Source organism: Tachyglossus aculeatus, chromosome 3, assembly GCF_015852505.1.
Source record: "Tachyglossus aculeatus isolate mTacAcu1 chromosome 3, mTacAcu1.pri, whole genome shotgun sequence".
NCBI lineage: Eukaryota > Metazoa > Chordata > Mammalia > Monotremata > Tachyglossidae > Tachyglossus > Tachyglossus aculeatus.
In genome coordinates this window covers 25,146,062-25,263,930 of record NC_052068.1, presented here as the reverse complement: position 1 = coordinate 25,263,930, position 117,869 = coordinate 25,146,062, and the positions used below count along the sequence as shown (strand labels likewise).

At 43.8% G+C, this 117,869-nt stretch overlaps 2 protein-coding genes across 7 annotated transcripts; one reads left to right on the top strand and one right to left on the bottom strand.

Annotated features, from left to right (window-relative positions):
• Nucleotides 1-2,369: 2,369 nt before the first annotated feature.
• DNTT (DNA nucleotidylexotransferase) lies at nt 2,370-48,706 on the top strand. 5 transcript variants are annotated; one of them, XM_038743718.1, is made up of 14 exons: nt 2,370-2,566; nt 5,086-5,261; nt 9,222-9,233; nt 11,498-11,525; nt 11,589-11,592; nt 16,920-17,003; nt 18,406-18,576; nt 20,323-20,394; nt 26,946-27,069; nt 28,624-28,756; nt 30,171-30,273; nt 31,247-31,510; nt 41,950-42,033; nt 48,620-48,706. In XM_038743718.1, exons 1-14 carry the CDS (start codon nt 2,370-2,372, stop codon nt 48,704-48,706), a joined length of 1,539 nt encoding a protein of 512 aa, XP_038599646.1. The 5 variants fall into 5 exon arrangements, with proteins under 5 accessions (XP_038599646.1, XP_038599644.1, XP_038599642.1 ...); XM_038743716.1 differs by lacking the exons at nt 9,222-9,233; nt 11,498-11,525; nt 11,589-11,592 and adding exons at nt 5,982-5,990; nt 12,434-12,466 and having other exon boundaries at nt 16,918-17,003; XM_038743714.1 differs by lacking the exons at nt 9,222-9,233; nt 11,498-11,525; nt 11,589-11,592 and adding an exon at nt 10,131-10,155 and having other exon boundaries at nt 5,086-5,257; nt 16,897-17,003.
• Nucleotides 41,847-69,683, bottom strand: LOC119925510. Of its 2 annotated transcripts, none has more exons than XM_038743719.1 (5): nt 69,334-69,683; nt 65,436-66,211; nt 59,858-60,034; nt 56,590-56,776; nt 41,847-42,609 (listed from the first exon to the last, which is right to left on the bottom strand). In XM_038743719.1, the coding sequence occupies exons 1-5, from the start codon at nt 69,380-69,382 to the stop codon at nt 42,596-42,598; spliced, it is 1,203 nt and encodes a 400-aa protein (XP_038599647.1). In that variant the 5' UTR covers nt 69,383-69,683; the 3' UTR covers nt 41,847-42,595. The 2 variants fall into 2 exon arrangements, with proteins under 2 accessions (XP_038599647.1, XP_038599648.1); XM_038743720.1 differs by having other exon boundaries at nt 59,858-60,019; nt 69,334-69,682.
• Nucleotides 69,684-117,869: the final 48,186 nt, after the last annotated feature.

Genomic DNA, 117,869 nt, shown 5'->3' with positions numbered 1-117,869 from the left:
ATGCCATAATTATTATAATTATTATTATTAAGTGCTTTGGGGCTGTGGGAGGGGCGAAAAAAGGAAGCAAATCCAAGTGCAAGGGCGATGTAGAAGGGAGTGGGAGAAGAGGAAATGAGTACTTAGGGAAGGACTAAGGTACCTTTTAGACTGTAAGCCCACTCTTTTAGACTGTGAGCCCACTGTTGGGTAGGGACCATCTCTATATGTTGCCAACTTGTACTTCCCAATCGCTTAGTACAGTGCTCTGCACACAGTAAGCACTCAATAAATGCGATTGATGATGATGATGAAGTTGTCCTACCCATATTGTACTCTCCCAAGCACTTAGTAAAGTGCATTGCACATAGTAAGTGCTCAATAAATACAATTGAATGAATGAACGAATGAATGCTGGGACCCTCTGGTGCTCTGGAACTGCCCTGTCTTCCCAGGGGTCTTCTTATCTCAGGGCTGTCCTAGACCTAGAGTAGATTAGACTGTGAGCCCACTGTTGGGTAGGGACTGTCTCTATATGTTGCCAACTTGTACTTCCCAAGCGCTTAGTACAGTGCTCTGCTCACAGCAAGCGCTCAATAAATACGATTGATTGATTGATTGATTGATTGATTGATCTGAGCCCGTCTTCTAGACTGTGAGCCCATTGTTGGGTAGGGACCGTCTCTATATGTTGCCGACTTGTACTTCCCAAGTACAGTGCCCTGCATACAGGCAGCACTCAATAAATACAATTGAATGAATCTTCTTAGTAGATCTAGGATCTGGGACTGCAAGGTAAGGTTGCTCCATTCCTAGTTTGGGGATATATTGCACTCTCCCAAGCACTTAAGATAGTGCTCTGAACACAGTAAGTGCTCAATAAATACAATTGTCTGGCACCTTAGTGAGTGCCAAGTGGGTGTAGGCTGAGATCTTCCAGAGTCCCCTGTGGCCCTCTGAATTGTTCTAGAACCCAAAACACAGGGCCAAATCTCTCTCTCTCTCTTTCTCTCTCTCTCTCTGAAAAGTAGGTTTCACAAATATGTATAGGATCAAGATCCATTTCCAGGGAAGATGTGGGGTAGGGAGAAGAATTGTTCTGTCCCAGCACAAAAGGAATCGCCCTTGATTGAAGACTACTCTGGCTGTCCGTTTTGTTAACCTCTAAGGCCAAGTGGGAAGAAGACCCGAGATTGCTTCATTCCCATATTCTCCATGCTAAGTCCTCCTTTTTCCTCCAATAATGTTGCCCAGAGAAACCTGGATGAAGGGAGGAAGGAATGCCAGAGGGAAGGGAGAGGAGGCTCTTCCCTGGCATCGGGAGAAGAATTTACTGAAGAGGAGCAAATTGACTCTGATTACAAGATCAACCTCTGAAATAGCCGAGGTATCAGTAGTGATATATATTGAGTATCTACTGAGTTGAGGTGGCTGTACTAAGCACTTGGGAAGTACAACAAAAGAACATGTCAAGCGCTTAGTACAGTGCTCTGCACACAGTAAGCGCTCAATAAATACGATTGAATGAATGAATGAATGTCTTTTGCCCGTGAAGAAGGAACATATGTTCTTAAGATGGGGAAAAGACTTAGAAATATTCATAAGCAGTTTAGTCAGAATAAGTAAAATTGACTGTTCAGTTGACTAAGTGCTAAATTTTGTTTATATGTACAAGTGGTGAAACAAACAAAAAAAAGTACAAGTGGTAGCTAATAAGAGTTGAGGTGTTTCCCCCTTCTAGACTCTAAGCCCAGTGTGGGCAGAGAGTTTCTCTCTTTATTGCTGAATTGTGATGATAATAATAATAATAATGGCATTTGCTAAGCACTTACTATGTGCAAAGCACTTTTCTAAGTGCTGGCGGGGGGTGGGAGGGAATACGGGTGATCAGGTTGTCCCACGTGGGGCTCACAGTCTTAATCCCCATTTTCCAGATAAGGTAACTGAGGCCCAGAGAAGTTAAGTGACTTGCCCAAAGTCACACAGCTGACAAGTGGCGGAGCCGGGATTAGAACCCATGACCTCTGGCTCCCAAGCCACTGAGCCATGCCGCTTGTACTGTCCAAGCAGTTCAGTGCTCCACACACAGTAAGCGCTCAATAAATGTGATTGAATGAGTGAATTAGGGAAGATTTGTTGGAAGTGGTGTGTTCCCAAAGCAATCCAGTCTCAGCAACAAACAGATCTACAGTAGCTTCTTAATAAAGAAGAATTCCCCAAGGGTCCAGGAGGTGTTCATTGTTTGCAGGACCACTATTCCTTTCTGCAAATATGGTCCCTGTTTCTGACTTCAGAGGAAAAACAGTAGCATGACTTCAAAAAAGACAGCTGTTGGTAAGCTGAGCTATTGCATGATCACTTGGATAGTCAAGTAAGTAGCAGCTTGCAACATGGATAAGCCCAGTACTACCATTTCAGACTTGAAGAAGAAAAGGAGGATGAATGCTTTAATTTCCCCCACTCTCCATGAGATTAAGTTTAATGAATTTGTCCTTTTCATCTTGGAGAAGAAAATGGGAACAACACGGAGGGCATTCCTGATGGAGCTGGCAAGAAGGAAAGGCTTCAGGGTTGAAAGCGAGTTAAGGTAATAAACAAATTATTTGAAGTTTTTGAATAATGATTAGCATTAAATGCAAAACTGAATGCTACCTAATATGCATAAAATACATGGTTTTTCTGGTTAAACAGGCTAAAGTTCATTTTAAACTACCTAATATGCATAAAATACATGGTTTTTCTGGTTAAACAGGCTGAAGTTCATTTTAAATAACTACTCAAATGTGTGTCTTTATTTAAAAGGAAGAAGAGTTTTAATAGCTGGATGGAAGAAAATCATAGCAATATTGTGAGCTCCCTGAAGGCAGGGACAGAGTCTTCTACTTTTTATGCTAGACTTCTGAGTCCTTAGTTCAGTATTCTGCCCACAGTAAGCGCTCAGTAAATACTGATGGTGTTAATGATGATCATGTAGAGAGAATATAAAAGATTAGGATAAATTCATTTTTCAATTTGTGAGATATGATCCATATTTCCATTCTGTGCTAGTTAAATGACTTCGTAGTTAAAAAAAATTCTAACAATGAAAAACAATAACCCGCCACCAGCTTAATTGGATTTAATGTGAAGTCTCTAAAGTGACAGTTGCTATGCAGAAATAGTCAAGATATTTAATACACATTGGGATTAATTTATGTGGTTGAAGAGGAAAGTGAATTGCTTGAATTGAACTTGACTTTCTCCACCGTGTAAGGGGAAACCAGGCTGATGGAAAACTGGTGAAAACCCTCCTTCCTTCATCTATATTTAAATTCCAAGCTCTATGGAGGGAGCCTACATCCCAGAGAAAATTCTTATGCTTATTAGCACTTTAGGGTCATTGTGGAGATGGCAGAAACTTCACTGATTCAGTCAAAAATGCAGAGGAAGTCCCTATAAAAACAGAAGTAATGGTATTTATTGAGTGCTGACAGAATACAATCAACTTCACAGAGTACTTGAGAAAGTACCCCAGAAGCACCAGATAAGCTCTGTACCCACAACAAGTTTTCACTCACCAGGGGAGACAGACATCAAAATATTTCCACTTGGTGGAATCAGAATAAGTAAATTGAATGTTAAGTTGGATATACAAGCGGTGGAATCAGAATAAGTAAATTGAATGTTAAGTTGGATATACAAGCATTCGGAAACACTGAGGGTGGGTAGAAACAAACCTCCAAGTGCTATAGGTGGTTGTTGAATTGCTATAAATCAGGGTATTGGACACCAGTAGAAGGAGGTGGGATTTTTGGGAGGGATTTGAAGGTAGGGAGGTCTGAGGTTGGAAGTCTTGGAAGGGTAAGGGTAATTCTCCAGAGTGCTTTTGGTGTAATTTTGATATATTCTACTTCCCCAAGTTCTTAGCACATTGCTCTACAATCAGTGAGCACTCAAAAAATACTGTTGTTTGATTGATTGGCGATGCACAAAGGAGATATGGTTCTGATTTTTTTGGAGTCCACTATCTTCCAGGAATACCAGGGTGCGTATGTATAATTCACATGGGTGGGTGAAAGTGGAAAGTCTTTATTTCACAGCTCACGAGGGCACATCTTTGTACCCATCCGAATCAGGAGGGAGGAACCAATCCCCTTGTTAAATTGCGTTTCGTGTGAAAGAGTGAACACTACTGTGGTTTTATTTCACACATGAAAGTGTCTTTCAGGATATGCTGTATATCTTTAGAGATGAAGACAGGAGAACACAATTTTCCCTATATAGTATTCTTTAGGAACTATGGTCTAAGATTGCAGTGGGTTATAAATGACACAGAGCAAATTTACTCTGGTTTTTTTGTCGTCAAAGTGCTGCAACTTTTGCCGAGGAAGCACTTCAAAGTTGGTAGATTTGCTAGCAAGAGTCAAGCCCAGCTGTACAGGTAACAGAGGAAACTGGGGCACAGTAAATAAACTGCTTTTGTGCGTTTGATGATGGCAGAGTTCCCAGATCTGCAGCTTGGCACAAACACATTAAATAGGAATACTTTATAGAAAGCAAAATAAACCACAGGAAGCAGAAGTTCTGTCGTTCAAACTGAACTTTTTTCGCACGAGAAAAATCATAACAGTTTAATGAGGATAACGGATGACAGACTGGAAAACCTAAATATGTTACTGCTTACTAAATGGATTGATTTACCATTTTTTTCTGAGGCAAAAAGTTGCTTTGTTTTCCTGCATCGAAGCATTTAATTCTACAGGTAGAGTGAATTTTTTATTGTCTTTTGGGGAGGTTACATGAGTATTGATTATTCACTTTGAAACAGTGAAATTCCTACAAATTCTCCCCTGTGCATCTTTGAAAAAAGAGTATCAAAGCATCTTCCCTGGCACTGAGAGAAAAAAGTTGTAGTGGTAGTAGCAACAGCAATATTTATTAAGTGCTCACTTGGTGAGGTATATTGAACTAGGTGATTGGGAAGTACAGGTAAATGAAATAACACATTTTCTGCCCACAGGTAGCTTGCACTTTGAAGGGAGAGACAAAAATGAATTCATTTCTGGAGAGCAATTCTCCTTCTCTCTGCTCTAATTCAGAAATTAGAAAGCTACTCTCTCTTTACAGTGATTCTGTCACTCATATCGTGGCAGAAAACAATTCCTGCTCAGATGTTTTGGAATGGCTAGCAGGACAAAATGTAGGGGACAGCTCTCGGTTCGAACTCCTTGATATTTCCTGGCTAACAGAATGCATGAAAGTGGGAAAACCTGTGGAAGCAATTGGAAAGCATCAACTGGTAAGTTTTCTTAATAACTACTTCAACCCAATGAATCATTTCAATTTGGACAATAAATTTATAAGCTAGAAAATTATAGCAACTCAGTTTCTGCCATAAATCTTGTTAAACAAAATTATCAGCTAACTGCCATTTTTTGCCTTTTTAAAAATAATCATGTGAATCATTCGCATTATTTTTTATGACATTTATTAAGCACTTAATATGTGTCAAGAACTATTGTAAGCGCTGGGGTAGATACAAGCTAATCAGGTTGGTCAGAGTTGGGACACAGTTCCTGTCCTACATGGGGCTCACAGTTTATGTAGGTGGGAGAACAGGTATTGAATCCCCATTTTACAGTTGAGGAAACTGAGGCACGGAGAAGCTAACATCGCACAGCAGGCAAGTGGTGGAGGAGGGATTAGAGCCCAGGTCCTCTGATTCCCAGGCCTGTGCTCTTTCCACTAAAGAAGGAGCATGGCCTAGAGGAGAGAGCACAGGCCTGGAATCAGGATGACCTGGGTTCTAATTCTAGCTTTGCCAATTGCTTACTGTGTGACCTTGGGCAAGTCACTTAACTTCTCTGTGTTTGTTTCCTCATTTATAAGATGGGAAATACCTGTTCTCCCTCCTACTTAGACTTTGAGCCTCAAGCGGGAAAGGGACTGTGTCTGACCCAATTAACCAGTACCAGTACCAGAGAAGCAGTGTGGCTCAGTGGAAAAGAGCCCGGGCTTTGGAGTCAGAGGTTATGGGTTCAAATCCCAGCTCTGCCAATTGTCAGCTGTGTGACTTTGGGCAAGTCGCTTAACTTCTCTGGGCCTCAGTTACCTCATCTGTGAAATGGGGATTAAAACTGTGAGCCCCCCATGGGACAATCTGATCACCTTGTAACCTTCCCAGCGCTTAGAACAGTGCTGTGCACATAGTAAGTGCTTAATAAATGCCATCATTACATTACAGTACCTATCCCAGCAGTTAGAACAGTGTTTGTCACAGAGTAAGTCCCTGACAGGTGCCATAAAAAATAGGCCATGCTGATTCCCTGCTTCCCATATTAATGCTCTATTTAGCCTATTCTCCTTCTAGATGAACCTACTTGGAAAGGCTTAGATTATTTCAGTTCTCATTATAAAGAATAATTCTGAATGTGATGGTGGAACTAGTGTACTATAGATTCAATTGTAAATATAAGAACTAAGTTCTCTTCTTGCTATTACTGCAGCCAACTCCTCTTCTCCTTACTGACTCCTTTTCCTTTTTCTCTAGCCTGGAAAACCCTCCCTCCTCAAATCCGCCAAACAAGCACTCTTCCCCCCTTCAAAGCCCTACTGAAGGCCCACCTCCTCCAAGAGGCCTTCCTAAACTAAGCCGCTTTTCCTCAGCTCCTCTTCCCTTCCGTGTCATTTCGATTCACTCCCTTTGCTCTTCCCCCTCTCCCCACCCCACAGCACTTATATATATATATATATATAATATATATATATATATATATATGTATGCATCTATAATTCTATTTATATTGATGCCTGTTTACTTGTTTTGATGTCTGCCCCCCACAAGACCATAAGGCCGTTGTGGGCAGGGATTGTCCCTATTTATTGCTGTGTTGTACTTTCCATTCATTCATTCAATCATATTTATTGAGCACTTACTGTGTGCTGAGCACTCTACTAAGCGCTTGGGAAGTATAAGTCGGCAACTTCTAGACTGTGAGCCCATTGTTGGGTAGGGACTGTCGCTGTATGTTGCTGATTTGTACTTCCCAAGTGCTTAGTACAGTGCTGTGCACCCTGTAAGTGCTCAATAAATATGATTGAATGAATGAATGAATATAGAGACGGTTGCTACCCAACAATGGGCTCACAGTCTAGAAGGCGCTTAGTACAGTACTCTGCATATAGTAAGCGCTCAATAAATATCTCCCCCTTCTAGACTGTGAGCCCGTTGTTGGGTAGGGACCGTCTCTATATGTTGCCGACTTGTACTTCCCAAGCGCTTAGTACAGTGCTCTGCACACAGTAAGCGCGCAATAAATACAAATGAATGAATGAATAATAGTAGTAATAGCGACAGTGGTGGTAGTGACTGAGCCCCCTCCTTCCTTTCTCCCTCCTCCCCCTCCCCATCCCTCCCACCTTACCTCCTTCCCCTCCCCACAGCACCTGTATCGATGTATATATGTTTGTACGTATTTATTACTCTATTTATTTATTTTACTTGTACATATTTATTCTATTTATTTTATTTTGTTAATATGTTTTGTTTTGTTGTCTGTCTCCCCCTTCTAGACTGTGAGCCCGCTGTTGGGTAGGGACCGGCTCTAGATGTTGCCAACTTGGACTTCCCAAGCTCTTAGTACAGTGCTCTGCACACAGTAAGCGCTCAATTAATACGATCGAATGAATGTCAAGGATGGGCAGGAGGTGGGGCCAGTAAAGAGGAGAAGAAGTAGGAAAAGGAGGAAGATGAGGAGGAGGAGAAGTCAAAAAGGAGTAAGACCTAGGGAAGAGGTGGAAGAGGCAGCGGTTGGCAGCAAACCAGTCAAGTTTGGCTCCCCCGGGTTGGTTTAATTAAATTAGCCAAACTGACGGTAGATCTGGCACTGACTGATCGGCTTCTAGGATACAGTAGGGCTAGAAGGCTTGAACTCCTTGACTAGATGAAGGGTAAGGAAATTTGACTGAAGTCAAATTTATTTTGACTTCAGTCAAAGCCCGTGGAAAGAGCACGGGCTTTGGAGTCAGGTCATGGGTTCGAATCCCGGCTCCGCCACATGTCTGCTGTGTAACCTCGGGCAAGTCATTTAACTTCTCTGAGCCTCTGTAAAATGGGGATTAAGACTGTGAGCCCCACGTGGGACAACCTGATCACTTTGTATCCCCCAAGCGCTTAGAACAGTGCTTTGCACATAGTAAGCGCTTAACAAATGCCAACATTATTATTATTAAGTCGTTAAGGAAGTGGCAGTGGAGCTTCTCAAGGAAGTCTTTGCCGCTGCAGGTGGCATCCTCCTAGTCCCCTCAACTCGAAAGGAGGAAATGTCCCGTGCATGCAGTGACTAGACATCCAACATTAGATGGGACCGCATTGAAATTCTGGCTGACAAATTGTCACCTATATTACGGCCAGGGGAACCCAATGAAGTCCTTCTTTGGCCAAAGGGTCAGTGGAAACGGTGGCAGTTGTGGCTATGGCAGAGAGCTCAACCTTCTAATAATAATAATAATGATGGCATTTATTAAGTGCTTACTATGTGCAAAGCACTGTTCTAATCACTGGAGAGGTCACGAGGTAATCAGGTTGTCCCATGGGGGGCTCACAGTCTTAATCCCCATTTTCCAGAGGAGGTAACTGAGGCTCAGAGAAGTGAAGTGACTTGCCCAAAGTCACACAGCTGACAATTGGCAGCAGTGTGGAGAAGCAGTGTGGCTCAGTGGAAAGAGCACGGGCTTTGGAGTCAGAGGTCATGGGTTCAAATCCCGACTCTGCCACTTGTCAGCTGTGTGACTTTGGGCACGTCACTTAACTGCTCTGGTCCTCAGTTACCTCATCTGTAAAATGGGGATTAAGACTGTGAGCCCCCCGTGGGACAAGCTGATCACCTTGTAACCTCCTCAGCACTTAGAACAGTGCTTTGCACATAGTAAGCGCTTAATAAATGCCATTATTAATTGGCGGAGCCGGCATTTGAACCCATGACCTCTGACTCCAAAGCCCGTGCCCTTTTTCACTGAGCCACGCTGCTTCTCTAGAGAAGCAGCATGGCCTAGTGGATAGAGCATGGGCCAGGGATTCAGAAGGATCTGGGTTCTAATCCTGGCTCCACCACTTGTCTGCTGTATGACCCTGGGTAAATCACTTCATTTCTCTGTGCCTCAGTTACTCCATCTGTAAAAGGGGATTGAGACTGTGAGCCCCATATGGGACAGGGACTGCATCCAACCTGATTATCTTGTATCTACCCCATCACTTAGAACAGTGCCTAGAAATAGTAAGAACTTAACAAATGCCACACACACACAAAAAAAAGCCCTTCTCACACATGTTCAAAGAGATGCACACAAATGCAAAAATGCACGCAAATGCGCACTCAGTCACAAACACACTAACACACACATTTACGTTTACCTTTAGTCTTGTGTTTGCACTAACACTGCTTGTTCTGTGAAACAACAAATCATTGTATTTGTATGATTTCACTATTTATATGATTTCACTATTTAGAGAAGCAGCATGGCTCGGTGAAAAGAGCCCAGGCTTGGGAGTCAGAGGTCATGGGTTCTAATCCCAGCTCCGCCACTTATCAGTGTGACTTTGGGCAAATCATTTAACTTCTCTGTGCCTCAGTTACCTCATCTGGAAAATGGGGATTAAGACTGTGAGCCCCATGTGGGACAACCTGATTACCTTGTATCTCCCTCAGTGCTTAGAACAGTGCTTGGCACATAGTAAGCGCTTAACAAAAACCAAAATTATTATTATTATTATTATTATTTCAATGAAACTATGAGAAAATGAGACTAAACTCTTTCATGTTCAGTGCCTCTCTTTCATGTAACATCTCTGACCCTTCAGAACAGTCACTCTTATAACATCTTCCCTTTTAGAGTAAATATTAAGACAATTTATATCCTACAGAATATAATTTTAATACTTTGAATAATTTGTTAATCTTTCCAGTACATTTCCTTAAACTCTTTGTTTTTTCTCCCTCTTCATCATCATTCTCATGTTTTTACCTGGCACTCCAGAGTTGTATGGGAGTTCAATTTCATAGAGTCCGTTTTTTCCCCCAAACCTTAGTCTTATATTGTAATATTTCCTATTTCTCTTATAGATCTGCTCCTCAGCTGACAATTTCCCCATTGTGAAATTTCCTGTTTTATAGGTTGCGAAAGTTTCATCTTCTGCTTGCTCTCTTATAGAAGGCTTGACTCATGAGCGTTTTATTGAGTGCCTCCTGAATGCAGAGCATTTACTAAGTGCTTGGGAGAATTATTAGACTTATCCTATGCTGCCTTGACTCCTGCATCAGCCTCCTCGCTGACCTCCCTGCCTCCTGTCTTTCTCCACTCCAGTCCTTACTTCACTCTGCTGCCTGGATCATTTTTCTACAAAAATGTTCAGTCTGCGTCTCCCCCGCAACTCCTCAAGAACCTTCAGGGGTTGTCCATCCACCTCTGCATCAAATAGCAACTCCTCATCATTGGCTTTAAAGCACTCAAACAGTTTACCCCTTCCTACCTTCCACACCAACGTACTTCACTCACTGTGCCCCAATCTTGTCTATCTCACCTCTGATCTCTTTCCCATGTCCTTCCTCTGGTCTGAATTTATTTATTTATATTTATTTTACTTGCACATATCTATTTTATTTATTTTATTTTGTTAGTATGTGTGGTTTTGTTCTCTGTCTCCCCCTTTTAGACTGTGAGCCCACTGTTGGGTAGGGATTGTCTCTATATGTTGCCAACTTGTACTTCCCAAGCGCTTAGTACAGTGCTCTGCAAACAGTAAGCGCTCAATAAATACAATTGATGATGATGATGATGATGGAAGCCCCTCCCCCTCCATATATGCTCTACCACCACTCTCCCCCTTCCAAAGCCTTATTAAATTCACATTTCTTCCAAAAGACCTCCTCAGATTAAACCTTCTTTTCCCAGGCTCCATCTCCCTTCTGCATCATCTATTGCCCTTGGACCTGTGGCCTTTGGGCATTTGTTATTCGCTTGCCCTCAGTCACACAGCACTTATGTACATATCTAGAAATCATATATTATAAATGATTTATTTATATTAGTGTCTGTCTCTCCCTCTAGACTGAAAACTCTTTGTGGACAGGAAATACGTCTACCAACTCTGTTGTACTCTCCCCAACTCTTAGTACAATGCTCTGCATACAGTAAGCACTCAGTAAATACCACAGATGATCATAGACATGATCCCTGTCCTCAAGGAGCTTGTAATCAAGGCTTCCCTCATTTCACTGGCTCTTGGTAAACGATGAACTCATTCGCTCCCACAGCTTCAACTATCATCTCTACACTGAGGACACCCAAATCTACATCTCTGCCCCTGCTCTCTCTCCCTCCCTTCAGGCTCGTGTCTCCTCCTGCCTTCAAGACATCTCCATCTGGATGTCTGCCCACCATCTATCAATCAATCAATCAATCAATCGTATTTATTGAGCGCTTACTATGTGCAGAGCACTGTACTAAGCACTTGGGAAGTACAAATTGGCATCACATAGAGACAGTCCCTACCCCACAGTGGGCTCACAGTCTAAAAGGGGGAGACAGAGAACAGAACCAAACATACCAACAAAATAAAATAAGTAGGATAGAAATGTACAAGTAAAATAAATAAATAGAGTAATAAATATGTACAACCATATATACATATATACAGGTGCTGTGGGGAAGGGAAGGAGGTAAGACGGGGGGATGGAGAGGGGGACGAGGGGGAGAGGAAAGAAGGGGCTCAGTCTGGGAAGGCCTCCTGGAGGAGGTGATCTCTCAGTAGGGCCTTGAAGGGAGGAAGAGAGCTAGCTTGGCGGATGGGCAGAGGGTGGGCATTCCAGGCCCGGGGGATGACGTGGGCCGGGGGTCGATGGCGGGACAGGCGAGAACGAGGCACGGTGAGGAGATTAGTGGTGGAGGAGCGGAGGGTGCGGGCTGGGCAGTAGAAGGAGAGAAGGGAGGTGAGGTAGGAGGGGGCGAGGGGATGGACAGCCTTGAAGCCCAGGGTGAGGAGTTTCTGCCTGATGCGCAGATTGATCGGTAGCCATTGGAGGTTTTTGAGGAGGGGAGTAATATGTCCAGAGCGTTTCTGGACAAAGATAATCCGGGCAGCAGCATGAAGTATGGATTGAAGTGGACAGAGACACGAGGATGGGAGATCAGAGAGAAGGCTACTGCAGTAGTCCAGACGGGATAGGATGAGAGCTTGAATTAGCAGGGTAGCGGTTTGGATGGAGAGGAAAGGGCGGATCTTGGCAATGTTGCGGAGCTCCATCTGGATGTCTGCCCACCATCTAACACTCAATATGTCCAAAACTGAACTCCTTATCTTCCCTCCCAAAGCCTGCCCTCTCCTTGACTTTCCCATCACTGTAGACAGCACTACCATCCTTCCTGTCTCACAAGCCCGCAACCTTGGTGTCATCCTCGACTCTGCTCTCTCTTTCACCCCTCACATCCAATCCGTCACCAAAACCCGCCAGTCTCACCTCCGCAACATTGCCAAGACCCGCCCTTTCCTCTCCATCCAAACCACTACCCTGATGGTTCAGTCTCTCATCCTATCCCTACTGGATTACTGCATCAGCCTCCTCTCTGATCTCCCATCCTCCTGTCTCTCCCCACTTCAGTCTATACTTCACACTGCTGCCCAGATCATCTCTGTGCAGAAACACTCTGGGCAAGTTACACCCCTCCTCAAAAATCTCCATTGGCTACCAGTCAACCTACACATCAGGCAAAAACTCCTCACTTTCGGCTTCAAGGCTGTCCATCACCTCGCCCCCTCCTACTTCCCCTCCCTTCTTTCCTTCTCCAGCCCAGCCCACACCCTCTGCTCATCTGCCACTAGCCTCCTCACTGGGCCTCGTTCTCGCCTGTCCCACCGTCGACCCCCAGCCCACGTCCTCCCCGTGGCCTGAAATGCCCTCCCTCCACACATCTGCCAAGCTAGTTCTCTTCCTCCCTTCAAAGCCCTACTAAGAGCTCACCTCCTCCAGGAGGCCTTCCCAGACTGAGCTCCCTCTTTCCTCTCCCCCTCCCCATCCCCCCTGCCCTACCTCCTTCCCCTCCCCACAGCACCTGTATATATGTTTGTACAGATTTATTACTCTATTTTACTTGTACATATTTACTATTCTATTTATTTTATTTTATCAATATGTTTTGTTTTGTCATCTGTCTCCCCCGCCTAGACTGTGAGCCCGTTGTTGGGTAGGGACTGTCTCTATATGTTGCCAACTTACTTTCCAAGAGCTTAGTACAGTGCTCTGCACAAAGTAAGTGCTCAATAAATACAACTGAATGAATGAATGAATGAATAATCCTGAAATCTCTGATTACCGGGTTAAAGTTACTTTTTCTGGCTCTGAAAGAGTAAAGCTATTTGAAAGTGGGGCAACTTCTTCACCTGCTACCTTTAGGAATATTGCAAACCTGAGAAGCAGCATGATTTAGTGGAAAGAGCACAGGGTTTGGATTCAGAGGACCTGGGTTCTAATCCCAGCTTTTACACTTGGTTGCTGTGCCACCTAGGGCAGGTCACTTAACTTCTCTGTGCTTCAGTTTCCTCAACTGTAAAACATGAGGATTCAATATCTGCTCTCCCTCCTAATTAGACTGTGAGCCCTGTGTGGGACAGGGACTGTGTCTGACCTGATTAACTTATATCTTACAACTTTAGAACATTAGAGCATTAGCACAGAACATTACATATTTGACACATAGTAAGCACTTAACAAATATTATTTTTAAAAAAGCCTTCTGAGAATCATCTTTTTGATTGTCAGCTTACTCTTAGGAAAAGCATAGGTATAATAATTTCCAGTTGTGAGAAGTCTATTCATAAACATTTCCAGTTATGAGCTGCCTTCATTTGCAGTTTTAAATTGCTAGTGTTTTTAGCTCTCCCACATCTAAATAGATGTCTTTTCTCACTCTTCAGATGGTACTCTGCTTTCAGTTGACTTCTGAAAGCATTTTGTGGGTCTTCACTGGCAGCAAGCTAGTCATTTCATCCACTCCCTTCTCTCCTTCTCCAGTCCAGTCCGCACACTCGGCTCCTCTGCCTCTAACCTCCTCAATGAGCCTCGTTCTTGCCTGTCCTGCCGTCGACCCCAGGCCCATATCCTACGTCTGGCCTGGAATGTCCTTCCTCCTCACATCTGCCAAACTAGCTCTCTTCCCCCCTTCAAAGCCCTACTGAGAGCTCACCTCCTCCAGGAGGCCTTCCCAGACTGAGCCCCCCTTTTCCTCTGCTCCTCCTCCCTTCCCCATCACCTCCACTCCCTCCTTCTGCCCTATCCCCTTCCCCTCCCCACAGCACTTGTGTATATTTGTACATATTTATTACTCTATTTATAGTATTAATGATGTGCATATATCTATAATTCTATTTAACTATTTTGATGCTATTGATGCCTTTCTACTAGTTTAGTTGTCCGTCTCCCCCTTCTAGACTGTGAGCCCATTCTTGGGTAGAGATTGTCTCTATCTGTTGCCAATTGTACTTTCCAAGCTCTTAGTACAGTGTTCAGCACATAGCAAGTGCACAATAAATATGATTGATTGAATGAATGAACGAACTTCATGGTTTATGGAGCAACAAATAACTTTAATTTATCTATCTGGTTAACCCTTTACAAATGAACCCCTCTCATTCTCTGAATGGCTCTGTAAGACTTCCTTCATCCTTTGAAATATTTCAAAAGGTACACTATCCCAACCACTCTCATAGTAAACAGAACGAATTCTTACTATTCTTGGAGGAAAATAATTCGGGAATTTGCTCTAAGGTAAATTTAGAATGATTTAGATTACTCAAAAGCAGCACGGATTTCCTCAGAAGCAGAACTGAAATTCCCCGGAATGGATCAAATTTGAGTGCTGGGGAAATCTATGCCTCTTTTTAACAAATAATAATAATAATAGCATTTATTAAGCACTTATTATGTGCAAAGCAGTGTTCTAAGTGCTGGGGAGGTTACAAGGTGATCAGGTTGTCCCATGGGGGGTTCACACTCTTAATCCCTATTTTACAGATGAGGTAACTGAGGCTCAGAGAAGTTACGTGATTTGCTGCAAGTCATATAGCTGACAAGTGGTGGAGTAGGGATTTGAACCCATGACCTCAGCATAGGACATAGTACTGGGATTTGAGGACAACTTTTTTTTTTCTCAAGAGAGTAGCATGAATCTGTATTTTCAATTATCAGAACAATGGCACTTCTCAATTGATGCAGATAAATGAAAATATTCTGAAGTTACGGAAGTCACAATTTCAAGGTGATTCTTTCCCCCCAAGGGCCAAACACAGAGGGGAAAACCGCAGTAAGATATTTAACCCTCTTCTGGAAACTGACTTTAATATTCATCCATAAGACTGTAAACTCCTTGAGGGCAGGAAACATAGCTATTCAATTCAATTCAATTCAGTCATATTTATTGAGCACTTACTGTGTGCAGAGCACCGTACTAAGTGCTTGGGAGAGTAATACAACAATGAACAGATATATTTCCTGCCCACAACGAGTCTACAGTATAGAGGGTGGGGAGACAGACATTAATATAAATAAATAAATTACAGATATGTACATAAGTACTATTGGGGTGGGGAGAATGAACAAAGGGAGCAAATCAGGGTGATGCCAAAGGGAGTGGGAGTAAAGAAGGGTTTGGTCAGGAAAGGCCTCTCGAAGGAGATGTTCCTTCAATAAAGCTTTGAAAAGGGGGAGAGTAATCGTCTGCCAGATTTGAGGAGGGAGGGCATTCCAGCCAGAGGCAGGATGTGGGCCTGCCAATTTGTACTTCCCAAGCGCTTAGTACAGTGCTCTGCACATAGTAAGCGCTCAATAAATACGATTGATTGATTGATTGATTGATTGATGTGGGCGAGGTGTCAGTGGCAAGTTAGATGAGACCGAAGGACAGTGAGAAGGTTAGCATTCAAATGATATTTACTAAGTGCTTACTATGCAGGGCACTATACTAAGTGCTTATCCAGTATAACAAAATTAGCAGACATCTTCCCCATCCAAAACGAGCAGACTGTCTAGAGGGGAAGACAGACATTAATATAAATCAATAATTCATAACATGTAATTTAAAGATACGTACATAAATGCAGTGGGGTTTAGGGTGGGGTGGATTTCAAAAGCCCTAAGTTCACAGATCTAAGTGCACAAGCGACTCAGAAGGAAATGCAAGCCAGAGGAAAGAGGGCTTATTCGGGGAAGGCCTCTTGGAGGAGATGTGACCTGAATAAGGCTTTGAAGGTGGGGAGAGTGGTGGTCTGGCATTTATGGAAGGGAAGGGAGTTCCAAGCTAGGAGGAGGATTTGGGAAAGGAGAAAATGGAGAGATAGATAAGATGTCGCTCTCTCAATTGCTTCGTACATGCTTGCACACACATGCTCAATAAATACTATCGATTGATTGATAAACAGCATGATTATTTGAGCTCAGCGTACAAATAACTGTCAAGTATTGGTCGCTCTCTCAATTGCTTAGTACATGCTTGCACACACATGCTCAATAAATACTATCGATTGATTGATAAACAGCATGATGATTATTTATTAAGGATGACGCAAATTCATGAAGCGTTCCATATTTTTATATTTATTACTCTTTTTATTTATTTATTTATTTTGAGCTCAGCGTACAAATAACTGTCAAGTATTGGTCGCGCTCTCAATTGCTTACTACATGCTTGCACACACATGCTCAAAAAATACTATCGATTGATTGATAAACAGCATGATTATTTGAGCTCAGCGTACAAATTACTGTCAAGAATTGGTATATCTGAGGACTGAGAGATATGGAGCGGGGAATCGAATCTCAGGAAAAAGGAATCTGGGATTCAACTTCTGTTTTTTGATTCAGATGAGAAGAAACTGTTTAACCAACTCAGCCCCCAGCGACTGTATAACAGAGACTCCACCGCTTGCTACTAAGGAAGTCTCCCAGTATGCTTGTAAGAGAAGAACAACTTTAAACAACTGTAACCAAAAATTTACGGTAGGTCATTGATACAAAGCAATACCACAAAAATGTACCTGTTCCTTCATAATATGCATTAATGTAAATATTTTGACTGCATTCATGTTTTAAATATTCAAAAAATATAGCAGAAGTAAATTATAGGCTTTGGAGATATTAATAGCACATAATTAAAGCATTCCTGTTTAAATTTCATGTGACTCTCATGCTGGCTTGTTAGAATATTAGCCCTGTGTGAGCCTGGGAATGGGTCTTACCTTTTTATCATGTAGCTACCCCAAGACTTAGGACAGTGCTTGGGAAGTAGCACGTGCTTAAATATACTGTTATTGTTATTAGTAGTAGTAGTAGTGGTAGTCAATAAATAATTGATGCGATAATTAGTAATTTCATTATTCATTAATAATAATAAGATCAAGTAGCAAGTGTGGCTGCTAATACCCAGATATGAGGGTATCCTATCTCCCTGTCCGATAATTGGAGTGATTGCTGGTCTGTAACAGATATTGATTGACAAAGTTGGCATAATCAGTGTCCAGGACTAAATTAAAGAGTGAAAAGCAGACAGAGTAGACAAAGCATTACTTTTATATGTTTTATAATTGTGTTGTTTACCGCTTTCTGAGAGGTAGACTTCTGTGGAGAGTGATGTAATCTTGTACATTTTAGCTAATTTCAAAAATTTCTTGCCTTTTGTTAAGTGGGGTTAACTCTCCTTACTACAACCCTCCAATTCATTCAGTCATATTTATTGAGCGCTTACTGTGTGCAGAGCACTGTACTAAGCGTTTGGGAAGTACAAGTCGAATGCCCTACAATGAGCAGGGTTAGTTCTTTATAGAGTCTGTGGTGTGGAAACTGGAGACTAGGCAATTCAGGATGCAGGTCTCATGGTAGATACACACAATCTTCTCAAATCATTATAGGATTTTCCTAACTTCAGGAATGGTTAAAATAATTTTTGATGACAAATATCAGATTGGTTATACAGCCCAGGGGCCAGAAACCTGGGGCCTTCCTTTTCATAGATTTTTTTGGGAGTATATTGAAGAGCAGTAATCCATATGAAAATACTAACCTGTTAAGTTAAGTTAAGGATGACACGCAAATTCGTGAAGCCATATTTTTATATTTATTACTCTTTTTATTTATTTATTTATTTTACTTGTTCATATCTATTCCATTTATTTTATTTTGTTAGTATGTTTGGTTCTGTTCTCTGTCTCCCCCTTCTAGACTGTGAGCCCACTGTTGGGTAGGGACTGTCTCTGTATGTTGTCAACTTGTACTTCCCAAGCGCTTAGTACAGTGCTCTGCACACAGTAAGCGCTCAATAAATACGATTGATTGATTGACTGATTAAGAAGCAGATCATCTTTCTAAAAGGCACATACTTTTCTAATTGTGATTTGTTCTGTAGGATGCCTTTGAAATACTGGCCAAAAACTTTGAATTTAGAGAAAATGAGGGAATCTGCCTGGCATTTATGAGAGCCATTTCGGTGCTGAAATGCCTTCCATTCACTATTGTCAGAATGAGAGATATAGAAGGGGTGCCGTGGCTGGGAGAGCAGGTGAAAAGTATCATTGAGGTAAGGGCACAATGGCTTTAATTCTGGGTGTTTCTTCACTGGTCTTTTCTTCTTGGTTTTGAGGGTGGGGATGTGGAAGGAGGGTGGGGAGCGTGCAACTCAAGTGGTGGTGGAGGAAGTAATGTGTGTGGAAGAAATCTCTTGGGAAAAATAAAGCAGCGCCTGGCACAGAGTAAGCACACAACAAATACCACTTTTTAAAAAAAGTTACAACTGTGTTTATATGACCAAGATGGTGGGGGGCAGACTCCAGCGCTGAGAGAGAAGATCCCATGTGGGACTTTACCCTGAGGGGATTTCTCCCACAGTAGACCATTTCCCCATGACGTGTCCCCACAGCTCTATGTTGCAATGCTCAAATACCTCGAATTGTGTGGAAGTTAAAGTTATTTGGAGTTTAAGCTGCTCAATCCTGAACCTTAGCAGAGCGGAGTTTCACATCACACTTCCTGTTTTGCCCCTGAGAAAACAGGCACTGGGTTATTTCTAGTCCCTGGAAGCCAAGTGAAGAGTGGAGGCAGGTTAGAGTGAAAACTTCCCTCAGGTCTCTTAACTTCAGAACTCAGCCACTTTCTAATATCTGGCAGGCAGCCCTTAGATAGTAAGCCTGTAGAGGTCAGCTATGGAGAGAGGTTAAGTACCTTAGAGGTAGTGATAGTAATGTTGGTATTTGTTAAGCGCTTACTATGTGCCAAGCACTTGTCTAAGTGCTGGGGTAGATACAAGGTCATCAGGTTGTCCCATGTGGGGCTCACACAGTCTTCATCCCCATTTTACAGATGAGGTAACTGAGGCACAGACAATAATAATAATAATAATGGCATTTGTTAAGTGCTTATTATGTGCAAAACACTGTTCTAAGCACTGTGGGGGGATACAAGGTAATCAGGTTGTCACACATGGGGCTCACAGTCTTCACCCCCATTTTACAGATGAGGTAACTGAGGCCCAGAGAAGTGAAGTGACTTGCCCAAAGTCACACAGCTGACAACTGGCAGAGCAGGGATTAGAACCCATGACCTCTGACTCCCAAGCCTGTGCTCTTTCCACTGAGCCACGCTGCTTCTCTATAAGTAAAGTGACTTGCCCAAAGTCACACAGCTGACAAGTGGCGGAGCCGGGATTAGAACCGACGACGTCTCTTTCCCAAGCCCGTGCTCTTTCCGCCGGGAAAGAGTCATCAGAGAAAGTGAACAAGATGGATAGGGAGGGAGAAGAGAGGGGTAAAGGGAATAAAATGGCAGGAAGGATTATAAAGGGGAGAAAGCAGGGAATGAGGTCACAGGGCAGGTTGAAAGCTTGTGTTAAGTTGCAGTTGTAGCAGCAGCTTTCTGATTAGAATGAAATTCCTTTTCCATGGTCTGTTGGTTGATTTACATTAATGTCTGTCTCCCCCTCTGGACTGTAAGCTCATTCTTACAGGGAATGTGTCTACCAACTCTGTTATATCGTTATTCAAAGCTCAAGTACAGTGCTCTGCACATAGTAAGTACTCAATAAATACAATTTATTTGATTGCAAAATCTAGTGGAGCAGCCTGCTGGGCTGATTTTATATCATTTCTGGTTATTTCAAGGGGCTCCTTGAGAAAAGATGAAATATGATTTTCAAGGTACCTCTTAAAACTCTTGGGAAATAGCTCTGTGATCAAAATCAAGTAGTGAATCAATTCAACTAATAAGCAGTAACATGGATTCATTCATTTCCCCCACCTACCATTTTTTTTTTTAATAATGGGCGGTACAGGAGATTATTGAAGATGGAGAAAGTTCCAGAGTTAAAGCTGTGTTAAATGATGAACGATATAAATCATTCCTAGTAAGTACATTCTCATTTTACTTTCTTAAAATTGTCAAGTAGCCCTAAGTCATAGAATAATATTGTAACTACCATGGCACGGGGTTGGGTGTCACAGAAAACATCTCAAAGCTGTGGCCCAGCTTCATCTTCCCCCTTTCCCTGCAGCAGGGCCTGATTCCTCGGGGCAGAACACAGATCAAGTTATGGCTCCCTAACCCCCAGGTGACAGAGGCCCTGATTTATATATTTTTACATATTAACGGCAGCTTGCCTCCACACCAACCCAGCCCCTGTTCTCTCCTGCTGTTCACACCAACCCAGCCCCTGTTTCCCCTAAACACTGGCCTCTTTGCTCTAAAGGACCCAAGGACAATTCAACCATTTCCTTAGGGTATCGCTGCCTTAAGTAGGTATTGCTCTCTTTTACCTCACCTACAATGCTTAAACTTCACTGACCCACCATTACCCTTCAATCCATCCATCCAGTCAGTCCATCCCAATCCTTGCTTCCCGCCACACCTTTCCCTCTCTCCCTCCATCCAATCCCTCCCCACCCCGGCTCCCATCCCTGTATTCCTGTCCCAGTGCCACCCCTCGTCCGCTTCCCCCTGCTTGCCCTGGCCCCCTTTGACTCATTCCCATCCTCTCCTGGGTTTCCTCCTATCTCTCTGGCTGCTCATTCTCATTCTCTTTCGAGGGCTCCCCCTCTGCCTCCAACCCCCTAACTGTGGGGGTCCCTCCAGGTTCAGTTCAGGTCCCCTTCTATTCTCCATCTACACCCATTCCTTTGGAGAACTCATTCGCTCCCATGGCTTCAACTCATGGCTCAGTGGAAAGAGCCCGGGCTTTGGAGTCAGAGGTCATGGGTTCAAATCCCGGCTCCGCCAATTGTCAGCTGTGTGTCTTTGGACAAGTCACTTCAGTTCTCTGAGCCTCAGTTACCTCATCTGTAAAATGGGGGATTAAGACTGTGAGCCCCCCATGGGACAACTTGATCACCTTGTAACCTCCCCAGTGCTTAGAACAGTGCTTTGCACATAGGAAGTGCTTATTAAATACCATTATTATTATTATTATTATTACCACCTCTATGTGGATGGTTCCCAAATCTACATCTTCAGCCCTGATCTTTCTCTCTCTGCAATCTCGCATTTTCTCCTGCCTTCAGAACATCTCTACTTGGATGTCATCCCGTCACCTCAAACTTAATGTGTCTAAATCAGAACTCCTTATCTTCCCACCCAAATCTAATATTCACCCTACCCTCAGTCCCACATCACTTATGTGCATATCTGTATTTTATTTTGTCTGTCTTCTCCTCTAGACCGTAATCTCCTGGAGGGCAGGGAATATGTCTTCTAACTGTGTTGTAGTCTCCTAAGCTCTTAATACAGTGTTTTGCACACAGTAAGTGCTAAATAAATACCACAGATTGACTGACTAATTGAAAAGACAGTCCTGCCTCTATGTATCCCTCATTCCTCTCCTCCCATCTGTCCCTCAGGTCCTCTTCCTTCTTTTTTTTTCCTGGGCCCCCAACCAATCCTCCTTCATCTTCCCTCTTCCTGGATCTTTCCAATTTCCCTCCTTGGAACTCTCCCAACTGCCTTATTCAGGAACCTGCATCTACACACTTGCTCAGACACACACACACTCTCTCTCTCGCTCTCTCAAATGCTTACTCATACAGATATCCAGTGATGTTTTTGCTACTGGCTTCACTGACTCTGTCCTCTCCTGGTTCGCCTCTTGTCTTTCTGGCCGTTCATTCTCAGTTTCCTTTGTGGGCTCCTCCTCTTCTCTGCCACCCCTAACTCTGGAGTTCCCTCGAAGTTCAGTTCTCAGTCCCCTTCTATTCTTCATCTACAATCATTTCCTTGGAGAACTCATTCACTCCCACGGCTTTAATTACCACCTCTATGCAGATGATACCCAAATCTACATCTCCTCCCCTGATCTCTCTCCCTCTGTCCAGGCTTGCATCTCCTCCTGCCTTCAAGATATCTCTTGTTGGATGTCCTCCCATCACCTCAGACTTAACATGTCCAAAACAGAGCTCTTTATCTTCCCACCCAAACACTGTCCTTTCCCATCACTGTAAATGGCATCACCATTCTTCCTGTCTCACAGGCCCATTATCCTTGACTCTTTCTCATTCAATCCACATATTCAATCCATCACCAAATCTGTTGGTCCCACCTTCACAAAATCTATCAAATCTACCTTTTCCTCTCCATCCATTCATTAATTCAATCATATTTATTGAGCGCTTACTGTGTGCAGATCACTGTACTAAGCGCTTGGAAAGTACAATTCGGCAAATGGAGACAATCCCGACCCAACAATGGGCTCACAGTTTAGAAGGGGGAAGGCAGACAACCAAACAAGTAGACAGGCATCAATAGCATCGATATAAATCAATAGAATTATAGATATGTACACATCATTAATAAAATAAATAGAATAATAAATATGTACGTATATACACAAGTGCTGTGGGGTGGGGAGGGGGGTAGAGCAGACAGAGGGAGAGGGGGCAATGGGGAGAAGAGGAGGAGCAGAGGGAAAGGGGCCTCAGTCTGGGAAGGCCTTCTGGAGGAGATGAGCTTTCAGCAGGGCTTTGAAGGGTAGAAGTTTGCTAGTTTGGCAGATGTGAGGAGGGAGGGTATTCCAGGTCAGAGGTAGGAAATGGGCCAGGGGTGGATGGTAGGACAGGCAAGAACGAGGCACAATGAGGAGGTTAGCGGCAGAGGAGCAGAGTGTGCAGGCTGGGCTGGAGAAGGAGAGAAGGGAGGTGAGGTAAGAGAGGACAAGGTGATGGAGAGCTTTGAAGCCAAGGGTGAGGAGTTTTTGCTTGTTTCATAGGTTGACAGGCAACCTCTGGAGATTTTTGAGGAGGGGAGTGACATGCCCAGAGTGTTTCCGTAGAAAGATAATCTGGGCAGCAGAGTGTAGTATAGACTGAAGTGAGGAACTGCTACCACTTTAATACAATCACTCATCCTAACCCTCCTAGATTACTGCATCAGCCTCCTTGCTGACCTCCCAACTTCCTGTCTCTCCCTGCCCCAGTCCATACTTCACTCTGCTGCCTGGATCATCTTTCTAAAGAAATATTCAAGGCATGTCACCTCCTTCCTCAAAAATCTCCAGTGGTCGTCTCTCCACCTCCGTATCAAACAAAATCTCCCCACCATTGGCTTTAAAGCACTCTATCACCTCGCCCCCTCCTACCTCACCTCCCTTCTCTCCTTCTGTAACCCAGCCCGCACATTCCACTCCTCTGGTGCTAATTCATTCATTCATTCAATCGTGTTTACTGAGCGCTTACTGTGTGCAGAGCACTGTACTAAGCGCTTGGAAAGTACAATTTGGCAACAGATAGAGACAATCCCTTCCCAAGAACGGGCTCACAGTCTAGAAGGGGGAGAAAGACAACTAAACAAAACAAGTAGACAGGCATCAACAGCATCGAAATAGATAAATAGAATTATAGATGTATGTACATCATTAATAAAATAAATAGAATAATATGTACAAATATACACAACTGCTATGGGGAGGGGAAAGGGGTAGGGCAGAAGGAGGGAGTGGAGGTGATGGGGAGGGGAGGAGGAGCAGAGGAAAAGGGGGGCTCAGTCTGGGAAGGCCTTCTGGAGGAGGGGAGCTCTCAATAGGGCTTTGAAGGGAGGAAGAGAGCTAATCTTCTCACTGTGCCTCGATCTCATCTCTCACCACCGATTCCTGTCCCACATCTTACCCGAGCCCACTATTGGGTAGGGACTGTCTCTATATGTTGCCAACTTGTACTTCCCAAGCACTTAGTACAGTGCTCTGCACACAATAAGCGCTCAATAAATATGATTGATTGATTGATTGATTGATTGATTGATTGGAATGCCCTCCCTCCTCAAATCCACCAGACAATGACTCTCCTCCACTTCACAGCCTTACTTAAGGCCTCCAGGAGGCCTTCCCAGATTAAGCCCCACTTTTCCTCATCTCCCACTCCTTTCTGCATCACACCGACTTGCTCCCTTTGCTCTTCCCCTCTCTCCCTGCCCCACAGCACCTATGTATATATCTGTAATTTTATTTATTTATATTGATGTCTGTTTATTTGTACTGATGCCTGTCTCCCCCACCCCCAACCCCGGACTGTGACCTTGTTGTGGGCAGGGATTGTCACTCTTTATTGCTGTATTGTACTTTCCCAAGTGCTTAATACAGTGCCCTGCACACAGTAAGCACTTAAAAAATACGATTGAATGCTGGCTAGACTGAAATCTCGGTATTGATCCATCAGGAATCAGAAAGGTAAATCAGCCAATCAGTGGCAGGGAACAATAATAGTAATAATAATAATAATAATGACATTTGTTAAGTGCTTACTATGTGCAAAGCACTGTTCTAAGCGCTAAGGGGGATACAAGGTGATCAGGTTGTCCCACATGGGGCTTACAGTCTTCATCCCCATTTTACAGATAAGAGAACCGAGGCTCAGAGAAGTTAAGTGACTTGCCCAAGGTCACACAGCAGACATGTGGCAGAGCCAGGATTCGAATAACTTCCCAATAAATTTGAAGCAGCACCTCAGCTTTAGAGGATGAGGGATAAATTCATTCAATCATATTTATTGAGCGCTTACTGTGTGCAGGGCACTGTACTTAGCACTTGGAAAGTACAATTCAGCAATAGAGACAATTCCTACCCACAAAATGCTTTTCGACTAGTCAAACCACTGTAATGACATTTGTACTGTGTAACCAAAAAAAAAAGAAAACTTACATAATAATAATAATGATAACAATGGCATTTATTAAGTGGTTACTATGTGCAAAGTACTGTTCTAAGCGCTGGGGAGGTTACAAGGTGATCAGGTTGTCCCACGGGCGCTCACAGTCCCCATTTTACAGATGAGGTAACTGAGGCACAGAGAAATGAAGTGACTTGCCTAAAGTCACACAGCTGACAATTGGCAGAGCTGGGATTTGAACCCATGACCTCTGACTCCAAAGCCCGGGCTCTTTCCACTGAGCCACGCTGCTTCTATGGGACATGGGACATCTTGATAAGTCATTATTTCTGCATTCATAGAAAGTTGTGGAATTAAAGTTGGCTGCTTTAATCCTTCGATTCCTTTTTCATCATGTGGTATCTGTGCTCTAGGCCAGCAGTTAAATACAGGGCTCAGAGTCATCTGACACTGAAAGCTCCCTTAGGTCAGATATTGCATCTACCAACTCTACTGTATGTTGTTTTGTACTTTCCAAGCACTTAGTACAGTGCTCTGCACCCAGTAAGCGTTCAATAAATATGATTGGATGAATGAATGAATGAATATTGCACTCTCCCAAGCACTTAATGCAGTTCTGTGCAGGCAGTAAGTGCTCATTAAGTACCAGCGATTGATCATTGAATTCAGTCTTGCCAGCAATCAATCAATGGTATTTATTGAGCGCTTACTGTGTGCAGAGCACTGTACTAAGCGCTTGGGAAGTACAAGTTGGCAACATCTAGAGACAGTCCCTACCCAACAGTGGGCTCGCAGTCCAAAAGACTGTGACTTTTAGTGACTGTGACTTTCACCGTCTAAAAGACTGTGAGTCTAAAAGACTGTAAAGGCCAGCAGTGACCCAATCAGTGGCAAGTACATGTGTGGATGTATATATTTGTCTATGAATCAAACTTTTCCATTCTTTTATTTTGTTCTAATTTCCTGAAAGTATGCTACATTTTTTTTCTATTCAGTACACAGCAATTGGCATTGTTCGAGAATTGGCATTCTCGCTGCTTAGCAAGAAGCAGCGTGGCTCAGGGGAAAGAGCCCGGGCTTTGGAGTCAGAGGTCATGGGTTCAAATCCCGGCTCCGGCAATTGTCAGCTGGGTGACTTTGGGCAGGTCGCTTCACTTCTCTGGGCCTCAGTGACCTCATCTGGAAAATGGGAATGAAGACTGTGAGCCCGCCGTGGGACAATATTCATTCATTCATTCATTCAATTGTATTTATTGAGCGCTTACTGTGTGCAGAGCACTGTACTAAGTGCTTGGTAAGTACAAGTTGGCAACATATAGAGACAGTCCCTACCCAACAGCGGGCTCACAGTCTAGAAGGGGGAGACAGACAACAGAACTAAACATATTAAACAAGATAAAATAAATAGAATAGATATGTACAAGTAAAATAAATAGAGTAATAAATATGCACAAACATATATACAGGTGCGGTGGGGAGGGGAAGGAGGTAAGGTGGGGATGGGATGGGGAGGGGAAGGAGGGGAACCTTCTGTCCATGTGGGACAGAGACTTTTTCTATGGCATTTGTTAAACCATTCATTCAGTTGTATTTATTGAGCGTTTACTGTGTGCAGAGCACTGTACTAAGCGCTTGGGAAGTACAAGTTGGCAACATATAGAGTCAGGCCCTACCTAACAGTGGGCTCACGGTCTAGAAGATTACTTCTCCACACTTACGTCTGTGCATATTTATAAGCACTTAGTACAGTGCTCTGCGCATAGTAAGCGCTCAATAAATACGATTGATGATGATGATTGTTCTTTTGTTTCAGCTGTTCACTTCCATCTTCGGAGTGGGATTGAAGACATCTGAGAAATGGTATCGACAGGGCTTCCGGACTCTGGATGAGGTCAAAGCGGACAAAAGCCTGAAGCTTACCAAAATGCAGAAAGCAGGTAAATGATACACCCAGTTTCCTCCATGAGCTGGCCACCTCTGCATCTGCTGGGCAACCAGCTTCTCTGAGTCACTTCCAATCAATCAATCAATCAATCAATCGTATTTATTGAGCGCTTACTGTGTGCAGAGCACTGTTCTAAGCGCTTGGGATGTACAAGTTGGCAACATATAGAGACAGTCCCTACCCAACAGCGGGCTCACAGTCTAGAAGGGGGAGACAGAGAACAAAACCAAGCATACTAACAAAATAAAATAAATTGAATAGATACGTACGAGTAAAATAAATAAATAAATAGAGTAATAAATATGTACAAACATATATACAGGTGCTGTGGGTAAAGCAGAGTGAGGAAGCCGCTGAACAGATCTGCCCCGGCAGCAGTTGTGGGATTGGGGACCTAATAATAATAATAATTATGGCATTTGTTAAGCGCTTACTATGTGCCTGGCACTGTTCTAAGCGCTGGGGTAGGTACAAGTCAATCAGGTTGGAGGCAGTCCCTGTCCCACACGGGGCTCACAGTCTCAATCCCCATTTTACAGATGAGGGAACTGAAGCACTGAGGAAATGAAATGACTTGCCCAAGGTCACACAACAGACAAGCGGCAGAGCCGGGATTAGAACCCATGACTGTTTGACTCCCAGGCTCATTCTCTAAGCGTGGCTCAGTGGAAAGAGCCCGGGCTTTGGAGTCAGAGGTCATGGGTTCAAATCCCGGCTCCGCCACTTAGCTGTGGGACTTTGGGCAAGTCACTTCACTTCTCTGGGCCTCAGTTACCTCATCTGTAAAATGGGGATTAAGACTGTGAGCCCCATGTGGGACAACCTGATCAACTTGTAACCTCCCCAGTGCTTAGAACAGTGCTTTGCACGTAGTAAGCGCTTAATAAATGCCATCATCATCATCATCATCATCATCATCATCATCACTACTCCATGCTGCTCCTAGACTGTGAGCCTGTTGTTGGGTAGGGACCATCTCTATATGTTGCCGACTTGTACTTCCCAAATGCTTAGTACAGTGCTCTGCACACAGTAAGCGCTCAATAAATACGATTGAATGAATGAATGAATGAATGAACGGGTTCAAATCCCAGCTCCGCCAATTGTCAGCTGTGTGACTTTGGGCAAGTCACTATATGTTGCCAACTTGTACTTCCCAAGCGCTTAGTACAGTGCTCTGCACACAGTAAGCACTCAATAAATACAATTGATTGATTGATTGATTGATTAACTTCTCTGTGCCTCAGTTACCTCATCTGTAAAATGGGGATTAAAACTGTGAGCCCCCTGTGGGACAACCTGATCACCTTGTAACCGCCCCAGTGCTTAGAACAGTGCTTTGCACATAGTAAGCGCTTAATAAATGCCATTATTATTATTATTATTATATAAATAAATAAAATTACAGATGTATACTCAAGTACCATGGTGTGGGGAGGAGTGGTGGGGAGAAAAGGGAGCAGGTCAAGGTGACCCAGAAGGGAGTGGGAGAATATTTCTCAAGCTAAAACCACCCTTTTAACTATTTTGTGGAATTGCCTTCCAGGATTCCTTTACCATGAAGATCTTGTTAGCTGTGTGGCAAAGGAAGAAGCAGATGCAGTCTACCTGATAGTTAAAGAGGCAGTTCGGGCATTCTTGCCAGAAGCTTTGGTGACCTTAACCGGAGGTTTTAGGAGGTAAGCGTCAGTGCAGCGCTTAGAACAGTGCTTTGCCCATAGTAAGCGCTTAATAAATGCCATATTAAAAAAAAAAGTGGCTTTAAACATTTCCAGCAATGAGTTTACCTAGAAGAGTGGGTCCCAAACCTTTTGATCTTGCAACGCCCCCAGTCATGATTCTCTAGTCTGATTCGTTAAGTTCTACCTCCAGCTGGGACCCATGGTATGGAAATGTAGCCAACATTTGTTGGCTACAAATGTTACATTTGTAAATTTGTAAATTTGTAGCATTTGTAAATGCTACAAATGTAGCAGTACAACAGTGGTGGTAAGGAGATCATGGCTGACTGTTTTGCTTAAATAGAAAGTATGCTATTCTCAGACATTTTGTTCGGCCACAAAGCAAAGGTATTTTACCAAGACACGTTGCCAAGGGTAGCTGATTTACAGTAGTTGCATTTGTGTTTACTGAACCCCTACTAAATGTAAGGCACTGAACTAAGTGCTTGGGAAGAACAAAAGAAGCCCAAGACATGTTCCCTGTCCCTAAGGAATTTGTCCTGCAATTGGGAAAACAGACATAAAAATATGTCCAGATAGTCGAATCAGAATAAATGCAATTTAATTTTCACTGGAATATGTACATGTGTGGTCATAAATAAATGCCTTAGTATAAGAGTGGATGAAAGGTTGGTAAAATTGGGAGTACTGATAATTAGTTGGGGAAACCCTGATGGTGGAGGGTGAATTTTAGAAGGGCTTTGAAGGTGGGGCGGGGGACTGATTCGGGGGTGAAGTGAGTTCCAGGCTGGGGGAATGAACAAGGGGTTGGAGGTAGCTGAAAGGAGAGCAGGCTATAGCTAGGGGATAAGGTTTGGGAAGAGCGAAGCCTGCAACCCAGATAGGAATGGATATGGAGAACTGAAAATAACATAAAGCAAACTGACCTGGAGAACCTTGAAGTCAATGGTAAAATCAATCAATCAATCAGGTGTATTTATTTAGCACTTGTGTGCAGATCACCGTACTGTTTGAGAGAGTACAATCATATTTCTTGAGCACTTACTGGGTGCAAAGAACTGTACTAAGCACTTAACAGAGTTGATAGACACATTCCTTGCCCACTCTGAGCTTACAAGGAGTCTTCCCTGAATGCAGAGGGATTTGGGAAACCACTGGAGGATTTTCAGGAGAAGGAATACATATACTTCCCAAGCGCTTAGTACAGTGCTCTGCACACAGTAAGCGCTCAATAAATACGATTGAATGAATGAATGAATGAATGTGCTAAGGTACATTTGAGAAAGGAGACCTGGGCAGCAGAATAAAAAGTTTGATTTTAAGATTATGGCATAGAGATAAATGTTCCTTTCAATTGGAAAGCTGGACTCTCCCAAGAATGTAAGTTTACCATTACATCTCTTAATGCCAGGGGTAAGAAAATTGGACACGATGTGGATTTCTTGATTTCCGATCCAGAATCAGGAGAAGATGAACAACTTTTACCCAATGTCATTAAATTATGGGAAAAACAGGTAAGAAGCAAGTACCTAGTAGATGCTTAGGTATTAATGCAAGTACCTAGTAGCAAGTACCTAGTAGATGCTAGGTATTAAATAGCTAAAATAGTGCCACCATACTTCGGATGAAAAATTTTTATTTTAAATTCATATAATATTCTGAATTGTAATTAGAAGACTGCGGTGGGCTGCTCTCTTTGGGAATATAACATCACACTCTCCTCTCTACCGGGAGAGAGTCAGACTCAGCTGATGGGGCAGTCAAATCTATGAATCCGGTACGTGATGTACCGTACCATCCACAAAGCACTAGTGTATATTTGTACATATTTATTACTCTATTTATTTTACTAATGGTGTGTATATAGCTATAATTCTATTTATTCTGTTGGTAGTGACACCTGTATACTTGTTTTGGGTTTTTTTTGTCCGTCTTCCCCTTCAAGACTGTGAGCCCGTTGTTGGGTAGGGACCATCTCTATATGTTGCCCATATGTACTTCCCAAGTGCTTAGTACAGTGCTCTGCACACAGTAAGTGTTCAATAAATGTGATTTAATGAATGAATGAATGATGTAGCACTGCCCTTTGGCTTTATTTATATTTTGGTTGAAGATGATGCTACTGACAGTGAGATTGCACCCATGTGTAAATCCCTGTAGGGTTCAGTTGCATGTAACTATGATTGTTGCTTCTAATATTGATTTTAACTATCTAGAAATAAGAAAGTTTTGAGAAGAGGCCGTGTGGCCTAGCAAAAAAAGGCCTCAAATTAAACTCGTAAGTTGTGAGATGAATTCTTGACCTTGTCATTTAGTTTTTGTTTCATCATGTGAATTAGAATAATAACAACTGTCTGTTGTCTCCCTTTCTTCTCAGCTCCCTACTATCCTCTTAAGGAGATTCTGAGGGCTATTTGCATAAAAAGTTCCTTTGTAAACGGGCACATTACTATTTTATATTTAATTCTGCGCATGATTCCTTTCCAGGAACTACTCTTATACTATGACCTTGTAGAGTCAACATTTGAAAAAACCAAATTACCAAGTAGAAAAGTTGATGCTATGGATCACTTTCAGAAATGCTTTCTCATTTTAAAATTGCATCATCAAAAAGTGGACAGCAACAGATCTAAACCTCCTCCAGAATCCAAGACCCATGAAGCAAAAAACTGGAAGGCAATCCGTGTGGATCTGGTCATGTGCCCAATACAGCAATACGCTTATGCTCTGTTAGGCTGGACTGGCTCCAGGGTAAGTAACCCAGCAGCCTACAAAGTATGACCTTTATATATACTATATATATATAAATATATATATTTATATATTTATTTATATATACATATAATTATATACTATATATAATTACATATAATATAATTATATAGTATATATTATGTCTTATATTATAATATTATATTAATATTTTATATAATGTTAATATTTTATATTTCATATATAATATTATATGTAAATAATATAATGTATATTGTTTATATGTGATATGTAATATATATATATAATAAAACACATATATACTATATGTAATATATAATATATAAATAATGATATTATATTAATATAATTAATATTATACTAATAATGCATAATATATTAATATAATATTATAATATTACATAATTATTACACTATTATTATTACTGTAAATATTACATTATTATTATATATTACATTAGTAATATATAATGATATGATATTATTATATTATATTATGCATGTATAATTGTCTATATGAGTATATAATATGATTATATATATATAATGGTATATATATATAGATATATACGACCTTTATATATATGTATAATGGTATTTCTTAAGTGCTTACTCTGTGCCAAGCACTGTTCTAAGCACTGGAGGAGATACAAGTTTATCAGGTTGTCCCAAGTGGGGCTCCCAGTCTTAATCCTCATTTTAACAGATGAGGTAACTGAGGCACAGAGAAGTTAGGTGACTTGCTCAAAGTCACACAGCTGACAAGTGGCACAGCTGGGATTAGAACCCCCCGACCTCTCTTTGAACAACTAGTCCATTTTGTTTTTCCAAAATTTGGGGGTTTTCCACACAGCTCCATTTAAGATAAAAATGACAGAAAAGTAGATAAATAATAAAAATGATGGCATTTGTTAGGTGCTTACTATGTGCCAAGCACTGTTCTAAGTGCTGGGGGGGGGGGGATACAAGGTAATCAGGCTGTCCTACATGGGGCTCACAGTCTTAGAGTAATATTTATTACTCTTTTTATAATTTATTTTACTTGTACATATCTATTCTATTTATTTTATTTTGTTAGTATGTTTGGTTTTGTTCTCTGTCTCTCCATTTTAGACTGTGAGCCCACTGTTGGGTAGGGACTGTCTCTATATGTTGCCAACTTGTACTTCCCAAGCGCATAGTACAGTGCTCTGCACACAGTAAGCGCTCAGTAAATATGATTTGATTGATTGATTGATCAATTTTACAGATTGATCATTTTATTTCATTTCATTTTATTTTTATTTTATTGATCATTTTACAGGTGAGGTAACTGATTCACAGATAAATTAAGTGGATTGCTCAAAATCACCCAGCAGACAAGGGGGAGAAGCCAGGATTAGAACCCACATCCTCTGACTCCCAAGCCTGTGGTCTTGCCACTAGGCCTGACTGCGTCTCAATGTAATAATAATAATAATGGCATTTGTTAAGCGCTTACTAGGCGCCAAGCACTCTTCTAAGCGCTGGGATCCAGCAATGTAGTCCATCTCCCCCTGGAGCAAGATGAATTTCTTAACTATAGCGATAAAAATAAGCCAATATTCTTTTATTACAGAGCTTGCCAAGACACCAGGGATGCTCCAACTTAAAAAATAATTTCATTTATTACATTATTTGCTCTCGGAGCCCCCTCTTGTGTTCAAACAGTCATAGAAATGTGAGGAAGAAAGAGGAGCAGCTTGGCCTCGTGGAAAGATCCCGGGCTTGGGTTTTAATCCTGACTTTCCTGCTTGCCTGCTGTGTGTCCTTGGGCAAGTCACTTAATTTCTCTAGGCCCCAGTTTCCTCATCTGGGGATTCAATAGCGGTGCTTTCTCCCTCTTCGACTGTGAGCCTCGTGGGACACAGGGATTATCTTGTATCTACCCCAGCGCTTAAAAAAGTGCTTGGCACATAATAATAATAATTACGGCATTAATTAAGTACTTACTATGTGCAAAGCACTGTTCTAAGAGCTGGGGAGGTTACAACATAATCAGGCTCACAGTCTTAATCCCCATTTTCCGGATGAGGTACCTGAGGCCCAGAGAAGTTAAGTGACTTGCCCAAAGTCACACAGCTGACAATTGGCGGAGCCGGGATTTGAACCCATGACCTCTGACTCCAAAGCCCGGGCTCTTTCCACTGAGCCACACTGCTTCTCATAGTAAGCACTTACTAAATACCACAGTTATTATTATTATTATCTCCTAACGCACTCATTTTGGATTTGTGCACCTAGTGTGGCGTATAGGAAAGGACTTGGGCTTGGGAGTCAGAGGACTTATAATAATAATAATAATGGCATTTATTAAGCACTTACTATGTGCAAAGCACTGTTCTAAGCACTGGGGAAGTTACAAGATGATCAGGTTGTCCCACGGGGGGTTCACAGTCTTCATCCCCATTTTACAGATGAGGGAACTGAGGCCCAGAGAAGTTAAGTGACTTGCCCAAAGTCACACAGCTAATTGGCGGAGCCGGGATTTGAACCCATGACCTCTGACTCCAAAGCCTGTGCTTTTTCCACTGAGCCACGCTGCTTCAGCTCTGCCACTTGCCTGCCGTGGGAACTTGGGCGCATCAATTAACTTCTCTGTGCCTCAATTTCCTCATCTGTAAAATGGAAATTCGGTACCTGTTTTTTCTCCCTCTCAGACCTTTAGCCCCACATGGAGAGGAACTGCTTTTGATCTGACTGTATCATATGTATGCCGGCAAGTTATACAATGATTGGCACACATCATACCTATCGTTATTATTATTAGAGTTCTTCAAGGTTGCTATCCACCCTACCTAGCTTGGTATTAATAAAACTGGTCTCTTATCCAGACATTAATGAAAATTTCCAATGTTCTAGGCCCAGGACCAACCCTTGTAAAACTCACTTGATCTGCTCACCCAGACGGTTTGATCCTCCAACTGTTTGTGCAACCATCGAGTCCAGCTTGGCAAATAGTTTTCAAAACCCAGAAGGCCTGAGAAACTTATTTTCAGTTCACAAAATATGCACTGGTCCTTTTCCATGCTTACTTAAGCTACTTCCTCCAAATCCTAGTATTCAAGGAGCTCCCAAGCCTGCTGCTCATTGTGCCTGGCACTCTGGACACCTTTAGCACAGGTCTAAAGCAAACAACCTCTGAGTCGCCCCAAAAACACAAATTGCTATCAAAATCTTCCCTCCCCTTCCAGCTCCCTCCAAAAAAAGAAGTCAAAGAAAGGTGTGGCAGAATGTATTAAACCACTTATACAGCCACTGCCCTTATTTTGTTTAGGCCTTGGGCATTGAGAGTCAGAAGGACATGGGCTCTAATCCTGGCTCCACCACTTGTCTGCTGTGTGACTTTGGGCAAGTCACTTAACTTCTAGATGCCTCAGTTCCCTCATCTGTAAAATGGGGATTGAGACTGTGAGCCCCACATGGGACAGAGACGATGTCCAACCCGATTTGCTTGTATCTACCCCAGCGCTTAGTACAGTGCCTGGCACACAGTAAGCACTTAACAAATACCATTATTATTATTATTATTATTATTATTATTATTATTATTATTATGGTTAGTGTTTACTTTCCTGCACAACATAAACTTTCCCATGTTGTGAAGAGTCATTTACAGGCAGAGTGGTCTAATAGAAAGGGGTGTCAGGAGTCAGGAGACCCTGGTTCTAGCCCACGCTGTGTCACTGGTCTGCTGTGTGAACTTGGGCAAGTCACTTAACCTCTCTAGGGCTCAGTTTTCTCAACGTTTAAATGGGAATAAGATACCTGTGGTTCCTTACTTATAGATTGTGAGCTCCATGTGGAACTGTATCTGACGTGATTAGTTTGTAAAACTATCAGTAATACTTATAGAGGGACTAAAGTTTGCAGGGCACTTTCTTAAGCATTTGGGAGAGTAAAATAGAAGACGTATGGGAGATGGTGAACACAAAAGTGCTGAAGTGATATTTGAAGGACGTGACCTGGGGAGAAGAAAAATTAATTAGGAAAAACCTCCTCAGGGTGGTGGAATTTCAGAAGGGTGTTGAAGATGGGAAATGCTGAAGTCTGCCTATCTGTAAAGGAAAGGAGTTTCAGAAAGCAAGGAGCGTGTAAGCCAAGAGTCAGAGATGCGAGAGTTGAAAATGAGGCACAGCATGAAGCTGAGCTTGAGAGAATGGAGAGTGTGAGCTAGAGTGTAGTAGAAGTGGATAGGCTAGAGAGAAAGTGTTAATGGAATGCCTTAAATTCAATGGTTAGGAGTTTCTGTCTGATGCGGAGACAAATGGAGAACCACTGAAAGTTTTTGAATGGAGAGACATGTACAGAATGAGAAGAAGCAGCATCACTAGTGGAAAGACCATGGGCCCTAAACCCAGCTCCACCACTTGTCTGATGTACGACCTTGGACAAAAGAAGTAGTACACATGATTCCTATCCTCAAGGAGTTTACAATCTAGCAATCCCACTCGGTTTGCTTGTATCCACCCCAGAGCTTAATACAGTGCCTGGCACATAGTAAGCGCTTGACAAATACCATTATTATTATTATTAGCAAGGGAGACTGATACTAAAATAAATTACAGATATGAGGAAGTGATAAGTGCATAAAGACATGCACATAAGTCCTAGGGTGCAGCAGGAGTACCTAATTGCTTTAGGCGTCACAGAAGTGCTGAAGTCGTAGTGTGAGAGAAGTAGGGTGGGGAACTGAGGACTTAATCAGCAAAGGCCTACCGGAGGAGATGAAATTTCAGAAGGACTTTGAAGATGGGGAGAGCAGTGGTCTATCAGTTATGAAAAGAGGAGGGGGGAGTTCCAGACAGGAGGGTGTAAGCAAGAATTTGGCTAAGGGAGAGATGAGAACCAGGCATAGAGAGTAGGTTGCTTTAAGAGGAAAGAAACATAATAATAATAATAATAATGGCATTTATTAAGCGCTTACTACGTGCAAAGCACTGTTCTAAGCGCTGGGGAGGTTACAAGGTGATCAGGTTGTCCCATGTGGGGCTCACAGTCTTAGTCCTCTAGACTGTGAGCCCACTGTTGGGTAGGGACCGTCTCTATATGTGGCCAACTTGTACTTCCCAAGCGCTTAGTACAGTGCTCTGCACACCTTAAGCACTCAATAAATACCATTGATTGATTAATCCCCATTTTACAGATGAGGGAACTGAGTCCCAGAGAAGTTAAGTGACTTGCCCAGAGTCACACAGCTGACAAGTGGCGGAGCCGGCATTTGAACCCATGACCTCTGACTCCAAAGCCCAGGCTCTTTCCACTGAGCCATGCTGCTTCTCTAAGCATGACAGCGGAGTTATAGTGGGAGAAGAGATAAGAGTGCTTTGCACATAGTAAGCGCTTAACAAATGCCATTATTATTATTATTATTATTATAAGAAAGAGGGAGATAATTGATTGGGTTTCTAAAGCTAGTGATCAGGAGTTTCTGCCTGATGTGGAAAAGAATGGAGGCTTTTGTGGAGTGGGGGACATGTGCAAACCAAGGTTTAAGAAAACGGTATGGGCAGCAGAGTGAAGAATGGACAGGAGAGAGGATAGACTGATGCAGTAATGTAGTTCCTGGACCAGCATGGTGGCTGTTTCGATGGGGAGGATTGGGTGCATTCTGGAACTGTTGTGGAGGAATAACGGTATTTAATGACAGACTGAACCTGGGGCTTGAAATTGAGGGAAGAGTCTAGGATAATACCATGTTTATGACATTTAGATAGGAAGAGAATAGTGCTGTTGTCAACTGAGATGGGAATGTTAGGTGGAGGAGAGAAGTTAAGAAAGAAGATGAGGAGTTCGGTTTTGGGCATGCTGAGCTTGAAATCTTGTATGCAGAAATATCCTGTGAGCTCTTCCACCTTAGACTGAGAACCCCATGTGGGACAAGGACTGTGTCCAACTGATTATTTTGTATGTGCCCCAGTGCTTAGTACAGCGCTTGGCACATAGCAAGTACTGAAATACTATTATTATTATTCAGAGGAGGAGAGAGGTTGGGACTAGTGAAGTAGATTTGGAAGACATCTGTAAAGAGGTGGTAGGTGAAACGGTGGAAGGGAGTGGATGTAGATTGAGGAGAAAGGGGTGAAAAACTGAACCGACAGGCTTCTTGTGGGCAGAGAACCTGTCACATCACTATTCTGTAGTCCAAAGCAGCTATTCTAGTGCACCCCACCAAACGGTCGCTTGATAAATGCTACTACAACTACTTGTGTCATTTTATGGTACTTGTTGAGTGCTTACTATGTGACAAATACTGTTCTAAGTGCTGAGGTAGGTCCAAGTCAATTAGGTCAGACACAGTCCCTATCCCGCATGGGGCTTGCAGTCTTAAATAGGTGAGAGAACAGTTACTGAATCCCCAATTTACAGTACTACTATTACTACTCGAGAAGCAGTGTGGTTCAGTGGAAAGAGCCCGGGCTTTGGATTCTGAGATCCTGGGTTCAAATCCCTACTCTGCCATTTGTCAGCTGTTTGACTTTGGGCAAGTCACTTCACTTCTCTGGCCTCAGTTACCTCATCTGTATAATGGAGATTAAGACTGTGAGCTCCCGGTGGAACAACCTGATCACCTTGTAACCTCCCCAGCGCTTAGAACAGTGCTTTGCACATAATAAGTGCTTAATAAATGCCATCATTATTATTAATGTTACTATTTTTTAGTGGCATTTGTTAAGCACTGACTCTGTGCCAGATACTGTACTAATCGTTGGGGCAGAAACAAGCTAATCAGGTTGCACATAGTCCGTGTCCCACATGGGGCTCACAGTCTTGATTCCCATTTTACAGATGAGGTCGCTGAGGCACAGAGTAGTGAAGTGACTTGCTCAGGGTCATGCAGCAGACATGTAGCAGAGCCAGGATTAGAACCCAGGTCCTCCTGACTCCCAAGCCACTGTTCTTTCCATTATGCCACACTAATTTTACTACTACTACTATCAATACTATTATTACTATTACTACCACTACTTCGACTACTACTATCGCTCCAACTACCCATACTTAGTAGGGATCGTCTCCATATGTTGCCAACTTGTACTTCCCAAGCGCTTAGTACAATGCTCTGCACACAGTAAGCGCTCAATAAATACGATTGAATGAATGAAGCCAGAGAAAAAGCCAGTGAAGAACCTACTTTATTAAGAAAATATAAACTATCAGGTGGGCTGTCTCTAAAATCTGCCCTGTCTCTCCCAAGTCCCTCCCTCCTTCAACTTTCCCATCTTTTAGACTGTGAGCCCACTGTTGGGTAGGGACTGTCTCTATATGTCTCTATATATTGCCAATTTGTACTTCCCAAGCGCTTAGTACAGTGCTCTGCACATAGTAAGCACTCAATAAATACGATTGATGATGATGATGATGAAGAAAACTGGGAAGGCTCATCCAGAGAGATGAGAAGGATAACACTGCATCAGACCTCTAGATTGAAAGCTCATTGGGGGCAGGGAATGGGTCTACCAACTGTTATATTGCACTCTCCCAAGCCCTTAGTACAGTGCTCTGCACACAGTAGCATTCCATAAACACGATTGATCGATCAGAAAAACCAAGTCCAAATAGTGTTTGCAGAAGAAGGGGGGTGACTGACAGTGTCAAAGGCAACCAGGAGAATTGGAGTGGTGGCGGTTCTTCTGGGAAACGTTGTGGAGGAAAAACGATAGGAATTAACAACAGACTGAATATGAAAGGTGAGGGAGAGAGAGGGAAATCAGGGATAATGCAGAAGTCATGGGCTTCAGAGGCAAGAAGCACAGTGATATCCACTAGGATGGGAAAGTTAGGGAGGAGAAGCTTAGTATTGTGTCTTGGCCCACAGCAAGTATTTAAGAAATACCAGAATCATTATTTCAGGCTACTTGATATCTAATGATTATCATTTTCCCTTTATTTGTCAATCTTGTCAGTCTGGCATGAGGGGTATTTTTCCATCACAATGTTGTGACACAGGACTCTGATTTTCTACATGCCTGCAAAGTGATATTTTGATAACATTTTCCATTGTTTTTTCCCCATGTAGAAGTTATCTGACAAATTTGTAGCGGTCCGGATTGTAGGGTTTTTTTTTTTTTTCCATTTTGTGAAAGATAAGCCTTTTATTTTCCCTTTTTAAGCCCCGAAAACAATTACTACTAGCCTTGCAGTGACTTTATCCAATCCCTTAAGACTGTGCCTCAGCCAGGGGAGATAGATGCAAATTCATTCATTCACTCATTCATTCAATCGTATTTATTGAGTGCTTACTGTGTGCAGAGCACTGTACTAAGCGCTTGGGAAGTACAAGTTGGCAACATATAGAGACGGTCCCTACCCAAATCAGCTAACCCTAGCTGTTACTCAAAGTTGCCTTCAGAGGTCTGAGCAACAAATAACATGAGTGACCAGCTGAGGTGTGCTCATGGGAGCAGCAATAATAATTATGATATTTGTTAAGCGCTTACTATATGCTAAGCGCTGTTCTGAGCACTAGGATAAGTGCCAGGTAATCAGGTTGTCCCACATGGGGCTCACAGTCTTAATCCCTATTTTACAGATGAGGTAACTGAGGCACAGATAAGTTAAGTGAATTGCTCAAAATCACACAGCAGACAAGGGGCGAAGCCAGGATTAGAACCCAGAAGCAGCGTGGCTCAGTGGAAAGGGCCCGGGCTTTGGAGTCAGAGGTCATGGGTTCGAATTCCGACTCCACCACGTCTGCTGTGTGACCTTGGGCAAGTCACTTAACTTCTCTGAGCCTCAGTTCCCTCGTCTGTAAAATGGGGAATAAGACTGTGAGCCCCACATGGGACAACTTGATCACCTTGTATCCCCCCAGCGCTTAGAACAGTGCTCTGCACATAGTAAGCGCTAAACAAATGCCATTATTATTATTATTATTATTATTATCCTCTGACTCCCAAGCCTGTGGTCTTGCCACTAGGCCATACTGCATCTCAATGTAATAATAATAATGATGGCGTTTGTTAAGCACTTACTATGTGCCAAGCACTGTTCTAAGCGCTGGGATCCAACAATGTAGTTCATCTCCCCCTGGAGCAAGTGCATCCTCCTCCCTTCTGTTAAGCCACCTGAAAATGACAGTGTTTTGAGTTTACTTTACTCTCTTTTCACCTAATTATGGCAAACGCAGGCCAGAAGCACCATCTTGGAGGCACAAACGACAAAACACGCTTTCTCTGGAAGCCATGGTTTGGTTTTTGAAGAGTCACTGTATGTCTCTTCCCACTCACCAGGTAGAAGTGGGTATTTTCCCACTTCTGAGTTATTTTCCCAGGTCTGAGTTACTCTCTTATCCACTGAAAATTAAACTCCATGGCAAAGGATCCATTTCCAGTAAATACCCAGGCTCACTGATAAATGAAGAAAGAAATATCCATGACAGAAAATGATTTAATAATAATAATAATGGTATTTGTTAAGCGCTCACTAGGTGCCAAGCACTGTTCTGATCGCTGGGGGAGATACAAGGTAATCAGGTTGTCCCACATGGGGCTCACGGTCTTAATCCCCATTTTACAGATGAGGGAACCGAGGCACAGAGAAGTGAAGTGACTTGTCCCAGGTCACACAGCAGACAAGTGGCAGAGCCGGGATTAGAACCCATGACCTCTGACTCCCAAGCCCAGGATCTTTCCACTAAGCCACACTGATTTGATGGGGAAACTACAACTATCACTTTAGAAACTCTTCAGGCTTGAGAAGCAGCGTGGCTAGAGAAGCAGTGTGGCTCAGTGGAGAAGAGCACGGGCTTTGGAGTCAGATGTCATGGGTTCAAACCCCGGCTCTGCCAACTGTCAGCTGTGTGACTTTGGGCAAGTCACTTAACTTCTCTGTGCCTCAGTTACCTCATCTGTAAAATGGGGATTGAGACTGTGAGCCCCCCGTGGGACAACCTGATCACCTTGTAACATCCCCAGCGCTTAGAACAGTGCTCTGCACACATAGTAAGCGCTTAATAAATGCCATCATTATTATTATTATTATTATTATTTTATACCAGGTCATCCCACTCGGCTGTAAACGTGTTGTGGGGAGGGTCTACCAACTTACATTGTACTCTTCCAAGTGCTTAGTACAGTGCTCTGCACAAAGTAAGCACTCAATAAGACTGACTGATCTTATCTATGGAATGATTAAAAAAACAAAATATTTATGGAGAGCCTGAAGGGTGTCTAGCACTGCACTACACAATCGGGATACCTGTTAACGGATATTTGACAGTGTCACATACGTACATATATCCAAGACTAATTTCTACATAAGATTTATTCTGTGGACTACTTTGAAAGTTTGTTGAGACTTGACAAAAAGAAAATACCTTAGCAGAAAGCAGAAATACACCACAGTAAGTTTATTCATCGTTCTTTAGGTATCTCAGGATGCTTATGTATTAAACAATAAAATAGTATCTGACTCCAAATAATAATTTACATTTACAGCAGTTTGAACGTGACTTACGGAGGTATGCCACCCATGAGAAGAAGATGATGCTGGATAATCATGCCTTATATGACAAAACTAAGGTAGAATTTTCTCTTTGAAATAAGAACATATTGTTCATAACTCACAAGGTTAGTTTTTAATCAGTTATTGTTCTCCTATAATAACCTAGTTATACTGTCTTCAAACCTCTTATAGAATGGTTAAACAATATATTTAGAGTACTATTTAAGTCTCCCAAGTAAATCTTCCTTCATCAACATCCCACATTTCTCTTCATCCCTTCTGCGTCTGGTGAGCAAAAACATCATATCTACTATGCCTTTCTAGAGTCTGAAATCACATTAAGTTTCATGGAGTGAACACTATACACTGACAACATTTAACCTCTGGTCAAGATCTTGGTTACAGTATATCGTTGGAGGCAGAGAACATTTCTAGCAACTCTGCTATCCTGTACTCTCGCACCCAATAAATACCATTTATTGATTGATAGACACTAATGACATGTCATTGCAGCTCCCCTGTCATATTGTTCACTTTTCCTTTGTAGATAATGATTATCTGGGCATCTTTAAAGTCTGCAGTACCATCTTTGGGTTCCATATTCTGAAGAAGAAACCTAGCTGCTTTGGCTGTAGCAGGTCATATTGTGTAATCTGCAGAGAAAAGGACACTGTCATTAGCAGGATAATCATAGGAGAGTAGAAAAGATTTTCAAAGGTTCCAGGCCCAAAACAAATAGTTCCCTCACAAAGGAGGACGACAGAGTGGATTGGAAAGGTCTATTCCTTGAGTGTGAGGATGTATTCTTACTGTAAAGATGTCCATTTCTTTAGCACTACAGGTGATCATTCAAAAAGATTCTATTCTATTTGTCTAGTTTTATATTCGAGGACTGAACCCCTTTCAGATTCCGATGGGTTTGGATCAGTTCGGGAGGGTTCAGTCTTTGGAATACTAATAGCCTCTTAGTAATAAGGATAAGCTAATTTCCAACTTCACTTTTTCACTCCGGATCTCATTTATTCTCTGCTTTTTTATCCCCCCACTCTATTTCCTCCCGAATGTTTTCAGTTTCCAGGTTTCCCTTGGCTTCCATTCAGGTATTGGGACCTGTGCCCGCTGGCTTGGCCAGCTTCCAGGAACTGCCCCTGGCCTGATCCCATCCTATCATTGCCTCCACTCCAGAGCCTGGGCAAAGGGTGTGATTATTTTCGTGGAAGCTGATGCAGTTAATTCCATATTTGAGATGTGGATCGTTTTATTTTCTCTAGATGAAATTAGTCTTTGGGTTTACTAAATCACATTTTTCACATCAAGCCGGCAAATAGCATCAAAGGAGAAAAGGGCGAGGCTGCAGGGGAAAACAAAAAAATCCAAGCTGATAAACGCAAGCTAAATAGGGTACAAAATCACCAAATGAACATTTCTTGCACAATCAAATCCTGAAGTCACATCACCAAGCTCAAGGCCATCTTTAATGGGCTGTGATACTACTGCAATATATAAAGTTATTTAAGTAGGAGTGAAGCAGGATTATCAGGCTCAAAGAGAAGCAGTGTGGTTCAGTGGAAAGAGCCCGGGCTTGGGAGTCAGAGGTCATGGGTTCTAATGCCAGCTCTGCCACTTGTCAACTGTGTGAGTTTGGGCAAGTCACTTCACTTCTCTGTGCCTCAGTTACCTTATCTGTAAAACGGGGATTAAAAGTGTGAGCCCCACATGGCACAACCCAATTACCTTGTACCCCCAGAGCTTAGAACAGTGCTTGGCACATAGTAAGCGCTTAACAAATGCCATTATTATTATAGCCCTTAGTACCTGACTATCAGAACAAAATGCCCAGAGGCAAGAGCTGAAACTGAATTTTTAAATGTCTACCATTCTCAATCAAGTGAAAATCCTTTAAGCCTAGAGATTATTCTTTTACTCTTTTCTTAACACCCTAAATTTAACAGCTGGAAAGAATGGTTTGCCTTTTAATAGAAAACGTGCATGTCACCAGGAAGATGGGACGTAATGGCCTTGGAATTTTTTCCACAGAAGCAAACTGGGTTTTTTGCATTTTACATGGAGCATATTGCAGAGGGGTCGGCTATTCATTCTGAGTGTGGGGGTAAAAGGGGATTCTAAAATGAATGCGGACTGACGGGGGGAAGTGCTTCCAAAAAAGCTAAGGGGCCAGAAAGCTACCATTCTGAGACTTTTCACCCTTGACTGTAAAATGGGGACTGTAAAATGGGGATTAAGATTGTGAGCTTTATGTAGGACAGGGACTGTGTCCAACATGATTCTAGACTGTGAGCCCATTGTTGGGTAGGGACCATCTCTATATGTTGCCGACTTGTACTTCCCAAGCGCTTAGTACAGTGCCCTGCACACAGTAAGCGCTCAATAAATATGATTGAATGAATGAATGAACATCAACCCCAGCACTTAATACAGTGTCTGGAACATAGTGAGTGCTTAACAAATGTAAAAAAAAAAAAATTTGCCTGGAAACTCTCATGTCTTCTCAGAGAGAGACCTGCCATGAGAGAGGCTGGAAGTTAATAATAATAATAATAATGGTATTAAGCACTTACTATGTGCCAAGCACTGTTCTAAGCACTGGGGTAGATACAAGATAATCAGGTTATCCCACGTGGGGCTCACAGAGTTAATCCCCATTTTACAGACGGGGTAACTGAGGCACAGAGAAGTTAAGTGACTTGCTCAAGGTCACACAGCAGACAGCTCTTTCCACTAAGCCACACTCGGAAAGTGTTGGGACCATTTTCCGCATCGTCCCCTTGGATTTAGCATCTACAGCATGTAGTAAAAACATCAATTGAAGCCAGTTTATTTTAGGAATGTCACACTAGAAGTATATATATGGTAGATTCATTCATTTATTCATTCATTCAATCGTATTTATTGAGCGCTTACTGTGTGCAGAACACTGTACTAAGTGCTTGGGAAGTACAGGTTGGCAACATATAGAAACGGTCCCTACCCAACAGTGGGCTCACAGTCTAGAAGGGAAAATAGATGTAGAGGAATGGAGAAAGAAAAAAAACCGAGAACCTCACCAAATAACGAGATCACTAAATTCTTATTTCATAAACTAGAAACTCATGAGTAGAGAACAAATCAATAAAAAGAGCTATTTTGGAGATGAGAACAATGCAATTAATTATCAAAGTAAAGGGCTCAAAAAAGACTGTCAGCATTCCCAGTATGCAGGGGGATCTTTCTTGAGTTCTTGTTTATTCTAGACTGTGAGCCCACTGTTGGGTAGGGACCGTCTTTATATGTTGCCAACTTGTACTTCCCAAGCGCTTAATACAGTGCTGTGCACACAGTAAGCGCTCAATAAATACGATTGAATGAATGAATTTGGGGAAAGTATGAAACTCTATTCTAAGCTCATCTTGACTCTTTAGTACCTAGAGATAACTGACCAATTAGTGGAGGAAATAGTGCTTACAACATATAACTCTCATTCCTAAACCACTATGGAACTACTGATTATCACTGAAAGAATTGGCAGTTTAATAAGATGCTCTTAGAGATGATGAAAGCTGGCACATTTTCAGTTCACATTAGCCCAAACCAAGAGGTAAATGTGGATGAAATTGATCACTTTCCCTCATGGCCCAGCACCTGCGGCAGCTGTTGAGTCGGAGGAGCAGCGGAAAAAAAAGCGATAGGTGTAGGATGGCTCATGCTGAGTTGGGAGGTGTAAACTCTTGGGAGAAGAGACTGTTTTGGACTACCTGTTTTGAAATACCTGTTCTCGCTCCTTCTTAGACTAGGTGAGCCCACTGTTGGGTAGGGACTGTCTCTATATGTTGCCAACTTGTACTTCCCAAGCGCTTAGTACAGTGCTCTGCACACAGTAAGCGCTCAATAAATATGATTGATGATGATGATGATAGGGGCCCCATTTGGGACAGGGACTGTGTTCAACCAGCGTGGCCCAGTGGAAAGAGCCCGGGCTTTGGAGTCAGAGGTCATGGGTTCAAATCCCCGCCCTGCCAATTGTCAGCTGTGTGACTTTGGGCAAGTCACTTCACTTCTCTGTGCCTCAATTCCCTCATCTGTAAAATGGGGATTAAGATTGTGAGCCTCCATGGGACAACCTGATCACCTCCCCAGCGCTTAGAACAGTGTTTTGCACATAGTAAGTGCTTAATAAATGCCATCATTAATTTAAATTAACCCAAAAAACTTGAATCTACTCTAGTGCTTAGAACAGTGCTTGACATAGGAAGTGCTTAACAAATATTATTATTACTACCTGTGGATGCCAAACACAAAGCTCCTTAATTGTAACAGTATTGGCAGTTTTTTGTTGTTGTTTTTAATGGTTTTTGTTAAGCGCTTATTATGTGCTAGACACTGTACTAAGCATTGGGTAGATACGAGGTTGGACACAGCCCATGTCCCACATCATCATCATCAGTTGTATTTATTGAGCGCTTACTATGTGCAGAGCACTGTACTAAGTGCTTGGGAAGTACAAATTGGCAACATATAGAGACAGTCCCTACCCAACAGTGGGCTCACAGTCTTAATTCCCATTTCATAGATGAGGTAAATGAGGCGCAGAGAAGTTAAGTGACTTACCCAAGGTCACACAGCGTACAAGTGGAGGAACCGAGATCCTTTGATCTCAGTTCCTCCCAGGCCTGTGTTCTTTCCACTAGGCCATGGCTCCTTGTACATAATAATAATAATAATAATAGCATTTATTAAGCGCTTACTATGTGCAAAGCACTGTTCTAGGTGCTGAGAAGTGAAGTGACTTGCCCAAAGTCACACAGTTAACAATCGGCAGAGTCGGAATTTGAACCCGTGACCTCTGACTCCAAAGCCCGGGCTCTTTCCCCTGAGCCACGCCGCTTCTCTCAATGTGTCCCTGGCCACGGAAGCTTGTCTGCCTCTTACCATGCACCCATTAATAAATCCATTCATTTCCTTTAACCAATGCCAAAGAAAGTCGCTCTGTTTTTCCTAAACATCACACAGCAACCCCGGCTCCGCTAGTTGTCAGCCGGGTGACTTTGGGAGAGTCACTTAACTTCTCTGGGCCTCAGTTCCCTCATCTGTAAAACGGGGATGAAGACTGTGAGCCCCCCGTGGGACAACCTGATCACCTTGTAACCTCCCCAGCGCTTAGAACATAGTAAGCGCTTAATAAATGCCATCATCATCGTAGCAAACGTGGGAAAGCTGGGACTAGAACCCAGATCCTCTGTCTCCCAGGCCGGTGCTATTTCCACTAAGCCACGCTGCTTCTCATGCTGCCGAGGAAATCAAAGGTGTTACCTATTTCTTGGCATTTCTGCACATACTGTCATTTCTCCCTGGATTTGGCCCCTGAAAAATCCAAGAAAATCTGTAGGAAAACAACCCACACCCAGATACAAACACACACCCAAGTCTAACCACATGTGTACACATCCCTACTCACCTGTGCCAATGTGAAATTTAAAGCCTTTAAAACCCTTAAACCGAGAGCCCGACTCCAGTCTGGGGAGTGGGTAGGGAATTTCCCACATTATTAGTGTGTTCCGGAGAGAAGGTGGGAGCATTCCTTGAAGAAAAAGCTTCAGGAAAGAGGTGGGGCAGGAAAGCAATCAAATTACACCTGCTCACTTACTCTTGGGTGGTGAACACTGTTGCAGATTCTAGGGGCACCAAGATAAAAATGCAACCACTTTTAAATAATGGTAAAGTTTTAGAATTGTGTATATTAAATTTGGGGTCTTTCTAAGCCCATAAAACAGAAGCAGCGATGCCTAGTAGATAGACAGGGAGTCACAAGGACCTGGGTTCTAATGCTGACTCTGCCTCTTGTCAGCTGGGTGACCTTGGGTAAATCACTTAACTTCTCTGTGCCTCAGTTACCTCATCTTTAAAATGGGGGTTAAGACTGTGAGAACCGTGTAGGACACGGACTGTGCCAACCTGATTAACTTGTATCTCCTCCAATGCTGGAGAAGCAGCGTGGCTTAGTGGAAAGAGCTTTGGAGTCAGAGGTCATGGGTTCAAATCCCAGCTCCGCCACTTGTCAGCTGTGGGATTTTGGGCAAGTCACTTAACTTCTCTGAGCCTCAGTCACCTCATCTGTAAAATGGGGATTAAGACTGTGAGCCCCCTGTGGGACAACCTGATCACCTTGTAACCTCCCCAGCGCGTAGAACAGTGCTTTCCACATAGTAAGCGCTTTATAAATGCCTTCATTATTATTATTATTGGTCCTGTGATTGTTACACTGTAAGTGCTTAACAAATATCATTTTTAAAAAAATAAAATAAAAGCATAAAGTCCAGGAGGATAATAATAATGATGGTATTTATTAAGTGCTTACTTATGTGCAAAGCACTGTTCTAAGCACTGGGGAGGTTACAAGGTGATCAGGTTGTCCCACGAGGGGCTCACAGTTTTAATCCCCGTTTTACAGATGAGGTAACTGAGGCACAGAGAAGTTAAGTGACTTGCCCAGAGTCACACAGCTGACAGTTGGTGGAGCCGGGATTGGAACCCATGACTTCGGACTCCAAAGCCCATGCTCGATGACAATACTGCATTACTTTTCACTATTTCAGGGTAGAAATGACTAGTGAGAATATGGAAATTGCTTTAACACAGGTGCTGATTTTTTTCTGTTTTGTTTTACAGAAGATTTTTCTCAAAGCTGAAAGTGAAGAAGATATTTTTACACATCTGGGATTGGATTATATTGAACCATGGGAAAGAAATGCATAGTAAACTATAGTTAAAATTTCCTGATATTACACAAATTTGGTTTATTTTTGTTACTCAATTTTTGTGCTTATATATGATAATAGATATCTAAAAAGCATACAATTTTTTTCAAGAAGATTAGATTAAAAAATTCTCATTTAGTGCAAACCACATACCATTTATAACTCATTAACAATTCTAATATCCCAAATATATTGCTGTACATGTGGTCAAAAGCATTTTACCTCCTAGTATCTTTAAGGATTAATCAATATTATTTACTGAACTCTTACTGTGTGCAGAGTACTATATAAAGTGCTTACAATAGAATTAATAGACATGATACCTGCTCTCCATTAGCTTACAATCTAGCAGGTAAGAACTATTACAGTTTAAAGACATGTACATGAATATATTTGAACATGTATTTAATAATTACTATTCCTCTGACTCCCAGGACCTGGGTTCTGATTCTGGCTCTGCCAGTTACCTGCTCTGTGACTTTGGGCAACTCACTTAACTTTTCTATACTTTTTAGTTTTCACATTTGTCAATTAGGGATTCAGTACTGTCCTCTCTCCCCTTTAGACTGTGTGCCCCACTTGGAACAGGGACTGAATCTGACCCGATTTTCACGTATCTACCCCAGAAGTTTGTAAACTGCTTGGCACACAGTGAGTGCTTAACAAAAAAACACAATTATTGTTAATCATTATGTCCATTTGCACTGTGGGGTGAAATAGTTGTGGGAATTAAGTGGGTGTAGAGGTAAGCGATCCCAACACTTTTGAAATTATTTAACAGTAAACTTTCAGAACTTTCAGAAAATTCATTCATTCATTCAATCATACTTATTGAGTGCTTACTGTGTGCAGAGTACTGTACTAAGCGCTTGGGAAGTACAAGTAGGCCACATATAGAGATGGTCCCTAAAAAATCTTTTCCATCTCTATTCCTGGGGAAATGTATGGCTCAGAATACTCCCTCATTAATGAAGTGAAGAAACACAGATGTTAAAGTTGGCATTTTTTGTTTTCTATTTTGCAGGAAGAGATCTGAGATAAACTTTACCTTCAGTTAGGTTATCGATCAGTATAACAATCGACAGTATTTACTGAGTCCTTACTGTGTGCAGAGCACTGTACGGAGCTGGTAATCAATCAGTGGTATTTACTGGGACTTGATCCCTGCCCCCAAGGAGTTTAGCGTCTAGTGGTAGAGACAGAATTAAAATGAATTACAGAAATGACAGAGTATAAGGATATCTACTTAAGTGCTGTGGGACTAGGGTGGGCTTAGTACAGACCCAAGTGCCTAGGAGAATAGGCAACACAGAAGGGAGGATAGATAAGGTGGGAAAATGCGGGGTAAGTCAGGGAATGCCTATTGGAGGAGGTAACAATAATTATGATATTTGTTAAGTGCTTACTATTTCCAGGCACTGTACTAAGCGCTGGGTTGGATACAAGCAAATCAGATTGGACACAGTCCCTCTCCCATATGACGCTTACAGTCTTAATCCTCATTTTACAGATGAGGTCACTGAGGCACAGAGAATTGAAGTGACTTACCCAAGGGCACACAGCACACAAGTGGCGGGGTTGGGATGTGATTTTAGTAGGGCTTTTAGGATGAGGACCGTGGTGGCCTGTCAGATATGAAGGGAGGGACTTCCAGGCCAGTGGGAGGCCACGGGCAAGGGGTTATCATTCATTCACTCATTCAATCGTATTTATTGAGCGCTTACTGTGTGCAAAGCACTGTACTAAGCGCTTGGGAAGTACAAGTTGGCAACATGTAGAGGCGGTCCCTACCCAACAATGGGCTCACAGTCTCCAAGATGGTAGGTTGACAATAAAGAAGGTTTTGTCTTTCTGTCTTCGCAAACCACGTTGTTTTGTATTGCTTATGCACCAAACACAAGAAGGCAGTAACTTGTGAACACTCCACTTCAATTTTTTTTGACAGCCACTAAGTCAATCGATCAATCGTATTTATTGAGCGCTTACTGTGTGCAGAGCACTGTACTAAGCACTTGGGAAGTACAAGTTGGCAACATATAGAGACGGTCCCTACCCAACAATGGGCTCACAGTCTCCGAGATGGTAGGTTGACAATAAAGAAGGTTTTGTCTTTCTGTCTTCGCAAACCACGTTGTTTTGTATTGCTTATGCACCAAACACAAGAAGGCAGTAGCTTGTGAACACTCCACTTCAATTTGTTTTTTACAGCCACTAAGTCAATCGATCAATCGTATTTACTGAGCGCTTACTGTATGCAGGGCACTGTACTAACAGCTTGGGAGAGCACAACCCCACAATATAACAGACACATCCCCTGCCCACAAGAAGCTTACTGTCGGGAGGGGGGAGCTTTCAGTCAAGAGCTAATCTTCCAGTGACTCAGTTGCCAGCTCTGACTAGACGTGGTTCTTTTTTCACTGTCGAGGTTATTGGAGGCTTTGCTGCTGCTAACAACAAATTTTACAACATTGTGACAGCAATGACTACTTGAAGAGCTCTAGGGATAAAACGCCTGGCTCTCTAAACACATACCCGCACGTTCCTAGGCTCCCTCCTCCCTAAACTACTGCTCCTTGTCTGCTCCTTGTCCTTGTCTGTCTTTTAGACTGTGAGCCCACTGTTGGGTAGGGACTGTCTCTATATGTTGCCAATTTGTACTTCCCAAGTGCTTAGTACAGTGCTCTGCACACAGTAAGCGCTCAATAAATACGATTGATGATGATGATGATGATGCTATGTGATCTTAGGGCAAGTCATCCCACCTCTCTGGGCCCCGGTTACCTCATCTGGGAGGTCAGGACCAAGACTGTGGGCCCCACGTGGGTCAGGGACTGCGTCCAACTCGATTTGCTTGTGTCCACCCCAGCGCTTGGGACACAAGGAAGTGCTTAACAAATACCATTATAATTTTTATTACGATTATTATTCTTCTCAAAAATTGGGGTTCTAATTCCAACTGTGGCTCATGGATGCTTATTTGACCGTAGGCAAATTGCTTAACTTTTCAATTTCCTCATCTGTAAAATGTGGATTCCATACCTGTAACTTCCTTCATAGATGGAGAGCCCCCCTCCACCCACCCCACCCCACATTCCACCACCTCTTTCTCCCTAATCTAATAATAATAATAATAATAATGGCATTTATTAAGCGCTTTCTATGTGCAAAGCACTGTTCTAAGCGCTGGGGGGATACAAGGTCGTGAGGTTGTCCCACATGGGGCTCACAGTCTTCATCCCCATTTTCCAGATGAGGGAACTGAGGCCCAGAGAAGTGAAGTGACTTGCCCAAAGTCACACAGCTGACAACTGGCAGAGCAGGGATTTGAACCCATGACCTCTGACTCCAAAGCCCAGGCTCTATCCACTGAGCCACGCTGCTTCTCCTCCCAGCTCCCCCTACCCCCTTCCTCCACCTCCCCATCTCCTCCACACTTCCCCCTGCCTCTTTCCCCCACCTCCTTCTCCCCCATCTCCTTCCTGCTCTACACTTAGCCCCTTCCTCCCCCTTCCTCCTTGCCCCCCCCCCCCCCGCCTCCCCATCTCCTTTCCATCCATGGAGAAGCAGCATGGCTCAATGGAAAGAGCATGGGCTTTGGAGTCAGAGGTCAGGGGTTCAAATCCCGGCTCCACTAATTGTCAGTTGTGTGACTTTGGGCAAGTCACTTAACTTCTCTGTGCCTCAGTTACCTCGTCTGGAAAATGGGGATTAAGACTGTGAGCCCCCCGTGGGACAACCTGATCACCTTGTAACCTCCCCAGCACTTAGAACAGTGCTTTGCACATAGTAAGCACTTAAATGCCATCATTATTGTTATTATTATTATTACTGAAGCCTGGAGGGACTCCTTTTCTTGGAACCAGCCACAGAATGGAATCAACTCCCCTCTTCTCAGCTCTCTTCATCACCCTCTCCTACGTGGGGAGGAGATATTCCCCTGAGACCTACAGGTCTCAAATCCTGTGGCTGTCTCAAGACCTGGCTTGGAGGAGTCTCTCAGGACCAGCTTTGGCTCAGAGTCCTGGGCACGTGGCCAGTCCAGTTGCACCAAAATTTCAGGTCACGGACTGTGATGATCTAGCCCACCAGGTTCTGTTAGCCCACAGCTAGGACTCTTGAAATATCAATTTGTTGTGAAACCACACGTCATATCACTTGATTGGGTTTGGTTTTTTTTTCTCTATGTCCAACATGTCCACTTGTTTAGAAGGAAGAAAGAGTTTGTGGAAGTAGGGACTGAGGGGAACTCCTTGGCCTTTAGTAGCCTGGTTTAAAGAACCAGGTGGATACAGACTAAAACGTCCTGCAGGAAAAGGGGAAGATAAAGAAACCCAAATTAGAGTTTCAGGAGGAGGGATGGATTTGGGAAATCAGGGAGGGAGGGGCCCAGAACTGGCAGATTGACAGGAAATGTGGATCAGAAACAGGATTGGAGCCTGTAGGCTGTAGATCAAAAGTCATAGCCATGGGCTATCAACCTGGTGAGATCTAGATCTCACACAGACTCCTCCTTTCCACAGCACTTATGTTCCAAATTATTTATGTTAATATCTGTCTCCCCCGCTAGACTGTTAGCTGTTTGTGGGCAAGGAACATGACTGCCAACTCTGTTGCAGTGTCCTCTCCCAAGCACTTAGTACAGGGTTCTGCACATAATAAGCGCTCAATAAATATCATTGATTGATTGATTCTCTGAATTTCTGTGACCTTGAAGAATTCCCTTTCATGGGATGACCAATAGATGGGAATCATTTTACCATACCTTGCACTCAACTCTCCTCCCACCTCTATGCCAAACACTTGCCATTCTCACCTCCTGGAATGCTACTCTTTACTGCCTCTGTTCTTTTTCCAAATACTAAATCTCATTTCCCCCATGAAGGCTTCCTCAATCAAATGCACCCAGCTCTGATGGATCACTCCGATCACAACATTTAATCCCTCAACAGCTCTGATTATCTCTAAAATTAAATTATATATCTTTCAGTTGATTGTGTCCTTAGGCATTTTATAAAGCTTTATGATGATTTGAATTTTGTGTATGTGGGTTTATCTGGCTCCCCATTAGACTGTAGACTTCCTCAGTAACTCCCCAGAATGTCTAATACAGTGTCCGTAGTTTTCCCAGTGTATACACCGTCTCCAACAGGGAGTCCTCAATAAATGCTGTTGATTGAGTGACTATTGGTTGTCCAGTCCTTGTCCTTAACAATACAAAACAAAGGTCTCAAACAAGTACCCCAAGTCCAGTTGAGTCTCTTTGGGTGGTTCTCAAGAATGTGGATTCAATACTCTGTGCAATACAATGCTCTGCACACAGTAAGCGCTTAATAAATATGATTGAATGAATTGAATGAATATGGAAAAAAACTTCAGCCACAGTAAAAGATGGCAGAGAAATGGTGGTGTCCGGCCTGCCCTTTGCCTGTGGTATTTAGAACCTAGCTGGATGAGGCAGTCATCATCATCAATCGTATTTATTGAGCTCTTACTATGTGCAGAGCACTGTACTAAGCGCTTGGGAAGTACAAATTGGCAACATACAATTGTATGTACATACAATCAATCATAGTACAGCGGGAGAGAGGTGTGTCTTTCTGCTGCTCCTTGAGAGCCTACCCCTCACTACTTTTTCCTCACCCCAGTGAACGATGGCGAGCGGACCACTGGGCAAGAAAATTGGTTTCCTGTTGGTGTCATCCAGGCCTGGCTAGCACCTTCTTTAAAGGAACAGAAATGTGGAGAGTATCCTAGTCACACCACAGTTCTTCCTACATTATTTTAATGTATATTATTTTATTATTATTTATTTATTTATTTAATATACATTATTTTCATGTATAATATAAGTGCTTAGTACAGTGCTCTGCACACAGTAAGCGCTCAATAAATACGATTGATGATTTTAGTCAGGAGGCTGCTGATGGATTTTTCACAATGAAAACCACCCTCTCCCTTTTCCCCTCCCTGTCTTATTCTGGTATCAAAATTTCTATCCATCTCCATCCACTACTTTGGCATTCCTACTCAAGGAGGAGATGGGGATCCATTATAATTGGGCTAAGGGGGTGAAGTTATTAGCTTTGCCCCCATAAACTTATTGGGCGGTTCAACCTACCCCTTGCACTAAAAAAAAAAATGGATGTAGAGTCACAACTGAGGTCTGTCCCTGGGCTCAGCAGGGAATGGGAATCCTGGGTCCCCTCCAGCGCAATCCAGGAAGCGGCAATATTCTCTCTGTTCCGGGTGTAATTGGGTGGACTTCCTCAAAATATTACCTGGGACATTATTACACTACACTGTGAGAGTGACACAGAGCACGGGATGAAAAGCAGCATGGCCTAGTGGAAAGAGCATGTGCTCTGGGAGTTAGAGGACCTGTTTTGGGTTTTTTTTTTAATCATATTCATTAGGCGCTTACTATGTGCCAGGCACTGTACTAAGCACTAGGGTAGATACAAGCTAATCAGGTTGGACACAATCCCTGTCCCACATGGGGCTCACAGTCCTAATCCCCATTTTACAGATGAGGTAACTGAGGCACGGAGAAGTGAAGTGGTTTGCCCAAGGTCCCACAGCAGACAAGTAGCAGAGCCAGGATTAGAACCCAGGTCCTTCTGACTCCCCTGTGCTCTATCCGCTAAACCACGCTGATTCTCAGTTAGCTGGGTTCTAATCTCAGCCCTGCCATTTCCCTGCTGGGCAAGTCACTTAACTTTTCCGTGCCTCAGCTTCCTCATCTGTAAAATGGGGATTCAGTATCTATTCCCTCTTAGACTGAGCCCTGTGTGAATTTACTTGGCACATAGTAAACTCATCGTAGACTTTCAGAGTAAAGAAGCTACAAAGTACAGGCCTGAGAGCCAGAAGGACCTGGGTTCTAATCCCACCTCTGTCACTTGTCTGCTGTGTGACCTTGAGCAAGTCACTTCACTTCTCTGGGCCTCAGTTCCTTCATCTGTAAAATGGGGATTAGGACTGTGAGCCCTCTGTCACTTGTTTGCTGTGTGACCTTGAGCAAGTCACTTCACTTCTCTGGGCCTCAGTTCCTCCATCTGTAAAATGGGGATTAGGACTGTGAGCCCAATGTGGGACATTGTGTCCAACGTGATTAATTTGTATCTACCCCAGTGCTTAGAACAGTGTCTGGCACATAGTAATTATTTAAATACCACAATTATTATCATTAACAGATATCACAACTATAATTATTATTATCATCATCATCATGAGCAAGGACTTGTCAGTAGTCACTCTACTCTCCTTGAGCCAGTTTCAGGAGTGAATGTGTAAAGGGCTGCCAAACTTGGAGGCCCTTTACACAGCCCAACCCTCAAACAAGCTCTGAGTAAGCCAGATTTGACAACTTTTGACATTTAAGAATCCCCGTACATGCCCACTTCATCTACTTTTCCCCAAATCCAGGTCTGTCCGTGTTTTCCCTTCCCTGCCATCATGCTTCTATGCATTTCCCGCTCCTGCCCTGTCCCTAAATTCCCACTCTTGCTCAGAACCCTGAAACAAAAGCCACAAAACTGGTGTGAAATGATGAACAACAGATTCCGTGAGCAAAGATTGAAGGGAAACAGTCCAGAAAAGTGGATCGCTGTCTTTGTGTCCACTGAAGACAGAGCAAGAGGAAATGCACTTAGACTAAAGCAGGAAGACCATAGGGAAGAAGCCCCAGACTACTAGATTATCAAGGTGATAAAACTCTGGAATAGGAAGTGGTTTTGATGATTATGGAAAATCTCATTCCTGGAGATCTTTAAGAAAATCGTCCATGTATCTAAAAGTGGGGGAAAGGACCAGATAAAATCTCTGGGTTGCAGCTCTGTTTTTCTACAGTTCAATTATTCCAGTTGGACACGAAATCCTTACCATTATAACTGTTCTGTTTTCCACCATTTCTGCCGATTTCTGGAATAATTGAAAGATCCGACTGGTTTCCACTGTGAACCAAGAGGCTATGTGGTCTCTCCTTCACATTCCAATATTTTTTCCCCTCGTTTTTTGAGCTGGACAAGGCAGTGGCTGTGCCACAGGAACAGTGCTGCAGAAAATACTCCTAGACCAGACAGAGGGAGAAAATGCACAGGCTCTTACGTTCTTCTGCTCTAGTGTAATAAACCACACAGTACACACAAATTGCAGGCATTCTTAATCCCACAGGTGTTTAGACATACAATACTAATTATAAGGCCCAAAACAGAGGGGACTGACTCTTTCTAAATGACTTCATAAAATCACATCAATTCAATTCAGCACTTAACTGAGATCCCTGAGGATGTAAGCCAACAGTGACAAAACTAATTTTTTTAATTGAATTTATAAAGTGCTTACTATGCGCCAGGCGCTGTACTAAGCACAGAGGTAGGTACGAGCTAATCAGGTTGGACACAGTCCCTTTACCACATAGGACTCACAGTCTTAACCCCCATTTTACAGATGAGGTAACTAAGGCACAAAGAAGTGATTTTCCAAGGTCACACAGCAGACAAGTGGCAGAGCTGGAATTAGAACCCAGGTCCTCGGACTTCCCAGGCCCTTGCTCTTTCCACTAGGCCACAGAGGCAGCGTGGCTCAGTGGAAAAAAGCACGGGCTTTGGAGTCAGACGTCACGGGTTCTAGCCTGATCACCTTGTAACCTCCCCAGCGCTTTGCACATAGTAGGCGCTTAATAAATGCTATTATTATTATTATTATTAGTTTGTGTATAACATGTGCTCTGACTGCAGCCAGATGCAGAAATGGGACGAAGGGGTGGTCCTCAAACCCCAGGCCAAAGAAAGGAACCTCTCTGGAGGTTTTTCTAGGGGCATCATCCCCAAACAAACCCTGAGGGAAAGATACCAAGAGCCCCTAGCATGGGAGATGATCAATCAATTAATCAATCAATCGTATTTATTGAGCGCTTACTATGTGCAGAGCACTGTACTAAGCGCTTGGGAAGTACAAATTGGCAACACATAGAGACAGTCCCTACCCAACAGTGGGCTCACAGTCTAAAAGGGGGAGACAGAGAACAAAACCAAACATACCAACAAAATAAAATAAATAGGATAGAAATGTACAAGTAAAATAAATAAATAAATAGAGTAATAAATATGTGCAACCATATATACATATATACAGGTGCTGTGGGGAAGGGAAGGAGGTAAGATGGGGGGATGGAGAGGGGGACGAGGGGGAGAGGAAGGAAGGGGCTCAGTCTGGGAAGGCCTCCTGGAGCAGGTGAGCTCTCAGATTTCAGTTGCAACTTGCCTTGGATGCAAGGAAAGCTAGCTAGCTGGCCTCTACTTGGGTACTCAGTGAGACAATAAGGGGTTGGGATAAAGAATCAAAGATGACAAGGAATTTACAGATTTATTCAAGAAAATATGAAACCAAAGGCAATTCATACAAAATGATGTAGTAATTATGGTACTTACTAGGAACTTACTGGGGTAGATACAAAGTAAGCAGGTTGGATGCAGACCCTCTCCCCCATGGGGGTCACAAATTTGGAAGGGATAGTGCAAGAGAAAAATGCCAAAAACTTCACGGAAAGGGATTGAGATGAATTTATCTTAATTAGCACAACCAAGACAATTCTAGCCATGCTCCCAGAGTTCCCAGGCCGGCACCCCCACACTAGCTTCCCCTGGTAATGGAAGTCCCTGATGAAATGTTCTTTATTGAGGCCTCTCAACAGATGAATTACCCCCACCCCGCCCCTTCCCCCCAGATCCTCTCAGCTGTAGGGTCCTTGGGACAAGGCAGGGGAATTCTACTGGCTCAGTGGAAAGAGCCCGGACTTGGGAGTCAGAGGTCGTGGGTTCTAATCCCGGCTCTGACACCTATCAGCTGTGTGACTCTGGGCAAGTCACTTAACTTCTCTGTGCCTCAGTTCCCTCATCTGTAAAATGGGGATTAAGACTGTGAGCCCCACGTGGGACAACCCTATTACCTTGTATCTCCCCCAACGCTTAGAACGGTGCTCAGCACATAGTAAGCACTTAACAAATGCCATCATTATCATTATCATTATTATTACTGTCCTGCCAGTCAGAAGTCATGAAACCAACCCCTGAGTCTGCCAGACACTATGAAAGTTCCAAGGCATCAACCCAGGCAACAACAAGGCCTAGTGGATAGAGAAAGGGCCTGGGAATCAGAAAGACTTGGGTTCTAATCCCAGCTCTGCCACGTGTCTGTTGTGTGACCTTGGGCAAGTCACTTCACTTCTCTGTGCCTCAGAGACTCATCTGTAAAGTGGGGATTAAGACAGTGAGCACCATGTGGGAAAGGGACTGTGCCCAATTTGATCACCTTGCATTTACCCCAGCACTTAGAACAGTGCTTGACGCATAGTACGCACTTAACAAATATCATCAACAACAACAAATGAGAAATCCTACAGCACTTCGCTGTGGTGAGGACTATTAAGCACCAACACTGGTTTCTGAGAGAAACGGTGGAAACTCCTTCACTCCTTTGAGATTAGGATGGATTCTCCTTTAAGAAGCATCATGGCTTAGTGGAAAGAGCCTGAACCTTGGAGTCAAAAGGACCTGCGTTCTAATTTTGATTACACCACTTGTCTGCTCTGTGACCTTGAGCAAGTCACTTATTTTACCTCATCTGTAAAATGGGGATTAAGACTGTGAGTCCCATGTGAGATATAATCCAACCTGATTATCTTGTACCTACCCCAGTCCCTGGAATATAATAATAGCTTAACCAATGCCATTTGAAAAAAAAAAAAAAAGGTCCTTTGGGTTAAATTCTGCTGGCGTTAAGAAATTGGACCAAATAAATTAAAGTGTTGGGGATTGGAACCAGATTGGGTTTAAAGATAACAGAGCACACCTGGGGAGGCAGGATGATATTCCCAACTATATATCCTGACATATATTTGTGGTGAAGATCTGCATAAACTGAATGTAGTTTTAGCCCCAACACAATGTTAGGTGTGAGGATTATAATTTGAGGTTGAAATAAAACTAAATCATCATCAATCGTATTTATTGAGCGCTTACTATGTGCAGAGCACTGTACTAAGCGCTTGGGAAGTACAAATTGGCAACATATAGAGACAGTCCCTACCCAACATTGGGCTCACAGTCTAAATGACAAACACTTGGTTTTAAATTTTAGGTATCCTTACCTCATTTTTTTGTTTCACTTTCAGTTCTTTCCGCAAGCCACGGATTTGCTTTTGAAGACTGAGGTTGTGCTCCTGCAGGTGCCCGATTTTTTCTATCAACTGACAAATGTGTTCCAGATATCTGAAGCCTAAATCAAGAGCTTTAGGGTTCCTTTGGTTCATCTGCAATGAGAAGGCCTGTTGGGTGAATATGTAATATATATCATTCATATTTGTATTATATATCAATCTACAGATCAATTGATCAGTGGTATTTATTGAGCATTTGCTGGGTACAGAGCACTGTATTAACCACACAGAAGAGTACAATACAACAGAATTGGTAGACATGTTCCCTGCCCACAAGGAACAGTCTAGAGGTGGGGATGGATATTAAAATAAACAAATTACAGATATTTCTGTAAGTTCTGTGGGCTGAGGGTGGGATGAATATCAAGTGCCTAAAGGGTCCAGATACAAGTGCATAGGTGACACAGAAGGAAGGAGTAGAATAAATGTGGGCTTAATTGGAGAAGGCCTCTTGGAGGAAATGCCAGTTGTCAGCTGTGTGACTTTGGGCAAGTCACTTAACTTCTCTGTGCCTCAGTTACCTCATCTGTAAAATGGGGATTAAGACTGTGAGCCCCCTGTGGGACAACCTGATCACCTTGTAACCTCCCCAGCACATAGTAAGCACTTAATAGATGCCATTTTAAAAAATGAGATTTTAATAAGGCTTTGAATGTAGGGAGAGTGGTAGCATATGAGAAGGGAGGGAATTCCAGGTCAGAAGAAGGGTTTGGACAAGGGGACAGTGGTGTGATACATGAGACTGAGGTACAGGGAATAAATTGGGAAGAAATCAGTGAGGAAAGGTGGAAGGGGTCAAGCTGATTGAGTGCTTTAATCCATTCATTCAATCGTATTTATTGAGTGCTTACTGTGTGCAGAGCACTGTACTAAGTGCTTGGGAAGTACAAGTTGGCAACATTTAGAGACGGTCCCTACCCAACAACGGGCTCACAGTCTAGAAGTCTATGGCAAGAAACTTCTGTTTGATGTAGAGGTGGATGGGCTATCACTGGAGGATCTTGAGGAGTGGGGAAACACAGATTGAACGGGTTTTTAGAAAAATAATCTAGGCAGCAGAGTGACGTATGGACTGGAGTGGGGAGAGACAGGAGGCAGGGAGGTTAGCGAGGTGGCTGATACAGTTGTCAAGGTGGAATATGGAGTTTGGATGGAGGAGAAAGGTCAGATTTTAGTACTATGGTGAAGGTAGATCCAACAGGATTTGGTGACAGATTGAATATGTGGGTTTAATGATAGAGATGAGTAGAGGATAATGTTGAGGTTATGGGCTTTTAAGGCAGGGAGGATAGTGTTGGGGACTACAATGATGGGAAAAACAGGCAGAGGACAGTGTTTGGGTGGGAAGATGGAGTTCTGTTTTGGCCATGTTAACTTTGAGTTTCAGTGGGCCATCCAAATAGAGATGTCCTGAAGGCAAGAGGAGATGGCAGATTGCAGAGAAGGAGAGAAGTCGGGGCTGGAGAGGTAGATTTAGGAATCATCTGTGCAGAGATGGTAATTGGGGCTGTGGGGAAAAAAATGAGTTCTCCAAAGGAGTGGGTGTAGATGGAGAATAGAAGGGGACCAAAACTGAGCCTTGAGGGACTTCCCCTGTTAGGCGGGGGAGGGAGAGGAGGAGCCTGAGAGATTGAGAAGGGGTGGTCAGAGAAATGGGACAAGAACCAGGACTGTGTTAGTGAAACCAAGGTTGGTTGTTTCAAGACTCAGACTATAAGCTCCCTTTGGGCAGGGAACGTATCTACCCATTCTGTTTTCACGTACTTTTCCAAACACTTAGTACAATGCTTTGCACACAGAAAGTGCTCAATAAATAGGATTGAATGATTGATTGGAAGGGGTGATCCATGATGTGAGGCTGCTTAGAGGTCAAGGAGGATTAGGGTGGAGTCGTTGACACTGGATTTGGCAAGAAGGAGTTCACTGGTGACCTTAGAGAGGGCAGTTTCCATAGAGTGAAGTGGGTGGGAGCCAGGTTGGAGAGGGGCCAAGGAGTAATTGGAGGAGAGGAAGTGGAGGCAGATGATGTAGACAACAGGTGTAGACAACTTGCTCAAGGAATTTGGAGAGAAATGATAGGAGGAGGAGATGAAGTGATAACTGTAAAGAACTGTGGGGTCAAGGGAGGGTTGTTTTTTTTTAAGAGAAGGGCTATATGAGGATTCTTGAAAGCACTGGGGGGAAAGCTACTCAAAAGTGAATGATTTAAGAACATAGTCAGGGAGGAATAATGGAAGGAACAAGTGTTTTGATAAGATAGAAAGGGATTCAGTCAGAGGCACAAGTGGAAAGGATGGATTTTGAGAGGAGACAGGAGATCTCTTGAGATACTGCTGGGAAAGAGGGGACAGCCAAAGGGGGGCAGGAGGAGGGAGTGATTTAAGAGGAGCAGGGGAGATTTTAGGGAGATTACATCTGTTTACAATTTTATCAATAAACACATGAGCAGCTCATTCGGAGAAAGAGAGGGGGGTGGGAGGATGGGGGTTTAAGAAGGGAGTTAAATTTTTGAAACAGGTGGCACAGGCAATGGGAAGCAGAACACAGGCATGGGTGTCAAAAGGTCATGGGTTCTAATGATAGTTCTGTAACTTTGATGATGATGATGGCATTTGTTAAGCGCTTACTATGTGCAAAGCACTGTTCTAAGCGCTTGGGGGGATACAAGGTGATCAGGTTGTTCCACGTAGGGCTCACAATCTTCATCCCCATTTTACAGATGAGGTAACTGAGGCTGTGAGAAGTTAAGTGACTTGCCCAAGGTCACACAGCAGACATGTGGCGGACCTGGGATTCGAACCCATGACCGCTGACTCCAAAGCCCGTGCTCTTTCCACTGATCCACGCTGCTTGCTGTGTGACCTGGGCAAGTCACTTCCCTTCTCTGTGCCTCAGTTACCTCATCTGTAAAATGGGGATTGAGACTGTGAGCCCCATGTGGAACAGAGACTGTGTCCAACCCAACTTATATCTACCCAGCACTTAATAAACTGCCTGGCACATAGTAACTGCTTAATAATGGAAGGAACAAGTGTTTTGATAAGATAGAAAGGGATTCAGTCAGAGGCATAAGTGGAAAGGATGGATTTTGAGAGGAGACAGGAGATCTCTTGAGATACTGCTGGGAAAGAGGGGACAGCCAAAGGGGAGCAGGAGGAGGGAGTGACTTAAGAGGAGCAGGGGTGCACCATAATTATTAGTAGTAGTAGTATGGGAGTCAATAAGGATGGAGAAATATTGTTGTCAGGTGGAAGAGAGGGCAGAATTAAAGCAGATGATGAATTTTTAGATGGACAAGATCAGTCTGCTGCCTGGATTTCTACAGCAATGCTCTCCAGCTCAAGGACAAGAGCGGAGGAAATGCACTGTGGAAGTGATCAAGGGTGTCAGGATTAGTGGTACGAGATAGGCGGTGGGACAGGGGAATGAGGGAGTTGAGTTCAGTGGAGAGGGTGGTGTCGAGGACATCGATCTGTGTGTTAAGAGAAGGTAATTGTGGTAAGGAGACCAAAGGAGGCATGATTTCTTTAGAAAATTGGAGGAGTTCAAGTAATTGGAGGTTTCTGTGGAGGAACAGCACAGATTTTGGGGGAGTGGGTGTATGGGAGAGAAGGAAGGTGAAGAGGTGGTGGGCAGAAGGAGGAATTTCAGAGTTTGTGAGGACAGGATTGTACAATGATTAGAGATGATCCGTGTGTTTCAAATGGTGAGTGGGGAAGGTGGGTGGAACAAGAGGTCACTGAAATTGCGGAGTGAAAAGAAGCGGGCAGCAAAAAGGTAATCAGGAATATCCACAAGGATACTGAAGTCCCCAAGGATCAATGTAGGGATGGGGAAAGAGAAAAGGCATGTGAGGAAGAGATCTATATGGTTCAGAAAGTTGCAGGAGGGTAGTAACTGGAGAGGTTAGTAGAGGTTGATGAAACCTCTTCAAAGGAAGAAAACAGCATGGCCTAGTGAATAGAGCATGGGCCTAGGAGTTGGAAGGAACTGGGTTCTAATCCTGGCTCTGCCATGTGTCTGCTGTGTGACCTTGGGCAAGTCACTTAACTTCTCTGTGCCTTAGTTACTTCATCTGTAAAATGGGGTTTGACTGTGAACCCTTTATGGGACAGGGACCGTGTCCAACCTGATTAACATCTATCCTACTGCTTAGAACAGTGCTTTACACATAGTAATCACATAACAAATATCATTGGCATTATTATTATGGGAAAGCTATAATTAAATTATTCCCACTATCTAGATCCCAGCCCTTAGTTTTCTTTCCCTCCTGGACAGAAGAGCGGACGTACATTAGTAAATGAGGGTGCCTGACTGGGTTCATGCTCATGGCACTGGGTTTGCCCTGGGGAAAGGGTGGGGAGGTGGATTTTTGTGGGGAAAATCCCAGGCCAATGTGAGGTGCTGCCAGTTCTCCCAAACCCAAGAGTCTAGAGGCCAAAATCAGCATTTGCACCCATTCCCATTTCCTCAACAGGAAAGAGTTTCATTTGGTGGGATATGTAAACAGATTTCCAGCCCCTTCCCACATTGCAGCTAATATGGATTTCTTAGCTTTTATCTTCCCTTTCCCTGGGGCAGTTTCCCTCTGTTCCCAAGCCTCTATCTCTCTCTTCTGTTTGTTTTGTTCCTTTTCCCTGTCCCTATTTTCTCTTGTTTTTCTGTCTCCCCCCACTTCTTGTTTTTGTTTCGTTCACTGCCTCTTCCCTTCTCTCTCTCCCTCCTTCTCTTTCTTCCTTTCCCATGTCTTCTTTTTTAATTCCCCCGAGTCCAGCTTCTAATCCTACACAATCATTTTCCATGGGTTTTCCATTCAAAAAGCGTTATCTTCTACACATGGGCAAGGCTGACATAATCACAGTAGGTGGTAAAAGGGACATAAATTGTATGGGGGCGAGACTGTCATAATAAACAAGTATAGTTGTGATTTCTACAACCACAAGAAAAACAGAGAGAGACAAGAGAAAAAAGAGAGTCACAAACAGAAAGATAAGACAGAGAATGACCAACACCAAACAGAGGAAACAAAGAAAAGGACAAGGAAAGTTGATTGCTTAAAGGCAGAATGAATGAGGGATAAAAATATAGACACAAAGAGACTGACAAAGAGAAGTGAAGAAACAGAGAGGCTGAGAAAGAGGGGGGAAGGGGACACCCAGGCCCAAAGAAGCACTTAGTACAGTGCTCTGCACACAGTAAGCGCTCAATAAATACGATTGAATGAATGATTTCATCTCTGCTGAGCCAAATGGGATTCTGCCACATGGTGGGGAAACCAAAATTCCCCCTTGACCCAAGATTACACTGTACTGAGCATTGGGAGAGTACAGTACAACAATAAACAGACACTTTCGCTGCCCATGTTGAGTGTACAGTCTGAGTGGGGAACCCCCCAGCCCTACGAGCATGAACACTGCAAACCTCCCAACTCCCATCATCTACCAGAAGACTCCATATGGGGTGCAAAATGATTTGGGGTGACAGACCTATTTGTCTATTTTCTTACCTCATGTAATTTATGGCATCCATTTGTGTATTCATTCAAGCTGTCACTCGGATATTTTTGTAACTGCTGCCCAGGAAGATATCGGGTACTATTCAAGATGGCTGTAGGCTGGCTCATGATTGGTCTTTCTTCCTCTTTGGGAACTGAAGCCGAAGTGGAGTCAGAGCTCTTTTCCTCGTTTTCCTTTTCAGAAACCTCCTCCCGGCTTTGGCTCAGAGGATGGTCAAGGTTGTCACTCCCCTGGGAACTCCGGAGGTCTTCCAGCCCCACTGCAGGACTATTCAGCCCAGGATCCGCAGCTTCCGTGGGGCCCTTGATTTGCCGGATGCTCTCTGGATTACCCTGCCCGGCTTCTGCTATTATGTGGCTGGTTCTGGGAGAGGAAGAGGCACTGAGCATGCCAGAATCATAGGAAGACTCCCTGCTGTGAAGTACAAAGCTCTTTTCTGACTCCGTTGGAGTAGAGGGAGAATTGACCAATCCATGTAATTCAAACCTAGACTCTTCACACTCCAATTTGGAGAGCTGGCCCTGCTGTGGCTGCTGACCTAGGATATCCTGAGCTGTCATGTAGCCCGGCTTCTCTGGCACCTTGGTTGGGCTCAAATCATTGTTTGGGCATTCTGAGATGACAACCTGAGGAACAGCAGCTGCTGCCCCTGCCTCCGACCCCCTGGGGAAGTCAGGAAACAACTGCTTGCTTGGGATCGCTTCACTCCTTAGTATTTTCATGTTGGTCAGAACCACCTCATTCTCTGTTGGGTGAGTTTTCTTACCTATTAAAAAAAAGAAAGTCAACCTTGAATGATAAAAGCCCTCGTGATTTATTTCGTTCCCTAACCTACCCCAGGCTAAGGGAGGATGGAATTTTGCCTCTTCCTGAAGGTAGTTGTTTCAAAAAACAAGCCATGAGCCAAATTTATGGTTGAAAAAAATACGAACCCCTCAGCAGACCTGTATCTGGTGATTAGGATAATGGTCTGTTGGGAACTGGGGAAGCAGGAAGAAGCTGATAACTTTTCATTCCTGGGCCCAGATATTGTATACAGTTCCTGACTCCTTTGCCGAAGCGCTGAGAAGTCAAGTATTGATGATATTTCCTTTTTGCTTCAAGAGATTTGCTTGCAAGGAGGGTGTGTACATTTCCCATGACTTAAAAAAAGTGGTCATTTCCCTTTTTTTTTTTTTTTAACAATAGGCAGTTTTCTTTCTGACATCCTCCCTTGTGAATGCTAGGAAGGAACAGATTAGCTGCTGCTCCCACAATGGACAGAGTTCACGTGCTCCTTATATTGTCCAGGGACCATTACTTCACTTACCTAAGTGAGAGAAAAGTCAAGTAGTTGTGAATCAATCAGTTGCAGATATTGAGTGCTGACTGTGCAGAACACTGTACTAAGCACTTGGCATATATAACCGATAATGGTCAACAAATTCCTTTCCCACAAGGAGCTCATAGTCTACACTGGGAGAAAGTCTGAATGTCTTTGTTTTGGCAGGCAGACCAAGAGGAGGGGAGTCTGGTCCTCATAATTATAATGCCAGACATTTCCCTTGGTTTTTTCCAGATCCCACATGAGGGATTTTCCCCCACGGTGAGGTTAAACGTGTGATTTTTTTGCAAAATTTCTTCCAAATCAGGGGTCATTCTGGTCAAAATGGCAATACTCTCCAGGTTTCAACCTCAATTATCCAGGACACCTGGCAAGAATTTTGCATCTGCAAATTTAACCTCACTTTGGCACTGATTGGTTCAGGCTATAACACCCCTGCCACCCAATTCATCCTGAAATCTACTGCCTCAGGGCCTGTGGAGAAACTCTTTATCATATGGTCTTGTGGAAAAAATACAAGCCTGGAGTCAGGGAACCTGGGTTCTAATTCTGGTTCTGCCTTTTACCTGCTGTGTGATCTTGGGCAAGTAACTTAACTTTTCTATGCCCATTTCCTCATCTATAAAATTAGGGTAAGACATGTATTCTTCCTTTCGCTTAGACTGGGATCCCCAAGTGAGACAAGGGGTAGATAGTGGATCTACCCCAAAACTTAGCACATAGTAAGAACTTAATATTATTATTAATGATAATAATAATAATTATGGTATTGAGCACTTGTGTGCCAGACACTGTACTAAGTACTGGAGTGGGTACAAATTGGGTTGGATGCAATCCGTGTCTTGCATAGGGCTCACAGTCTTAATCCCCATTTTCCATATGATGTAACTGGGGCACAGAGAAGAGAAGTGACTTTCCCAAGACAAGTGGCAGTGCTGGGATTAGATCCCATGACCTTCTGATTCCCACATCCATGCTTTATCCACTATGCCATGCTTCTTCTCCTTACTATTATTATTCCAATTAATCAAGTTCAAAACAAGAAGGATCCTGCGTGGAAAATGTGTCAAGAAATCAAAAGAAAATCTTCAACTGAAATGGGTTTAAATGATCCCGAATCAAGTTGGACTGTGTCCAACTTGATTATCTATCAACCCCAGCACTTAGAATAGTACTTGACAGATGGTAAGTGCTTAACAGATATCAAAATAATGATAATTATGATTATTATTATTGTTATTTTACATTTGGTCTTGAGTACTTGAAGAAGATAAGCAGTTAGCCAAATAGGTAATTTTCTACAATGAGTGGTAGTGTCCAATTTTCACTCTGTGGCTCAAGGCCTTGAGCCTGGCTCTGCTCTGCCCATCCTCTTTTTTAAAAAAAACCAAAGCCTGTTTTTGGTTTGTTATAAGTACTCAGCTTTAAAATGTTTTGCTGTTGTATAAATTTTGCAATTTAGCTATTTATGGCATGTACACACATCCAGAACAAAAGTAACAGGCAGCTAGAACTGTTAAATTTGCTGCATCTTATGAAGAGTGGTAACTGACGAAAGGGAATGGAGAATCAGCTCAACAGATGAGCTGATGATTTTAAATTGGGAAGAATTGAGAACTTCTTGGAAGTTAAGAATAAAACCAAAAAGATATCTTAGATACCACATAAATGGTCTTACAAAAAATACAAAATTAAAAGAGACTGGTACAAACCAGTGCCGTTATTTTACAGAAAAACATCACCATGTTCCAGGTATACAGGACTTGCTACACGCAGATACAGCAGAAAGCAATCTGGAGTCATAATTGACTACAAAATGAATGAGTCAGCTGTGTAGTGCCATTATTGAAAAAGTCAGTATGTTACTGGGATAAACAAGAATATGACATCCAATGGCCTGAGAGTTATCCTTCTTCTCCAGTTTACTTTAGATAAACCATTAAATGGTGTCCAGCCTGGGTCGCTATCTTTTTACATGAGGATTCGGAGGAAATTGACAAAAATGATTAAAAGGATGGAAATAGATAATATAAGGAAAGATTTAAAGAATTGGAGCTCCTGGGTCTGGAGAAGGGATGGTTTAAGGAGGACTTCGGTGTAAGGTATTTTTTATGAAGGAAACAGACTTCAATTAAAGTAAGTTCCATTTCAGTAAAAGAGAAGGGAGAATTTATTGGCTACTAGGAGGGTGAATATTGAAAGGGGCTGGAAAGAGAGGCTGTGGAGCCTAGGACTCTGGAGATCTTTAAGAAAAGAAGACACCCATATCTCCTGAATTCTCTCCCTTTCATTTTCCTTGAGGTGGGGCTCCCTAGAGGACTCTATAGCTTTAAGATTATTTCATTATATCATTATTTATTTCATTCTGATATTTTATTCTTGTAACACATTCTTCATCTATCAGAATAAATGGAACCTCACAATTCCCTGAAACAAAGATCAGTTTTACTGTCTCTTCTGCCCAGATGGGGAAACTGAGTCCGAGATGGAAGCAGAATCCAGCCTTTGGGCGCCTATATTCTCAAGTGAGCAATGCACATTAGAAATGAGAGCATCTCACTTACCGTTTTTCCAGGGACCACGAATATTGAATGTCCGATGCCATTTTAACATCTTTGAGTGAGCTGCTAGGAAGAGGAATCACGAAACTGGAATTCACAAGCGTCTTCAGACTTCCTCACTTACAGATGGCACAGTATAAGCAGACGATCATCCTGTCAAAACACCTTGTTTTTCTTGAACTGGCTGCGGTCATAATTAAATTTGCACCAGGAGTTTCCTTAATTCCCTGTTAGTGTCTCCATTCTCCTGGCGCAGTTTTGGCTGCCCAGACATGATGTTGTACTTTCTCAGTCCCGGAGAAACAGAGGCTGGGACCTCTGCTGAGGATGAAAGGAAATTGAGCTTCCAGCAGCAGGAGGCTGTTTTCTTCTCAGTGCACGAAACTGCAAATGGGCTGGGCGCCAGAAATAACTTGTAAAGGGGGCCGCCCGTGGAATGTATCTCTTTTGCCTGATAAACCAAGATGAGTATATGGATTTGAACTACCTTGGCTGCCCAGTCACTCCTGAAAAATGCTTGAGCCCTTGCATAATATCGGTAAATATTTTGAAACTCCTTGGTTCTTAGGAGGAAAAAAAAAATCTCAGGATTTTCTCTCTGATTCAGTTAACGTGGCTCCACGATCCAATACTTGAGACTGAATGGAAAAAATCTAAAGCGTTCTTTGGCAAACGATTGAGCGATTGAATAGTTACAGAATGGTAAGAAAGCCCAAAGTAGACCCGAAGAGGCCTAACCTTCCGTAAACGAATGCAGTGTTTGTTAAATTATTGTTTCTCTGGGAAAGTAAGTACCTAGAAGTCAGACGGTGCTCCTCCGGCTCCAGTAGTTGACTGAACTTACTCTTCGTACCGGACTTCTGCAGTAATATTCAGAAGATGTCCCAGAGTGCTAATCGGAGCCCAACCAATTGACAATTTGTTGTTTTGATTTTCCTGCCCCCCGCCCAGATTTGTCTTTATTTCTTAGATTTCTGTGGTGCTTTTCCTCCAGAGAACTTCAGACACTGTAAAAAGAATCATAGCTGCCAACTTTTCATTGTGAACACAAGAGTGAGTTTGGGATGGGACTTGGCAGGGGTGGGTCTCTGAGGAATTTGGGAGCATGGCTTCCAGGGCCAGAAATCCCCCATTAGCCCCCATTGGGGTATAAAATGTCCCCAGAGTGTAGTGGTTTTGTTCTCTGTGTCCCCCTTTTAGACTGTGAGCCCACTGTTGGGTAGGGACTGTCTCTATATGTTGCCAATTTGTACTTCCCAAGTGCTTAGTACAGTGTTTGGCACACAGTAAGCGCTCAATAAATACGATTGATTGATTGATCCAACAGACAATTACTCTCCCTGGCTTCAAAGCCTTACTGAAGGCCTATCTCCTCCAAGAGGCCTTCCCTGATTAAGCCCTCCTTTCCGCTTCTCCCACTCCCTTCTGTATCGCCCTGACTTGCTCCCTTTATTCACCACCCCTTCCCTCCCCACAGCGCTTATGTACCTATCTGTAATTTTATTTATATTAATGTCTGTCTCCCCCTCTAGACGGTAAGTTCATTGTGGTCAGGGAATGTGTCCGTTATTGTGCTGCGCTCTCCCAAGTGCTTAGGATGGTGGCCTGCCCACAGTAAGCGCTCAATAAAGAAGCAGCGTGGCTCAGTGGAAAGAGCCCGGGCTTTGGAGTCAGAGGTCATGGGTTCTTATCCCAGCTCTGCCAATTGTCAGTTGTGTGACATTGGGCAAGTCACTTAACTTCTCTGGGCCTCAGTTACCTCATCTGTAAACTGGGAATTAGGACTGTGAGCCCCCCATGGGACAACCTGATCTCCTTGTAACCTCCCCAGCGCTTAGAACAGTGCTTTGCAAATAGTAAGTGCTTAATAAATGCCATTATTATTATTATTAGAACAGTGTTTTGCACATAGTAAGCCCTTAACAAATGCCATTATTATTATTAATAATAATAAATACAACTGCCTGACTGATTTTAATTGATTAGAAATTCTGATAGGATCATTCACGTCCCTTAATGTGAAAGAAGTTCAAATGCCAGTTCATCCCCTTCTAGCATTATCTCAAGCCCCAGATGGTCTTCCAATGATCCAGTTTTTGGGGTTGCTCAGGTGTGGAGTTCATCCAATTCTAAGTCAGACTTAAGCATTCCCGTAGGTGCATCCTAGCCCTGTCCCACACTTAAATACTCTGCATGAACTGAAATCCTGGGGCCCTGACTGATCCAAACTGGCCTCAGGGTTATGAGTGTAGGACCGTACCTGGCCTGATGTCAATCCATCAGTTGTATTTACTGAATACTTACTGTGTACAGAGAACTGTACTAAGCATTTGGGAGAGCACCATCATCGTCATCATCATCATCAATCGTATTTATTGAGCGCTTACTATGTGCAGAGCACTGTACTAAGCGCTTGGGAAGTACAAATTGGCAACATATAGAGACAGTCCCTACCCAACAGTGGGCTCACAGTCTAAAAAGGGGAGAGCACGATAGAATAGGGTTGGTAGACACGATCCCTGCCCTCAAGGAGTATACAATCTAGTGGGGTGTTGTGCTCTCCCAAGCACTAAGTATAATGCTCTGCACACAGGAAGCCCTCAATATATACTACTTAGAACAGTGCTTTGCACATAGTAAGTGCTTAATAAATGCCATCATCATTATTATTATTATTACTACTGATTGATTGATAGAACACTAGTACTCAGAGTTCCTCTGGCCCAACTGGACCTGATTTTCAGGATCAATCAATCAATCAATTGTATTTATTGAGCGCTTACTGTGTGCAGAGCACTGTACTAAGCGCTTGGGAAGTACAGGTTGGCAACATATAGAGACGGTCCCTACCCAACAGTGAGCTCACAGGAAAAAGGGTTATGACTACGTGGCTGTCCATCTTCTGCGCTGCTGGGGTTTGTTATCCACCTAGACATCCCTGCTCAAGGGTACCAAACCTGCACCTCACCTGACGCAGTGTTGGAAGCCATTGTTCCTAAAATGGCCATTCATTCAGTTTTATCCCAGACAGTACATTTTTTTTTTCAGCTAGACTATCTTCTGCCTGGCACTGATATGGCAACAAGTGCCTGGTATTTTTATTTTTATAATAATAATAATTGTGGTATTTACGTGCTTACTATATGCCAGGCATTGTATAATAATAACTGTGGTATTTAAGTGCTTATTATATTCATTCATTCAATCGCATTTATTGAGCGCTTACTGTGTGCGGAGCACCGTACTAAGCGCTTGGGAAGTACAAGTTGGCAACATTTAGCGACGATCCCTACCCAACAGTGGGCTCACAGTCTAGAAGGGGGAAACAGAGAACAAAACATATTAACAAAACAAGATAGATTAAATATGTACAAGTAAAATAAATAGAGTAATAAATATGTACATACATATGTACATATATACAGGTGCTGTGGGGAGGGGAAGGAGGTAAGGCAGGGGATGAGGAGAGGAAGGAGTGCTTTGCACATAGTAAGCGCTTAATAAATGCTATTACTCTAATTTGTACCTTTTTATTCTACTTATTTTGTTAATATGTTTTGTTTTGTTCTGTCTCCCCCTTCTAGACTGTGAGCCCACTGTTGGGTAGGGATCGTCTCTATATGTTGCCAACTTGTCCTTCCCAAGTGCTTAGTACAGTGCCAGGCACTGTACAGAGTGCTGGGGTAGATTCAAGCTAATCAGGTTGGATGCGGCCCCTGGTCTACATGGGGTTCACAGCCTAAATCCCCGTTTTACAGATGAGGTACATGAGGCACAGAGAAGTGACTTGCCCAGGGTCACACAACAGACAAGTGACAGAGACGGGATTAGAACCCAGGTCCTTTACTCTATTTATTTATTTTATTTGTACATATCTATTCTATTTATTTTATTTTGTTAGTACGTTTGGTTTTGTTCTCTGTCTCCCCCTTTTAGACTGTGAGCCCACTGTTGGGTAGGGACTGTCTCTATATGTTGCCAATTTGTACTTCCCAAGGGCTTAGTACAGTGCTCTGCACATAGTAAGCGCTCAATAAATACGATTGATGATGATGATGATTCCCAGGCCCGTGCTCTAGCCACTGGGCCATGTTGCTTCTCCCTCAGGCTCCCTCTGCCTGGGTTCCTGACACCCAGTCATTCATTCATTCATTCATTCATTCAATCGTATTTATTGAGCGCTTACTGTGTGCAGAGCACTGTACTAAGCACTTGGGAAGTACAAGTTGGCAACATATAGAGACGGTCCCTACCCAACAGTGGGCTCACAGTCCCATGATTCAGAAAGGGTGCTCTTGTACACGGGACCTGGGAGAGAAACACGACAAACTCTGGTGCTGAAGGGAGCAGAGATCCTGTTGTCACTCCCCTTTAGAGCCCTCCCCCCTGTTTTATGGTATTTGTTAAGCACTTACTATGTGCCAGGCACTATACTGAGTGCTGGGGGAGATACAAGCAAATCAGGTTAGACACAGTCCTTGTCCTATATTAGGTTCCTGGTCTTAATCCCCATTTTACAGATGAGGTAACTGAGGCACAGAGAAGTTAAGGAATTTGTCCAAGGTCACACAGCAGACAAGTGTTAGAGCTGGGATTAGAACCCAGGCCCTTTTGACTCCCAGCCCATGCTGGGTAGGGATTAATAATAATAATAATAAGCATGGTATTTGTTAAGCGCTTACTATGTGCAAAGACTGTTCTAAGCGCTGGGGAGGTTACAAGGTGATGATGTTGTCCCACGGGGGGCTCACAGTTTTAATCCCCATTTTCCAGCTGAGTTAACTGAGGCCCAGAGAAGTGAGGTGACTTGCCCAGAGTCACACAGCTGACAGGTGGCAGAGCCGGGATTTGAACCCATGACCTCCAACTCCAAAGCCCGGGCTTTTTCCACTGAGCCACGCAGCTTCTCTGCTGCTTCAGTTAGGATTGTGTCCTAACTGACTAACTTGTATCTACCTCAGCACTTAGTACAGAGCTTGGTGCATAATAAGTGCTTGAAAAATACTTGAAAAAAAGTGCTTGAAAAAAAAATTATTACTGTCATTATTATCAGAACCCCACCAGTCAACAAGCTCAGCTCCAGTAAAACTTAACAAACTAAGACCTCATTTATGTACTTCCCAAGCGCTTAGTACAGTGCTCTACACACAGTAAGGGCTCAATAAATATGATTGATTGATTGATTGATTATCCTTCTCCCCTCTCCCATCTGAAATGCGTTTGCACTTGGAATTGTCACCCTACCTTCAGGGCCACAGCACTTGGGAAGCAGCATGGCCTAGTCAATCAATCAATCAATCAATCGTATTTATTGAGCGCTTACTGTGTGCAGAGCACTGTACTAAGCGCTTGGGAAGTACAAGTTGGCAACATATAGAGACAGTCCCTAACCAACTGTGGGCTCACAGTCTAAAAGAAGGAGACGGAGAACAAAACCAAACTTACTTACAAAATGAAATAAAATAAATAGAATAGAGATGTACAAGTAAAATAAATAGAGTAATAACTATGTACAAACATATATACATATATACAGGTGCTGTGGGGAAGGGAAGGAGGTAAGATAAGGAGGATGGAGAGGGGGACGAGGGGGAGAGGAAGGAAGGGGCTCAGTCTGGGAAGGCCTCCTGGAGGAGGTGAGCTCTCAGTAGGGCCGAAAGAACACAGGCTTGGGAGTCAGAGGATCTGGTTTCTGATCCCAGGCTCCATCACTTACCTGTTGTTTCCTCATCTGAAAAATGAAGCACTGGAGTAGATACAGGCTAATCAGGTTGGACATACTCCATGTGTCAAATAAGGCTCCCTGCCTCAATCCTCATTTTACAGATGTGGTAACTGCAGACGCAGAGAAGTGAATTGACTTGCCCAAGGTCACACAGCAGGCAAGTGGCGGAGCCAGGATTTGAATCCAGGTCCTTCTGACTCCCGGGCCCCATCTCTATCCACTAGGCTACACTGCTTCTCAACCCCCCGTTTTCTTCCAAACCCCTCTCTTCCTCTGTCGGTGATGGGTGGACCGCGAGGGAAGAAGTGCCCTGCCTCTTTAGCTGCAGCTGGGAAGGACAGAATCCAGGAGAGCAGCAAAAGATTTCTGTTTCACCTTCCGCCACCCAGGAGATTGTGTAAGACTGTCAGAGGACTGAAAATCATTTAGATTTATTTACTCCAGAGTGATCCTCAGAGGTCATGGGTTCAAATCCCGGCTCCGCCAACTGTCAGCTGTGTGACTTTGGGCAAGTCACTTAACTTGCACCCTCTGCTCCTCTGCCACTAACCTCCTCACTGTGCCTCATTCTCGCCCGTCCTGCCGTCGACCCCCAGGCCACATCCTCCCCCTGGCCCGGAATGCCCTCCCTCCGCACATCCGCCAAACTAGCTCTCTTCCTCCCTTCAAAGCCCTACTGAGAGCTCACCTCCTCCAGGAGGCCTTCCCAGACTGAACCCCCTTTTTCCTCTCCTCCTCCCCATCCCCCCGCCATACCTCCTTCCCCTTCCCACAGCACCTGTATATATGTTTGTACTGATTTATTACTCTTTTTTACTTGTACATATTTACTATTCTATTTATTTCATTTTATTAATATGTTTTGTTTTGTTGTCTGTCTCCCCCTTCTAGACTGTAGGCCCGTTGTTGGGTAGGGACCGTCTCTATATGTTGCCGACTTGTACTTCCCAAGCGCTTAGTACAGTGCTCTGCACACAGTAAGCGCTCAATAAATACGATTGAATGAATGAATGAACTTCTCTGTACCTCAGTTACCTCAACTGTAAAATGGGGATTGAGACTGTGAGCCCCACGTGGGGCAACCTGATCACCTTGTAACCTCCCCAGCGCTTAGAAAAGTGCTTTGCACATAGTAAGCGCTTAATAAATACCGTCATTATTATTATTATCCTGCAAAATGTGAATGGCCCAAACCCCAAGCCAACAGGACCATCATCATCATCATCATCAATCGTATTTATTGAGCGCTTACTATGTGCAGAGCACTGTACTAAGCACTTGGGATGTACAAATTGGCGACATATAGAGACAGTCCCTACCCAACAGTGGGCTCACAGTCTAAAAGACTGTGACCCCACAGTTCATGGGGTGTCAAATCTTTCTTCAGACACTCCCCACTCCCACACCCCGACCCAAGAACATTCCAGCACCCAAGACCCTGCCCTCCATAGACACAGAGGACAGAGTGGGACGGTGGTTGTCATACACTTAGGATGGCCACATGTCCCATAGTTCGGGAACTTTCTCATCTGGGGGCTGATTTTTCCTACAATGTCCCATGACGGGTGTTAAAGGAATGTGGGATGCACCTGGTCCTGAATTTTCCAGTATTAAGGATCATGCCGCTCCATCTCCACCCAGACCAGTTCCAACATGAAACTGACCCTGCTCCATACACTGCTTTATTTTTAACTTGGTCCTTCCGCTTCCCTTCCATGCAGGCCCCCGAGAGCCCAGGTCACCTCGAAACCAGAGGCACAGGATGGGACAGGGTGGGCGGAGGAGGAAGCTTGGGAGGGGACTGTTGCCATCCTGTTCACATCCCACCTTTTCATCCCGGCCGGGCAGAGAAGGGGCAGGGGTGCCCATAGTGGGAAGGGATTAAAAATGAAAAAAAAATCAAAATGCACCTTAGTTTTGGTTTGATTTCGGGCATGGTACACTGAGGCTACTGCAGAGCCAAGTTCTTAGTAATAATAATAATGATGGCATTTATTACGCACTTACTATGTGCAAAGCACTGTTCTAAGCGCTGGAATGCTCTCTACACAGTAAGCTCTCAGTACATTTTTTTCATGCTATCTGTTAAGCCCTTACTACGTCCCAGGCACTGTTCTAAGCGCTGGGGTAGGTTCATTCATTCAATCATATGTACTGAGTGCTTACTGTGTGCAGATCACTGTACTAAGCGCTTGGGAAGTACAAGTCGGCAACATATAGAGACGGTCCCTACCCAACAACGGGCTTACAGTCTAGAAGGGGGAGACAGAAAACAAAACGTAATCTGGAGTCAAAATCATCAGAATAAATAGAATTAAAGCTATATGCACATCATTAACAAAATAGAATAGTAAATGTGTACAAGTAAAATAAATAGAGCAATAAATCTACAAATATATACAAGTGCTGTGGGGAGGGGAAGGATGTAGGGCGGGGCGGATGGGAAGGAGGAGAGGAAAAAGGGGGTTCAGTCTGGGAAGGCCTCCTGGAGGAGGTGAGCTCTCAGTAGGGCTTTGAAGGGAGGAAGAGAGCTAGCTTGGCGGATGTCTGGAGGGAGGGCATTCCAGGCCCGGGGAAGGATGTGGGCCGGGGGTCGATGGCGGGACAGGTGAGAATGAAGTACAGTGAGGAGATTAGCGGCAGAGGAGCGGAGGGTGCGGGCTGGGCGGAGAGAAGGGAAGTGAGGTAGGAGGGGGTGAGGTGATGGACAGCCTCGAAGCCAGAGTGAGGAGTTTTTGCTTGATTCATAGATGCAAGATGCAAGATAATCAGGTTGAACATAGTCCATGACCCACATGGGACTCACAGTCTTCATCCCCATTTTACAGATGAGATAACTGCTGCCCAGAGAAGTGAAGTGACTTGCCCTAGGTCATACAGCAGACAAGTACAAACCATTGATTGATTGATTGGACGGTTGGATTGATTGCTGTTCAGGTTTGGGGCACAGGGAATAATGATGAGTCAGGACACAGAGGAGCTCTCTAGACTGTATGTTTGTTGTGGGCAAGGACTGTATCTGTTTATTGTTCTATTATACCCTCCCAAGTGCTTAGTACAGTGCTCTGCAAACAGTAAGCGCTCAGTAAATACAAATGAATAAACAGAAGTTTTAAAGAACCCTTGGGCAGCTGGATCCAGTGGAAATGTTGAATCTGGAGGAGACCACAAGAGGGGAGGGTGAGTGAAAGTAAAACATGAATTAAAGGCTTATCTGGAGACAGGAAGTATTTTTAAAAAAAACCTTTAAAATATATTTTCAATTTTTTTTAATTACTCGATGTCAAATTTTAAAATGTTTTCTTAAATTTTTTACCAGTCCCACTTTTAGAAGGATCTCTCTCTTGGTATTTGTCAAGCATGTTTACTGGGCTGTGGGAATGGAAGAGGGAAGGGTTACAGTGGTGATTATGATATTTATTAAGTGCTTACTATGTGCCGAGCACAATGCTAAGCACTGTGAAAAATGCAAATGAGAAGGTCAGAAGCAGCCTTTGTGCCAGGCTCACTGCAGGGGGAAGCGCTTTGACCAGCCACTGAAATGCAATCAATAATTTTGATCTGTCAGTGTTCCTGTGCTTACCTTTAGCTGCAGCCCGGTGCTCCTTGTGGAAGCTGTTTTGGGGGGAGTTTTAACTGTTTTTAAAAGGTTTGTCTCTGCAGATCCCCAAGTTGGGGGCAGCATAGCCTAGCGGACAGAGCACGGACCTAAAAGTCAGAGAACCTGGGCTCTAATCTCTGCTCCACTATGTACATGCTGTGTTCCCTTGGGCAAGTTACTTAACTTCTCTGTGTCTCAGTCCCCTCATGTGGATATTGGGGAGTAGGAGTCTCCTTCCTACTTAGACTGTGAGCCCCATCTGGGACCTGATTATCTTGAATGTACCCCAGTGTGTGACACATAGCAAGTGCGAAAACAAATACCACTGTCATTATTAAGTACAGCACTGTGGACAGTGTTGCCCTCAATCAATCAATCGTATTTATTGAGCGCTTACTGTGTGCAGAGCACTGTACTAAGCGCTTAGCACTGTAATGAGTAACTTTGAGGGTGATCCAAAAGAGGACTGTCTCCAAGAATTTACATTTTTTAAGGCAGGCCTAGTTGGGAAGCTGGGGAGGAGCCTGGGATGACCAGGTTACAAGTCCTATATTATAATCAATCAGTCATATTTATGGAGTGTTTACTATATGCAGAGCATTTAAGTGCTTGGGAGATTATAATAGAACAGTTGGTAGACACATTCCCTGCCCACAGTGAGCTTACTTACAGTCTAAAGGAGGAGACAGACATTAATATAAATAAATTATAAATAATAACAAATTATTAAATATAACATAAATTCTGTGGGGCTGAGGGACAAATGAAGGGTCACATCCAAGTGCACCCTTTTTTAACCTTTACAATTTAACATTGGATTTTCCTTGGCTTTCACAAATATTTCGGTTTTATAACATTACTTCTAAAGCAAAAACTGGTCTGTAAATTCTGCCATCAGTAGGAAAACTTGTCTAAGGTACAATAGGAAGAGGAAAACTATCTTAGCTCCTGCTACAAATTTCCTTCAGCGCAGCTAAACGGAGGGGGCCCCTGAGTTCCCGCATCCGCTGTATTTACAGCTGCATCCTTCTGGTTGGCTCCATTTTGTCAAAGGAAGCCGGCAAAAAGGTAGCTAGGTTGTCACCAACCAAAAGGTCGAAAACTTTTCAAATAGATAAAGTCCGCATTGATGGTGCAGGGTCTGCACGTGAGAGAGACAAGCAAGTAGCTTGGAGGACGGAATGAGAGGATATGGTGGCAAGGTGAGGGCTGATTTGGGCAGGTTCTTAACTCAATCAGTTAATCAATCAATCAATCGATGGCATTTATTGAACACTTACTGTGTAAATAGCACTGTATTGAAGCACTATTTTTTTAAATGGCATTTATTAAGCGCTTTCTATGTGCAAAGCACTGTTCTAAGCACTGGTAAAAATGCTTAACAGAGGATGGTTTCGATCCATCGACCCCTGGGTTATGGGCCTAGCACGCTTCCGCTGTGTCACTTTGCTCCCACAATTGGGAGATTATAATGCAACAGAGTTAACAGACACATTCCCTGCCCACAAAAAGTTAACAGTCTAGAGGAGACAGGCTTTAATATGCATACATAAATTACAGATACCAACTTTGTTACATTCTACTCTTCGAAGCACTAAGTTCAGTGCTCTGCACACAGCGCTTAAACCCCACAAAACTTACATACATACCTTTAAATTATTTATTATAAATTATTTATTGACATTGATGTCTGTCTCGCCTCAATCAATCAATTGTATTTATTGAGTGCTTACTGTGTGCAGAGCACTGTACTAAGCGCTTGGGAAGTACAAGTGGCAACATATAGAGACAGTCCCTACCCAACAGTGGTCTCACAGCCTCTAGACTGTAAGCTCATTAAGAGCAGGGAATGAGCTCACTACTTCTATTGTTCATTCATTCATTAATTCAATCGTATTTATTGAGCACTTACTGTGTGCAGAGCACTGTACTAAGTGCTTGGGAAGTACAAGTACAAGTATTGTATGAATTATGGTATTTGTTAAGTGCTTACTATGTGCCAAGCTCTGTTCTAAGCACTGGGATAGATACAGGGTAATCAGGTTGTCCCACATTCAATTCATTCGTATTTATTGAGCACTTACTGTGTGCAGAGCACTGTACTAAGCGCTTGGGAACTACAAGTTGGCAACGTATAGAGACGGTCCCTACCCAACAGCGGGTTCACAGTCTAGAAGGGGGAGACAGCCAACAAAACATATTAACAAAATAAAATAAATAGAATATGTACAAGTAAAATAAATAGAGTAATAAATATGTACAAACATATATACATATATATAGGTGCTGTGGGGAGGGGAAGGAGGTAAGGCAGGGGGGATGGGGAGGGGGAGGAGGGGGAGAGGAAGGAGAGGGCTCAGTCTGGGAAGGCCTCCTGGGAAGTCCCACATGGGACTCACAGTTTCAATCCCCTTTTTACAGATGAGGTAACTGAGGCAGAGAGAAGTTAAGTGACTTCTAGACTGTGAGCCCACTGTTGGGTAGGGACCGCCTCTATATGTTTCCAACATGTACTTCCCAAGTGCTTAGTACAGTGCTCTGCACACAGTAAGCGCTCAATAAATACAATTGAACGAATACAGGGTAATCAGGTTGTCCCACATGGGGCTCACACTTTTAATCCTCTTTTTACAGATAAGGTAACTGAGGCAAATAGAAGTTAAGTGACTTCTAGACTGTGAGCTCGTTGTTGGGTAGGGATTGTCTCTCTCTGTTGCCGAATTGTACTTTCCAAGCGCTTACTAGAGTGCTCTGCACACAGTAAGTGCTCAGCAGCGTGGCTCAGTGGAAAGAGCACGGGCTTTGGAGTCAGAGATCATGGGTTCAAATCCTGGCTCTTCCAACTGTCAGCTGTGTGACTTTGGGCAAGTCACTTCACTTCTCTGTGCCTCAGTTACCTCATCTGTGAAATGGGGATTAAAACTGTGAGCCCCCTGTGGGACAACTTGATCACCTTGTAACCTCCCCCAGCGCTTAAGAACAGTGCTTTGCACATAGTAAGCGCTTAACAAATGCCATCATCATCATCATCATGACTGACTGAATTGAATGAACTTGCCCAATGTCATATTCTCCCAAGCACTTAGTACAGTGTTCTGCACTTAGGAAGCCCTCAATAAATACCATTGATTAACTGATTGATTGTGGGCAGAGGGTGTCGTGAATATAAAGCATTAGCCTTGGAGTCAGAAGGTCATGGGTTCTAATCCCAGCTCTGCTACCTGTCTGCTGTGTGACCTTGGGTAAATCACTTCGCTTCTCTGTGCCTCGGTTATCTCATCTGTAAAACGTGGGACAGGGACCGTGTCCAACCTGATTAGCTTGAATCTACTCCAGTGTCCTTGGCACATAGTAAGCGCTTAACAAATACAGTTATTATTATTAAAGGGTACAGATCCAAGTGCATAATTAATGCAGAAGGGATGAAGGAATAGAGGAAAGGAGGGTTTAGTCAGGGAAAGCCTTTTGGAGATGTGATTTTAACAAGGCTTCGAAGGTGGGGAGAGTAGTCGCCTGTCGTATATGAAGGGGGAGGCAGTTCTGGAATGAGAGAGGATGTGGGCAAGAGGTTAGCATAATCAATCAAACTGCATCAAATAAATGGAGATAAACCAACTGATAACCTCGCATCTGTCAATGGTATTCACTGTGCAGAGCACTGTGGTAAATGCCTGGGAAAGTACAATACAATAATATTTTTTGAGCGCTTACTGTGTGCATGGAAACAGCTTGCCTTAGTGTACAGAGCACGGGCCTGGGAGCTAGAAGGACCTGGGTTCTACTCCCAGCTTCACCACTTGTCCGCTGTGTGACCCTGGGCAAGTAACTTCACTTCTCTGTGCCTCAGTTCTCTCATCAGCAAAAAGGGATTAAGGTTGTGAGTCCCATGTGGGTCACGGACCGTGTCCAACTTGATTAGCTTGTAGTTCCCCTGGAACATTGCCTGACACATAGTAAGTGCTTAATAAAAACCGTTGTTATTATTATTACTAAGCTCTTGGGAGAGTTTAATAGAACAGAATTGGCAGGTATACTCCCTGTCCACAAATTTGCCGTCTTGAGTTGCTAGATGCAATCCCTGCCAAAATGAGCTTACAGTCTATAGGGAGAGACGGGAACTAAAATAAATTACAGATAGAGGAAATCATGGAGAATAAGGATATGCACATCAGTGCTTTGTGACTGGGGTTCCACAGAAATTAAATTTTCTTTTTCTAATTTTCTAAATTTTCACAGAAATTAAAGTTTCTAACAAAGTAACAAAGTCATAAGGTACCATTCTAATACCAATACTTAAAATGCAGGTGCCTTAGCTTCATGTAGACTTCCCAGTCAATAAAGTTAATCAATTGTATTGTTGAGCACTTACTAGGTGCAGAGTATTGTACTAAGCGTTTGGGAGAGTAGTGGGCAGGAATGTCACTTTTTAATGTTGTATTGTACTTTCCCAAGCACTAAGTACAGTGCTCTGCAAGCAGTAAGTGCTTAATAAATAATGATGGTATTTTGTTAAGCGCTTACTATGTGCCAAGCACTGTTCTAAGTGCTGGGGAAGATACAAGGTTATTAGGTTGTCCAAGATGGGGCTCACATTCTTAATCCCCATTTTCCAGATGAGGTAACTGAAGCACAGAGAAGTTAAGTGACTTGCCCAAAGTCACACAGCTGACAAGTGGCGGAGCCGGGATTAGAACCCTTGACCTCTGACCCCCAATCCCAAGTTCTTTCCACTAAGCCATGCTGCTTCTCGTAAATTAATTAATAATAGTTATAATAATAATAATTTTGGTACTTGTTAAGTGCTTACTATTTGTCAAGCACTGTTCTAAGCGCTTGGGGAGATACAAGGTAATCAGGTTGTCCCACAGGGGCTCACAGTCTTAATTCCCACTTTCCAGATGAGGTAACTGAGGCACAGAGAAGTTAAGTGACTTGCCCAAAGCCACACAGCTGACAATCAATCAATCAATCAATCGTATTTATTGAGCGCTACTGTGTGCAGAACACTGTACTAAGCGATTGGGAAGTACAAGTTGGCAACATACAGAGACGGTCCCTACCCAACAGTGGGCTCACAGTCTAAAAGGGGGAGACAGAGAACAAAACCAAACATACTAACAAAATAAAATAAATAGAATAGATACGTACAAGTAAAATAAATAAATAAATAACTAGAGTAATAAATATGTACAAACATATATACATATAAACAGGTGCTGTGGGGAAGGGAAGGAGGTAAGATGGGGGGATGGAGAGGAGGACGAGGGGGAGAGGAAGGAAGGGGCTCAGTCTGGGAAGGCCTCCTGGAGGAGGTGAGCTCTCAGTAGGGCCTTGAAGGGAATAATAATTGGCATTTGTTAAGCGCTTACTATGTGCAAAGCACTGTTCTAAGCGCTGGGGAGGATACAGGGTGATCAGGCTGTCCCACGTGGGGCTCACAGTCTTAATCCCCATTTTACAGATGAAGTAACTGAGGCCCAGAGAAGTTAAGTGACTTGCCCAAGATCACACAGCAGACATATGGCGGAGCCGGGATTAGAATCCATAACCTCTGACTCCCAAGCTCGGGCTTTTTCCACTGAGCCACGCTGCTTCTCTAATTAATACATATGATTGAATGAGTGATTGAAAAATAGAACGGACATGTTCCCTGCCCTCAGTGAGTTTACAGTCTAGAGGACGATACAGACATTAATATAAAAATAACTCAAAGGTCCTTAGTGCCTTCCCTGAGATATTTTGGATCTCTAGATAACAATAATAATGGTAGTAATAATAATAGTATTTTAAGCATGCACTATGTGCTGAGCACCGTACTAAACACTGAGGTAGATCAAGCACAGTCCCTGTCCCACTTGGGGCTCATATTGTTATCCTGTATCTCTCAAGAGCTTAATACATTTCTTTGCATACAGTAAGCTCTCAATAAATGTGATTGAATGAATTAATGAATAAGAGGGAGGAAGAACAGACATTGCATCCCCATTTTACAAATGAGGAAATTTTACTGTTGTTCAGTGACTTGCCCAAGATCTCGTCCCCCTCTCCACCCCCCCCATCTTACCTCCTTCCCTTCCCCACAGCACCTGTATATATGTATATATGTTTGTACATATTTTTTACTCTATTTATTTTATTTGTACATATCTATTCTATTTATTTTATTTTGTTAGTATGTTTGGTTTTGTTCTCTGTCTCCCCCTTTTAGACTGTGAGCCCACTGTTGGGTAGGGACTGTCTCTATATGTTGCCAATTTGTACTTCCCAAGCGCTTAGTACAGTGCTCTGCACATAGTAAGCGCTCAATAAATACGATTGATGATGATGATGATGATGATCTCACAGCAAACAAGTGGTAGAGTCTGGATCAGAACCCAGTGCCTCGGACTCACAGGCCTGCCTGTGCTCTCTCCTCTAGGCCAAGTTGCTTTTTTGTTGCACACATTTGAAGGGAGCCGGTTAGGAATGGAATAGAGGGGCTCAGGAATAATGTTGAGAAACTCGGGAAGAATAAGAAAAAGAGATCTCCCTAGTGGTTCTGGGAAGCAAGGTCAAATGCGAAGGTTTAGAGGGGGCTGTCTGCATTCCTGGTTGCTCTGGTGGAAAAGGAAAAGGGAAGGGAGAATCTGGAAGAAGGTCAGAGAGATAATAGCTGCCTCAACTAAAATTCCCAAAGGGGGATCCCTTAGTTCACTTTATTCCAGGGTGGAAAGACAGAAATGCTGAGCTGAGTCGGCAGTCAGAGCAGCGGAACTAATAAACTCCTTCCAGTTCCACAGTGGGTTGGCACATTTTGCTCTGTGAAATGTTATTCAGGTGAAATCCTTCCAAGATGACCAGATGAACAGACATGCTTTTAGTGGCTACTGAAAGATCCATCTCATTGAGTTATTAAGTCCCCTGATATTCAACCCAGAAGAGGGCACTGGCAGGCCTTTCTGTGAATAATAAAGGAACAGGAGGAAGGAACCCGGGCCAACTTCATGAAAGTATGTTTTCCTCTGCTTTCGGGGCTCGTTTTCCAGGCTCCGGAGTGACTCTCCTGCCGTTACCACCATCACAGCCGCCACTGCAGTGATCGAACTGTGGGTAGGGAGGGCACCGGGCTGGGATTTCCCAGCGGGGCATGCAGAGAGTATCACTGCTCCTGCTTCCAGAAAATGTGGGTGAAAGGAATTGAGCATGGGCAATTTCCACCACTGGACCAGGAGACCAAGAAGCCGGTCCAGCAGGTTGCGGGGACGAGAGGAGTGGTGGTCTGTCTCCCCACTCATCAACCCTTTCCTCTCTACTCAAAGCAAGAAAGCAGCACAAACTGAAACAGCTCTCCCCCAGATTCTCTGTAGGGCACGTGTTGCCCGAGGTTCATCTCTCCATGGAGTGGGCAGAGGAGGCAAAATGAGAAGTCTTGTGTTTGTTTTCTTTTGATTTTAAAGAAACAACAAAATAATTCCCCTGGGTCCAGCAGGAGTCCGAGGCATGGGCAACCAAAGGCCAGGGAACGCTGTGGCTGCTCCTCCAGGCTCGGGGGAGGGCACCCGGCCTGTGTCCGAGCCCGCTGTTGGGTAGGGACCGTCTCTATATGTTGCCAACTTGTACTTCCCAAGCGCTTAGTACAGTGCTCTGCATACAGTAAGCGCTCAATAAATACGATTGAATGAATGGGGAGGCAAAGCCATGTTGGATTGTTGTTCAACCCCTTGGCCTCGGGATTGGTAGAACTGATAGGAAGCCCAGATAAATAATATTATTATTATTATGGTCAATGCTTAGAACAGTGCCGGTGCTTAGAACAGTGCTTGGCACATAGTAAGTGCTTAACAAATACCATCATTATGATTATTATTATTATTTGTTGAGCTTCCTATGGGCCAAGCACTGTTCCAAGCGTTGAAGTAGATACAAGGTAATCAGGTTGCCCCATGTGGGGCTCATAGTCTAATCCCCATTTTACAGATGAGATAACTGAGGCACAGAGAAACGAAGTGGCTTGCCCAAGGTCACTCAGCAGACAAGCGGTGGAGCCGGAATTAGAACCCACGTCCTCTGACCATATTGATCAGTTGAATTTACTGAGCCCTTACTGTGTGCAGAGCAGTGTACTAAGCACTTGGGAGAGTACAACAGAATTAGCAGATGTTCCCTGCCCATATTGAGCTTACAGTTTAGATGCCTCTTAAGTAGCAACTTTTTCACCGACCTCTCCTTACCATGGACTTCAAGGCACTAAATCAGCTCTTCCCTAAATCAGCTCCGCTCTCTCATTCACCCCTCACATCCAAGCCGTCACCAATCAATCAATCAATCAATCAGTCGTATTTATTGAGCGCTTACTGTGTGCAGAACACTGTACTAAGCGCTTGGGAAGTACAAGTTGGCAACATATAGAGATGGTCCCTACCCAACAATGGGCTCACAGTCTAGAAGGGGGAGACAGAGAACAAAACCAAACATATTAACAAAATAAAATAAATAGAATAGATATGTACAAGTTAAATAGAGTGACAATATGTACAAACATATATACATATATACAGGTGCTGTGGGGAAGGGAAGGAGGTAAGATGGGGGGATGGAGAGGGGGACGAGGGGGAGGAAGGAGGGGGCTCAGTCTGGGAAGGCCTCCTGGAGGAGGTGAGCTCTCAGTAGGGCCTTGAAGGGAGGAAGAGAGCTAGTTTGGCAGATGTGGGGAGGGAGGGCATTCCAGGCCAGGGGGAGGACGTGGGTCGGGGGTTGACGGCGGGACAGGTGAGAACAAGGCACGGTGAGGAGATTAGCAGCAGAAGAGCGGAGGGTGCGGCCTGGGCTGGAGAAGGAGAGAAAGGAGGTGAGGTAGGAGGGGGGCGAGGTGATGGACAGCCTTGAAGCCCAGGGTGAGGAGTTTCTGCCTGATGTGCAGATTGATTGGTAGCCACTGGAGATTTTTGAGGAGGGGAGTTACATGCCCAGAGCGTTTCTGGACAAAGACAATCTGGGCAGTGGCGTGAAGTATGGATTGAAGTGGGGAGAGACGCGAGGATGGGAGATCAGAGAGAAGGCTGATGTAGTAGTCCAGACGGGATAGGATGAGAGCTTGAACGAGCAGGGTAGGGGTTTGGATGGAGAGGAAGGGGCGGATCTTGGCAATGTTGCGGAGCTGAGACCGGCAAAACCCGCAACATTGCCAAGATCTGCCCTTTCCTCTCCATCCATTGATAATGATGATGATGATCCAAACCGCTACCCTGCTCGTTCAAGTTCTCATCCTATCCCATCTAGACTACTGCATCAGCCTCCTCTCTGATCTCCCATCCTTGTGTCTCTCCCCACTTCAATCCATACTTCATGCTGCTGCCCGGACTGTCTTTGTCCAGAAATACTCTGGACATGTTACTCCCCTCCTCAAAAATCTCCAGTGGCTACCAATCAATCTGCACATCAGGCAGAAACTCCTCACCCTGGGCTTCAAGGCTGTCCATCCCCTCGCCCCCTCCTACCTCACCTCCCTTCTCTCCTTCTCCAGCCCAGCCCACACCCTCCGCTCCTCTGCTGCTAATCTCCTCACCGTAAGGCCTCGTTCTCGCCTGTCCCGCCATCGACCCCCGGCCCACGTCATCCCCCTGGCCTGGAATGCCCTCCCTCCGCACATCCACCAAGCTAGCTCTCTTCCTCCCTTCAAGGCCCTACTGAGAGCTCACCTCCTCCAGGAGACCTTCCCAGACTGAGTCCCCTCCTTCCTCTCCCCCTCGTCAATCAATCAATCGTATTTGTTGAGCGCTTACTGTGTGCAGAGCACTGTACTAAGCGCTTGTCCCCCTCTCCATCCCCCCGTCTTACCTCCTTCCCTTCCCCACAGCACCTGTATATGTGTATGTATGTTTATACAGATTTATTACTCTATTTATTTTACTTGTACATATCTATTCTATTTATTTTATTTTGTTAATATGTTTGGTTTTGTTCTCTGTCTCCCCCTTCTAGACTGGGAGCCCACTGTTGGGTAGGGACTGTCTCTATATGTTGCCAACTTGTACTTCTCAAGTGCTTAGTACAGTGCTCTGCACACAGTAAGTGCTCAATAAATATGACTGATTGATTGATTCCCCTCTTACCTGACCTCGCTGATTTCCTAACAGCACATTCTGCTTCTCTAACACCAACACACTCTCTGAACTTCAATCTCATGGATCTCTTACCCACTTTCTCCCTCAGGCCTGGAACTCCCTCCTGTTTCGTATCTGCCAGCCCACTACTTTCCCCACCTTCAAAACCCTCCTAACATCACATCTGTTCCAAGATGCCTTTCCAGACTACACCTTTTATGTCCCTTATCTGCCTTCCCATCGATTATGCACTTGATAATTAATTAATTCATCGAGGTTATATATTGAGTGCTTACTGTGTGCAGAGCACTGTAGTAAGCACTTGGGAGAGAACGAAGTTGGTAGACATGACCCCTGCCCTCAAAGAGTTTACAGCCTAATGGGAGAAACAGAGGTTAAAATAAATTCCAAATAGGGGAAACAGCAGAGTAAAAGGATGATAGTGAGTAATCTAAAGAATGACCATATTTGCTATTCCGAGTTTTTGTCACTTAAAAAAAAATTTACTCTGAAGATGTAAGCGATAAATGTAGGGATTGGTTTGACTGAGCCTCTTTCTGTTTTCAGCATCAGTGGCAGTTTAAGAAGTACCTGGGGTGTGACATAAAATGGGGATTAGGCCCCACATGGGACAACCTGATTACCTTGTATCCATCCCAGCGCTTAGAACAGTGTTTGGCACATAGTAAGCGCTTAACATATTATTATTATCTTAGGAACGTCAGTAATAGATCATCTCCTATGTGAGTAACATGAGATTCTCAATCACACCCTTTGCCGGCAGCCCGGAGAGCAAAGCTTTAACTGAACCAGTGGCAAGAAGAAAAAGTATGAAAAGTGAAAGCATTTGACTTGAGTCAGATCTCATAGCTAAAAGCAATGTTTTGAGAGGCCAACATCCCAACAAAGAGTCCAGAAAGGTGGGAACATGAACAATCTAGAAGAGGGCTACGTCTGCAGGAGCCTGAAAAGACCAGCACCCCAGGAGAGAAAAAAAAAGTGAATGGAAGCAAAATATAGAGGTTGCATGGGCACAGAAGAAGAAGCTCAAATATTAAGCTTTTTATGGTACTTGTTTAGCGTCTATTATGTATTCTAAGCATTGGGATAGATACAAGTTAATCAGGCTGGATGATGATGATGATGGTATTAAGCGCTTACTATGTGCAAAGCACTGTTCTAAGCGCTGGGCGCATACAACGTGATCAGGTGGTCCCACATGGGGCTCACAGTCTCAATCCCCGTTTTACAGACGATGTAACTGAGGCACAGAGAAGTGAAATGACTTGCCCAAAGTCACACAGCTGACATGCGGCAGGGCCGGGATTAGAACCCATAACCTCTGACTCCCAAGCCTGTGCTCTTTCCACTGAGACACGCTGCTTCTCACTTGTCCCACATAGGGACAATCCTTGTCCCACATAGGGTTCACAGTCAAAGTAGGAGTGAAAACAGGTACTGATTTCCCAATCTGCAGTTGAAGAAATAGGCACAGAGAAGTTAAGTGATTTTTCCAAGGTCACACAGCAGAAATGGGATTAGAACCCAGGGTCTCGGGTTCCCAGGTCCATGCTCTATCCACTACGTGATGCTGCTTCCCAACATAGTTGCTGGGCGGATTTCAGCTAGCAATAAATACCAGTTGATTTATTAGTTATAGATTGAAAACTCCTGTAAGCAGGGATTGTACCAACCAATTCTGTTATACTGTACTTTCCCAAGCACTTGCTACATGCTCTCCCCTCAGTAAACATTCAGTGAATATCACTGATTTTTTTTATGGTATTTGTTAAGCGCTTACTAAGCAGCCACTGTACTAAGCACTGCGGGAGATACAAGATAATAATAATAATAATGATGGTATTTGTTAAGTGCTTACTATATGCGAGAGCCCGCTGAGTCTCTTCTAGACTGTGAGCCTGCTGTTGGGTAGCTCTCTTCCTCCCTTCATCCCTTCAAGGCCCTACTGAGAGCTCACCTCCTCCAGGAGGCCTTCCCAGACTGAGCCCCTTCCTTCCTCTCCCCCTCGTCCCCCTCTCCATCCCGCCCATCTTACCTCCTTCCCTTCCCCACAGCACCTGTATATATGTATATATGTTTGTACATATTTATTACTCTATTTATTTTACTTGTACATATCTATTCTATTTATTTTATTTTGTTAGTATGTTTGGTTTTGTTCTCTGTCTCCCCCTTTTAGACTGTGAGCCCACTGTTGGGTAGGGACTGTCTCTATATGTTGCCAACTTGCACTTCCCAAGCGCTTAGTACAGTGCTCTGCACACAGTAAGCGCTCAATAAGTACAATTGATTGATTGATTGACCATCTCTATATGTTGCCAACTTGTTCTTCCCAAGCGCTTAGTACAGTGCTCTGTACACAGTAAGCACTAAATAAATACGATTGAAAGAATGAATGAATATGCCAACCACTGTTCTAAGTGTTAGGGTAGATACAAGGTAATCAGGTTGTCCCACGTGGGGCTCACAGTCTTAATCCCCATTTTACAGATCAGGGAACTGAGGCACGGAGAAGTTAAGTGACTTGCCCAAAGCCACACAGCTCACAAGTGGTGGAGCCGGAATTAGAACTCATGACCTCTGATTCTCAAGTCTGCGCTCTTGCCACTAAACCACGCTGCTTCTTCTAATCAGGTCAGACACAGTCTCTGTCCCACATGGGGCTTCCAGACTTAATCCCCATTTTACAGATGAGGGGACTGAGAGAAGTGAAGGACTTGCCCAAGGTCACACAGCAGACAAGGCACGGAGCCAGGAGTAGGTCCTCTGACCTTCTGACCCTCAGGCCTATGCTATATCCACTAGATCACACTGCCTCTAATAGCTCTGGGAGTGGAGTGAGTTTCATAATTCTTAAGGGATATTGAGTCAGATACATAGGCAATGCAAAAAAGAGGGCATAGAGAGTGGGGAAATCAATCAATCAATCAATCGTATTTATTGAGTGCTTACTGTGTGCAGAGCACTGTACTAAGCACTTGGGAAGTACAAGTTGGCAACATATAGAGACAGTCCCTACTCAACAGTGGGCTCACAGTCTGGGAAGGCTTCATGGAGGGAATTTTAGAGGGGTTTTGAAGATGGAGAGAGTGATGATCAATCAATCAATCGTATTTATTGAGCAATTACTGCGTGCAGAGCACTGTACTGTTTGGAGATTACCACGCAGTAGAGTTGGTAGACACATTCCCTGCCCACAGTAAGCTTACAGTTTAGCGGGGGATACAAACATTAATATGAAGAAAAAATTAAAGACGTGTTCACAGCTGTGGGGCTGAAGGAGGGGCGAATAAAGGGAGCAAATTAGGGAGACACAGAAGGGAGTGGGAAAGGAGGAAATGAGGGCTTAGTCACAGAAGGCCTCTTGGAGGAGGTGGCCCATAGGACATGAAGGGGAAGGGAGTTTCAGGCAGGAGGGAGGATGTGAATAAGAACTTGATGGTGGGAGTAAGGAAGTTGGTGTTAGAGGAGGAAACTGTGTGGGTTGGGTTGTAGTGGAAGCTGAGTGAGATAAAGAAGGAATTGGAGAGCCAATTGAGTGCCTTAAAGCCAATTCGTAAGGAGCTTTAGTTTTATATTAAGGTTGATGAGCAATCATCAACGAATGGAGAAGTCAATCAATCAATCAGTGGTATTTATTGAGTGCTTACTATATGCAGAGCACTGTTCTAAGCACTTGGGAGAATACAATACAAGAGAATTAGCAGGTATGTTTCCTGTCCAAAATGAGCTTACAGTCTAGCAGGAGATAATAATAATAATAATGAGGGTATTTGTTAAGCGCTTACTATGTGCAAAGCACTGCTCTAAGCACTGGGGAGGTTACAAGGTGATCAGGTTGTCCCACGGGGCGCTCACAGATGGAACTGAGGCCCAGAGAAGTTAAGTGACTTGCCCAAAGTCACACAGCTGACAGTTGGCGGAGCCGGGATTTGAACCTATGACCTCTGAATCCAAAGCCCTTGCTCTTTCCACTGAGACACACACGGAATGATTTTTTTTTTAGAGAAGTGGTAGCAGAGCAAAGTTTGGACTGGATGAAGGAGAGACTAGAGGCAAGGAGGTCAGCAAGGAGGCTGATGCAGCAGTTGAGAAAGAATATGTTAAGTGTTATAGATAGAAAGGAAGGTGTGGAGTCTAAAGATGCTGGGAAGGTAGGACTGACAGGATTTGCTAACAGACTGATTAGGTGGGTTGAACTGAGGATAATGCCACGGTCACAGCTTTGTGAAACAGGGAACGTGGTGGTGGTGTCTACAGTGATGGGAAAGTCTTTGGGTGGAAAGAGTTGAGGTGGGGAAAATGAGGAGTTCTACTTTGGACATAATATATTGGAGGTGTCAACCGGACATCCAGGTAGACATGTCCTGAAGGCAAGAGAAAATAGGAGACTGCAGAAGAGAGAGGTCAGGGCTGGAGTTGTAGATTTGGGAACCATCCACATAGAGATGGTAGTTGAAGCCATAGGAGCGAATGAGTTCTCCAAGGGAGCGGGTGTAGATGGAGACTAGAAAGGGGACCCAGAACTGAGCTTTGAGGGACTCCCACAGTTAGGGAGTGAGAGGCAGAAGGGGAATGGGTAAAAGATTCATTCATTCAATCGTATTTATTGCAGAGCACTGTACTAAGCACTTGGGAAGTACATGTTGGCAACATATAGAGACGGTCCCTACCCAACAGTGGGCTCACAGTCTAGAAGATGCTGAAAAGGTGTGGCCGGAGAGATAGGAGGAGAACCAGGAGAGGACAGAAACAGTGGAGCCAAGGTTAGATAATGTTTCCAGGAGAAACAGGTCATCTACAGGGTCAAAGGCAATTGAGAGGTTCAGAAAGATTAGGAAGGGATAGACTCAGTTGGATTTGGCAAGAAGGAGGTCATTGGTGACCTTGGAGGGGACGGTTCCAGAAGGGATGGGGTGGAAGCCAGATTGCGGGGTATCTACGAGAGAATTGGAGGAGAGGACGTAAGTGTTAATAACTCAGTGCAGGCCCGTGGAAAGCAATGGTTCATTCATTCATTCATTCAATCGTATTTATTGAGCACTTACTGTGTGTAGAGCACTGTACTAAGTGCTTGGGAAGTACAAGTTGGCAACATATAGAGACGGTCCCTACCCAACAGTGGGGTCACAGTCTAGAAGGGGGAGACAGAGAACAAAATAAAACATATTAACATATTAACAAAATAAAATAAATAGAATAAATATGTACAAATAAAATAGAGTAATAAATACGTACAACCATATACATATATACAGGTGCTGTGGGGAGGGGAAGGAGGTAAGGTGGGGGGATGGGGAAAAGGGGGAGAGGAATGGTTCAGGGGAGATAGAGCTAAAGCTGGAGGGTGAGGTGGAGTCAAAGCAGGGCTCACGTAGCGATGAAGCTGAAGGTGAGTAGTTCATTTTCTGAATAATAATAATGATGGTATTTGTTAAGCGCTTACTATGTGCAAAGCACTGTTCTAAGCACTGGGAGGATACAAGAGGATCAGGATGTCCCCCGTGGGGCTCACAGTCTTAATCCCCAATTGACAGATGAGGTAACTGAGGCACAGAGAAGTGAAGTGACTTGCCCAAAGTCGCACAGCTGACAAGTGGATTAGAACCCATGACCTCCAACTCCCAAGCCCAGGCTCTTTCCACTGAACCACGTGAGTATGTCTGTATGTCTGCATATGATCACAAGTGAGTTCTGTCCGTAAAATTATTGCACGTACTTCTGCCTATGCTGCCCTCTGCCTGCCTGCTTTCTCACTTGTTAATAATTATTAACATTGAGAACATTGAATTATTGAGAAGCAGCGTGGCTCAGTGGCAAGAGCACGGGCTTTGGAGTCAGAGGTCATGGGTTCGAATCCCGCTCCGCCACATATCTGCTGTGTGACCTTGGGCAACTCACTTAAATTCTTAGAGCCTCAGTTCCCCTATCTGTAAAATGGGGATGAAGACTGTGAGCCCCACGTGGGACACCTTGATCACCTTATATCCCCCCCCAGCGCTTAGAACAGTGCTTTGCACATAGTAAGCGCTTAACAAATACCATCATCATCATTAATAATAATGGTACTTGTTAAGTGCTCACTTTATACCAAGCACTGTTCTAAGCATTAGGGTAGATGCAAGTTAATCAGGTTGGACACAATCCCTGTTCCACATGGGACTCACACTCTTAGTCCCCATTTGACAGATGAGGTAACTAAAGCACAGAGAAGTAATTTGCCTCTGGTCACACAGCAGATATGTGGCTCAGCTGGGATTAGAACCCAGGTCCTTCCAACTCCCAGGCCCGCACACTATCCACTGAGCGACACTGCTTCAGGGTTGTAGCCACTGGTCCGGGGGGAACATGACTGTCAGGGCAAGACTTTTAGACTGTGAGCCCACTGTTGGGTAGGGACTGTCTCTATATGTTGCCAATTTGTACTTCCCAAGCGCTTAGTACAGTGCTCTGCACATAGTAAGCACTAAGTAAATACGATTGATGATGATGATGAAGACTGTGAATGGGGCTGCGCTAACCACTAGCACTACAAGCAATCCCCTTACATAAGTTCAGTCAATCAATGGTATTTATTTATCGAGCTCTTAACTTTGTGCCGAGTACTGTGCTAGATGCTTGGGAGAGTACAGCATGGGAATATGTCTGCTTATTGTTGTACTCTCTCCGGTGCTTAGTACAGTGTTCCGCACACAGTAAGCACTCAATAAGTACGATTGAATGAATGAATGAACAGAGTTGGTAGACACTGTCCCTTTCATTCATTTAATCTTATTTATTGAGCACTTACTGTGGGCAGAGCACTGTATTAAGCACTCAGGAAAGTACAATACAACAATCAACATTCATTCATTCATTCATTCAATCATATTTATTGAGTGCTTAGAGCAGTGTACTAAGTGCTTGGGAAGTCCAAGTTGGCAACATAGAGAGATGATCCCTACCCAACAACAGGCTTACAGTCTAGAATGGGGAGACAGACAACAGAACAAAACATGTAGACAGGTGTCAAAATCATCAGAACAAATAGAATTAAAGCTATATGTACATCATTAACAAAATAAATAGTAAATATGGACAAGTAAAACAAAGTAATAAATCTGTACAAATATATATACAAGTACTGTGGGGAGGGGAAGGAGGTAGGGCAGGGGCAATGGGGAGGAGGAGAGGAAAAAGGGGGCTCAGTCTGGAAGGCCTCCTGGAGGAGGTGAGCTCTCTAGGAGTTTGAAGGGAGGAAGAGAGCTAGCTTGGAGGATGTGTGGAGGGAGGGCATTACTGGCCAGGGGAAGGACGTGGGTCGGGGGTTGACAGCAGGACAGGGGGTAATGAGGTACAATGAGGAGGTTAGCGGCAGAGGAGCAGAGGGTGCGGGCTGGGCTGGAGAAGGAGAGAAGGGAAGTGAGGTAAGAGGGGGCGAGGGAATGAAGAGCCTTGAAGCCGAGAGTGAGGAGTTTTTGCTTGATTCGTAGGTTGACAGGCAGCCACTGGAGATTTTTGAGGAGGGGAGTAACATGCCCAGAGTGTTTCTGCACAAAGATTATCTGGGCAGCAGAGTGAAGTGTAGACTGAGGTGGGGAGAGGCAGGAGGATGGGAGATCAGAGAGGAGGCTTATACGGTAATCCGGTCGGGATAGGATGAGAGATTGAACCAGCAAGGTAGTGGTTTGGATGGAGAGGAAAGGGCGGATCTTGGCAATGTTGCGGAGGTGAGACTGGCAGGTTTTGGTGACGGATTGGATGTGTGGGGTGAATGAGAGAACGGAGTCGAGGATGACACCAATGATGGCGGTGGTTGTTCTGGATGGCCACCGAGGTCGCCGGGAGACTAAAGAATTAGTCAAACAGCATGTGACTGCCGAAAGTTTTAATAAAATTTTATTGGTAAGGCCGAAGACCGAATAGGGGGTAACGCACCCGGCGGGCTCATTTCCTTAAGGGAAAAGGCCCCAAGTGCCCAACACAACAGGCTTATATGTTGCTGATCACAGTGATTGGTAGGCTTGAAAACAGTGGGGACTGGATTGGTGCAGATTTGGTACAGAGCTGGGTGGAGTCTATCTCATTTGGTTTGGTTCCTGGACCCAGACAGTGGGCTGCAGGGTCTAAGGCCCATACCAGATATGGCTACAGGACCGCGTACATTCAAACAATATCTGCAACCTTTCCGTGGTGCACGGGGGCCCCCATCACCAAGGTTGCGGGCTTGTGAGACGGGAAGGATGGTAGTGCCGTCTACAGTGACGGGAAAGTCAGGGAGAGGGCAGGGTTTGGGAGGGAAGATAAGGAGTTTAGTCTTGGACATATTGAGGTTTAGAGGGTGGGCAGACATCCAGGTGGAGATGTCCTGAAGGCAGGAGGAGACACGAGCCTGGAGAGAGGGAGGGAGACACGAGCCTAGAGAGAGGGAGAGAGAGCAGGGGCAGAGACCATCATCATCATCATCATCAATCATATTTATTGAGCTTTTACTGTGTGCAGAGCACTGTACTAAGCGCTTGGGAAGTACAAGTTGGCAACATATAGAGACAGTCCCTACCCAACAGTGGGCTCACAGTCTAAAAGGGGGAGAAATGTAGATGTAGATTTGGGGGTCATCAGCACAGAGATGATAGTTGAAGCAGTGATATTCCCTGCCGGCAATGGGCTCACAGTCTAGAGAGGGTGAGACAGACATCAGTACAAATAAATAAAAATACAGATATATACGTAAGTGCTGTGGGAATGGGGGTGGGCTGGGAGCACAAAGGGAGCAAGTCAGGGAGATGCAGAAGGGAGTGGGATATGAGGAAAAGTGGGGCTTAGTCTAGGAAGGCCTCTTGGAGGAGGTGAGCCTATTGTTGGGTAGGGACCATCTCTATATGTTGCCGACTTTTGTACTTCCCAAGCACCTAGTACAGTGCTCTGCACACAGTGAGTGCTCAATAAATATGATTGAATGCATGAATGAATGAGGTGTGCCTTAAATAAGGCTTTGAAGCAGGGAGAATAATTGTCTGTTGGATTTGAGAAGGGAGGGCGTTCCAGGCCACTTTCCTCCCCACATGGAGTTTACAGTCTCTAAGTCTTTGTAACTGGATCAAGGCTTGCTCATGGTTTACAACCAGAGACTACATCATCTTCATAGGTCAGAGAAGCCCCATTCTCCCCCTACATATCCCACAAAAGATCATGCTCCCCACCTGCAAAACCTTATTAAAACCACATTTCCTCCAGAGGCCTAAGCCCTCATTTTCATTTCTCCCACTTCTTCTGCATCGCCCTCACACCCTTTATTCACTCCACCCTCAGTCCCACAGCACTTACAGACATATTCAAATTGTATTAATTTAAATTAATGCCTGACTCCTCTAGACTGTAAGTTTTGTGAACATGTCTATCAACACTGTTGCATTATACTCACCCAAGTGCTTAGTAGCAACGCTGTTTAGTGGAAAGAGCACGGACTTGGGAGTCAGAGGTCATGGGTTCTAATCCTGCCTCTTCCACTTGTCCACTGTGTGACTTTGGGCAAGTCACAACTTCTCTTTGTCTCAGTTCCCTCATCTATAAAAGGGGGATGAAGACTGTGAGTCCCACGTGGGACACCCTGATTACCTTGTATCTACCCCAGCGCTTAGAACAGTGCTTGGCACATAGTAAGTGCTTAACAAATAGAGAAGCAGCATGGCTTGGTGGAAAGAGCACGGGCTTTGGAGTCAGAGGTCATGGGTTCAAATCCCAGCTCCGCCAATTATCATCATCATCATCATCATCAATCGTATTTATTGAGCACTTACTGTGTGCAGAGCACTGTACTAAGCGCTTGGGAAGTACAAGTTGGGAACATATAGAGACAGTCCCTACCCAACAGTGGGCTCACAGTCTAAAAGGGGGAGACAGAGAACAAAACCAAACATACTAACAAAATAAAATAAATAGAATAGATATGTACAAGTAAAATAAATAGAGTAACAAATATGTACAAACATATACATATATACAGGTGCTTATCATCTGTGTGATATCAGCTGTGTGACCTTGGGCAAGTCACTTCACTTCTCTGTGCCTCAGTTCCCTCATCTGTAAAATGGGGATGAAGACTGTGAGCTCCCCTGTGGGACAACCTGATCACCTTGTAATCTCCCCAGAGCTTAGAACAGTGCTTTGCACATCATAAGTGCTTAATAAATGCCATAAAAATACCATCATTAGTAGTAGTAGCACAGTGCTCTGCACACAGTAAACACTTAGTAAATACCATTGATAATGATTCTTTGCTCACCTGTCCTCCTTATCCCCTTTCCCTTCCTCCCCCCACCCTCCTCCCAATCCACCTCTGACTCCTTTCCCTGTCCCCTTTCATTGCTTCCTGTTCCTTTCCCTGTCTTTCCTTCCTATCTGCCTTGCCCCAGGGGGAGACTGCTCCACAGCTCTCCTCTGAGTTTGCAAAAATCTGTTCACCTTGGTAATCATCATCAATCGTATTTATTGAGAGCTTACTATGTGCAGAGCACTGTACTAAGCGCTTGGGAAGTACAAATTGGCAACATATAGAGACAGTACCTACCCAAAAGTGGGCTCACAGTCTAAAAGGGGGAGACAGAGAACAAAACCAAACAAACAAAATAAAATAAATAATAATAATAAAATAAATGGTAATGAGGGAGGGTCCCCTCCCTAGAATGGGGAAGGGTGTTAGGGGATTAGCAAGAAATGGAAACAGAAGGTGAAAAGTGGAAAGGGGGAATGGAAAGAAAGAAGGGAATAGCGTAGGGAGAAGAAAGGGGAAAAGAAGAAGGAAAGATTTTTCACTAGCTCCATAGTACAGTGACTAGAGCCGGTCCTTGCAGTCAAGAGTTCTGAGATTCTAATCCTACTCCCAACCTAATCCATCAATCGGTGGCATTTACTGAGGACTTACTATGTGCAGAGCACTGTACTTACATTCATTCAATCATATTTATTGAGCGTTTACTGTGTGCAGAACATTGTACTAAGCGCTTGAGAGAGTACACTACAACAGAATTAGCAGACATGTTCCCTACCCATAACGAGCTTACAGCATAGCGGGGGAGACAGGCAATAGTAAAAATAGATAACAATAATAATAATGGCATTTATTAAGCACCATGTGCACTGTTCTAAGCGCTGGGGAGGTTACAAGGTGATCAGGTTGTCCCACGGGGGGCTCACAGTCAATCCTCATTTTACAGATGATGTAACTGAGGCACAGAGAAGTGAAGTGACGTGCTCAAAGTCACACAGCTGACAACTGGCGGAGCGGGATTTGAACCCATGACCTCTGACTCCAAAGCCCGTGCTCTTTCCACCGAGCTACGCTGCTTCTCTAATTTCCTAGAGAATTAATTTTTTGTATAATAATAATAATGATGGTATTTGTTAAGCACTTACTATGTGCGAAGCACTGTTCTAAGAGCTGGAGGGATACAAGGTGATCAGGTTGTCCCCCGTGGGGCTCACAGTCTTAATCCCCATTTTACAGATGAGGTATTTGAGGCACTGAGAAGTTTAGTGGGTTAACCAAGGTCACACAGCTGACAAGTGGCAGAGCTGGGATTCGGGGTATAATTTAAAGATATGTACATTAGTGCTAACAGGATCAAACTGTAAAAAGAGAAAAAATGCAATGAAGAAGAGGTTAGAACTGGTGGAGGAGGAGAGTCAGAAGAAAAAAGAAATAATTGACAAACTTCAGGAATGCCCACCTTATATCTGCAAGAGTCACTGGAGCTACAAGCTGATGCAGGTCCAGGTGAAAGTGCTTTGTATGCGGCTGGTTGCCAGAGGGAGGGGGCAGCGGATAGGGTTCAAAAGAAATTCCACAGAAAGAAACACAAAGGGATTAAGCAGGCTGTTTCCTTTTCCAACTGTATGCAAGAAGGAAAAGGCGGCAAAATGACTTAAAAAAAAAAGGGTAGGTCCAACCCATCAATCGGCAAGTGTTTATTGAGCCCACAGGGTGCGTTATTCTGAATTCAACCCTTGAAAAACAGTTCGCCTTCAAAGTGCTCTTTAAAAGGAAAGATAAGCCATGAAAGAGCCTCTAAATTTGAGGCCCAGAGGCATGCAACCTTTACAGATCTCTGTATCTATCTATCTATCTATCTATCAATCGTATTTATTGAGCGCTTACTGATGGACAGAGCACTGTACTAAGCGCTTGGGAAGTACAAGTTTGCAACATATAGAGACGGTCCCTACCCAACAGTGGGCTCACAGTCTAGAAGGGGGAGACAGAGAACAAAACAAAACATATTAACAAAATAAAATAAATAGAATAGATATGTACAAGTAACATAAATAAATAGAGTAATAAATACATACAAACATATATACATATACAGGTGCTGTGGGGAAAGGAAGGGGGTAAGGCAGGGGGGATGGAAAGGGGGAGGAGGGGGAGAGGAAGGAGGGGGCTCAGTCTGGGAAGGCCTCCTGGAGGAGGTGAGCTCTCAGTAGGGCCTTGAAGGAAGGAAGAGAGCTAGCTTGGTGGATGTGTGGAGGGAGGGCATTCCAGGCCAGGGGGAGGATGTGGGCCGTGTCCTGAAGGCAGGAGGAGATGCAAGCCTGGAGAGAGCAGGGGCAGAGATGTAGATCTGGGTGTCATCAGCGTAGAGATGATAGTTGAAGCCGTGGGAGCGAATGAGGTCACCAAAGGAGTGCATGTAGATCGAGAACAGAAGGGGACCAAGCACTGAACCTTGGGGAACCCCCACAGTAAGCGGATGGGAGGGGGAGGAGGAGCCTACAAAAGAGACTGAGAATGAACGACCGGAGAGATAAGAGGAGAAGCAGGAGAGGACGGAGTCTGTGAAGCCAAGGTTGGATAGCGTGTTGAGGAGAAGAGGGTGGTCCACAGTGTCGATGGCAGCTGAGAGGTCGAGGAGGATTAGGATAGGGTATGAGCCGTTGGATTTGGCAAGCAGGAGGTCATTGGTGACCTTTGAGAGGGCAGTTTCCGTGGAATGTAGGGGACAGAAGCCAGATTGGAGGGGGTCGAGGAAAGAGTTGGCATTGAGGAATTCGAGGCAACGCGTGTAGACGACTCGTGCAAGGAGTTTGGAAAGGAATGGTAGGAGGGAGATGGGGTGATAACTAGAAGGTGAGGTGGGGTCAAGAGGGGTTTTTTTAGGATGGGAGAGACATGGGCATGTTTGAAGGCAGAGGGGAAGGAACCAGTGGAGAGTGAGCGGTTGAAAATGGAAGTTAAGGAGGTGAGAAGGGACGGAGCGAGAGATTTCATGAGATGAGAGGGAATGGGGTCAGAAGCACAGGTGGCTGGAGTAGCACTTGAGAGGAGGGAGGAGAGCTCCTCTGAGTGTTGAGAGCTGGGGGGTTGGAGAAGGTGGGGGGAGTGACTTTGGGGAGGTCAGAACCTGATGGATTTAATTTTATTAATGAAGTAGGAGGCCAGATCGTTGATGGTGAGGGAAGGAGGAGGGGGACGAAACAGGGGCCTGAGAAGGGAGTTGAATGTATGGAAGAGCTGACGGGGATAATGGGCATGGGTTTCAATAAGGGAGGAGAAATAGTTTTGTCTGGTAGAGGAGAGGGCTGAGTTAAGGCAGGAAAGGATAAACTTGAAGTGAACGAGGTTGGCATGGTGTTTAGACTTTCACCAGCAGCGTTCGGCAGCTCGAGCATAAGAGCGAAGGAGGCGGACAGTGGCAGTGATCCAGGGCTGTGGGTTAGCCGTACGAGAGTGGCGAAGGGAAAGGGGAGCAAGTGAGTCTTGGGAGCAAATAGAGCAAATGAGTTCTCCAAGGGAGTGAGTGTAGATGGAGAATAGAAGGTGACCAGAACTGAACAGTACTGAACATATATTACTAATACAAAATGTTCCGGGGGAACAGCCTAAAGCATCTAGAGAAGCAGTGTGGCTAAGTGGAAAGAGCACGGGCTTTGGAGTCAGAGGTCATGGGTTCAAAATCCGGCTCCACCAATTCATTCAATCGTATTTATTGAGCGTTTACTGTGTGCAGAGCACTGTACTAAGCGCTTGGGAAGTACAAGTTGGCAACATCTAGAGACAGTCCCTACCCAACAGCGGGCTCACAGTCTAGAAGGGGGAGACAGACAACAAAACCAAACATATTAACAAAATAAAATAAATATGTACAAGTAAAATAAATAGAGTAATAAATATGTACAAACATTCATTCATTCAGTCAATCATATTTATTGAGCACTTACTGTGTACAGAGCACTGTACTAAGCACTTGGAAAGTACAAGTTGGCAACATATAGAGACAGTCCCTGCCCAATAGCGTGCCCACAGTCTAGAAGGGGGAGACAGACAACAAAACAAAACATATTAACAAAATAAAATAAATAGAATAGTAAATATGTACAAGTAAAATAGAGTAATAAATATGTACAAACATATATACAGGTGCTGTGGGGAGGGCAAGGAGGTAAGGTGGGGAGGATGGGGAGGGGGAGGAGGGGGAGAGGAAGGCGGGGGTGTCAGCTGTGTGACTTTGGGCAAGTCACTTAACTTCTCTGTGCCTCAGTTGCCTCATCTGTAAAACGGGAATTAAGACTGTGAGCCCCCCGTGGGACAACCTGATCACCCTGTAACCTCCCCAGCGCTTAGAACAGTGCTTTGCACATAGTAAGCGCTTAATAAATGCCATAAAAAACCAAATACCACCACCATCATCATCATCATCATTTGTCCCACTCCATGTTTCCCCACTCCTCAAGAACCCCAGTGGTTGCCCATCCACCAAAACACAGGCTTGAGAGTCAGGGGACATGGGTTCTAATCCAGCTCCGCCACTTGTCTGTTGTATGACTTTGGGCAAACCACTTAACTTCTCTGTGCTTCAGTTCCCTCATCTGTAAAATGGTGATTGAGACTGTGAGCCCCACGTGGACAACATCATTACCTTGTATCTACCCCAGCGCTTAGAATAGTGCTGGGAACATAGTAAACGCTTAACAAATACCATAATTATTATCATCATCATCAATCGTATTTATTGAGCGCTTACTATGTGCAGAGCACTGTACTAAGTGCTTGGGAAGTACAAATTGGCAACATATAGAGACAGTCCCTACCCAACAGTGGGCTCACAGTCTAAAAGGGGGAGACAGAGAACAAAACCAAAGATACTAACAAAATGAAATAAATAGGATAGATATGTACAAGCAAAATAAATAAATAAATAGATAAATAGAGTAATAAAAATGTACAAATATATATATATATATATATATATACAGGTGCTGTGGGGAAGGGAAGGAGGTAAGATGGGGGGGATGGAGAGGGGGACGAGGGGGAGAGGAAGGAAGGGGATCAGTCTGGGAAGGCCTCCTGGAGGAGGTGAGCTCTCAGTAGGGCCTTGAAGGGAGGAAGAGAGCTAGCTTGGCGGATGGGCAGAGGGAGGGCATTCCAGGCCCGGGGGAGGACGTGGGCCGGGGGTCGATGGCGGAACAGGCGAGAACGAGGTACGTTGAGGAGATTAGCGGTGGAGGAGTGGAGGGTGCGGACTGGGCTGGAGAAGGACAGAAGGGAGGTGAGGTAGGAGGGGGCGAGGGGATGGACAGCCTTGAAGCCCAGGGTGAGGAGTTTCTGCCTGATGCGCAGATTGATTGGTAGCCACTGGAGATTTTTGAGGAGGGGAGTAATATGCCCAGAGCGTTATTAACTGCTTACCATTGGCTTTAAAGCACTGGATCACCTTGCCCACTCCTCACTGCTCACCTAAAACAATCTAGCCTGCACACTTAGCTCCTCTAAGGCCAACCTGCTCAATGTACCTGAGAGGCCTCCGACCTCTGGCTCACCTCCTCCCTCTGGCCTGGAACATCCTTCCTCTTCATATCCTACAGGTAATTACTCTTCCCACCTTCAAAGCCTTATTGAAGAAACATCTCTTCCTTCTGTGACTAAGACTTCTGTGACTAAGCCCTCATTTCCTCTTTTCCCACTCCCTTCTACTTTGCCCTGACTTGCTCCCTTTATTCACCACGATGCTCCTAGCCCCATAATACTTAATTTATTATACTTAATGCCCCATTCAGTGGAAAGAGCACAGGCTTTGGAGTCAGAGGTCATGGGTTTGATTCCCAGCTCTGCCAATTGTCAGCTGTGTGACTTTGGGCAAGTCACTTAACTTCTCTGAGCCTCAGTTACCTCGTCTGTAAAATGGGGATTAAGACTGTGAGCCCCACGTGGGACAACCTGATCACTTTGTATCCCCCCAAGCGCTTAGAACAGTGTTTTGCACATAGTAAGCGCTTAACAAATACCAACATTATTATTATTATTAAGTCACTTAGGGAAGCAGCGTGGCTCAGTGGAAAAAGCATGGGCTTTGGAGTCAGAAGTCATGGGTTTGAATCCCGGCTCCGCCACGTCTGCTGTGTGACCTTGGGCAAGTCACTTAACTTCTCTGAGCCTCAGTTACCTCATCTGTAAAATGGGGATTAGGACTGTGCGTCCCACATGGGACAACCTCATCACCTTGTATCCCCCCAGTGCTTAGAACAGTGCTTTGCACATAGTAAGTGCTTAACAAATACCATCATTATTATTATTATTCTCTGTGCCTCAGTTACCTCATCTGGAAAATGGGGATGAAGACTGTGTGCCCCCTGTGGGACAACCTGATCACCTTGTAACCTTCCCAGTGCTTAGAACAGTGCTTTGCACATAGTAAGTGCTTAATAAATGGCATTATTATTATTATGTAGATATCCATAATATATTTATATTAATGTCTGTTTATCCCACTAGACTCTGAACTCAGTTGTGGGCAGGGAATGTGTCTGTTATATAGTTGTTTGTAATAATAATAATAATAATAATGGCATTTATTAAGCGCTTACTATGTGCAAAGCACTGTTCTAAGCGGTGGGGCTTAGAACCCAGGTCATGAGGTTGTCCCACATGGGGCTCACAGTCTTCATCCCCATTTTACAGATGAGGGAACTGAGGCCCAGAGAAGTGAAGTGACTTGCCCAAAGTCACCCAGCTGACAAGTGGCGGAGCTGGGATTTGAACCCATGACCTCTGACTCCAAAGCCCATGTTCTTTTCCACTGAGCCACGCTGCTTCTCTTCTTGTACTCTTCCAAGCGCTTAGTACAGTGCCCTGCACCCAGTGAGCACTTCATCAATATGACCGATTAATACTGGAGCACGAGAAATGTGTGTTTTGTGGGGGGTGCTGTCCCTTTTTATGCTATTTATTAAGTGCTTACAACGTGCCAGGCACTTTTCTGAGTGCTGGGGTAGACCCAAGATAATCAGGTTGGACACAGCCCCTGCGGGGTTCATAGCCTTAATCCCCATTTTACAGATAAGGTAACTGAGGCTCAGAGAAGTTAAGTGATTTGCCCAAGGTCACACACCTGAGACGAGGCAGAGCCAGGATGAGAATACAGGTCCTCAGACGCCAAAGCCCGTGATCTAGGCCATGATGCTTCTATGTAAGACACAAGGGAAAGTCTGAGTGGCCAGCAAAGCCACTTTCCCAAAATATTTAGCCAACTGCTCCTCAAGCCCAAGTCCTGGGAGCTCTGATGACAAGTTCAGTCTGTCTGAAAATACCTGGCCTGAAAGAATGCTGTTGCCACCCTGCCCCACGTTTCAAAAAAATGCAGCACTTTGCTTCTGGAGACTCATTCACTCATTCATTCATCGTCAGTCTGATTTATTAAGTGCTCACTGTGTGCAGAGCACTGTAATAAGCGCTTGGGAAAGTACAATACAGCACTAAAGAGTGACAATCCCTGCCTACAGTGAGGTTACAGTCTAGAGGGGGGAGACATAGATCAATATAAATAAATAAAATTACAGATATATACATAAGTGCCGTGGGGAGATGGTTATGCTTGAGGACATATTTGAAACTATTTGTCCATTTGCCCCCTCTCAAAATGAAGTGCTGAGAATTCCAGACTGAGCCCCTTCCTTCCTCTCCCCCTCGTCCCCCTCTCCATCCCCCCATCTTACCTCCTTCCCTTCCCCACAGCACCTGTATATATGTATATATGTTTGTACATATTTATTACTCTATTTATTTATTTTACTTGTACATATCTATTCTGTTTATTTTATTTTGTTAGTACATTTGGTTTTGTTCTCTGTCTCCCCCTTTTAGACTGTGAGCCCAATGTTGGGTAGGGACTGTCTCTGTATGTTGCCAATTTGTACTTCCCAAGCGCTTAGTACAGTGCTCTGCACATAGTAAGCTCTCAATAAATACGATTGATGATGATATATACATAAGTGCCATGGGGAGATGGTTACGCTTGAGGACAGATGGGCATATTTGAAACTATTTTTCCATTTGCCCCCTTTCAAAATGAAGTGCTGAGAATCCCAGACTGAGCCCCTTCCTTCCTCTCCCCTTCGTCCCCCTCTCCCTCCCCCCCATCTTACCTACTTCCCTTCCCCACAGCACCGGTATATATGTATATATGTTTGTACAAATTTATTACTCTATTTATTTACTTATTTATTTATTTTACTTGTACATATCTATTCTATTTATTTTATTTTGTTAGTATGTTTGGTTTTGTCTCCCCCTTTTAGACTGTGAGCCCACTGTTGGGTAGGGACTGTCTCTATATGTTGCCAATTTGTACTTCCCAAGCGCTTAGTATAGTGCTCTGCACACAGTAAGCGCTCAATAAATACGATCGATGATAATAATCATGACATTTGTTAAGTGCTTACTATGTGCAGAGCATTGTTCTAAGCACTGGGGGGGAAACAAGGTGATCAAGTTGTCCCACGTGGGGCTCACAGTCTTAATCCCCATTTTACAGATGAGGTAACTGAGGCTCAGAGAAGTTGCGAGGGGGACCCAGGAGGGCCGGACACTCAGCCCAAGGGCTAGCAGCCGTGCCCCAGGTGCTGGAGAACCATACAGTGGTAGGGGCAGGAATGCCTGTGGCGTGGGCTGGGGAATCTCTGTAAAAAGGCTCCTAACCAAAGCCCCAAGAGAAGCAGCGTGGCTCAGTAGAAAAAGCATAGGCTTGGGAGTCAGAGGTCATGGGTTCTAATCCTGACTCTGCCACTTGTCCGCTGTGTGACTTTGGGGAAGTCACTTCACTTCCTAGCTCTCTTCCTCCCTTCAAGGCCCTACTGAGAGCTCACCTCCTCCAGGAGGCCTTCAATCAATCAATCAATCAATCATATTTATTGAGCGCTTACTGTGTGCAGAGCACTGTAGAAGTACAAGTTGGCAACATATAGAGACAGTCCCTACCCAACAGTGGGCTCACAGTCTAAAAGGGGGAGACAGAGAACAAAACCAAACATACTGACAAAATAAAATAAATAGAATAGATATGTACAGGTAAAATAAATAAATAAATAGAGTAATAAATATGTACAAACATATATACATATATATAGGTGCTGTGGGGAAGGGAAGGAGGTAAGATGGGAGGGATGGGGGGACGTCTCCCCACAGACGTCTCGCCCACGTCCTCCCTCTGGCCTGAAACGTCCTTCCTCTTCATATCCGAAAGACTCCTACTCTCCCCTGCTTCAATGCCTTATTAAAAACACAACTCCTACAGGAAGCCTTCCCCAACTATTAACTCCATTTCTTCTTCTCCCACTCCTTTCAGGGCCACCTTTGCGCTTGGATTTGCAACCCTTATTCACCCCTCCCTCAGCCCCACAGCACTTTTACGTAGCCATAGTTTAAGCAGTTATTTCAATGTAGTCTTCATTCCCATTTTACAGAGGACAGAACTGAGGCCCAGAGAAGTGAAGTGACTAGCCCAAGGTCACACAGCTGACAAGTGGCGGAGCCGGGATTCGAACTCATGACCTCTGACTCCCAAGCCCGGGCTCTTTCCACTGAGCCGCACTGCTTCTCTTGTACTTCCCAAGCGCTTAGTACAGTGCTCAGTAAATACGATTGAATGACTGAGTGAGTGAGTCTTGTACAGATTTATTACTCTATTTTACTTGTACAGATTTACTATTCTATTTATTTTATTTTGTTAATATGTTTTGTTTTGTTGTCTGTCTCCCCCTTCTAGACTGTGAGCCCGTTGTTGGGTAGGGACCCTCTCTACATGTTGCCGACTTGTACTTCCCAAGCGCTTAGTACAGTGCTCCGCACACAGTAAGCGCTCAATAAATATGATTGAATGAATGAATGAATATCCATAACCACCTCTAGACTGCAAGCTCATTGCAGGCAAGAAACGCATCTACCATCTACCAGAGGCAAGATAGATCAGATCTAGATACAAAGTTGGTGATCAAGTAATCAATCAATAATATTTATTGAGCGCTTCCAAGTACTTAGCACAGTACTCTGCACACAGTAAGCGCTCAATAAATATTATTGATTGATTAATTGATCACAAACTTTGTATCTAGATCCGATCTATCTTGCCTCCAACCCACATCCTCCCTCAGGGCTGGAACTCCTCCTTCCTATCTGACAGACCACCGTACTGCCAATTTTCAGAACCCTCCTAAAATCACAGCTCTTCCAAGAAGCCTTTCCAAACTAAATCTTTCGTATCTTCTATCCATCCTCCCCTCTGGGTTGACTCTGCATTTGGGTGGGTATCCCTTAAGCCCTTTAATACTCAGCCCAGCCCCACTGTATCCTTATAATCTACTTATTTCCCGCATCTGTACTTTATTTTACTATCCGTATCCGCCTACAAAATATAAGTTCCTTGTGGACAGGGATCACACTACCAACTCTGTTGGACTGTACTTTCCCAAATACTTAGTACAGTGCTCTAAGTATTCCACAAATCCCACTGCTTGATTGACTGGTAGTGGGGAAATATGGACTAAACATTTTTTTCATAAAAAGATCCCGGCCGCAGAGTGAAATATGGACTAGAGAAGGAAAGACGGGAAGCAGAGAGGTCAGTGAGGAGGCTGGGAGGTCAACGAGGAGGCTGATGCAGAAGTCAAGGCAGGAAACGATTATTACTGGGATCAATGAGTTTGGGTGGAGAGGAAAGGGTGGATTCTCAAGATATTATAAAGTAGAGCTGACAGGATTTTGTGGCAGAGCAGGAACTGAACCTTATATCGGTGATGGGCTGCACTGCTCCATGCCCACTCCCTCTCTCCACCCCCTTCCCTCAACATCTGCTATTCTCTCTCTCCTTGTCCACCAACACTCTGAGCGGTTACAGTGCGCAGAGCACTGTACTAAGTGCTTGGAATAGCACAATAACGCAGAATTGATAGACATGATCCTTTTATAGTGTAGATCAAATGATCATCAGCATGTCTCTATATATGTATATATATGTTTGTACAGATTTATTACTCCATGTATTTAACTTGTACATATCAATCAATCAATCGTATTTATTGAGCGCTTACTATGTGCAGAGCACTGTACTAAGCGCTTGGGAAGTACAAATTGGCAACACATAGAGACAGTCCCTACCCAACAGTGGGCTCACAGTCTAAAAGGGGGAGACAGAGAACAAAACCAAACATACCAACAAAATAAAATAAATAGGATAGAAATGTACAAGTAAAATAAATAAATAAATTAATAGAGTAATAAATATGTGCAACCATATAGACATATATACAGGTGCTGTGGGGAAGGGAAGGAGGTACATATGTATTCTATTTATTTTATTTTGTTAATATGTTTGGTTTTGTTCTCTGTCTCCCCCTTCTAGACTGTGAGCCCACTGTTGGGCAGGGACTGTCTCTATATGTTGCCAACTGGTACTTCCCAAGCGCTTAGTACAGTGCTCTGCACACAGTAAGCGCTCAATAAATACGATTGATTGATTGATTGATTCCCTCACAATACTCTCTGGATAATAAAATAATAATAATGGCATTTATTAAGCACTTACTATGTGTAAAGCACTGTTCTAAGCGCTGAGGAGGTTACAAGGTGATCAGGTTGTCCCACGGGGGGCTCACAGTCTTAATCCCCATTTTATAGATGAGGTAACTGAGGCACAGAGAAGTTAAATGACTTGCCCAAAGTCACACAGCTGATAATTGGTGGAGCCGGGATTTGAACCCCTGACCTCTGATTCGTCTCTTTCCACTGAGCCACGCTGAACCCGTCTTCCCTTCTCATCCTTGTATCCCCATCATCAACAATGTGATGTGCAGAGCATTATGTTAAGCACTTGGAAGAGTACCATACAACAGAGTTAACAGACATGTTCCCTGCCCACACTGAGCTTATATCCTGGTGGAGGAGAGAAGCGTATGGGATGGGTTGTAATAGGAGAATCGCAAGGAGAGGTAGGAGGAGGTAAAGTGATTGAGTGCTTTAAAGCGAGGGTAAGGAGTTTTTGTTTGATGTGGAGGAAGATGGGCAACCACTGGAGTTTCTTGAGGAGTGGGGAAGCATAACCTGAACATTTTTGTAGAAAAATGACCTGGGCAACAGAGTGAAGTGTAGACTGGAGTGGGGAGAAACAGGAGGCAAGGAGGTCAGCAAGGAGACTGATACAGTAATAATCATCATCATCATCATCATCAATCGTATTTATTGAGCGCTTACTATGTGCAGAGCACTGTATTAAGCACTTGGGAAGTACAAATTGGCAACATATAGAGACAGTCCCTACCCAACAGTGGGCTCACAGTCTAAAAGGGGGAGACAGAGATCAAAAACAAAACCAAACACACTAACAAAATAAAATAAATAGAATAGATCTGTACAAGTAAAATAAATAAATAAATAAATAGAGTAATAAATATGTACAAACATATATACAGGTGCTGTGGGGAAGGGAAGGAGGAAAGATGTGGGGGATGGAGAGGGGGACGAGGGGGAGAGGAAGGAAGAGGCTCAGTCTGGGAAGGCCTCCTGGAGGAGGTGAGCTCTCAGCAGGGCCTTGAAGGGAGGAAGAGAGCTAGCTTGGCGGAGGGGGAGAGGGAGGGCATTCCAGGCCTGGGGGAGGATGTGGGCCGGGGGTCGATGGCGGGACAGGCGAGAACGAGGTACGGTGAGGAGATTAGAGGCAGAGGGGCGGAGGGTGTGGGGTGGGCTGGAGAAGGACAGAAGGGAGGGGAGGTAGGAGGGGGCGAGGGGATGGACAGCCTTGAAGTCCAGGGTGAGGAGTTTCAGCCTGATGCGCAGATTGATTGGTAGCTACTGGAGATTATTGAGGGGAGTAATATGCCCAGAGCGTTTCTGGACAAAGATAATCCGGGCAGCAGCATGAAGTATGGATTGAAGTGGAGAGAGACACGAGGATGGGAGATCAGAGAGAAGGCTGGTGCAGTAGTCCAGACGGGATAGGATGAGAGCTTGAACGAGCAGGGTAGCGGTTGGGATGGAGAGGAAAGGGCGGATCTTTGCAATGTTGCGGAGCTGAGACCGGCAGGTTTTGGTGACAGCTTGGATGTGAGGGGTGAATGAGAGAGCGGAGTCGAGGATGACACCAAGGTTGCGGGCTTGTGAGACGGGAAGGATGGTAGTGCCGTCAACAGAGATGGGAAAGTCAGGGAGAGGACAAGGTTTGGGAGGGAAGACAAGGAGTTCAGTCTTCGACATGTTGAGCTTTAGGTGGCGGGCAGACATCCAGATGGAGATGTCCTGAAGGCAGGAGGAGATGCGAGCCTGGAGAGAGGGCATTTATTAAGTGCTATGTGCAAAGCACTGCTGGTCTAAGCACTGGGGAGGTTACAAGGTGATCAGCATGTCCCTCGGGGGGCTCACAGTCTTAATCCCCATTTTACAGATGAGGGAACTGAGGCACAGAGAAGCGAAGTGACTTGCCCAAAGTCACACAGCTGACAGTTGGTGGAGCCGGGGTTTGAACCCATGACCTCTGACTCCAAAGCCCATGCTCTTTCCACCGAGTCACGCTGCTTCTCTAATCAATGCAGAACAAGATAAAGGCTTGGATTAATGTAGCAGTTTGAATGGAGGGGAAAGGGCAGATTTCGGCGATGTTGTGGAGGTCGAATAGATAGGATTTAGTGATGGATTGAATATGTGGTTTGAATGGGAGAGAGGAGTCGAGGATAATGCCAAGGTTACAGGCTTGTGAGACAGGAAGGATGGTGGTGTCATCTACTGTGATGGGAAAGTCAGGGGAAGGATAGGGTTTGGGTGGGAAAATGAAGAGTTTTGTATTAGACATATTAAGTTTGAGGTGACTGCAGGACATCCAAGTAGAGACGTCTTGAAAGAAGGAGGAAATGCTAGAGTGCAGAGAAGGAAAGAGCTCAGGGTTGCCGATGTAGATTTGGAAATCATCTGCATAGAGGTGGTGATTGAAGCCTTGTGAGTGAATGAGTTCTCTAAGGAAGTGGGTGTAGGCCCTGCTGAGAGCTCACCTCCTCCAGGAGGCCTTCCCAGACTGAGCCCCTTCCTTCCTCTCCCCCTCGTCCCCCTCTCCATCCCCCCATCTTACCTCCTTCCCTTCCCCACAGCACCTGTATATATGTATATATGGTTGTACATATTTATTACTCTATTTATTTATTTTACTTGTACATATCTATCCTATTTTATTTTGTTAGTGTGTTTGGTTTTGTTCTCTGTCTCCCCCTTTTAGACTGTGAGCCCACTGTTGGGTAGGGACTGTCCCTATATGTTGCCAATTTGTACTTCCCAAGCGCTTAGTACAGTGCTCTGCACATAGTAAGCGCTCAATAAATACGATTGATGATGATGACAGATAGAGAATCTCCCAGCCTCCTGTCGCTCCCTGCTTCAGGCTATACTTCACTCTGCCGCCCATTTTATCTTTCTACAGAATGTTCTGGGCATGTCACACTCCTCCTCAAAAATCTCCATAGTATTTGTTGCTGGATTGTACTTCCCAAGCACTTAGTACAGTGCTCTGCAATCAATCAATCAATCAATCGTATTTATTGAGCGCTTACTGTGTGCAGAGCGCTGTACTAAGCGCTTGGGAAGTACAAGTTGGCAACATATAGAGACGGTCCCTACCCAACAGTGGGCTCACAGTCTAGAGGGGGACAGCCGAGAACAAAACAAAACATATTAACAAAATAAAATAAATAGAATAGTAAATATGTACAAGGTAAATAATAATAATGATGGCATTTATTAAGCACTTACTATGTGCAAACCACTGTCCTAAGTGCTGGGGGGGATACAAGGTGAGCAGGTTGTCCCACGGGGGGCTCACAGTCAATCCCCATTTTACAGATGAGGGAACTGAGGCCCAGAGAAGTTAAGTGACTTGCCCAAAGTCACACAGCTGACAACTGGTGGAGCCGGGATGGTGCCATCATCATAGATAGATAGGTAGGTTGGATAGAAAGTGGTAGAAAATGAAGTTTAGACTGTGAGCCCACTGTTGAGTAGGGACTGTCTCTATATGTTGCCAATTTGTACTTCCCAAGCGCTTAGTACAGTGCTCTGCACATAGTAAGCGCTCAATAAATACGATTGATGATGATGATGATGAAGTTGGGAAATGGGTTTCTGGCCCTGGAGTAAAAGCCACATTCCTTCAGTCAGTCCTTCAGTCATGCTGAAGTCGTGAGCACCTCCCCACAGCACCTGTATAGATGTTTGTACAGATTTATTACTCTATTTATTTTACTTGTCCATATTTACTATTCTATTTATTTTGTTAATGATGTGCATCTAGCTTTACTTCTACTTATTCTGACGACTTGACACCTGTCCACATGTTTTGTTGTCTCCCCCTTGAAGACTGCAAGCCTGTTGTTGGGGAGGGACTGTCTCTGTATGTTGCCAACTTGTACTTCCCAAGCGCTTAGTACAGTGCTTCTAGACTGTAAGCCCGCTGTTGGGTAGGGACCGTCTCTATATGTTGCCAACTTGTACTTCCCAAGCACTTAGTACAGTGCTCTGCACACAGTAAGTGCTCAATAAATACGATTGAATGAACTAATGAAGTGCTCTGCACACAGTAAGCGCTCAATAAATACGATTGAATGAATGAATGAAGTGCTCTGCACACAGTAAGTGCTCAATAAATACGATTGAATGAACTAATGAAGTGCTCTGCACACAGTAAGCGCTCAATAAATACGATTGAATGAATGAAGTGCTCTGCACACAGTAAGTGCTCAATAAATACGATTGAATGAACGAATGAAGTGCTCTGCACACAGTAAGCGCTCAATAAATACGATTGAATGAATGAAGTGCTCTGCACACAGTAAGCGCTCAATAAATACGATTGAATGACTGAATGAAGTGCTCTGCACACAGTAAGCACTCAATAAATACGATTGAATGAATGAAGTGCTCTGCACACAGTAAGCGCTCAATAAATACGATTGAATGACTGCATGAAGTGCTCTGCACACAGTAAGCACTCAATAAATACTATTGAATGAACAAATGAAGTGCTCTGCACACAGTAAGCATTCAGTAAATACGATTGAAGGGCTCTGAACACAGTAAGCTCTCAGTAAATACAATTGAAGTGCTCTGCACACAGTAAGCGCTCAATAAATACGATTGAATTACTGAAGTGCTCTGTACACAGTAAGCACTCAATCCGATTGAATGAAGTGCTCTGCACACAGTAAGCGCTCAATAAATACGATTGAATGAAGGAATGAAATGCTCTGCACACAGTAAGTACTCAACAAATATGACTGAATGAATGAAGTGTTCTGCACACAGTAAGTGCTCAATAAATACGATTGAATGAACGAATTAAGTGCTCTGCACACAGTAAGTGCTCAATAAATACGATTGAATGACAAGTGCTCTGCACACAGTAAGCGCCCAGTAAATACAATTGAATGAACGAATGAAGTGCTCTGCACACAGTAAGCGTTCAATAAATACGATTGAAGTGCTCTGCACACAGTAAGCACTCAATAAGTACGATTGAATGACTGAATGAAGTGCTCTGCACACAGTAAGCGCTCAATAAGATTGAATGAAGTGCTCTACACAGTCAGCGCTCAAGAAATACGATTAAATGAACAAATGAAGTGCTCTGCACACAGTAAGCGCTCAAGACTGTGAGCCCACTGTTGGGTAGGGACTGTCTCTATATGTTGCCAATTTGTACTTCCCAAGTGCTTAGTACAGTGCTCTGCACATAGTAAGCGCTCAATAAATATGATTGATGATGATGATGATGAATACGACTGAAGTCTCTGCACACAGTAAGCGCTCAATAAGTACGATTGAATGACTGAATGAAGTGCTCTGCACACAGTACGTGCTCAATTCGATTGAATGAAGTACTCTACACAGTAAGTGCTCAACAAATACGATTAAATGAATGAATGAATGACTCAATCAATCGTATTTATTGAGTGCTTACTGTGTGCAGAGCACTGTACTAAGCACTTGGGAAGTACAAGTTGGCAACATATAGAGACGGTCCCTACCCAACAGTGGGCTCACAGTCTAAAAGACCGTGAATTCGTAAATGAACGAATGAAGTGCTCTGCACACAGTAAGCGCTCAATAAATACGATTGAATGAACGAATGAAGTGCTCTGCACACAGTAAGAGCTCAATAAACACGATTGAATAAAGTGCTCTGCACACAGTAATTGCTCAATATGATTGAATGCAGTGCTCTGCACACAGTAAGCGCTCAATAAATACGATTGAATGACTGCATGAAGTGCTCTGCACACAGTAAGCACTCAATAAATACTATTGAATGAATGAATGAAGTGCTCTGCACACAGTAAGCATTCAGTAAATACGATTGAAGGGCTCTGCACACAGTAAGCTCTCAATAAATATGATTGCAGTGCTCTGCACACAGTAAGCTCTCAATAAATACGATTGAATGACTGAAGTGCTCTGTACACAGTAAGCACTCAATCCGATTGAATGAAGTGCTCTGCACACAGTAAGCGCTCAATAAATACGATTGAATGAAGGAATGAAATGCTCTGCACACAGTAAGTGCTCAACAAATATGACTGAATGAATGAAGTGTTCTGCACACAGTAAGTGCTCAATACGATTGAATGAACGAATGAAGTGCTCTGCACACAGTAAGCACTCAATACGATTGAATGAAGTGCTCTGCACACAGTAAGTGCTCAATAAATACGATTGAATGAACGAATGAAGTGCTCTGCACACAGTAAGCGTTCAATAAATACGATTGAATTGCTCTGCACACAGTAAGTGCTTAATAAATACGACTGAATGACTGAAATGCTCTGCACATAGTAAGCGCTCAATAAATACGACTGAATGAACGAATGAAGTGCTCTGCACACAGTAAGCGTTCAATACGATTGAAGTGCTCTGCACACAGTAAGTGCTCAATAAATACGATTGAATGACAAGTGCTCTGCACACAGTAAGCGCTCAATAAATATGATTGAATGACTGAATGAAGTGCTCTGCACACAGTAAGCACTCAATAAATATGATTGAATGAATGAAGTGCTCTGCACACAGTAAGCGCTCAATAAATACGATTGAATGACTGCATGAAGTGCTCTGCACACAGTAAGCACTCAATAAATACTATTGAATGAACAAATGAAGTGCTCTGCACACAGTAAGCATTCAGTAAATACGATTGAAGGGCTCTGAACACAGTAAGCTCTCAGTAAATACGATTGAAGTGCTCTGCACACAGTAAGCGCTCAATAAATACGATTGAATTACTGAAGTGCTCTGTACACAGTAAGCACTCAATCCGATTGAATGAAGTGCTCTGCACACAGTAAGCGCTCAATAAATACGATTGAATGAAGGAATGAAATGCTCTGCACACAGTAAGTACTCAACAAATATGACTGAATGAATGAAGTGTTCTGCACACAGTAAGTGCTCAATAAATACGATTGAATGAACGAATTAAGTGCTCTGCACACAGTAAGTGCTCAATAAATACGATTGAATGACAAGTGCTCTGCACACAGTAAGCGCTCAGTAAATACAATTGAATGAACGAATGAAGTGCTCTGCACACAGTAAGCGTTCAATAAATACGATTGAAGTGCTCTGCACACAGTAAGCGCTCAATAAGTACGATTGAATGACTGAATGAAGTGCTCTGCACACAGTAAGCGCTCAATAAGATTGAATGAAGTGCTCTACACAGTCAGCGCTCAAGAAATACGATTAAATGAACAAATGAAGTGCTCTGCACACAGTAAGCGCTCAAGACTGTGAGCCCACTGTTGGGTAGGGACTGTCTCTATATGTTGCCAATTTGTA

Bases quoted from the DNA above. Each gene is read 5' to 3' on its own strand.
- DNTT (XM_038743713.1), top strand. From the start codon at position 2,370: ATGGATAAGCCCAGTACTACCATTTCAGACTTGAAGAAGAAAAGGAGG. The intron at 2,567-5,085 runs GTAATAAACAAA...CTCTCTTTACAG, and splicing joins AGGGTTGAAAGCGAGTTAAG to TGATTCTGTCACTCATATCG. The intron at 20,395-26,945 runs GTAAGTACATTC...CTTTTGTTTCAG, and splicing joins AACGATATAAATCATTCCTA to CTGTTCACTTCCATCTTCGG.
- LOC119925510 (XM_038743719.1), bottom strand. From the start codon at position 69,382: ATGTTAAAATGGCATCGGACATTCAATATTCGTGGTCCCTGGAAAAAC. The intron at 66,212-69,333 runs GTAAGTGAGATG...TTTTTTTAATAG, and splicing joins TCGTGGTCCCTGGAAAAACG to GTAAGAAAACTCACCCAACA. The intron at 56,777-59,857 runs GTAAGGATACCT...TGTCTGGTCTAG, and splicing joins AAGTGAAACAAAAAAATGAG to GAGTATTTTCTGCAGCACTG.